This window comes from Haliotis asinina, chromosome 3 (assembly GCF_037392515.1).
Source record: "Haliotis asinina isolate JCU_RB_2024 chromosome 3, JCU_Hal_asi_v2, whole genome shotgun sequence".
Taxonomy (NCBI): Eukaryota; Metazoa; Mollusca; class Gastropoda; order Lepetellida; family Haliotidae; genus Haliotis; species Haliotis asinina.
Genome location: NC_090282.1, coordinates 82,268,495 through 82,410,484, shown reverse-complemented (window position 1 = coordinate 82,410,484; position 141,990 = coordinate 82,268,495). Strand labels below are relative to the sequence as shown.

The 141,990-nt window shown below is 40.0% G+C and overlaps 7 protein-coding genes across 9 annotated transcripts; 2 read left to right on the top strand and 5 right to left on the bottom strand.

Annotated features, from left to right (window-relative positions):
* Positions 1 to 6,027: 6,027 nt before the first annotated feature.
* LOC137277146 (peptide-N(4)-(N-acetyl-beta-glucosaminyl)asparagine amidase-like) lies at positions 6,028 to 15,446 on the bottom strand. The gene is made up of 5 exons (XM_067808817.1): positions 15,203 to 15,446; positions 13,970 to 14,287; positions 11,508 to 12,711; positions 10,911 to 11,021; positions 6,028 to 7,998 (listed from the first exon to the last, which is right to left on the bottom strand). Exons 1-5 carry the CDS (start codon positions 15,422 to 15,424, stop codon positions 7,826 to 7,828), a joined length of 2,028 nt encoding a protein of 675 aa, XP_067664918.1. The 5' UTR covers positions 15,425 to 15,446; the 3' UTR covers positions 6,028 to 7,825.
* Positions 15,447 to 25,700: 10,254 nt separating this feature from the next.
* On the bottom strand, positions 25,701 to 37,091 carry LOC137278593 (Krueppel-like factor 13). Its single transcript, XM_067811055.1, has 3 exons — positions 36,262 to 37,091; positions 30,361 to 30,450; positions 25,701 to 29,799 (listed from the first exon to the last, which is right to left on the bottom strand). The coding sequence occupies exons 1-3, from the start codon at positions 36,785 to 36,787 to the stop codon at positions 29,618 to 29,620; spliced, it is 798 nt and encodes a 265-aa protein (XP_067667156.1). The 5' UTR covers positions 36,788 to 37,091; the 3' UTR covers positions 25,701 to 29,617.
* A 3,006-nt stretch (positions 37,092 to 40,097) lies between these two features.
* Positions 40,098 to 53,282, bottom strand: LOC137277145 (protein FAM184A-like). Its single transcript, XM_067808816.1, has 5 exons — positions 52,683 to 53,282; positions 45,049 to 45,280; positions 43,979 to 44,623; positions 42,945 to 43,295; positions 40,098 to 41,204 (listed from the first exon to the last, which is right to left on the bottom strand). The coding sequence occupies exons 2-5, from the start codon at positions 45,148 to 45,150 to the stop codon at positions 41,061 to 41,063; spliced, it is 1,242 nt and encodes a 413-aa protein (XP_067664917.1). The 5' UTR covers positions 45,151 to 45,280; positions 52,683 to 53,282; the 3' UTR covers positions 40,098 to 41,060.
* Positions 53,283 to 54,144: 862 nt separating this feature from the next.
* Positions 54,145 to 57,584, top strand: LOC137278591 (sperm-associated antigen 8-like). Its single transcript, XM_067811053.1, has 6 exons — positions 54,145 to 54,352; positions 55,118 to 55,292; positions 56,194 to 56,239; positions 56,377 to 56,491; positions 56,799 to 56,861; positions 57,112 to 57,584. Exons 1-6 carry the CDS (start codon positions 54,269 to 54,271, stop codon positions 57,232 to 57,234), a joined length of 606 nt encoding a protein of 201 aa, XP_067667154.1. The 5' UTR covers positions 54,145 to 54,268; the 3' UTR covers positions 57,235 to 57,584.
* Positions 57,585 to 58,356: 772 nt separating this feature from the next.
* LOC137278592 (RNA-binding protein 8A-like) lies at positions 58,357 to 63,642 on the bottom strand. Its single transcript, XM_067811054.1, has 6 exons — positions 63,447 to 63,642; positions 62,126 to 62,185; positions 61,824 to 61,901; positions 61,263 to 61,399; positions 59,757 to 59,887; positions 58,357 to 58,890 (listed from the first exon to the last, which is right to left on the bottom strand). The coding sequence occupies exons 1-6, from the start codon at positions 63,508 to 63,510 to the stop codon at positions 58,860 to 58,862; spliced, it is 501 nt and encodes a 166-aa protein (XP_067667155.1). The 5' UTR covers positions 63,511 to 63,642; the 3' UTR covers positions 58,357 to 58,859.
* Positions 63,643 to 64,706: 1,064 nt separating this feature from the next.
* On the top strand, positions 64,707 to 99,796 carry LOC137278590 (DIS3-like exonuclease 1). Its single transcript, XM_067811052.1, has 24 exons — positions 64,707 to 64,836; positions 65,580 to 65,921; positions 66,222 to 66,355; positions 67,117 to 67,268; positions 75,543 to 75,624; positions 77,366 to 77,510; positions 78,336 to 78,465; positions 79,501 to 79,658; positions 79,964 to 80,088; positions 80,180 to 80,292; positions 80,678 to 80,831; positions 82,151 to 82,299; positions 82,506 to 82,697; positions 82,893 to 82,995; positions 84,747 to 84,841; positions 89,180 to 89,336; positions 90,444 to 90,539; positions 90,652 to 90,804; positions 93,609 to 93,758; positions 94,013 to 94,117; positions 95,341 to 95,483; positions 96,151 to 96,322; positions 96,859 to 96,993; positions 97,609 to 99,796. The coding sequence occupies exons 2-24, from the start codon at positions 65,765 to 65,767 to the stop codon at positions 97,768 to 97,770; spliced, it is 3,162 nt and encodes a 1,053-aa protein (XP_067667153.1). The 5' UTR covers positions 64,707 to 64,836; positions 65,580 to 65,764; the 3' UTR covers positions 97,771 to 99,796.
* Positions 99,797 to 114,319: 14,523 nt separating this feature from the next.
* Positions 114,320 to 135,117, bottom strand: LOC137278589 (uncharacterized). 3 transcript variants are annotated; one of them, XM_067811050.1, is made up of 3 exons: positions 134,914 to 135,117; positions 120,930 to 121,462; positions 114,320 to 115,492 (listed from the first exon to the last, which is right to left on the bottom strand). In XM_067811050.1, the coding sequence occupies exons 1-3, from the start codon at positions 134,951 to 134,953 to the stop codon at positions 115,274 to 115,276; spliced, it is 792 nt and encodes a 263-aa protein (XP_067667151.1). In that variant the 5' UTR covers positions 134,954 to 135,117; the 3' UTR covers positions 114,320 to 115,273. The 3 variants fall into 3 exon arrangements, with proteins under 3 accessions (XP_067667151.1, XP_067667150.1, XP_067667152.1); XM_067811049.1 differs by lacking the exon at positions 120,930 to 121,462 and having other exon boundaries at positions 134,375 to 135,059; XM_067811051.1 differs by lacking the exon at positions 134,914 to 135,117 and having other exon boundaries at positions 120,930 to 121,661.
* Positions 135,118 to 141,990: the final 6,873 nt, after the last annotated feature.

The following is a 141,990-nucleotide window of genomic DNA, read 5'->3' as shown; positions in this document are numbered from 1 at the left end:
TTCTTCATGCTTTTAGGCATTGGGTGGCGCCCATGTGTGTCACTATAGCCTTCTAAAGATTGCACACATCCCCTCCTTGGGTAGCAAAGTAGCTTTCGTAGGTTAGACTGTTATTTCCAAGTTGGATATGTGACACCTCTTCATGGGCAACTACTTCATTATTTGTCCCATTATGGTTTCAGTGGTATCCAGGTTGTTGGTTAAAAAACACAACCCTACGGGGTTGGGAGAGAAGTAAAGAAGGGATCCTCTGTGCCTCTGTCACACATACTGTCCACCAAGGCGTGCCATGTCACACTCAATTCCACTGTAATAAATTTCTTTTCACTTCAGCTGACAACTTTCACCAGTAAGACTTAAGTTCTTTTACTCATCTCTGCACAAAGGGAACAGCCCTGTTTAAATATGTCATACCCCAAACTTACAACATCTGAATGCCCAACTTAGCTCGTTGGCTCACAGAATTCCTACCAATCCTTCAAGGTTTGGTAAAGCTGGAGTCTGTGATCAATAAGGATGTTGAGTTGGTGAGTGAAATGTGTTTCATGCCTGGATAGATGGAACAAGAATGCTGCTGAGAGTGGATGGACACACACCATATCTGTTTCCAGACATGATTGGGTGTAGGTAGCAGAAACGGAACAGACAACAGACACAATAACCTCCAACAGATATATAATAAAGTTTATATACAACTTGGTAATACAAGGAGTATCTATAGATCTGTACAGACAAACGGGTCTCATCTAGTCTTATGTCTGCTCAGTCTTGTTATCCTTGGTCACAAGGCACCAACAACAAAAGGTCAGTAAAATATCTACTCAAAAGTTACCATTAGAACAGAAGTAAAGAGACCCCGCCTTTCATAGGAGATAGAAAACTAACAAATATGGATCTTGTAATATTCTACTTCAGCAATTTTGAACACATGTACTAGGGGTGAGTCAGAAATTTTGTACATGTATATACATTATATGTATTTTTAAATTATGGGAAGGGGGGTGGCAAGGGGGGGAATTTCTTGTACATATGCCGGTTTCACTTACTTTGTACATAAATGTTATGGGGGAGGAGGTCATTCCTCCATAAAAATCATCATCTTCATCACCCCCATCCATAAATAATGAACGGTCCCTTGTCCATCGCTTGAAAAATAGTAGTTTGTTTAAAACAATAGTCAGTAATAGGGAGTAAATAACATTCTTATTAATAAACAGAGACAATGGCGATTGCATTTAATAAGCTTTTATGAATGCTTCTCAAACCAGTTACACGCCATGGATAACAACTTCTTTATTGCGTAAGTGCAACGTTTCTATACAGATTCTTGTACTGCTGTCACTCCTGCTTGACAACATTACAAGAATCTGTATGAAAACGTCCCACTCACACATTAAAGAAGTTGCTGTCCACAACATAGTGCTCTAAAGTGTATGTCGCAAGTTGTCACTGAAACCAGTTACAAGCCAACTCTTCATAAGTACCCTCAGACACTGACTAGGTGATGTACTTGCAAACTGATCAATATAAGTCTATCAATGTTGATAGAAACAATCCATATACAAGAGACTACATCGCCTAGTAATCATTCAAATGAAAGTGATACATACAAGTGACCAGTCTCACAAATATATACAAGAAAGTTCTACATACAACTGTACACAGGAATATACTACATGCAAATGACCAGTTCCACCACTATGCATGAAGCTGTGGTCGGTCGGAAACATGCCAAACGGGTGGCATTCTCTGACAAGAAGGCACACAGGATTAATTACCACAACATTCCACTGACAACAACCCGTTCCATACAGAGCATGTAAACAATGAACAAGGCAAAAATATAAAGTTAGTTCATGCAAGTCTTCAGCCATTCATAATATGTGACATTAAAAGCTTAACAACCCATCTGATTCACATGTGTGTGTGTGTGTGAGAGAGAGAGAGAGAGATATTAATTGACATGTACAAATATAAGAAGATACTATTGACATATTTACCCTTAAAATGAGCAACTTTTGTTCAACATTTTATCATGTACAAACATGACAAGAAAACCAACACTTCATGTGCCTAGAATTACATTTGTATCTATATCATATGGAGAGTTTAGAAAGATTCCATCACATCCATACTGTAGCAAATATATCTTGTACATGCTATTACTCACAGTTAGACTGTACAAGACTGGCAACAATTTCTCATCTTTCACACTTTGACCTCTTTACAGTGCTCTGACTAAACATGCTACACTTAGTGTTATAGCTAAAATGGATAGAATTATCTTTAAAATTCCTGCATGTTATCAGAAATGTGCAGGCCACTGTAACTTGATAATGTCCCTAAATTGCTTGATGACGGGCCGTTGTTTTGGAGATGAAATAAGGGGCTAAGCTCCTGACGATCAGTCACCTACAGTTGTTTCGGAGATGTCATAAGGGGCTAAGCTCCTGACGATCAATCACCTACAGTTGTTTCGGAGATGTCGTAAGGGGCTAAGCTCCTGACGATCAATCACCTACAGTTGTTTTGGAGATGTCGTAAGGGGCTAAGCTCCTGACGATCAATCACCTACGGTTGTTTCAGAGATGCCGTAAGGGGCTAAGCTCCTGATGATCAGTCACCTACAGTTGTTTCGGAGATGTCATAAGGGGCTAAGCTCCTGACGATCAATCACCTACAGTTGTTTCCGAGATGTCATAAGGGGCTAAGCTCCTGACGATCAATCACCTACAGTTGTTTCCGAGATGTCATAAGGGGCTAAGCTCCTGACGATCAATCACCTACAGTTGTTTCCGAGATGTCATAAGGGGCTAAGCTCCTGACGATCAATCACCTACAGTGGTTTCAGAGATGTCATAAGGGGCTAAGCTCCTGACGATCAATCACCTACAGCTCCTCTCAACTTGGGTTCAGTATGGACAATATTTCTGACTCACATTTGTCACATGTACCTGTGCCATTGTTCACTTTCTTGCCGGTGCAGACAGTAACAATTTACCATTAATCACAACATGCAGCAATGAAAACATCCACTGAAACTCTTAACGATGTTGAACACTAAAAATAAATTAAAGCTGGTAGTATGAGCAAAAGTCAAAGTCGAATGTTGTCACTCTCAATAGTGACATCATCTGTTTCATTCTATGACATTTCCAGATTCGTCAAAGGTGTGTCAGTGACTTCCGGCATTTCTTGCTAGCAGTAACTACTTCAAAACCAATACCGTTGTTTGTACTTATCCAATTAAACATTCTACCCACTTTAGCTATAGCAACAGTAACGCTATTTTTCAGGGCATTATCATTTGCAGAAGCCTGCTGTCTTTTAAACTGATCTCCTTCATCGGGCAGTTAATGAGAGACCTCAGGCTTCTGCAAATGCTAATAACCTGTTACCCACATGTCACAGACAAGTGTATACATCCAGCTGCGGAAGCAGTGTGGTGGAGCATCACAGTAAACTCATGGTTACCATTACAACTTCACTCATATACATAGTCACATGTACACAATTTTGCTTACATCAAGCATGGAGCATGTTGACGTTTTACACCTAACCTGACACCTGTAAGTAAATAACATAATGAAAAAAAATCATAAACATGCCACAAACAGTTTGAACTATATATGTGATCACAGAAGTGTAAGTGTTCAAGTTGTGAACAAATTGCACACGTTGCCTTAAAAACAGCTGATAGTAGAGAAATATTCCATTAGTGACGTTAATACTGTTGTTTATACATACATGTTTATACAGGTCTGCTTTTGTTTGAACAACCTAAGCTTATCCTACAGAGGACACAGCACACTGAATGATGGTATGTGACACTACACTGAGGCAAGCAAGCATTATACTTCAAATCAACTTGTTTGATAACTCATTCATAATGAGCACACCCAAACCTTGTCCAGCATCTGCTTCAGTGCAATTAAACAGAATAATTATTTACAAAACTCACTGTCTCGAAACCTCTTTCATGTATTCACACACTGAGGCTTTTTGACTAGTTTGACTAGTCTTTCTCAGATTTCCTGTTGGTATTCACATGGAAAGAAAACAACATACATTTTTTTTCCAGTGACACTATGGACAGCAGTTGAGCAAAGGACGGAAGTATGCGCTTCTTTACAGTCACACAGGGAAAATAGTCTGATTTTGCTGATACTTGTAATTCGTAATTCAACAGGTTTCACATGGAATAATTACTGTTCCATATTCCTGTTTCTAGATGTCAGTAAATTCATAAACCAATCTAGTGAAATAAAATGACATGTTCTCATGACCTATTCTACCATCACTTCAGTAAATACTGGATTGTACATTAATCAAAGTCATTCAGAGGCATATGATCACGTTATATACCTCTGATTTTCCAACACATTATGTATTTGTTTCAAATCTGAAAAACACGGTTATGGTAGAATTGAGATAACTGTACTGCTACGTGTTCGGTTTTAAATCAAATTTAGAACTATTGTAACTTCGTTATATACCTCTGATTTTCCAACACAGTATGTTTTTCTCCTAATTACAATATTCAATAGCTTAACCCTCTGCATGCAGAATTTTGTTTCAGGCGCACATTTTTGCAAGGTTTGAAAAGTGAATGCTGTGTGAGAATTGCGATCATGTGGTCCTGGATCTGCATATGGCTACAAAATTACACAGAAATGTAGAATATCTAATTTCCTATCCATTGGTATAAAAATAACTACGAGTACCTCAGGGGTTTGAGAAATAGACACTGCCAAATTTTTTCCAAAACTTTTGTGTGCGTTAAATAATAGAAAATTTCTCCATTTTTTATCGTGCACCAATAAAAACACTCTGCTATGATTGTTTTAATTTGTCATCTTTATGAAAAGGAAGAAAATGCAGCCTGATGTCTTAACGACCTAAGTGTACATGAAATGTTTCATGTGCTAAAGCACAATGTTATATGCTCAACATTAAAAATAGACTGCAAAAAATGTCAAAAATGGATTTTCTTCTATGATGGGAAACATCGACAGAGAGGTTATGCATATATAAAGATAAATGGGAATAACTCTGCCATGCTTTACATTAGATCCATGTAACTCAGGTCACATGGAGAGAATTTGCTGTGGATACGGACAGTATATTTTTGTTATGTTTATGTTCACAGTGAACCAAATGGATGGCCCTATCTGATAAATAATTTAGTTCTTAGATTCCCATGTTCTCCCGCTTGTGTAGATGTATTTTGATTAATGTTGCATCACTATTAATGGAATAACAGACACACCTTCATATGTAATGAAATAACAGAAAAAAATGTGACATTTTAGTTGGCGTTATGGCATGTTTTCTTCATTTTGTGATGTTGGAAAAGGACGACACTGGTTCGCTGATTAGTATATATCTCATCTAATTTCCACTGAATGTGTAAAAGGTCCCGGCTCCTATGTTAGAATTCAACATTCTTTAGACAAAACATAAAATGAGTGGTTTTACCATTGAAATGGTGTCCTGAGTACATCAACAATTAGACAGTTTTACTAAATATCTTATTGTGAGCAACATGCGCACCTGTCTGGCATCAATTTAGCATAAATGAAAATTTCAAACCACCTGAATATTCATTGAATATTCATTTAGGATATAAACTTTTTTCTAATGATTATGTAATTATTTCTCTTCATCAGTATGCAATGAAAGGTACAAAGAGACCATTTTTCTTTAGTATGGAACTATTAGAATATAGATGTAAGGTTTGTCCAAATTAAGACATGACCTGATTTATATATTCTTAAAACAATTTCCGTATATATTGTTTGAGTTAGATATCCTGCCATCAAAATATGTTTTAATCAAATTTGAATTGAATTTATTATTGAAAACAATGATAATGAATCATAAAACATTTTTGACAAACTCGCACCTGGTCAATCAATTTTTAAAATCATTTTGTCTATAAAAACTACACAAACAAATACAAAGAACAAGACTATTCCTCTAAATATGTGTGCCTATACATTTCAAAAAACGTACAAATCATTTTCATTGAATTAAATCGCTGTTTATTAACCTTTTCATATGAAACTGCAATAGTTGTCCCAACATATTGAATATTTTAAATCACAGGAACTAATGTACATGCTGCAGTTATGGCTATGTGTGATCTTCTAACACTTGGGTAGAGGCTTAAAATGTGGTATAGTACACTTACGGAGTCAATTTCACATGTAAATATTATTCAAACCATCAAAAGATTTCAAAGAATAAAAATGCACACACTATATCCACATGATATGATGTTGAACAAGGATATATGTAGACACTGAAATTAGTTTCATGAAAAAATATCGGAACAATATGCAAATTATACATCACAATACTGAAAATGCAATTGGAATGATATGGCTCTTGTTCAACAGACCTTCATCTCAAAGAAACTGCCTAATATGTGCTACAACCGATGACTGATTTCTTTCAAAATGGCAGCTTTGCTGACAAGGGTAAACAGGAGTTTCTTTCCTTGATTTAGGAATCTTTTGTACATAAATGTGAGATGTAAGTAATCAGAACTATTTTGACTGTCTGTGTATTGTTATATGTATTTATCTTTTACATTGTAAATAACATAAGAAGACAGAAATGCCGATAAGTACCGTTGTTGTTCTGAGTGATTTTGCATCAGTCATGATGTCACGCTGCACAGAAACTTTGACAGTTTTTTATGAACTATCAAATGATTGCATTGTATCTATTTATAATTTGCTCTTTCTTGCTACGATTCTCTAACCCGGAGTATTCTAAGCATATAGAGCCTTTGTAAGCAATGATTAGATGCCTGGATGTCAGAAAATTTGTAATTTGATTCTAAGATGTGAGGGGAATTCAATGATGCATTTGTCGTAGCTGACTATGAAGTATATGTGATGTACTAGCCGTCTCAATACCGGCCTTCTCGAAACGTGATTTTGTAGACACTATCCAATATGGCGGAAAGCACACTTTGGCATTCGTGTAAGTGTATTTTCAAAAACATCTCAACCGATTCAGGGTTCCTCGGCGACGTTTCAGAATTATCATTACTGGTTACATGAAAACTTGATATCAGTGATCATTAATATGCTATTTTTGAAATTCAGTGCTCACAGTATTTATCCAAATGTCACATTCCAAAACATACAGCAAACAACACTCTGAATCGCGATTTTGTATAGTGTGAAAAATGGCAACATTTATGATGAAGCCTACTTTGAAAAGTAATTTTAAGCACTTCAGCCTGGTCGGAGGTAATTGTGGATGGTATCAAGACACATGGAATCAAAAAATTGTCAAGTATATATGCGTGGTATATTTAGAATTTTATTGGACTTCAAAGTGAGGGTTGAAAAGAAAGGACACATATGTCCCTGCGGCATCCAGGGGGTTAAGCAACTTGCCCTCTTAAATATGACAAAACAAACACACAGCTCATCTGTTATTATTTTCTCATGAAAAACCTATGGATTATTGCATAAGTTGAAACTGTGCCCATTAACTGTTCTGCTTCACAAATGTATCTTTTAGCAACAGCCTGTGTCTAAATGGTTACTTTTCTGCAACCATGATATCCAGCATCTGAACAACATACAAAGACACATATGCCACAGGCAATGATAGTGACACCTAATGTACATAACATTCAAACAAATTTTCAAAGATAGGAATTTCACTATGTTTCCCTGTGACAGAATAAATATCAACTTTCCAATCCATCCTATGACATATTTTAACAGAAACTGAATATCAGCCATTCACATTATTGGGACAGGAATATCAACTATTCTGCAGTTTTACCACATACAGGAAATCACGCCAGACTTATCTTCACTTCAAAGGGAGAGTTATCAGCATTCATTTCCTGTCGGAAAAGCTGTGCGTGTTGCCAGGCATTGTCTCCATTACCACCCTTCAGGTCTGCAGTGATCGTCAATGTCACACATCCCTTCACATCAACCTCTGTCAAGGTCACCAGGTCAGGACCTGCAAGATGCATCACATATCTACTTCATTTAATGTGCTGTAGATGAACATACAATATGGAACTCCTCCATTACACAGTTGATCTAAATCTCCATTATGCTATGAAAGACAGCCTTGACATGCTGAACCCACAATACATGACAGGGGCGGAAACAACTTAATGACCGATGCCCTAGTCCTGTGTAAGTTTTTGTTGAGTAAGCAAATTTGTATATCATGCTGTGCCGGTTTCCAGCTGACTGCAATATTAATTATGTTGCTAATTTTAAAAATCAACAAAAACATTTGCCAGTATAGTGAAAAAAGTAACAGGGCAAGTGATGTTACACATGCCAGTGCACCAGAGTACACTAGCATGTTTAAAGTTAGTTCCACCACTGCATCATGTCTTATAACATGACATGGGGCTCAGTCCAAGAATGTGAATGTAGCTATCCTTGACAAACTCATAGTCGGAGGTAACATATCAAATGGTAGTTGATTTCAAAAAAGAATACTTGGAAAGAATGTCGGTAATACTTGAAACAAGATCAGCCATCTTCGGAGATTTCTGAGCTCAGTACCGTGATTTGTCGGTCGCGTTCTAAAACTCACACATCAAAACATGGCATCACTGGAAGGAGCACCCGTCTCGGTGAGTTTTGTTTTTAGTTTCTGCTGTTTTCATTTTCATAATTATCCATCTTTGACCACCCGTGTTGAATGCGTTTAGGTATGAGGTGTTGTTGGAGCAATAAATTATTTTTTTTAGGAAAAGATTGTCACTGCGAAAGAGCGTCATAAGTCATGCCACCTGAGGTTGTTTACATCTGAACATCGGAAGCATCCAGGGACATGACTTATGAATGTATAGTTTACATGAAAAAAAAATCAAGCTGAAGTAGCTTCAGTCTCCCATAATGTGTGACAAGAAACTTGAAACCCAGATCAAGTAAACAGTTAAAGCATAAACTCAATGAAACACCAAGTCTGCACCCAAACATCCTGTAAGTCATTCCTCCCAGATACAGTAAGATTGTGGAATTCTTTGTCTACTGACCATAGAGAATCTGCTACTTTGGGTAGTTTTAAGAAACAAATTAATGTGTCAAATAATAATAGTAAAAACTACATTAATTTATACTCTGGATCAAGATTCAGTCAGATTATCCATTTGCGCCTAGGGCTCCGTTGCAGCGATTTAAATGCACATAAATATCAACGACTTTTGTCTCCAAATCCATCTTGTTCTTGTGATAACTCTTATGAACATCTAATTCGTAATTTCTTTTCGTGCATTAATTACACTGGCATAAGACATAACGTGTACCTCTATATCAAAAGATATGATATCAAATCAATACCATACTGCCACTCTAATGGATCAGCTAAAGACAATCTTGAATTATTAGGATCTAGCCATTCTTTCATTGTACTCTCAGGCAGATTTGTGTTGTAATAGTAAAAATGAAATTCCACTTACGATCAAATATCTTCCAACAATAATGATTCTAATGTTGTAGGTGGCTGTGTTAACAACTTTTGATAGTTACGCTTTCAGAAAGCTATTGGTTATTGTTTGTTATTACGTTAATAGCATGCTTTCCTTCTCACAACTGTTATATCTAAGTTATTTGTATCCCAGAGCAGTATTCACATAAGCTATATACTGCTTGTTTACCAATCTGATTCCCATTTTGGACATAAATAAGTTTAAACCAACATCCTGTACAGATCCTGCATCATCCAACACTCACTGGGATCAGGAAAAATGGTCAGACCATACAGAGTGCCAATTATTCAATGTCTCCTTGCCTGAATACTGTTCAAACAGTACCATATACAATGAAGCCCTGTTAGCCTGCACCCTGATAACTGAAACCGATCAGTAAATAAACAGTAAATTGCGTCACAGTCCGGACGCTGTAAGCCGTGTTCACGAACTGTAATAACACCTCCTGGCGATGCTTACTTTACTGGCCTCAGTCAACGGGAACATGCAGTTGAAAAGATGCACTCTTGTTAACTTTTGAGAAAAAGCAGTTTGGGTTGTTGTTTTGATTAGATATTAAAAGCTCCAGACAGAAGTCTCTGTGAGATATTGCCACAAAACAAAGGCGTGGATGACAAGTGAGCTCTTTTGCTATTGGTATCTATGACTGACAGATGTGGTCACATGGACACATTAAAGTCTGGTGAAATATTTTGAGACAATTGGCAATGAGATGTCACTCAGTAAAATTATTGATGTGATGAATTCAATAAGGAAGATTTAACTCACACAAACAACCATGAAAGACTGCTTGATATGACTATAATTTATTGATGTGCTTGCTATTCACCGTTTCATAAGCGACTGGTTCAGTAGTCTGGATGATTCGCAATCTGGACGAATTTGCTGAGAAACACAATCGTTTGGATTGTATTCTGTGCTGCACATTTATCAACGCAAATTAATTACTAAACTATCGATAGTCACACATGCTATCTATATATTCAATAGATTTTTATTCCATCATTGATTAACTGCTATCAATGCATTGTTGCAGCACTAATAAGCATGATGTCCAGTCTGCATCTACACCTGAACGCTGGTATGAGCACCTGACTACAGATTACACAAATGTCATACTCTCACAGTCAGGACACATCAACACTAACTGCTTGAAGTAAAGTAAGTGTGGGCTAGATGTAATTCTTTTTCACAAGCATCTTGATAAGATGTCTTAATCTGTGAGGAATCATATTTCCTGTGAATTTAGATGTTAGCACAAATGTTTTGAACTTAAAATTTCAAGTTTTTAACTTAGATTTTAACAAACTACAAGGCCAGCCATTTTGAACATTTTTGAAACAAGTTAAATAAGATATCTGCAGAGGATGAAGGACCTGATACTGATGCTTTCAGTAGGTGGGTGAATAAAACATTGTACCTCTCATTCTGACACACTTGTCATCTCCACAGATTGTCCACATCACGTTACCACTCTCAAACACAGAACTGTCTGCCTTCAGTAGACACCGGTTGACTCTCAGACCACTTTCTACAATAACATGAAAACAATTTTCAGTTGCTCCCACAAAATGATTTACATAAGATACATATTTTAGTTGTGTGTATGTGTGTTCAACTGACAAAAAAACAACTAATACAAATGAACAATTGTGTTACTATGGTTACAGACATACAGACATTTACAACTATAGATAGTAAATTATCTTAATCCAGACATATAATCTTGCTATCGAGGTTATGGCTCTTATTCTATTTTGTATATAGCTCTACAACAGCCATAACACACTAACCACACAAAGAATCATGGGTAAAGATTCTGCTGCCATAAAATTACACCTTCAAAGCATTTGGTTATGCATGTCCAGAGTTAAGCTGGGATGCCATGGTCATGACAGAGATACTACAATGAAACTGTATGATAACAATTTCAGGTTTAGAGTCGCCATCTAATCAAATACTACAGCAAACATCTTTCCAAAAGATTCACAATTAGAACTCAGTGAACAACCTTAACCTTTAAAGTCAAATTTCCATGACACTGATCCCCGAGCAGCTCCTTCGGTCCGTGATAGGTACACCATCTTCCAGTCTCTCTCTTCCTTCCTGAACACAGATGATGTTTTGTGCACACAACTCAGCCAGCCTGCTGTCTCCAAGTTACTTGACGACAAGCGTACATACTTGTCTTCGGCACAGTTATACTTAACGTGACACACTTCCCGCTCTTTCTCTTCCTGCGTCAGGGTGAAAATAAATGAACCACTTGAATCAGTACTTTCAGCCCTCCCTATTTCTCCACGAGCCTGTCGCCAAGCTAGTGACCCAGTAGTACGCCCCGACAAGTGTTGACCGTCTGCTGTTTTAGGGGTAAGGAATTCAACCAGCTCTATAATCAGGCGATTTAAAAGTTCATTTTTCCTGGATGTGGATAAAGCATTGACTTTCTTGTTCCACTGTCGTGTGAGGACACTACACAGCCAGTTTTCACGACATTCTTTTCTTCTCGATAGCACTTCAGGATGTTTGGATGAATACCGCCATGTAACATCCAGCACTTCATCTTTGGAGAAAGCAATGATATATGTCAGCTTCTTCCCCCAACCAGCCTCATAAAGCAAGGGTTTATCACAAACATTTTCACAAGGGTCACAGTGCAGCCATCGCCTCTGTGAATTTGAGTACACTTCAGTCCACACATGGTCTGTCCAGTCCAAGACATACCTAGCTTCAAAACCCACAGCTCGACAACACAGCGTGAAACAGTTGGCCCACTCACCACATCGACCTCTCCGTGTCTCCAGGAGTTTCTGAGGATGGTTGTAACGTGGGAAACGTGTGTGCTGCTGGCAAGAATTGCACCTGTAGTTTTCAACGCGAGATGCTCCCCAAATCCTTTCCTGAGGTAAAGGATCAACTCCACCTATGAGGCGAGTCTCGGCCCCACATGCATTGCATGGAGGAGCATCCACCCACTGAAAAAAGGATTTCTTAAACCACCCAAGCAGCTCCAACAGAAGAGTGTCTTGTCTGTCGAGAGCCACCTCACCACGTCCGGCTGGGCACTCCTGGATCAGACTCCGCCAGTTGGCATCTGCTGCTTTCTGGAGTTGTTCCAGTGGAATTACCTCCCTTGCTTTCTGCTGCAGAGTACGATCCTCATACATCATAACGTGGGACATCGAGCTCTGAATCTTGCTGAAGAAGACTGACTCCATTTCCTATAATATACAAAGGTTAAATTCATAACCTCATGAATAAACTCTACAGCATCAGTTCACGCAGGGCTTAAATTATAACTAATCAATCTTTTCAGGTACAAAGTGTTACACTGAAGGTCTTTCCAAACTTTGAAATTCTTGCCATGAAAGCCTCACTCTTCACTGTACATAGGAGTACAAGTCAAGATAAACTTGCTAAAACATGGCAAGACAAACAAAATGTAATCAATTTCACTATTCATAGTGCAACCTTAAATACATACTGTTTTGACATTTCTTACGTATACAGTGGACTAATTGAATACCACTGATATTCAGTGTTGATTTCCCACTCCTGATGTGCGTGTGTGCATGCATGTGATGAGATAGAGCTAAGTAGACAGTGACATTGAAATACATGTACTTATAATAGCATGCCTTTTTGTACTGACCATGTCCTACTGTATACACATGACAGTGTAGTGATGTTTATAATGTGTCATGAACAAATGGATATATTTATCAACAGTATATTTGTGGTATTTGTGAAATTTCCAAAGAGTCAGTTTTCTCAAAGCGTGATTTCTAATTAAAAATTCAGCACTTGCAACTGTTACATTTACAAATAGGTTTCAGACAGATTAAGTTACTTGCATACTAACTGGTGGTTCTACAAAATGTAGTGTTAGGAATTAGTTGAAATCTCACAATTGATGGTTGGTCCTTTGCCAATGGAGCAATCATCGACAACACTTTTTAGCATCATTTTTCCCACTTTTCTGTCCACTTTGTGAAGTGAGTTTCTAAACACACTTTCAAGCCCTGATATCATCTACGACATGTTCCAATGTGAAGTGTTTCAAACACTAAAATTGTAGTACCAAAAGCATGTGTTTACAAGACAATGTAAATATTTCTTGGTGCTTTGGTCACTTGATCACCTGCTTGGTCATTTGGTAACTGCAACCAATCTTTGATTATTCCAATTAATCAGAAGATCCCTAACAAAAAGTCCTCAAGATATCTTTCAAGTATGAAAACCATGGCAACGTCATCATGTGGCTGTGATGAAAGAGGGATTCTGGGGTCCATGATTCTGTCTGCTAACTTGAAAAAGGACTTTGAGGACCATATCCTTAACATTCTGAAGTTTATAACTGTTAATATCACGCTTATCACAACAAGCTTTGACTTTCTTTAGTCAGAATCTTAAGATTTGATTAACTGTTGGTGCAAACGTGTTCAACCGTGTTACTCTTGCTGGTGAAGACAGACGTACATGAACATCCTGTGATGACATGGTCTGTTGAGCAGATGCTGTTGCTGCGCTGCGAGGGGCTTGCGGAGATAGAGATGGTGTAGACATCGCTGTTGATGCACTGCTGGGAGCTTGTGTTGAGATAGACATTGTAGATGTTGCAGTGGATGCCATTTGAGCTGAAGGCTGTGGCACCACAGTGGGATGATGGGAGGTGACAGATTCCACACTCTCCAGTACAGGTGCACCCAGTTTCTTACGTTGAGACTGCAGTTCAGCACAGATGAGACGGAGTGTGTTGAGTCCTGAGCCAAGTGGCATTGTCAAGTACTCTCCATCCTGAAGCAAGAAACAACTCACATCATGGCAGATTAGACAAGCAGCAAAATCTAAAAATGTGGTTAGGCATTAGAAATATCTCTGTTATCCTAAGTATGAGTGTATGACCCATGTATTTTTCTTACATAATCATACTTATTTCAAACTGAGTAGGTTCGTAGCCTTTTCATGATTAACTGATGAATACAATGTTCAGCATAAATAGGCACTAGATATTATATTAACTTATAATTCAACAGGTTTTTGTTTTGTTTCAAGGCTTTCCAGACGGGTCGTTGTAGCACAACATTTGTTGAAAGTCTGAATGATGTGAAGAATGGCATAAGTTTGTCTTTAAGATTACATTGCTTACTAATATACTGAGGTCCATGTACACGACTATGAGTGACACCATGGCACTGATTATATATATAATCATCTTCTGTATAATGGCTCTGAGTCGAAAATTCTTTAATTGTTGCATTCTTTTAATGCCACACTCCAGGCTGGGAAACAACAAGTAACATGTTTTAAGCTCTTTTGATATCGTGCATCCAGAGATGATAGTCCATTCTCTGGGCTGTCTGTCGTTAATGCACTTAACCACAGAAAGGTTTGTGAGTACAGTTTGTTACAGCGTTGATTAATGAAGGAATGATGACAAGTTTTTACTGAACTTAACATTACTTAGACATACGGCAGACGATTTGCCATCATACATATGAACACACATCAAATGACATGATCAAATATTTAAAACGCCTGGACTGGAGAGTTTGGAAAGGTTTCTACCGAGAATTTAACAGTGATCATACCAAGAAGTAAAATTAACAGTTTCTATATTGTATATCATATTGTGGCTAACTAAATACACAATAAATCATTTTCATGTTTAAGGCAATTGTGGATGATGTACAACGAAGAAAACGATCGTACCTCTAAGAATCCCATTTCAAACAAAACTTCCAAAGCACCACTAATTGGGAGCAACTTCGATTGTACGATCGGATTTCCCAAGCGGATCTTTCTATACTTGGCCTCATTCGGTTTCTTTAGTATATTGCTGGCAAATTTTATCAGTAACTCGGAAGTTTCGATAAAAATTTCCTTCGAATTCTCCGTTAAAAGTTGGGACACGGAATCCCACGTAGAGGCCATGGCTGTGATGAGTCACGTGATTGGATCACTTCCGGGTCCACTATCCAACACTCGCGGCAGCACTGTGCTCGTTGTGTCCGTGTGTTGTAAGGCGTCGGATAACAAAGTGTGGAACTCATCTTTTCAGTATGATGTACAAGTTGGTGTTGCTGTTGGTGGGTTTAGATCCCTCGCACTACTGTGTCACTCATTTACCTCATGCTGTATTAATGATATTGCTATTAACTGACATAAATAAATAAAAATGTTATAGTCCATGTCTGGTGTCCCTGTCGTAATGATGAGAAGATGCATGTTTTTTATTCATTCATTTTATTAAGTGTCACTCGCATTAGCTATATTACTTATGCGGTCGTGATTTGATGCTGTGTTTTAAGTATTAATTGTCAACTGCCTCGGAGTCTAGAAAGGGCCGAAGGAAATATTCGTACTGTCCGCAGAGACATATGATGCTATGTTCCGGGGACTAAATACTGAGTTCGAAAACTTTATATTTCAAGCATTCGGAAATAAGAAACACCCTTAAATTTGATCACGTGACGCATTACGTGTATGACTGTTCTTAAATAAGATGAAAATCCAGCAAAATATCTACATTCAGTTAAATGCTTGTGAAATTTGAACTCACAATATATCGTAAAATGAAATAAAGTTTCAGAGATTAAATCAAGTGACTTGGTCTGACTAAATATTTCAATAAATGTAAGTTTAAAATACTCGCTTATGGCAGATGTATTTGTTAAACATATTATAGGTTACATAACTTACAAGTAGTTTACACACAGGATTCAATACGAGCTACTAGCAAAATATGGTCTGCCAACAAAGTATATAACTTTAATATGCATGTTTAGATTCTCAAAATCCTTTTCTTGTGGTGTTTGCTTATTATCTTATTTTCTAAATTACATTTCTTCGGAATTGAAGTTCATAAACATTTACAGCCCTGGTTCGTGTACATGGCGAGGTGAAATTGTACTTGAAATACCCCGATTCAGTGAAACTGCTGTGAGGTTAATGATGGTCTTATCGCATGGTGTGATACCACACCCACCGATGTGTAGAAAATATCCCATGTATCGGCAATAAATTGACTTGGAAGCGACCAATATTTAATTGCCTTAATGTCGACAGCCTTTGCCGTCTGTTGGCATAGCACTGTCGGGTTTGGAGCCATAGACCTTCGGAGGTTTTGCTTCGGCTAATAAGTAGCACGGAGGCTGAACTACAACGCTCACATTAAGTGTACCGGTTTGCCGACATAATAAGTACACCTATAATGCGCAAATCCAGACACAAAAAGTGTATGCTCATAGCGCTAGATGAGAGATACAGACATACCAATACGCGTCACAGTGGTTTATGAAAGACAGCAAGCACAATTTTGTGAAAGAGGTTTTGAGGTTCAGATGACATCAAACTACCATGATTATAATGAGATTTCTTCCAGAACTGAACAGCCGAAACAGGTTGAGCACTTAATGTTTTCATCTTTCTTAAAAATCAAACTGAATTTCCCACGTTAGGTATGTGCGTAGCTGGTGGGAAATAACTGCATGTGTTCACATAAGTGCTGGGAAAGATCAATACGGTTATTTGCAGACAAAGTGTATGAAGGATTATTTGAAATTACTACTTTCTTGCATGTAACAGACAGTAACACTCTGAACTATATATTACGAAACAAAATCTTAAAATCTTCACCGAGAACAGAACAGAATATAATTAATAGCACAATTACAAAATTGGCAAGCAGCCAAACAAGCGGATTCTAAATACAATATCTCAAAGAATGAGGCCAGTTACATTTTCCAACAATTCATAAGCCAAAGCAAAAAAATCTGGTAACCTTACTTCAAAGTATGTAATAACTGTCGGGGTGGCACTTGCACAAAGATGTGAACGACGTGATCAAAGTCAGCCTCTGTGGATATTGGAGACGACGATTGCGCACAAAAGCGCTTGGTTACCATTGTGGACCTTAGCTATAGGAATTTCGAACGTCTCATGGCGCTGTAGACTGTAGCTCAGCAGCAGCAGCAGCAGCAGCAGCAGCAGAAGATACAGGCACTGTGACATGTGTTTGGACAGCAAGACGAACAGCTGGACAATGATCTACAGTTTCTAGTCAGTGAATAACGGCTTCGTATCTGCAGCGACGTCTTTCCATCTTGCTTTCTGTCTTTGAGCAGATTCTTTCTCAAGTTAATTTTGCTATAGTCCCACTAAGTGTTGAATTGCTGTGCTTCCCATTTCATCTGTATGGTTATGCAACGAGTGCCAATAGTGTTCTGCACCACGACCGCTGGGGGACACCAGTCTCGGTTTATTTGCTGGGACAAATGATCAATAGATTAACACAGTTTTATCTTGTGTGCATCCAGGGGTAGTATAACACATTGTTTGTCGTCCAACACACCTTGACACAGTTGGAAGTATAACATGTATGCAACAAAGCAAATCTGAGACAACCTTGATCAACTGTTCCTATAAAATGTCATAGTCACGGATTTGAGTCTACGATCACCAACCGATGGGGCTAGAAAGAGATCCATGGTTGCAGACTGACACTGCTTTGGACTGGGTGACGTGCTAAGAAACTACAAACGACCAATGCTGTAATCGAACTATTAGGGAACACCAAAGGGACCTAGTTCACGATCTTGTTCAACGAAAGTAAGACTTATGGATGATGTAGTAACTAAGGCAAATGATGCTTTGAAAGAGGAAAAGAATTTGCGCGACTTGCCCACCGCGTTTCGCACAGAGTAATCTTACATGTCGATGTCCCATTGTGTGTTTGACTTTTTCATAGGGCACCAGTTCTTTGGAGACATGCCAAAAGGCACTTTGCAGAATCTTAAAAGGCAAAGACTATATTGCATGATTGTTATACTACAACTGTACTAGTTTGATAGAACGGCTCTGAACTATTATAGAATATTTATATAGCGCACATATCCATGCAACTATTGCTTGCTCAAGGCACCGGTATTTGTTTCCCTAGATCACCTGATGTCCGTTTCAGCGTCACATCGTATTATCAATCTCAGCACCCTCTGGAGTATACAACTCTTTCTGCCATTAGGTGCACCGAGTTTATTGTGGCTCTCTCATCCTATCCAGGTACCCAATTCACAGCGGGGTGGACTGGGACACATAGTTACAGTGCTTTGTCCAATTTTACTGCACGTTGCTGTACCCGCAACTACGTGTATGCACGTATTCATGTGACCACCATCTGGTCCATTCTCTTCCCACAGTGGTTACTTGTCACATCTTCCTACGTCTCCTTTTGAGAGCGATGAATTTCTCACTAACACAAAATCTAATAATTGCAACAAAACCAATTTTTGCACACCCACATGAAATCGACAGACCAAGTCTGATGATGTGTCTCATAATTTGGGACACCCGAATAAAAAATTTGTTTAACAAACGATCGTCATTTTTTTGTCACCTTTCGCTATTCTATTTTGTACGGGGGGGGGGGCACTTGCTGGTAGAACAGCCAGATAATCAACAAGCATGTGTTGTGAAGATGGAGTCATCTCAAAAGCCGTTATCTGGTTACCACTGGAGATGTTCAATGGGAGTCAGTGTTGTCACTCTCACAAGACGCTGTTGTCGGAATCGGTGTCGCTGTCGTCAGAGTCTACCTTGATGGTGGCGTGGTCAAGTCCACTTTGTTCACCCTAATGTCTTTCTTTTTCATTCTCAACTTTCTCAACGCACTTGAGACACATCCTGCGAGATGGTGTCTATTGACTGTTGAACAATCGTCTGTACATCCCGAAGTTTGAATGTTACATTTTGCCTGCCAACATCCGATTTCATGATACCCCAAATGAGTTCTATTGGGTTTAAATCGCAATGGTAGGGTGGCAATCGCAAAACTGAATGACCATGTTCTGTAAGGTACCCATCAACCTTAAAGACAGGTGTGGTTTTATTTGACTTTATGATGTCATACAGAACAGGTTTGGTCGCTTTTTCTGGATACGATATTGCTTTGTTTTGCAACCATTCTATCATGTCCTCCTTCTTACTGTTAGATGTTGGGGCCTTTGTATTAGATACTTGAATGCCAGGATATGGAGCGTTATTCATGACAATCAGACTTTTAGGGGGCAGTGCTGGCACCAGTTGATTTTGTACCCATTCTAAGAAAACCATCCCGTTCGGCGTGATAGTCTCGGTTGTCTTTAGATTTTGCCTTGAAGACTAGGGAGCAGCGAGGTAGGAATCCCCGACTCTTGCAACCAGCATGGAGCACAATCAGTCGCTCTCCCTTGCAAAGTGGTAATCTTCTGGCACAGGACTCTAAAGAGGAGCTAGCGAACCATTGTGTCCCTGTGATATGGGAAGCATTTGCCCATATTTCTTCCAAATATACAGGCTCGTAACCCTCAGTGCGTTTCTTTCGAATTGTGCGTGAGTAATGGTTTCTTATTCGAACAATATCAGACCTCTCGCACAATGCACGTCTATTTTCTGGGCCTACTTTTTTTGTAACGGAAAACAAATTTGTGAAGCAACTTCCATAACTGGTATTTTGAAATGACCAAAGAATGATTTGTCTCCGTATGCTTTTTCAGAATACGCAGAGAGACAAAGGTATTTTGTTTACATAGAGACTTAATGGCGTTTCTAACCAGCTACAGTTAAAATGAATCGACTTTCTCACATCGTGTGGGTTTTGAGACGGTTGTGTCCGTGCAGGTTGAATCGGTACAGTTTTTCAAGATGATTTTAACTTCCCTTCCGTCATCCCACCAGCACGTGCAGTTCGTAAACGATACTTAGCCAAAGCATATTGAGGCCTAACCCTTTCACCTTCGTTTTAAAAAAAGTTAAATACTTTGCAAATAATTGACTTAGCGTCGTGTGATAATCTCTTTGTTTCAGGTACTGCAAACACGAATGTCTGGTTTGCCGAGCAAATCACACGTGTCAATATCACACGTGCACCTTGCCTACCTGGCTGTTCTGCCAGCAAGGGGCCTCCCTCGTACAAAATAGCGAAAGGTGACAAGAAAATGACGATCGTTTGTTAAACAACTTTTTTATTCGGGTGTCCCAAATTATGAGACACATCATCAGAGTTGGTCTGTCAATTTCATGTGGCTGTACAAAATTTGGTTTTGTTGCAATTATTAGATTTTGTGTTAGTGAGAAATTCATCGGTCTCAAATGGAATCAAACAGACTGTAGTTCCTTATAATTGCTTGTGTAGGCACCATTATGTTCTTCCGTCATAGGTTTCAGTTGCTGATTCCTACATTCTGGAACAAACCGCACTTTTTATCGTGTTAGAAAGATATATTTAGACAAATAGCCCCTTCCTAGCGTTATTCCGCCTACAATCCTCAAAGCCTAATCTCATGTTGCCAGACTCCGCCTGTCTGCCTGCAGCGTCTTGTGTGCCATGACGCACGTCCTGGATGCAGTCGCACGTGTAAGGTTATACACGTGTTACGTCATGTGGAATTGTTTGCGGAATGATGCCACGTGCGAAGTTCTTGTAATAGGTCTTTGAAGGGCATTTAGAAGTGAAATGCATAAGAATGAAGATTTTATGGATATCAACTTCTTTATATGAGAATGGTGTTCTCATATAAAGAAGTTGATATCCATAAAATCTTCATTCTTCTTGTAATAGTATTATGTGTCAGAAATTGTTATGCTGATTTCATGTTGACCTTATCTTTGGAAAGACAAGAAGATTGTTAAATAACATGTCATTCAACGGAGCTTTAAATTAAATGACATCAGTCAAGAATTTTGTTTACACGGGAATAAAATTGAAAGCAGGGTACACAAACCATCAGGACTACGTACGCTGGCAAAGGGAATATACAGGGTTAAAACAGACTTTACATAGCGAGGTGATGTAGTGTGTGTGGGTGTGTGTGGGTGTGGGTGGGTGCCTGACAGTTGTTTCCACTGAGGCATGGTGAGAGAGTAAGTTGAGTCCGGTCAGGCTAAGGGTGTGTTGCAGTGACAAGTTAGTAGCGGTTACCCAAAATAAGGCACACGTGAAATTTACGTCAGTTGATGAGTGACATATTTTCTGATACACATGTATTACGTACTGTTCTACTGGTTACTCCTTGTCAGTTTGAGTAAACATTTAATGAATTTAATAAGGTTTACTTTTCCAAAACAACAACAGTACTAGTTTTAATTCTAATTTCAATTTAATCTCTAAACAATAATAAATAACAGAGTTTGGGCCTGTTCGCTTGACTTGCCTCTTCAAGGGATAGAATTACTATACATCTATGGGCTCACCATTCATTATGGCCTTGGGCCAAGGCGATATTAAATTGTTTAAAGGCATTTGCTCCAAGAACATGCTTATAACATGACAAAAATATCAAAACTATATGCACAATACAACTGTATGTTATGTTCAACTTTGGTTTTCAGTAGGAATTATCCATGAAGTCTTTATGGATGATCAACTTCTTTACTGTACAATGGCCACATTTCCCTATAGACACTTATATCACTTTCAAACATGGCTTACAGTACAAGTAAAACATTTGTGGCCATTTTGAATATGACATTTTAATCAAACTTTGGAGTTCACAAAGTTTTTATGGGGTAACTAATTGGTAAACATTCCTCTAAGATATCATACATATACACTGACTTCAGGCTGTGCTTTAGCCTTATGATACCCAACAACAGGTTGATGTTAGTCCTTTGCATGCAAAGATGACCATGATTTCTGATCAGGTACAGTACCAGTAACAGCCTTGACCTTAACTACTGACCTTCACCTCTCCTGACAGATGCTCCATATACTGGACAAATGAGTCTGTCAAATAGCAGTGGATGACTTCAGTCAACTCAGTTTCTACAATAAGTTTCTTTCACCATGTGATAGGTACAACAAAGAATTTCTATATATAAGTGATTATAAAGTTGAAGATGTTGATTACTCTAGTCATTTCCCAATATCATCTTCATTGAACACTGGCTTTCACTCAGCATGTGACTGTGAACCTAACAGTGATAGTGATACACAAGCAGATACCACATACTACATACCAGCATCATCGTTCAGGAGCAAACTTCACATTACTGGATAAAGTTTATATTTAACCACGATTCATCAGAAATTTCATGAGTAACTTTAAAGGTTTAATCAAAAGTGAACATGGAACATGGTGATAGGATAAATACCAATATTCATACAGTGCCATTGGCTATCATAAACATTTTCAATCAGTCTGCAGACTGTGCAAGGAAACTGTATAAACCTAACACAGTGTTAATTTTAAGGTGTTCAAATATTTAAGATCATCCTTGAAATACCTGGTTAAAGTGAAAAAGAGACAATACTATGAACACAAGCAACACAAACTTGTGGAAGCCAGGAAGGACCCTAAAATATTTGGGGGCCTATTAAAGTGTACTAAGAAACCACCTGATACAAATGTTAATATTGACCCATCTGACTGGGTCAAACAGTTTTCCTCTCTCTTGACTTGTTAGCAAGAGAATTACCTTCATGTGACACTCCAGGGGCAGTGTGTGATGTGACTGACCTGTGGGATGATGACTTCAATGATAACCATGACAGAACAGGAGGTAAACAATCTGAAAAAACAATAAATCTCCTGGGCCTGATGGCACAGCAGCTGAATACATTAAATCATCAAAACTATTTTCTCTTCAGTATCTTACACTACTTTTTAACCAAATATTTAATACAGTCAATTTCCCAGCTGTGTGGGGTACATACGTGTTTTATATGCCCTCTGTTCAAGTCAGGATCAAGGCAAGACCCTAGTAATTACAAGGGTATTTCTTTTTTAGATTCACTTTGTAAAGTGTTTACTAGTATTCTAACATCTAGGATGCAGAAGTGGTGTGGGAGTAAAATACTTGGATTTATAGCTAATTATAGTACTGTTGACCACATTTTTTCATTGAATGCTGTTGCACAAAAGTATGCTCAGGAGGAAATGGGAAGATTTTATTGTGTTTTTATAGGTTTTGCAAAAACATTTGATACAATTAATCATAAGGCTTTATTTGACAGTCTAAAGGATGTTGGAGTGAGTGAGTGAGTTTGGTTTTACGCCGCTTTTAGCAATATTCCAGCGATATCACGGCAGGGGACACCAGAAAATGGGCCTCACACGTTGTACCCATGTGGGGAATCGAACCCGGGTCATCGTGACGAGCGAACGCTTTAACCACTAGGCTACCCCACCGCCCCAAAGGATGTTGGAATAACTGGTAAATTTTAATATATCTTAGTGTCCATGTATTCGAAACTGGTAACCCGTGTTAGGACTTCCAATGGCCTCACTGATACTTCCAGGTGTAATCAAGGCACCCGTCAAGGTTGAATTTTGAGCCCCCAATTATTCATTATCTTTACCAACAAGCTCTTTTCAGTTCTAGAAGGAATTGGCGGAAAAAGTGTTAATATCAATGTCAATGTTCATAATCTCAATGCAGTAATGTTTGCTGACGATGTGTCAGCAGTTGCACATACAGCACCTCAGCTGCAGGGGAGGCTAGATGCACTAGAGCTACTTAACTTAACTGGTTCTTCGAAGATAAACAATTGAACAAATTGTTTCGTTCTATAGGTACCTTAGCATAGTTTTTACTCCTGGGCTATCTAGCTTCACCATTGTCTGCTCTCTCAAGGTAATAAAGCACATATCTATCTATTCATTGCAAAGAAATTTTGGTAATCTGTCAGCTCGGGATCTCTAAGTTTTTTTGTTCTATCATTCTGCCTATTCTGTGTTATGGATCTGAGGTTTGGGGAACATCATATTGTAAGATTCCTCAGAGTTTGCAGAAATGTAAGTACATGTACTACTATGGTTCTAGGGGAATGTGGCAGGTGTCCATCACAATTTAATTATATGTCTAGACCGATTAAATATTGGTGTAGGTTAATTCATTTCAGGGTTATAATATGCTGAAATCTCTTAATGAGTCTGGTAGGACTACATGGGGAGTAAATACAAAAAATATCTTATTTGCTTTGTATTTATTTTTTTTTATTATTATAGGATATTTATATAGTGCACATTTAAATGCAACCACTGCTTGCTCAAGGCACTGGTATTTGTTTCCCTATATCATTGAATGTCCCTTTCAGCGTCACATCATATTGTTAATCTCAACTCCCTATGGAGTATACAACTCTTGCTGCCATTAGGCGCACCGAGTATATAGTGGCTCTCTCATCCTATTCAGGTACCCAATTTACAGGTGGGTGGACTGGGACACATAGTCACAGTACTTTCTCCAAGTTTACTGCACCCACAACTATGTGTATGCATGTATTCATGTGGCCACCATCTAGTGCACAGGGTTGTGTACTGCACACTAGGGGTTGTGACAACACGAAAAGAGTCTGCACATGAAGGTGACTCTAGGGTTTTACACCCGGTCACAGGTGGGCTCGATCCCTACATCTCTACCTTGCTGGATCACTAGCCTGGCGCTTTAGACAGCGCGCCCCGGTTTGGGGTTTGTCACAGGATGTTGGCAATAGCAGGACATTTAAGCAGCAGTTTAAACTTCGGCTTTCTGATAAACTCAATCATTGTCTGCCACTGTTCACAACCATTCAGATTCATTTCCCATAAACACTTTAAATTATTACTGCATGTAGAGAGTTACCTATCATTACTAACTGCTCCCTAGTTAAAATCTCATCTTGAAAAGTTCAGGTGTAGCAATGTTGGGTTGGGTATAGAAATACAAAGATATAATGACATACCAATGTCTGACAGTTTGTTATTACAGTAAATCAAATAAAATGAACTGCATTGAAGATAGAGTATGTCCTTTTTTATTGTAAATTATATGAAGCTAGAAATAGGTTTATTACTTTTCTGTATAACACCAGCAAGCAATATTTAATACACATAGTTTACAGTTAAAAATATTACCATGCTTGGCAATTTAAAAAATATATGAATACATAAAACTAGAGCTGTGAAAAACAAAACCTGTCACTTTAATGTCTGTTTATTTGAGCTAATTTGTTTTGTGTTATGGGCCTTTGGTCTTTATACTGAATAAAATATCTGTCTGTCTGTCTGCCACCATGTTGGAGGAAAGTCCTAGCTGACAATCACTCTGGTGAGAACAAACACAATTAAAATGCATAAAAACTTATGATCATGACTCTACAAGGCCTCAGTAGAGAAACAAAGGGATGCAGTCTGACAGTTGAAGCACTACCGGACAATCTAAACAATGTAAAAGACAAGAAAAAACAAGGTGGTGTAGATATACAATGTTTATTTTACCTTTAACAGACAGGTACTACACTCCTTCCATTCACTGGGATGAAACTGCCCAGGTATCTAGCACTGTGACACTTCAACTCTCCTCATTGTGCCCACTTACACACAAAATCAGGGGGACACACAAAGGTGTCTACTTGAAACAAATTGAAAATGACAATTATGTTTTGTAATAATCTTCAGAAATATTCGTGACTCCCTGGCACACACTGTTATCTTTCCTCCAAACTGAATCAGGTTGATTATTTCCACAATATTTAAACCATTAAACACCCTATCTGTCAGGACCAAGATATATTAATGACAAAGATCATATCTCTTCACCATTAACTGAAAGGTATGAATAAATATTCAGTTAAATATCCTGAGTAGTAATCACAATCCATCAAAGTGACAACTTACCAACATGAAGATTCCTGTATCAGTATAACTGAGGAAGCAAATATCAACAGCAGAATATGTATCTTGCATATCAGGCTGCTTGAAACAATATCAAATTACATTCACAAGGTAAATAATTGTAGAAATAACTGCCTGTACTTTACAACCATGCAATAAATAAATTAGTCCTGCTACTGAGTACAGATTCCTTCTTTGGCAAGTTTTCATATACAATAACTTATGAATAAAATGAGCAAGCTTTGTACCTACAATGTAATACACTCTGCAAAAAAAGTAGACAAAAATCAGAAATGTGGCTTTTGTAAGTTTTGCATTAGACCTCCCTCTAGAATATATTTCAGTGGGAGTTGAAAGGGTTATTCTAGGACTTCCTTATCAATCTTTGATGTTATATCTGCTAAACTGGACAATAAACCCAGTATCGTGGTTGCTCGAGACCTAACAGTCCAGTGAATACATAGCTTCCCATGTCAACTAAAACAGCAAACTTGTACAGTACAGTATACAGCTCCAACTGAAATACAGATGCAACAATAACTACGACATCACCACTATTCAGATTATACAAGCAAAGTGAAATGAGTTGAAACATCTGACTGGATTAAAACTAAAGGTGACAATGAACTGTAGGGAAACTGTGACGGCATAAAACATGCATATGAAATTTCAACTAAGTTGAAAATCAGGAATGAATTCTTATGGAGATTAAAATAAGCAATGCGGATGAATTTGCTTAAAATAAAGCAAACATTTACCTGTTCTGAAGATGTGTAATAAACAGTTTTCAACACTCAGCTGTGAAGAATCACAAATTCCAGTATTTGAGATTCATTGAGATTTCTGTTATCAACAAGTTATAATGTGTTCAACTATCTGTCCGGTCCAAATATAATAAACACTGTCAAAGCATTTGATGTGCAAATCACCTTGTTACAAGATGAGTCAGTTCTGTAACAAATGTCAGTAAGCATGTAGGCAAGGTCATATTTCACAGACAAGAAGCACGGGCGTTGAGATATTCATGCAAATATATTTGTTTTTAAAATTTGAGGGAGACTTTCCTAAAGAAAGAAATATGGACACAAATGGTATGTCCAAAGGGGAGTGAAGTAACAGATAGTAGAATACACAGAAAATAGTAGAGAACAAAACTGATGTCTAAAACATACTTGAAAATGACTATGAATAACTAAAATGAAAATATCACTTCACTTTTTGCTAAAATATACAGGATGAAAGTTGTGGCATCACATACATGTGCCTTATGATGAATGCATGTGAGGGAATCTGAATGAATGCATGTCTCTCTGCTGGAGTGAAGACGTGTGCATAAGATAAAACCAACAGACTGACAGTGGTGGCATATGGTCGCCATGGAGATCAGGAGGAATGTCATGACATGCAACAAGTCATGTATGTATGTGTGAGCTACAGCAGACACACAGCGCCATACCATTGGTAACAATATAACAGATAATTCAACCTGTACAGAAGAGCGTGTTATCAGAGCACATTTGCAAGTGCACAGTTGAAAATAATTTTAATAAGTCATAGGAAAATGAGCAACACCAATAATCATCTTCAGAGGGAAAATCTCAACCACTCATTATCATCCTGATAAACACAACACTCATTTTTAGCTCAAATAGTTTACTTTTCTTGGACCAGATGGCTGCACTCAAGATGTCAAAAATATAGGATACAGAATAAAGAAACAGATCTATTTTCAGCTACGGCCCTATGAGTGATACACATTGTATTCTACCCTGACTGACAAATTACAAACGTATGTACTGAAACACATGGTCACTCACAAGTTATAAAGAAACGACACATCATATTCTATGACTTCATCTTTAGATTTAGTTCACAGTGCGAGATATTTATTGTTGACATTTGACAAACACCACTTTACTGTAACATTTCAATATATACACTTCAAGACAGAAAGACTTAATCATGGAAGCAGTCTCAACTTTGTGATAAACTCTAAAAATATTCTTTAACATTTTAAACAATATATTTATCGCAAGCTATTTTTCATCAAATTGACATTCATGAACAGCACATGCTAACCTCATAGTTTGAGTCTTCGGTTATATTTTGCAGAAAATTATTCATATGTAAAGCAAATTAATTATGAGAAGGAAAACAAATGTGGGTGCACCCCAAATAACAAAGGAGTTATCTCCCTTTGACCAAGTAAGTTATTTTATGCATCGCCAGCATTTTCACTTGGATTTCGTTGGAATACTTTGAAAGACATGTAACAACAAATAAAGATGAAAAGTGAACCATCCTTTACACACGAATGAATAAATGATATCCTCCATGCAGGAGAAACCATCTTTAGTGAATGTTGTTTTTTCCCATGGAACATTCAGGAGAAATCATCTTTAATGAATGTTGCTTTTTTTCATGGAACAAACATTCCTGTTTCATTAAAACAAATTCAGATCCAATGAATTTCACAAGCACCATTTCCTAGGTTCACGAAAATAAACAACACATCAGCCATTCCTTTCTAGTAAATACTAGTAAGTATGAAATATTGTACCAGGCTTGCAGTTTGCCAACTTTGATATATGTACAACAAATAATATGCAACAAACACCACAAATCATCACAAACATGGATCATCACACAGGATATGAAAGCAAATATAGATATAGGTTCTTATGTACACTTTACACTATAACTTCACTATCAGTTCAACAGTATGTTTGCAGTCTGTCATCTCAAGGCAGTTACTACCACTTAGGATGTGAATGGAAGCTAATGCATAACTTCTATCAATCACACGTTATTTTACAAATGCTGTGACATCAATAACAGTTTATTAGAAGACTCAAAAATAACAACTAACATAAACAAAGGAATAATAATCATTTTTGATTGAAAATATGAAATTCCAAAGCATCTAAAACTGTTGGTTGATGTTTCTGTTACACTGAAATGACTAAATAAAAGTAATTCTCAGGATTTGAGATTTTGGATCTGTGTAAAAGACTCTTTTTTTTTTCAAGGTATCAAATCAATGAATTTGCACACCTTTGTTATTTGAAACTCCATCTAATTTGATTACTTCAGGTTGGGTACTGTGACTGTAAAATCATGTATAGTGATATCAACTGATCAAAATTTACCTGCAAAGTAATGTGATGGCAATACAGAATGTTTCAGTGATAACCTGCACCAGGATACAGTACTGATGTGTGAAGGCACACTTGTATGATGAACACAGCACACGAGCTAGCACTATAGAGAGGTGTGTCCACATAGGGACACCTTCAGCCAAGTCATGATAGTCAGACACACATTAAGTACACATAAAGACTGGCTGTGATCTTTCTGAGAAGGATGTTATATCTTCATGTTAACTGAAACTTCAACCCTTTCTGGCGGGTTAGCCATAGCAGTAAGATCTCAGTGTAGTGACATTGTCCATGCTGGCTGGTCTTAAGAGGATTCATGTCTTGGAGAGGGGAGACAATTATGGTGATGCCCCTGGACTTGACCGGTCAGATATTCCATCACTGTTGATATCTATTTTAGGCTGGGGCCGTTTCTTGAGCATACCAGGTTCAAACTCAGGGTGGCGTCGCGCATGTTTGTTCAAATGATCACTGCGCATAAAGCGTTTTTCACAGATTGGACAAGAGAACTTCTTTTCACCTAAAAAAAATTTTTTATAAGTACCATACAATCAGAGACAATTAAATCTCAGGTGCAGCAAAACTAAGTGAAGCATTACCATGATTTATGCAAAACACAGAAAATCATCAGTTTTTGATCAAGCAAAAAATAAAAACTGACATGTTGTAGACATCTAGTCTGTAGAGCAAAGAGAAAGGTAGGTGGCTTAGATCTGACTATTTATAGAACCTGGATTCATATCCATAGCCCCACCCAATCCAGCGATAGCAGCTGATTTATCCCCATCTGTTTCCACAGTTATACAATGGAGCTTCAAGTGTTACATTCTAACAGACACAACATAAATCCACTGGCAACAGCTGAACAGCTTAAACCCAGTCTTCACTTAGCATATATTTGCCAGAATATGTTTTTCCCTACATTTGACCTATCACAAGCTCTTTAATACTCTTCCAAATGGACTTGTGGCTTTCAAAACATCAACAAGACAATGCACACAACAAAGCTAAAGAATTTTGAGATAGGTAAGATTTGTTTCAAATGTAAATCCAGTAACCAGAAAACAGAAAGCTGACTTACCAGTGTGAGTGCGTATGTGTCGTGCTAGTTCATCAGATCGGGCAAAGCGTTTCTCACATCCATACCAAGTACATGGGAATGGTCGTTCACCTGTTGATAAACACACACATTTACCACCTTGATACAGTGGGTACTTACAACATTTTCCCTGTTAAATGATGCAATGGGTACATACAACCTTTTCCCTCTTAAATGATGCAATGGGTACATACAACCTTTTCCCTGTTAAATGATGCAGTGGGTACATACAACCTTTTCCCTGTTAAATGATGCAATGGGTACATACAGAATTTTCCTTGTTAAATGATGCAACGAGTACATACAGCCTTTCCCTGTTAAATTCTGCAAAATGATTAATAATTACAAGTTACGGTGGAAGCCCTCTACACCGGCAACCCTCCACTCTGGCTTGCCCTAACAAGAATTTGGTCCCGACAGAAGCTAGTTAATTCCAAGCCCCAATGCAAGGCTATTCCAGCTAAACTTATTACTATTTCTATTAGCAGACTTATTAACTATTGCCGAAAGCCATACACAATAAAAATCAATAATAATATTCCTCATTTGACCAGATGTTCCACTGTTGAAGTATTAAGAAATAATACAGTGGAAGCTGTCTAAACTGGCAGTTCTCCATTCCAGCTGGCCCTCTTACATGTCCTCTACTCCGGTGTTAGTCTACTCTGTATTCTAGCACAACAGAGACCGCCCAATTGACTGCTTGTACAGTAATCAACCCTCTCTAAACCGGCATCTCTGCTCTCCTGTTGATTGGGTGATTGGCTGAATGTGTTAACACCATAGATTATTACCTTATCACCGGAGTATGAATAAGGATTAGGTCTAAAGGTTGCTGAGGTGACATGTGTCACTTGTATTATGAATTAATTGTCATGAGATAATTTGTCAGCAGCTCACGATGGCTACAACAGTCAAGAAGTGGATGGGACAAGTTCACTAAACTGACACACTCTCAATACCAGCATTTTTGGCCGGTTCGAATGAATGAAGTTCAGAGGGCTTCCATTGTAGTGTTAAATGTAGTGGAAAAAGTAGAATGGATGCTGGTCTCTGTAGACACACAATCTTGGTAACAGATAAGACCTTCTTGGCCAATTGAATTTATGTACTTTCCCCTTCAGGTACTGAGTAAAGTGTCCACAGAGTATTGAATTGGGCCCACCTATTGTTTGGAATTCATTTGAAACTGTAACTAAGATACAATGTTGTTTCATCAGCATACATCCTTAAAGACAGTAATTACAGAAGCATACAAAACATTTCATATCTGAAGTATTAACACGTTTCATATCAATATGAAAACTATTTCAATGAAACAAAAGAAGTTAACAAGTTAACAGTTTGTAAATAAAACACATATCTTTCAGTACAAAACAGCATGCAGACCTCAAAATCAGTTGACAAATACCTAATATTTCCAGATGACTATTTGTAATAGATCTGTCACACAGACACTGAAACAAATATATCCTATATTGAAAATAAAGTTTTTATATATTCAATAACTTCAGATTACAATAATTCTGCAATATATGAACCAAGTCCTTTTCAATATATTTATGTGAGATAATTTAACTTTCTTTTTTCTTCTTTGCAAAATATGTCCATTTTACAGAGATTAGACATCAGTATAACTGATAAACTGTCAAGACATTATTACACATTAGCTAGTGGGTGTTCCTATACCTCTTTTGAGTGGTACATAAGTCCTGTGCAGCTAGGGAAAGTTAGTGACACACTGCTCGCAGCTCAGTAGCAGCAGTTGGTGACCCAGGGTCAAGCAAGCCATGCAAGGAGGTAGCACAGTAATTGCTTGTACACATTTCAGCTGGGCCACACAGATCAGCGTGACAGACAGCTATCATGTACAGTGGAGGCTCCTTAGCACAGCTGACACTGTGGAGGCGGGAGTATGGCGGTTGCCCTACAGGAAGGTGTGGGGATTCCAGATAACTTCGGATATTTGGTGGATGCTGTTGCTCAATTCCTCAGTCAAAATTACTTGTGATGACAGGGGAGTAATTATGTGAGCAATGTGAAGCTAATAATCAAAACAAATAACAGTCTCAAACTCTAAAAACTGGTTAATGTGTCTGAATGTGTTAAAACTATATCTTTAAGTTAGAAATCAGAACAGGAACTGTAATGTTTACACCCAGTGAATACAAGAGAAGACAGATATAAATACACTCATGAAAACAGCAAATCTCAGAAACCGAGATAAAATGCGGGATACATACATTATCTTACCTCACACATGAATGTCGCTTTCTGATTGGCTAAGCGCTATTCTATTTTTTTTCAATGTAACAGGCTTACAGGCGATGTAATATTTTCAATGTACACCGCTGGGAATTCCGAACTCATCTGGTGCTTCATGGTAGTGCTTATTTGTCTTGAATAACATTGAATAACGCATGAAGCATGGAAATTACCGATGTTGTGCAATTGAAAATCGATGGAAGGGAGATAACTCTAACTTTGTTTACTTTGTGTCATCTGCAAAATGGCGATTCACCTTGCATTCATTAGAAGTGCTTCAAACAGTTCAAAATTAAAATTCAGGTATTCGGTAAAATAAATACACTGTTCACTGGTCCCTCAGGGGGCCAAGGTCTCGTATACCCATGAGGTTTGTTTATGGGCTCGGGGAACATAAACACACCTCAAGGGTACATGAGCCCATGTCCCCCTTGCGACCAGTGAACAACTTATATAGTACATAAAGCTTCCTGGTCTCAACTCTTATGTTGCGAGAGAGGGATTGATTATTTTTCAATACTATATCAGCTAACTTGCACAAATAACAGTGACACCAGTACATACAGGCCTTCTTGGTTGAAACTGATGTTAAGACAATAAATGTGTAAAGAAAAACAAAACTTATTTTCATTGTCAATAGGCAGTGCAACCTTCAACAACAAATTTATATGAACAGATCCTTTCTAAATATATGTAATATACAGTAATTGATGTGACACTGTTTCTTGAACAACACTGATGTTTTCCATTACCAGAATTATATGAAGGACATATATTTTGTGAACATCCCTGTTTTCTTCACAGCAATAATGCACTCGCAATATTCTGATATGTAATTCTGAAAAGAGTGCATGAAGAGAGACCAACTATCTCTGCCTTAGCAGTGAAATCTTGGGGGTCTTGAAATACCTGTCGAGAAATAAGAATATATCTCAAAATCATTTTCTTTATCCTTATGTAAACAAATTTACTAACATTACTCAAATGAACTTCCTGACCACCCAAGCAAAGTATTATTGTCTGAAATTATTCTTGCTGTGTGTAATTTGCAAAGTGGTTCTCTCTTGAATAAAAGGCTGAAAGTGAAATCAAACTTTGTAAATCACTCATAGATGTTCAAATCATGGATAATTAGGTCCGATTGTCAGCAGCCATGAGACAGTAATTAACCTGGTAACCAACCCCACCTGAAATCCCAGGTTTCACTAGGGGATTTACATGCTTCAATGCATACAGGATTCAAGCACAAATAAAATCAGCTGGAGACTTGACAATTGAAGCTTAGTAAATCTTGCACAAATCTGTAATTAAGCATTCATTCTAAAAGGTGTCACACAAAGGTAAAGTATTAAGACTATTATGTTTACAAGCACCATCCTATTTCTTCTGGGCAATAATTACTAAACACAAACTGACAGAAAATGTGACATTTGAAAACCTGGACAGTAAGCTAATCACTACTACACTAGACATATTTCCTTCTTAAAATTCTTCAGGGTGTTGCATACACAACCAAATCATGCTGGGATCACAGCTTTAAAATGTCCTCCACAACACTAATTACTTTATCACCATTTCGCTAAGACTGTTCAGAAAGAAACAAAAGTAGGTCAGCATGAGTTGAACAAACCAAACCAGTGTTCAGCCTGCACCACCATTTACACATTTTTTAAAAGAATATTTTAAAATGTTTTCTAGTTCTGAGCAAGTCGCTGATAAAGCAAAGTTCAGGATGTTGAAGACAGGTGATGTGGTTGGTGGCAGCCGCAAGTCCTTCGACCTGCCCTAAAGGTAAACGACACAGTTACTCCTACCGAGACAATTCAAACAAAGTTTGGAGGAAGACAAATGAAAGTGATCAGTGACAGGACAGGGAGTAGGGGAGAGAAGTTGGCTTTGTTCGACAGGCCACGAGCCAAAACCAAGTGGAACGTAGAGGCACATCTCCACACAAAGGACTAAAGGAGGCTTACCTACACACCTCATTTGAATACAGGTGTAGAGGGGGACATCATGGCAAAGTTATTATATTGGTTGAGCGGGATGGCGGGCACGAGGCGGGACAGATGGCACGTGGCCTGCACACGACCCGACCTAAACAAAACCCCACAAAGACGTCACACCTAAAAACACCTGCCGTTATCAGCCCAGACAAAAACTCAAACATTCTCAGTTGCAATGCATCAGTGACCACAGGCAATGTTCAAACAGCTTGAAGAAAATGGTCCAGAGACAAATATATTGAGTTGTTCAAAAGCACATTTTAGCATTCGTTGTAGTAAGATAAAGCACAGTTTTTACACTCAGAACAGTATAATAAGGAAAAACAGACAGGAAATTTGAATCACAAGAAACTGATACAGCTCTAATTTAAAAGGGGTTGTAATGTTAGCAACTGACGACAATAATCCAATCCAAAGTGCCTCACCAATAGGCCAAAGGACAGACTTGTTTTAAGTTCGGAAAATATTCTCAAAACATGAGAGAATAGGAATGATAGGTGTCCATGGAGACTCACTGTCACATTAGGCACTGTGTGAACCATTCCTCACAATACTGGTGCGATTCAATACAGCCATATATAGGAGAGTAGCATGTAATTATAGTTGGGAGCATGGACAAATAGGAATATTTGGTATTAATCTACACATTAGATGTGGCAATATTTGTCACGATACATTTTGAAAGGACCAGCCTCTCTCATTTATTTGAAGTACATATCAATTAAAGCAATCAACAACTGACAAAGAGAAATTGGTTGATCTTCACAAAAAGCAACAAACTTTTATTATGGTATCAAGCTGGGAATTCGTAATTATCAATTGTTTTATTAATCTTCCGATGTTCATAAGAATACCATTTTCTTGTCACACTGTAGATCTATACACTTGTTTCTATCTTCTCTAGGGCCAGTTTGAATATTTTACTTCTTTCCATGTACCTACTGACAGTACCCATGATAAATTGAGCATGGTCAATTATGGAAAACAAACAAACTATATCGATAATGTTTTCAACTTTAATATCGCAAAATGAGTAACTCGCTGAACCTAGAAGTTAAATGGGTGTGACTGTTTAAAATGGTTCTTGTTGTGATTTCAAGCACTTTGCTAAACCTGTGAGTTCGCATGGGAGTGAGCACATGGCCTCTGACCTATTTAGCACAGAATTATTGGGACAAAGGAATGGGTGCGACTGTGTTCCCTTCTTGACATACAATGCAAAACGTTTCCAACACACTGAATACAAATATATGTCAACACGAATGATGAGTTGTCAGTATTTGAAATAAATAAGCTACCCGAATAGCCAATCGATCTGATTACATCTGTTCTATTTTAAGGTCCAACAAACTCAAGATGAACTGACGTAATTTTCACTGGGCGGGAACACTTATTTTTGATAAATAAAAGAAAATAACACATATTAAACCCGTAATTATTAAATAAAATAGTTATCACAAATGATAAATCTTTGTCAGACTAACTGTTTCATCTTATTCTTCCTAGGAAACTAGCGTTTTGAAAGAAGGCGTTGGCCTGTGTTTACCTCGCCATGCGGTCGACAACAAACAATGGCGCGCAACACACTGCGAGGATAACCGCTGTACATTCTTACCTGTATGTGTTCTAAGATGGGCCTTGAGATGGGAGCTTTTGCCATACACTTTCTCACATCCTAGATAGTGACATTTGTGTAGCTTCTTCACCGCTGCTGACATGTCTTTGCCAAGTTGGTCTCCTTTCTTCCCCTCCCAGTCACTTCCACTCAAAGTAGGCGTGGTCGAGTTAGCTCTTCGCCGTCGCACTCGTTTACGCTGCGCGGAAACATTCTGACAAATGTCAAATGTGTTGTGATGATTACTGGAGTTAATTCTACAAAGTTCGTCACTATCGTAATCATTGTCAATTGGGTCTTGCTTGAATTTACTCAAATCAGCTAGAATTCTGGCCAACATGAACAAAGACTCCGGCTGACTTCTCGAAGTGTCCGTTGTTGTGGCAACTCTCTCCTCACATTCAACTGACACAGCTGCTGTGTCGTCTGATCGAGGGTTAAAACATGAATTTGACATCGCGACAAGGCATTCTGCCGCAAGGTTTGTGTCATAATCGCGACAGTCTTTATGCTGTAAGAGAGTCATTTTGATGTCTTGAAAGGTCACATAAAATCAGCTGGTCTTCTAAGATCACACGCCCTCTTTGTTTGAGCACAGCTTGTTCCCGACAATTTCACCTTATGACGATCAGCTACGGTGAAGAGGGTAACCTTGCCTCGAATGTAACGTTCCTCTGATAAAATAACTCGTTCCGGAGATATGCTGACTTGTTTTGTCGTGGGTGACTTTCAGGTCTCCACACTCACGTCTAACAAACGCCACTGCAATGTTTCATTCCACACCGCGTGCAGTGGGCGTGCCGTTCCTAAAGTCGGAAGTGACGTCAAACAAGTTAACCCATGATTTCATTGGCTACTGAATCACAAACCCGCGAAAGATAAGAATATTCGACCTGGATAATCAGCTGATGGCCGACAACTATTCCGAACAAAAGCAGGTAAATCTAGCGCGTAGGATTTGTAGGTCACCCGCCGCCGAACCTGTCATGACTGCACAGCTGAAGAAAATGTTTAGTTTTGGAGATATTCGCTGAAGATGTGTAAAAGAATGAAAGTGTATCGTTTTCACCTACAAAATATACCACAATGTAATATATTTTAAAGAACAGCCGCTGGTGCACGCCAATTCTAATTGAATTTTTAAACAAGTATGTCAAAACCATTACAAACGGATAACAACAGCAGTGATACAGGATTTGTTCTAGAACAGTTGACGCATCTACCTAGCGTGGTGTGCACGTGCATATTGCCTTAGTACTCATATTGAACAGCCACCTTACACTGTTATAAAAGCAACAATTATACTGAACGTTTTTCTTCTCCATACGCAATCGGATTTAAAGGCCGCGCGGTTACAAAGACGGTTGTTTTGATTTTTTATAAATGCACAGTAGTCACAGTTCTCTTTCTATGTGTGATCCAACTACAAAACTGAAGGTTAACTGAAGTCGTCCGCAAATATGATCGTTGAGCGGTGATGTTCAATAAGAGAGGGTTAAGGTACCTCTAACACAACCGCCTGTATATTGCAGGCCATAATGTTTCATATATATATATATATACACACACACACACACACATATATACGTATGTATGTATGTATGTATATATGTGTGTGTGTGTGTATATATACATATTATTGCGTTTCATAATCAAATGGATTCATGAAAACAATAGGATACTCGTAAAATCTATCATATAGTATTACTACTTGTTGAGATTTTACTGTCATAATGATGATAATGTCAACATGGATTGTGGAACATCAGATGCAGAACTGCTCTCAATCTCAGTCACTACTGACTTCTGAATATCGTTTTGAATCATTTGTGATAAATATATGCTTAAAAGGTTTTGAAATATGCATAATCTATGAACTAATAGTCAGAAACATTTTAGACATCTCTTCAGCCAACGTCAAGCTGTCAAGAAGAGTCAGAAAAGAGAGAGGGAGTACGTTTAATTGAGTTGCTGTTTCAAGGATAAAGGCCTAGAGGCAAAGGGAATTGAATTTGAAGAAAGTATTGTTCGCTATGTGTGATAGTAGAGTGATGTGTACAAACATTTCAGGCTATGAGGAATAAAACAGACGTTGATCCAACGTTGGGCCAACGTGTCTTTGACGACGTCGGTAACACCGCTTGCCCAACGGTCACAGTTGTGATGATGCTGAGCCTGCGTTTTCACAACGTCAGAATTCAATCTGGGATTTTTACAATAGACAAATTATATTAATGTAAGGTGAGATTAGTTCACGTAGACAGCCTTGATGAAGTGATTTCAAGCAGTCAGGACTGTGACGACGTTGTATGTTGTAATTGTGCCTATATATATCGCGAAGTTCGTATGTTACAGTCATTTTTTAATGCATCGCATGGTGGCCTGGCGGTTCAGTCGTTAATCAGACGATCTTGGTTCGAGTCCGCACAGGGCTAGCTAGCGTGAAGGTCATTTCTGTGTTGCCGTGGTAAAATTAAGGGATTGTTACTGTCCATCACTAACCAATCACTTGAATCAGCGAAACTATAACTAATAACGATTAGGAAGATCGGGACAAATACAAAGAAATTGGCTAAAGCACTTATGTCTGACACAGACAGCTAACCTTTACTAGAAATCCATATCAACTTAATGACACTTATTGGTATAAAGATGGAGAGGCAATCCCTCGCCACCGAGTTATTCTGGCATTGGCCCTCTTCACTCAGAGTCGGTTTCAGCACTTGTGGGGTTGAAGCCAACGAAGTGTTCGTAAAATGCGCTTTCCTGAAGACGTTTGCTTTTCACAATTAAACTTAACTTTATTATTTGAAACCCATCTCTGGTGGACTTAAGCTCATTCGACCAAATTTACAGCTTCGCACATACGTCTATAAAACTGAAACGTAATTTGTTTCTGGTTGTTTGTTTCTTGTTAACGCCCTACCGAAACATAATGTAGTCATGTGATGGTGGAGTATGTTTGTGGTCGAGATGATATTTGTCATCAGGTAAAACCGAAGAAACACCTGGATGCTGGGACGTTGTTGGTGACAAGCCTATTGTGGTTAAGCAGCAGCTTCCATTACCATGCTTTATTGTATAAATGTCACTGATGTACAAATATAGTGGTTGGTTTATTTCGAAGACATAGCAAATACGAAAACCGTAGTTTTTTAGTGGATGGACTGAGTGCATTTGATGAGGATATGTTTCAGATTTTTCACAGTTGAATCGACTATATTCAACTACAATCATGTTAATACCCCCAACATCGCGTATTAACTGCTATTATTTTTTAAAAAATAAACCCAAACCAGCAGCAGCCACTTTTTTGTAAGACATGAACTGTTGCGATGTCATTGCTGTCCACGCCTACAAGATTAGCTACATGTGAAGTGACCTATCATGACATCAGTCACATGACATTCTGGGCGTTTTAATATTTGCTGCATGGGCGAGACACAAACTGCATGCTAAGCCTTGACATACAAACATAGTTCAGACCCCATATTGCCATGTTTCCCGATATTTTAATCGCCGATATATCATTCATTTGTAAACGCTTTAGCACATTCAATTCAAAGCTTGTAGGCCAGTGATTTACTTTATATGCATATCATTACATATGAATATGTAATATACTTGTATATCATACATATGAATGTGTAATATACTTGTATATCATACATATGAATGTGTAATATACTTGTATATCATACATATGTATGCGTAATATACTTGTATAGCATTACATATGAATGTGTAATTTACTTGTACAGCATCTCTATTTTCATTTTATTTTTTCCTGTAATATAGAATTCTTACAGAGACAAGAAGAATATTCACATCGTGCGGAGGTTACATTTTGGGAATTTTATTCTATTTCTTAAAATGATAATACTGCAAATGGATTAAAACTGTTATCGTCAGATACAAAGTGTTTCTTAAAACAAGTCACAGCGCGTTTTAATGCATTTACATCGTACTGGCCGATATGAGGAGTTATTGTCTTATAAACCTATGGCAGTTGCTGAAGTAATCCGCTATTGACTAAGATCGTTCACTGAACAATAAAGGTTCTACTCAGGTAGATGCATATTTTGTTGTAGAAAGTCGATTGTTAGTCTAGTGTCTGGATGTGGATATTTTTCGCCACAATCCTTCATTTGGATGGGTCGTGCCACGGATATTGTTAAAGGGGCACAACATTCCGGAGCCATGTGCGGTTCATACGACATTCCGTCCGACGTAAAAGCCGTTTCTCGAGCACACGTCATAAAGAAATTATCCAACCCAAAATAACGGCAAATTCATGATCTATTTTATCATGTGTGAATATCTGAATTGTAGGTTTTTGGCGTGTAGTATTTTGAATAACGTCAATGAGTGTCCGACAGTAATATCCTTTTGAATGACGTTCAAGTTTTTTCGGACGTGGTTTCGAACACATCCGGCCCCAAAGAGACTGTGGTGCTGTGACGTTAATTACCGTCGTCTAATGGTGTCACAGAGAGGGGAACCACACGAGTATGACCTTGGATCTGTGTCTAGCGTCATATAAATGTCTGGTATCATCACAGTAGTGTTCGGCACACACACATATCACGATACTGCTTTGTTGACATAACCTGAAATCATACACCATCGGACACACCAAACAACGTTTTTCAGTAAAAGACATATTCATCTTAAAGCCTTCGCTACACTGTCCAACTCCGTGACTTGAATGATTACTGCACATTACTGATGTCTTCAGATTGTACAGTATGTCACAGTAAATGTCACCCGTGCAGTGGTATTTGCCTTTCCCCACGGTGTCATTTTGAAATGAGCATCTCCTTAGGTAACGGTCTTGGCTTGGAAAATTTCTGTGACCTTGACCTCCCCTCGGCGGAAGACGTTGAGGAAGCGATGGATGGTAACTGACTGGAGGCTGAGTTTGGCCGCGGACTCCGATTCAGCTGGAAAAAAACCCATTAAACAAGGTCGCTTTGATAATAAAATTGATGTTAATAGGCATTAATACTAACCATGTAGCGACATACTGAATATCATGCTTGTTCATTGTGTTTTTTTTTTGTTTTGTTTTTTGTTTTTTTTATGTGTGTGTGTGTGTGTGTGTGTGTGTGTGTGTGTGTGTGTGTGTGTGTGTGTGTGTGTGTGTGTGTGTGTCGTCAACTTTGTTAGACCGTGTAATCCGAACCAGGATTCATGGAAGCGCAGGTAAGTATGAAAAGGGAATGTACTAATCTAACTGGCTACATGTCTATGTCTGCGAATAGTGTAGAGTCAGGTATGTCGTATTTTGAAGTTTGGATTCAGAAATACAATTGACACAGAGCTTGAAATTGATATTATCAACGAAAATGGCTTATGGATATTTACTGCGTTTTGGGTAACTTCTAGTTTGTACCTCTTCATGGTCTGTGTGCAATCTGTCCTATAAACTCAGAGCAGCGGAACGCATGTCTAAAACCAGTTTTGGGGATGAAAAGCTTATTTATTCATTATTCACCGCATTAGAGTTCATTCAGTTATATATGAAACCTGCATATATGAAGCCCGCATTGAACACACACACACACACACACACACACACACACACACACACACACACACACACACACACACACACACACACACACCTCGGTTCGAACAATAGGCATTGCATTATTGCATATTGGACTTTTTTATGCGTATTGAAATGCAAGGCAAGCGGCCAAAACTATTTTACGCATTTGGAATGCAATTTTATGTTATTACTGCTTGACACGCATTAGATGAGCCTGCGCAGTAAACGCGTTTGTGACAAGTAGGCTGGGCAAGGAGTATAGACGAATACACTCGACTGCTACAGGTACATGAGGTAGGTCGGGAACTAAGCCCGTGCAATACACGCTGACGGTGGCGTGAAATCAATACCGCTACTGTTTATCACGTGTCTCGTAAAGAGATTTCGTTAAGCAAGACACGATTCGCACGAGGAAATTGAACATTTTAATATTTAGACGACAACCTGTTTCCCTCTTGTTTCAAATGGTAAGTTCTGGAGGGCGTTCCCATATATGAAAATTGGGGTCATTTGTCAGGTCGTGGCTCATCTAATACTTGTCAAGCAGTAGATGTAAACATAATATCAGATGAGGTTCTTGAAAACTCACACAAGTTGGTATTCAAGTAAAAGAGTGAGTGAGTTTAGTTTTACGCCGCACTCAGCAATATTCCAGCTATATGGCGGCGGTCTGTAAATAATTGAGTCTGGACCAGACAATCCAGTGATCAACAACATGAGCATCGATCTGCGCAATTGGGAACCGATGACATGTGTCAACCAAGCCAGCGAGCCTGACCACCCGATCCCGTTAGTCGCCTCATACGACAAGCATTGTCGTCTTTTATGGCAAGCATGTGTTGCTTAAGGCCTATTCTACCCCGGGACCTTCATGGGTCTCAAGTAAAAGACAACATATTATGGATATCGTCTTCTTTACTGTATACACAACATTTCGGGGCTTACCATTCGTCAGGTGAATGGCGAAGAGTAATTCACTTGACGGATGCGAAAGGAAAGCCCAGAAACGTGTATAAAATAAAGAAATTGAGATGAGCAATATTTTACTTATACTATAATATAACGGTAATAATACTTCAGCAGCATGCATCTTCAGACTGACGTGGACTACCAGGCACCTAGGGCTTACCTCCTCGTAGTACGTTTGTATTGTACTGGAGAAGTGGGGCTTGCTTGAGGGGACTGCGGTTCCTCTGTAGCTTCGACTGCCAGGCTTTATGTACCCGTTTACCAACACCGGCTGACCAATACCATTTTGTATCACAGTCCCTGACTGACCATGGCCGAGGCTGCCTTGGCTTCGATTGAGAGATTTGTTAGGTTGGGGTGACTGCACTGCCCCCGATTTAGCGCTTCGAGGATCTACGATGACTGGCTGTTGCGTGGTGAACACACGATTGAAGTTGGAGTCTCTATTGCTGAGCTCCAGGCGATAACGCTGTATTTCCCGGCGAAGTCGTTCCAGCTCTTCGTTGTGGTTCTATAAAAAATCACAATGTATGGTAGTCAGTTGAGAAGTCATGGACCAATCAGAAAGGGATGACGTGCCCCTTCAACATAGCAGGTTTAGCGCACAAAACTACACAGTAGTGCCACAGACATGACTACAACACGGTGGGGGGTCTGACAAGGTACCGCCTGTCCTTAAAGACCTAAGTACTATTCTCCGAGCCTCCTAAACAGATTTATGATGTTCTTATTTGTTTAAGACCTGACGGGTTATTTTTGTTGTTGTTGCAGTGAGTGAGTTTAGTTTTAAGTCGTTTTTTAAGTTTTAGAAACATTGCGGCAATACCACGGCCTGGGACACCAGAAATGAGCTTCACACATTGTACCCAAGTTGGGAATCGAACCCGAGTCTTCGGCGTGACATGCCACGGGGCTACTCCACCGCCACTATTTTAAATGCAGTTGAGTACGACGTAATAACACGCGTAACAAATCTTCAGATTTCTCACGAGTCTGCCTTGAAAATCGACCCAGTGAGATCATAACAGTAGCAAATCTCGGATTCGAAACCAACTATTTGTTGAATGTGGTTCGACGCACATAGGCTCCATACATCACCATTGGTTATGACATGTAATTTTGAGAAAAGAACTATACTGAAACACTTAAAGCCGGCTACAATCAGCGTTACACCTGTCATGAGGTCTTACTCACTGTGTATGAGGGCGCACTTCGGGGCATCTTGTTTACTTGACTAGCCACAGTTTCTGTGACGCGTCTATTGAAATCTCGCTTCAGATTTTTCAGCTCAGTTTCCAAAACCTTGACCTTGGTCAGCAATTGATCCTTGATCTTGTGACTCTCTTCCAACAGTTCATGCACGCGAGTCAACTCAGACTCCAACTTCTCATTGCTTTTCTCGAAATCTCTCACAGCCGAGTTTGTCTCTTTCTCCGAATCCTTCATTCCCTTTTCAAGACTTGTCACTTGTTTGCGCAACTTTTCGATCTCTTTGTCTCGCTTTGCTATCTCGTCAGATTTGAGGTTAAGCTGTTCCGCGACTCCTTGGCGTAACTGTTCAATGTCCCTCTGGGCGGTGATGAGAAGGTCCCTAATATTCTGGCACTCATTCCTCTCGTCGGCCAGGAGCTGCTCGGTGTCCGACAGCCTCTTAGCTAGCTCCGCTTCCCGCTGCATGTGTTCCTGTTGCATCTTCTGTCGCATCTTCTCGCCCTCGTCCCCTGCCCGGTACTTCACGTCCTCTAAATCTCCCTGTAGAATCGACAACCTCTTCCTGGCGTCCTGAATTATATTCTGTATCTCAAGCTCGTATGCTCCCTTCAACGCGTCGATTTCAACCTATTTCAACATATGTTGCATTTGACCACTTTCTAAATGGCATCGTGTAACTAAATTATGAAAACATAGCAATTACACTAAAAGGTGAAATATTCATTTTGTAAAATGTCTGGTAATAAGCGCCGTTGTTTTAACAAGTGTAACAGATACTCCGTTTAAAGGCCAGATGGGGGACATGATTATTTAGTATAGTGTCACCTTATTCATAGTTCAAGATTCCAACAAAATCTCGGCACACGCAAACTTCACACATTGAATGGACAGGAAATAGAGCAAACGCTTACTATGTGTAACTGCCCCTTGATGAACTTTTCAAGAACGTCTTGACGTTAAGAATGAAAGATATTATCCAACTTATCCAACAAACTATGGACTAACAATGTGAGTAACTCTACTTATATACGTATCTATCTTGACAGAGTTACCTCCTTTTCGTGATTTCGCGTGAAGAGCATGTGAACAACCTGCGTCAGTTCCGCCACCTTCTTGGACATCCGGAACTCAAAACTTCTCCTCTGCTTCTCCATCTTCTCCTCTTTGTCTGTCACAACACCTTCACACTGTCGTCAAATACCAACAAGCCAATCTCTGCTGCAGTTTGGCAGTCGTCACTAAACTTCTTCTTTTGTCTTCAGCCGAACTCCATTGTTGAGGTAGCTGCAAATGAATGAGTGCGTTAGATAGATTAGCGAGCAGCCTTACCACCAGACTCGTCTGAATCTTGTCCTGGCTGGTCGTAATGGAAAATAGAGGTGTATGTAACTCTCCTGGCTGGTCGTAATGGAATACAGGAGTGTACGTAACTGTCATGACTGGTCGTAATGGAATATAACAGTGTACGTAACTGTCATGACTGGTCGTAATGGAATACAACAGTGTACGTAACTGTCATGACTGGTCGTAATGGAATATAACAGTGTACGTAACTGTCATGACTGGTCGTAATGGAATACAGCACTGTATGTAACTGTCCTGACTGGTCGTAATGGAATACAGCAGTGTACGTAACTGTCCTGACTGGTCGTAATGCAATATAGCAGTGTACGTAACTGTCCTGACTGGTCGTAATGGAATGCAGCAGTGTACGTAACTGTCATGACTGGTCGTAATGGAATATAGCAGTGTACGTAACTGTCCCGACTGGTCGCAGTGGCGAACTGATCAGGTACAAATCCACTGTCTTCTTGAACCACAGAAGCGACTAAAACTAAAAAGTTAACGAAAACGTTAGACGATTAGTCTGACGTTTCGAATGTACATCCTAATCTTTTATTTTCTTGATCCAGTACTTTGTGCAGCGTATTTCATTACATGGCTCAACTAGTTTCACCGGGGCATAGTTTAATCCCTCTAGCTTGTAAAGGGGATTAGCTAATCCTATTGACTCGGTCAGTTGTTCTCTGAATGTTAATCCACAGCGAAATCCCATAATGATCTTATATCAGGAGGCTGAAGCAAGCCGAGGGCCAGGAAAGGATGTGCAAGATCAAAAACAAAACCTGCATGACAATGTTGCAAAACGTTTTAGAATACATGTTCATTATAGTTTCCCATAATCTGTACAACCACCGCTGAAATCTCCATTTTACTGAAACAATTATATTTACACCAACACCATCAAAGGGATTTAAGGATCACTTTTTTTAGAGTTAATCTGCCATGCCGTATATAATGAAATAAATGGGTGCTACTTCTACTATGGTAACTTCTATTTGAGCAGGATATACGTGCCCAGTGATAACACGTCCTGTCGGGTCACTGGACTCTGTGTCGGTGAGTGGGCTAGTTTAACGACTGGTTATACAATATGGAGAAAGTGCAAGCGAGGGTTAGAGCTAACTGACCAAATATCATAGGATAAATTTGAAGTTCGAACCCACCTACCCTATTCAAGAAACGTGTATTATTTCATGTTTCTTTCTCCGGGTTTCTCTGATCTAGCTATCTGTCATTACACAACTGCTGCGATTATCGGATGTTAGCAACTGTACTAGTTCAAGAAATGTCCTTACAACAGCAAACCGAACTCAAAATACACGTGTTGCTAAAGAATGTCTCAACAGACGCCTCCAGGCACAGCCCTGTCCACAACGTGTTGTATGATGGGACCACTGACACGGAACATAAGGGGCACCTGTTTAACAGACTGATTGTAATGCATACCTGTACATGCGTGGGGATGACGTCGTCAGTAACTGTAATGGTATATATTACCTACAGAGATCATAGATCAAGAAACGTTTTCACGTTCGACTAGTCACGATATATTGGCAACAGGGATCACAACAAAAACACCATGATTTAGGTTGTCGTACATTCGCCAATAGTTGAAGTTTAGTAAGTCTATTTGTGATCAATCATGCAACGTTCTGTTTATGAAACCTATATAACATGCCATAAACACCACTCTAAGAATATCGACAAGTGCTATAAATACTAGTAATAATAATAGTACTAAGCACATCCGTTGGTAGTCTCGCCAACATGCATGCCACACGATCAAGCATAAAAACATTAATGAAGTATGAAGTGGCGGTTTGAATTCACTACAGTGTGTTGTACAGATATTACCTTGAAGTTTGCATCTGACATTTGGAATGAGCTCTCCTAACAAACATCGTCAGCACCTACATCCAAACCCTGCCGTTGTCAAACACTTTCGAGAGTGAACTACCGTTTACAGCCTGTAAGAAATTAGTCCATAGCGTAGGGATAAGCGTATTACTGAAGTTCTGTTCGCGAATTAATCTACTTAGGACTGACATTATTTTGTTCAGTCGTGTATCCCCGATCGCCCTGCTCTACACCGGGGTAGGGGGCTGGGAGATTATAGTTTTGTCGTCAACCTACAGCTGGGTGTGGGCAGGGGTTATCTCCCACAGAATACTTGATCAATATTGGTTTTCAAACGAGTAATGTGTTTAACAACGTGTCCGTCACCCCACTTGCTGCTGTCACAAAGGCAAGCCGCGTGGAGAGGGCGCGTCAATGTACGTATAACTAGTGCGGCTCCAATGTGACATTACAGGCATGCGCAGAAGAATGTCATAAAACCCATAGTTGTCGGCATGCCTTAACATTGACAGGGTTACATACAAACAACCGCGAGGCTTATAATAAATTTGATAACGGACTATTCATCTCGATTTCATTCCGTCTGTATCCCCTAACCCAAAGAATTTACACATAAAAATTATATCCCACTACCTGTCTCACCTGAAATTAAGCATTGTTCTGGGTTCAGGTTGAATAAACGTTTCTTCTTGCTGACACGTATTTGTAAACGAACTGATTTGATCTGGGGTGAGATGAGGGGGCAATTAACGCCGTACTTAAGATTATTTCGCTCATATGACGACTAATTTCTGGGATAAAATGTTATTTTAAGACGTCACAGCTGTATGACATTACATGATTTACCGGAGAGAATCTTATGATACATATTTCGTTTTCCTTCAGTGCGTATGAAGTCTCTACCATATATATGAGAAAGTGCAGGCATGACAACGCCGACATCTCAACTTGAAAAGACGAGGAATCAAACCCGTCCCAACCACAACCCGGATGCTTAGAAAAGTATGAAAAGTATACCTGATATAAACCAATATCTCAATCCTGAGATGATGTTTCGTTTTTATGTAGTATCAAAGTGACAGACACATACAATATTTATCCCTAAGCTTTTGAGCACGTATGGTTATGCATTCTGTTTGAAAACGCCAAGTACTTTTTCAGGACAAATTAAGCGGTTGTATACCCAATGGCTGCTGCAGAGTACCGAGTATGGGCTTGCACGGCACCTTCTTGCATCTTCAGGAATAACCTCTGACGGGCTTGACTGATTTCGGCAAGCAAAACCTAATTGACTTTCTTGGCCGGTAAATAAGTGCAAGCCCCTTTTCGGAGATTTGGATTCTCTTGTGCGAATACCTCCATATGTTAGTGCACATTAAACACATAACATCTTCAAAAACAGAAGAAAGAAAACAGACCACGCTCCATCGACTCTGGAGTGTCTCCGACATTGAAATGGCCATAACTCTCTTTCACACTGATAGGTGGGTGACAGATCCACTATATAACAAGTGTACCTTGTCGAGCCACACACCTGTCGCGGTAACGCGCTACCTGTTCCTCCAAGCACCTGTTGCCAGTGTAACCCGGGTCATTGCTTGACCTCTGGCCTCTCTGACTTTAGGCTTTGTCCCCACTTTGGCCTCTGTCTCATCAGGAGTGGGGACCGGGATGAATACAAGTGGACCCGTTTGAAAGGACCAGGTGGTGTTTAAGAAATGTGTGCTTCCTGTGAAGGTATCTAGTTAGTGCACGTGTATTTACCGTGACCGCAGTTGAGGAGTCCACAACGGTGGAGCCGTATGGTTTTATTTGCAATTACATGCCTGCATGTATACATGGCAGCGCGATTTGTCGCTTAACGAGCACCGGCAAGATAAGATATAGGTTTCATTTCCGTTATTCACAAAGGCCCCACCATGAATGTGATATTCAAAAGCTAACACAAAGACCCTACCGAAATAGGATCATGCTCCGGTCTGCAGTCGGAGAAGACCGAGTATATAATTATATACATTACCCTAAATAGCTCATAGGTGGTAAATAACACAGCGAGCACTGGGTGAGGAAGTTATGCGTTAACATTATCAACAGGCATAGTTCCTGGAGTACTGTGAAGGATTACCAGTGAGATTAACTGAAGTGTATCCTGCATAGACACAATACTTTTCTACAGTCTAAGGAAAACATTTCAACAGTTGTGCAAAGACACATACTAGACTACACCAGACAAGCTTTAAGGTGATAAAACATTATCAGAAGAAACGAAATGTGATAAAGATACGCTCGTCTCTCATCTTGATGTTTTACGTCAGTAATTATTGGCCGATTAACAGACAGCCCTGACTTAAACTCCGAATGACGACCAAGGAATTGTTGAACGTTCATTTCAGATCGAGCTGCATTTACTGACGATGTTACAAGAGTCACGTTGTAGGCTGTTTCTTAGAATCTTCCACATTGAAATTTCTGACTGACCTTGGCAGAACGTTATGTTTGAAACGGGGTGTGTGTGTGTGTGTGTGTGTGTGTGTGTGTGTGTGTGTGTGTGTGAGAGAGAGAGAGAGAGAGAGAGAGAGAGAGAGAGAGAGAGAGAATCTAAGCTACACATATATCAATTGGTTTCAGATGTAGTTTTCTGATGTAACAAGATAAACGCTGGAAAATCGAATCATGTCTTCGGGGTGACGCGCGAGATATACACGTGTACTACTTGCTGGTCTGCACTCATCGGCCTGGCCATTTATGCTGTAGGTGTCCAGTATGACTGTGTATGTTGGCATACAAATTGTATTGCAATATATATTGCGATATAGGTACCCATATTGCGATGCGTATTGCTATATATTGGGACCTACGAGTTTGACAATGAGTGTCTCTAATTGTGCATTTCAGTTCCATTGTCTATATTTAAGTCCTTAAAGGTCACATACCACCAAAAAATCAAACATAATTAAAACATAGTTATCACTTATTCATGACATAAAATGTATAATATATTGTTGATTGTGAAAAGGCAAATAGACAAAATTATAAGTGTACAATCGAGAATATTTTGTACTTGAGTTCCCTTGTCTCCAAATGAAGCACCAGGGAAGCTGTGTATTTCATATTGTCATTAGCAGATAGGCAGGCAGACAGGCACACATGTGTCAATAAAACAAACTTTGAGTTTTGTCAGTGACAGAGACAGCTTGTCACAATCAACATATTTTATGTTTCCATAGACATTTATTAAGATATTTCAGTTTTCAAGCTGAGCAATTTTTAGAAATGAAATTAGTACTTCTAATGCTACACTTTCTTGAAAACTTGCTTTGCAAATCTGCATGTATGGGACCCAAGATGCAGATCCAAGATGCTTGTAATCATCTCTTGTTTCCGAACTTCGACCGTAGCGATAATCTTTGCTCGCATCACTTGCTGTGTTTATTCGACTCGCCTTCCCGGTTATAGCCGTGCGAACCTAATCACTGCGCACAGCGCATGCACAGAACAGTTGGTGAAACCACTTTTTTACTCAGCGTTGGGGGAAATTAGTGAAGCGTTTGAACTGCGATTTCGCGGGCTTTCTTCATCGCATTAACTTCATAAGATCAATTTGCATTTTTGATAATTTGTTCCTGAAAGTCAATGCCGAAATGTATCAGAATTTGCACAGTTGTACTTTGTGTTGCATGCGACCCCTCAGCATTAATATGTTATGCGACCCCTCAGCATTAATATGTTATGGTTCTGATAACATCTGATAACAGTAATTATGTTGCATAGTAATGGGTACTATTTTCCTTTTATACAATTCATATTATTACAATATGCAGTTTTCCCATTGCATAATGACGGAAAACATCTGTTGTGAATAGAAACCACAAATAATATTAAAAAACCTGCATATATGTTCTTTACCCAGTGTACTGGTTCTCAGAAAAAAATATTGCAATACGTATCGTTTGAAAAGTGTATTGAGATATGCCTGAATACAGGTACTACCGTGCTGCCCTAGTGTCGAGACCATTGGTTAAGTTCAGCTCCATGCGGTCTAGTTACCTTGCACCTATCTTCATACAGTTTGTCAGAGTATGTGAAGAAACGATCGACGACTGTCTTTAAGTGACATTCAACATCGCTGATTGTCAAATAATGCCTCCAACATGAGATCACTGCTACACGGTTAATGACCTTGGTTGCAATATACAATCTGTAGCCAACGGGTGATAACATCAGTTCCCTACAGTCTACAGGCAGTACAGCGACAAAAGAGTGGGTTCTAGAGACGTGAATTACACTTCCTTCACTTACGAAGTGGTCCGTTTACAGAGTATCTCATCGTCAACCCGTCCTCTGAAGCCAATAGTAAACCACTACCTGAGAAGGTGTGCATCACTCCTTTTACGAAGCGGGGAAGTCACTTGACTAGTAGACTTAACATGTAATATTTATCACTATACACACTGGTTATTTATCAGTCGATACTTGTCGTAAAATATATATAAGGTTAGTATAGTAGCTCCATGGTTAGAACATTCGCTCGTCACCCCGAAGCCCCGTTCTCCACGCGTGTAAGTCCGTTTCTAGCGAATCCTGGGGTTCTGTTGCTTAAAATGATGCTAAACGTGCGTAAACCGACACTACTCACTCACTCACTACGTCTACGTAAGGGAGATAATGATGTATGAGCTACAGATGCGACGTGAAACCACACCCTCATTATAACATCGTATCCAATCTCCTGTGAGTATGTATCATTTTCCAGACAGTTTGAGAAACACTATTTGCTGCGCTATTGTGTTTTAAGCGTTTTCATTGGTGCACTTAAAGAGTTCAGATGTTGGCTGGAAAATCTTGTACAGAGTGTGATTGAGTTACTTAATCGCCATTTAGCAACGTCCAACGCTATATGACTGAGGCGACGTCAGAAATGGATTGAAATACTGAACCTGCGTGACGAGCTAACACTTTATCCACCTCACCTCACCTTACCTCACCACTTGCAAAAAGTACGGACTGCTGAAATCCGCATTCTTTATGCATGAATATGTTTTGTGCTGTCTTTGAAGACACCAGTATTTAAGCACTCTATAGCTTCACTCAAGATACCAATACGGGTTACATGCAAAGTCTATTCCCTGCCATCCAATACAACACAGATGGATTAATTATACTGTGATGAACAGAAAACACCTGGTGTTTTCTATTCATCAATACTGATTTTGATCATAACTTTATAAACCATGTAAAATGCTATTATAGCGTCGCGTTGTAACTTCCCGGAGCAGTGAACACTCAACATATCCTAACGGGGTAATAGCGCGACAGAATCTTTAGAAACAGAGTGTTCCATTCCTACCTCTGTGTATGGGTTATCTGATCTCCAAGTAATCTTCAGACATATCACGTTATTATCGAAACTAAATACACTGTTCGTGTCTAGCATTTTCAGGATTTATCATGTCACGACGGACAGACCCAGTCAGGACAATCTTACCGGGTGTACGGAAATCTGCGTGTCACAGCTCGGCGAAATGGAACTTGTGTCGTCTACTCTCCCCTGTCCCCCGGCACAAGGCGATCTCAGTGTCGTCTGCCCAGGTGGCAGACGATCTGTGTAGTCTGATCCCTTGGGCACGAAGGGACGGTCCCAGGCTGTGTACGTTCTGTAGTCCAACACCTTCACTCTGTCTAGGAGTGATCTGACAAACAAAGTAATCAATACATCTGGATCTGCTTTTGTCGCTTGCCCTGTCCGTGTTCACTCTTTCTCAGCAACGGAAAGTGACGTGATTCAACTAGCCACAAAGTGAAAGGCAGCTGTGCTATATCAGGAGAAGCCGTTAAAAGTATCTCATAGCTTGCGCCGCGGGTAAACATAACCTACTGAAAGAGTACAGCACTCCGAGAGTAGCCGGTAAACACAACTAAATACCCTTGCTAAACGACATGTACAAATCCCATTCCTGCGTCCACATAAAGCCCCGGCCTCCTGGCGTCTTGACGGTAGCTTAGCATGCTAGTGACTGGTAGCAAACATTACTATAACGTGTGCACCGACCGAGTATTTCACATCTAGCATGCCGTTATTGTTTATAGGGAGTATGCTAGGTCCGCTCTCATGTTCTGTCACTATATTTAACTATATCAAACTTCGTCGCAATCGCTCAACCCAATAGAGTGTTTTAATATTGATCAAAACAAAACAGTTCCGTCATAGTGTTGTTGGGGCCTTCAATAAAGCTTTCTTTAAAGCAATAATGTTACAAACAGCAGCAAGGGTAGGAGACAGATATTGTTTCGCTGACAAGCAAAGTGAATGGAAAACTGGCAATCGATAACACGATCGCTATCGAGACACTTCCATGGAGTAAAGTGATTACGTTGAGTACTTGGAAAGGTATTATCACACCGAAGACGATTTGCAGATTAACTACATGCACCGGGAGGGGTTGTCAAACATCATGATGATATAGGATAGTGTCAGTACAGAGTGATAAATATAAAGACAAAGCTGTAAAACGTTGTCTTCACGATTCCGATAGTACATGATGTTGCCTCTAGACAGAATATAAGGAGTTGTTTGGTTTAAAAATCTATTATTGAAATCAGTGTTAGTATAGAATTGAGATGATACTGTTCACTTAAAGAAAGAAAAGTTCAAGCTGTTCTTGAAAAAAGCAGTGACCAAAAACATGCTTCATTCACTATACTGAATGCCCAATTTCGATTCAAACTTTCACACGACAATACGATATAGTGATGGTGCCATTTGAATTTTATTTGTAAGAGGATCACTAATGAAGTGTCAGCATCGTCAACAAAAACACAAACTACCAGCTGATGGGCCCAGTCATTTCTGAGGATAATGGGTCCATCGTCTGTGTAATGATGTTTTACGTACGCTTCGAATAGTGTGACAGGTGGACGTATGCGCATCTTTACTGCGCATTTACCATAGCAACGTCGGCCATACTGCTTCCGTGTAAACAATCCTGATCGACTGCTTTTTGTTTCGTCTTCACTTTAGTGAGAGAGCACGTGAATTTGACATACGTTCTCAATTATTGCACACCTCTTAGTATGAGTTTGCTTAATCAAGGTCGAAATGAGATAAGGTTCAACAACTCTGGAGGAAAATGTTTGCTAGAGAACTGGGTCGAAGAGGTAAGGTTGTTTGATCATTACCTGTGTAACAAAATGAAACACCATGCAAGACTCTTTGTCGGATATGAGGCTAACAACCTTCTATCTAATATTTATAAACATCCATCAAGTATATCAATAATGTCGAAAAAAAACAGGACAAAAAATCTTCAAAAAAATATTTATCTACCTATTTGGAAATCCGAGTAAAAGCTAAAGAATGATATTCCGAACTAGATCATGTAAAATATTTGTTTATTGCGTAAAATAGGGTTATCAAGAAATAATGAAGAACTCGAAAAAGTAAACGAAGAAGAAATTAAATAAATTCAAAATTGTAACAAAATATATCGGTAGGAAAGAGGCAAGACGAATGTGTTTTCCATTTAGCGAACAGAAAATACAAATTAACGATTTACCTCATTCTTGCTTCTAACAATAATTATTCACTTAACCACATATTACTTGATATAATGCCATGAATATCCAAAGATTAAAACATTGCTTTCTATTGTACAAAACGAGCAATATCCACAATTCATAATAGTTATGGTTTCCAAAAGACCCCCACAAGTAGGGTACGTTTGACATGAAGATTTTATAACAATCACAATATCACCACAAGCAAACTGAGTAAAATGATTTTGCATATGCTGTATATGGACTGATAATGATAAAGATCTCCAGCTTGAAACTTTTAAGACTAAACAAATTGTTCAACTGTACAAAGAAACCTGAATTTTTCTGTAATACTTGCATCAATTTGGACAATCGTTTGTATTTCAGAGAGCTGTGAAGGAGATAGTACCAGACAATGCGAACAGTAATGTTGCCAGTGCTCAGGGGTTTAAAGATGGACATCAAGGAATCCTATCAACGGCATTCAATGCTAAACCTGAGAAGCTCACAACGTTTACGGATTCATATAGGAAACCTGTTAAGCCTGATGTCAGACAGATAGGTAATGATGCATGCATCATTCAGTAACATCATGTGTGTGTGTGAAATGTCTGCTCCTGTGAACATCTGGGGCAGTTAGGGTAGCCTAGACGTTAAAGCATTTGCACATCATGCCAAATACTCAGGTTTGATTGCCCTCAAGGGTACTGTGTGTGAAGACCATGTCTGGTGTTCCCTGCTACAATATTGCTAAAAGCATACCGATTCCTGTGAATATCTATTTGTGCAGTTTGGTTTTGGGAACAGGGTGAACACTGTAACATATTACACCAACCTGAAGTGGTCACAATACAAAAGATAGTGGGACACACATATAGATGTAACATCATGTGAAACTTCTCATTTGTGCACGTTCCAAGGAAAAGCTAGCTGAAGACAAATGTTCAATGAATCTGTTGTTCATTTTAAAACAAATAGGTTTTGCTGCAAACAATTCATTTCCATTATTTGACTTTATGGGTTTGGGAACATCACTAAAATAATGAATGCAGTCTTGTCTTGAACCAGTGACTAACAGATTATGTATCATTTATGAATTAGTGAGTGCGTTTAGTTTTATGCCACACTCACCATTATTCCAGCTATATGGGCATGGTCTGTAAATAATCAAGTCAAGTCCAAACAGTCCAGTGATCAACAGCACGAGCATCGATGATCTGCTCAATTTGGAACCAATGACATGTCAACCAAGCGAGTCTGACCACTCAATCCCAATAATCTCCTCTTACGACAAGTGCTGTCACCTTTTGTGGCAAGCATGGATTGCTGAAGACCTATTCTAACCCGGACCTTCATGTGCCCACATGGTTTATGAAAATTTAACTGATGTATTTATCGTTTCAGTTCTAAATTAAAATGTATAAACATGAAGATGTTAATAATCAAACAACTTGTCTTTTCAGGGAGAAAAACAGAATTAATGCAGCAGATGTTCTTTGAGAAAGTCAGGTAAGATCACAAGCAGTTTCATTTTCAATATATATTAAGATGTTTTACATACATCATTATAATAAGAAAAAAATATGTCTGAACGATAATATGAATTTGTGCTAGCAGCTTATGTTTGTGTTGAAATTGTTTGACAGTCAAGAAGTGCACGATGAGTTCAATCCACCACCACCAGAGGCCGACTTCAGATCTGTCACAATGGCTGACTTTAACAAGCCGGACTTCGTGTCCATCAAACCTAAACCCACAGCTGTAAGTAATCAGCAATAAATCAGATTATATCTTACAGATTTTCCTCAAGTTATCATACAGAAAGTCTTTGTACTAACATAAACTGGATATAAAAATTAGAGAGATGCTGTCCATTAACAGTGGGCTAGCGACATTAACTCATGCTAGAATACACTTAATATTTACGGCAAAAGAACTTAAACATGTTGAACCCCAAAAAGTTCATGTTGATCAAAGTAGAACTATCCATTCTCAGATCTAAACGCAGTTTAAAAGTGTTTAAATCAACACAGCTGTGTTTCAGTGTTGTTTTGTTTATTTTTTTCAGAATCATGATTACCGGACAGATCAGCCAGTCAGCTTCTGGTCAGAGCACAGAGACAGAGCAACAGTGAGTTATTTGTGTTTAGTTTTATCAGTCAGAAAATCAATTCGGGGTAAACATAATTACATAAGCTCTATATCAATTACTGTATCTGCTGTCTTCTTTTTAGTGTGTTAAATATGATTCATGATATCATGATGACATGATAGCTAAACAAGATCTTTCATCTTCATTTTATTTTGGCACTGAATCATGTTCATCTTATACACATACAAGTTTCTTTTGATGACGACAGTATTGCTTCTTACATCAACAGGGTGTGACGCAGGTGAAAACCCGGGACACAGTGTTTCGCAAGAATGATGGCTTCAGTAAACCCATCAGTGAATACTGGGATGAACCACAGCCATATGAGCTGGAAAACTATCCCAAAATGTGAACATTTTAACTTTGTGACTGACACATGTTTTGGATGGAACAGAATGTGAAAAGATACACTTCATAGCAGGAATATGGAGGACTACATATGCTTCTGAATGTTAACTTTATTGTAATAATGCATTCTTGGCAATAACAAACTCATCTGTTTCATGTTTCCTTCCTTCAAATCTGAATATATTTAGATCAAAGCTCCTATCTAAAATTCGTTTTGTCACTGTATGTGGTCATCTGGATCTACTATAATGTTAGCCATTTTGTTAAGATGTGGTTTGGAGGCCTCTCACTAGGCAAATCTTTTCCATATATTGTACAGTCATTTATTAATAAAAGATATTGTAAATACACAAAGTTGTCTCTAAGCTGCATAATAGCTACCCTGGTGAAGTCTTCACAGTGCATCTGTATTCTGCTGAACAAGTGTAGCACTTTCTACAGCAGTATAGCCACAATGCAGTGGTCTGTAAAGTATACGGATGTCATGATACATAGGTTTCACGGATCGATTCATATAACAATGACCATGTCATGATTCGATATGTATCACGATACCTAGTTTCATGTGACTATCGCATAAATTTAGTTGCATTTTGAACAATAACATTTTATATTTCATAACTGTCCAAAGAAAGATCAACATTTTGTTATTTTCAGAGATTAGTCAAGTTCTAATTTCCTGTCTTTGTGAATGAAAAATAATCATTAACATTAATAATAAAACAACATGATACAACTGCAAAATGAAATGATACATAAACATATTTAAGCCAAAACTTTAAAAACCAAATATCAATGCAGTTTTGATTGTATCGAAAAGGTATTGATGCATCAATGTATCTTGGCATCCCTAGTAAATACGTGAGTCTTGAACAGACAATTCTTGAGTCTTGAACCGTGAACAATGGCCTGCATCAGCCAAGAGGGAAGATCATTGCTCATGATATCAGTCACTGGTCCTGTCATCATTATTTCCCACATTTCAAACTAAAAACGTGCACGATTTCATATTGATCTGTGGAAATCACATTCTAGTAAATCAGAGATAAGTGATATTAATGAGTTTTGACTTTTCACCTCACTTTTCATCATCTTACATTCATATGAAAAGAAACAGACAAATACATGGTTATCACTATTTATTATAATGGTAAAATAAAGATAAAATCATGACAGTACTTGACATAACTAAATGAAATGATTACATACAATGAGTATGGCCCAAGGTGCCTGTAGCTCATCATGAAGAATGTATGTATACGAGGACGTGTTCCTGGACCTTCAGCAAACCATCATAGTATCTTACAATAAATATAAAGACTGATGCATCCTCTGTGTTATACAGTCTTGAATGAACACAGAAGAGAAACTTGATTATGAACATAATGGCATGTCACAGAAGAGTTAAAAAATCTTGCCAGTAGACAAATGTTTGGTATGACACTACTTAGCCACCACAATGAGTGTATCTGCATTAAACTTGTGTCAAAATACAGTCCTGTTTGTAACAGCAATATTAGTATCAGAAGACAAAATATGTGTTTGATGACAGTTCATTCGACTTTGGGCGTTACAAACAATATAGACAGTTTTCTGTACACGGTACAATTCTGATAAATGTAGCACATATCAGCGTCGTCTCCGGTCATCTTTTCTGCCTCTGAAAAGAACATGGTTTGCATTAGAAATATAACAGACTTAAACAGGTTCCTAAGATGCCCCGGTGAAAGATCAAAGGCGCCAACAGTACTTAGCAGAAGATAATGTGCACTTTATGCATTACACCACAATGTGTTGGCGTCACTGCATCTCTCAAGTCTGCTCCCTTGTAATCGAACAGTTTTGCATTACATCACAATGTAAACGATGCCCCAATGCATGTCAGTTGTCATCGCCTTGTACAGCCTACTACTGTTAACTATTCTCTGTTGTATCCCGTTTCTTGGTTTGCAGTTGCGTCAACCAGCTAACATCAGTGGTGGAAACATTACGTTTACGTTTTCCGATGTATAAAACATCTCAGAGTCCCCCCACCCCACTTTGACCCCTATCACACTATCATCACAGAGAAATTCAGCAAATTGTAATTAAGTTCAAATGTTTCTAAACATAGAAAAAAAAACCCAATCAAATACAAAAACAAAATATGAGATGCACACCATTAGAGTCCAAAGAAAGCTAATGTGTAAGTTGATTGAATTCCACAGAGTGTTTTTGTGGATAAGTGGATCAAGTACATTTCCTGTTTCATGTGGCCGGATATACAGACACAGAGGGTAACCCGTGCCATATATGGCGGGGGCATAAAAATATTCACATCCCAGAATTGGGAGTGGACTTTTACAAATATTTCAATGTAGCTGAACCAGGATGAAAAACATTTCTTACAATATGTTGTAATGACAAACAGCTTCTAACTGCAACTCTGTAGGAAATGTATTCCCTTCAACATGTTCAACCAGCATTTAGTTCTCTCTATGTTAGGTGGCAACTGACTGAATACTGTCTGTTTCGACTGTTACTCACTTGTTCTTTCTTGGCCCCCTGACAAAACACCAGTCAACACTGATGGACTGTCCCAGGATCTCAGTACCATTGAGTGCTTCCATTGCTTTCTCTGCTTCCTTAAACGTCTCATACTCAACCAATGCATAGCCCTGGAAAAAAGATGTTTGATTACTATTATGTACATCTCCAGTACAAAGTCTTATTAACCACAAGGTCAAGATATGGGTAGTTGCATCCTAAGGTTTGTATCATGTATCAACGTAATCTGAGATTCTAAAGATTTGAATGGATAACTGACAACTTCGCAATAAGGTCATGTTGTTTAGAAACTACCTTTTCATTCACAACTGACAAGTGAATCCATTCATTCTATGTCGTATATGCACTATAGCAATGTAAACATTGTGAACATTGTTGTGTCCTGTATAATTGTGAGTCAAGGCAAGGTGAGACATATCCATCGAAAAACATTGACCCACTGTTGATGTTAGACGAGTGACGCTACTGTAAATGAAGAAACGGGGTGGTACAGTTTACTGTGGGAGGCTGTATGAAGTAATGACAACTGACATGCATCACGAGAGTGGCATAGTGATGACAAATACAGTGTAGTGTCATGCAAAGGTGCATTACAGTAAAAAATTCTTTCACAACCTCGTAATGAAACCTGTTTCAGTTTGAAACCATATATAAATATAACCAAAATACACTATTTTGTCAATTTAATGCACGTAAGACCTGAGAAATAAAATACCACACTCAGTCTCATTATACATAAATTCCATGAAACTTGTGAGCTTCCTGGTATTTGACCGAGTTTCCGCTTGGTCAGATAAAATAGGAATTCACATATAATGAGACCTTGTGTAGTATTCTCTCACACCTGACATAACCTTCAAATGTAATTGACACTTAACATACTTTCAAAATTCACATTTTCCAAATCCAAACTTCTGCGTCTGTTTATAGTGAGTGAGTGAGTTTAGTTCTATGATACACTCAGCAATATTCCAGTTATATGGCGGCAGTCTGTAAATAATCGAGTCTGGACCATGAGCATCGATCTGTGAAATTGGGAACCGATGACATGTGTCAACCAAGCTAGCGAGTCTGACCACCCGCTCCCATTAGTCGCCTCTTACCACAAGCATAGTCACCTTTTATGGCATGCATGGGTTGCTGAAGACCTATTCTACCCTGGGACCTTCATGGGTTGCGTCCGTTTATAACATATTAGAGAATATTAGATGCCTTTAAAATTATACATTGATACATTTAGAGTGATAGTGGTCTGTTACTTCCCACGTTTAAAACAGTGAAGCAGTCATGAATTCAAAAGAAAAAGCTGAAGTGAATGTTTAATTAGGATCAATAATGTAATTTTAATTTAGTCAATATCGTAAAATTTGACAAAAGAAATAAAAACTGTCCAAACACATAGTTTACTCTCCTCCTACAAGTCGTGATCAAAAACACCTGTCAAGGACATATTTGTTTACAGCACAGATTTTCATCAAAACCTACTTTAAGAAACCCTGTTCTTCGATCTAGGTTGAGGTGAAGATTCTTTATTTCTCCATATTCAGCAAACTTGTCATAGATGTCATCTTCCTGGGCCTCTTCATGAACCCCGGTCACAAACAGAATCCACCCCTCCACCGCTGTCACCAGAAAAATCAACAGACTTAAAGCAGTTCTGTGATATTCCCAAGTATTCATAACAGGACTGAGACTACCAAGTTCAAAATGATTATAATGTCTTACAGTTAAAGTGGTTACACAATAGGAAAGAAATTCAAAATGTGGACTAAACTTTAATACAACTAGACAGTTATCCCAAACATAATATTCAAAAGAAAAGTGGAATGTTATCAACATTTCACTTGTACATCAATATTTTCTACAAGTGAGTCATTACTTCTTGCGGATTCAATTTCATAAAATAACTGTGTGGATATCCAATTAAACAAGTAAACACCACACATGTCTGATCTCAATCAATTGCTTGCTCACACGAAATATACCCAACAAATTCTTATGTTCATGATCATGCTATCACCGGTGATAATTATATTCATTTCTTACATCTCTGCGGTCCTGGCCCATCTGTCTCATCCACTTCCATCGCCTCAAACGACTCGACACCACTCCGGGTTGGGCCATCTGCATAATGTATAATACTTGACTTCTGCTATATGAGCATTCATTGGGAACTGACAAAAAATCAACTCCTATAAACCAAAAATATAATAATTTAGCCAAGGGCATATTACCAAAGATTTAGGATTTATAACCACTTTGATGACTGATAAAATGCCCAATGGAGTAAACAGGAGTTTCCCATGATAATAATTATGATAAATATTGTTTTAATTAATTTCACTGACCTGAACCAAATCCCCGTCCTTTTCTTTTCTTTGCTTTTTCTTTCAGCTTCAGCAAACCCTCTGTTGTGGAAAACATTATAATTGGAACGAAATTCATTATAACACTCATAAAAGCAAAATATGTCACACAGTTCTGCTTCAAATAAAGGAAACCATTGTAGTACTATACAAGCATAATACATGGAAGACACAAAATGATGATATGAGCTAATGATGCTATGGTATCCCTGGACCCTCTACTGTTGTGGCGTCTGAAAACATGAAGAAAGTACAAACATCATGCCCATCATGAGCTGTCCACACATACAAAATAGGTCATATTCAGTGCTCCAGGAAAAGTGATTTTCTTCCGAAACTGTCAAGGTCTAATAATGGCAAGTGTAATAAATTATAAATACTTCCAAAAAGTTCTGGAACATTTTGAGACTGGTTTGACCCCTACCGCCATTGCATTTTGCACAAATCTAAATCAACTTTGTCATGGGTAATCCTATAAACATGATAAGGCCATCTGCATGTAAACTTTACTAAAACGATAGTCTCATATGCTTGTATGGCATGCCACTGGCCAAAACTAGCATTTGCAATACTGTGAAGATGGAGGGTTGCTTTATTTCGTGAGCAGGCAGGATTGAGACACTTGTTTTGAACAGTTAGAGTCCATTATACTCCTAGGTCACATTATTAACAACACAAATGAAGATAACAGTTCAGTCAACTGGAAACATATTTTAAGTGCAATAATCCCCAAAGCAATATTATTAATAACAACAAAATCCGCAATAACAGAGGGTCCCATGAAAACTGCTTTTCACAGCCAAGAACTTGTCAGGCTAAAAGCATGCTTACATTTCATGTGCGTGTCCATTTGTCTCAGTGGGTCACATAAGACATGTTATCCATGAGAGTTTTTTCGAGTTTACAGCCATATGTCTAACCCTGCGTCGAACATTTGCAACCCCTAAAACTTAGTAAAAGTGGAATCCTGAAAAATTTAACCCTGTGTTTATTGAAAATATTTGCATTACAAAGGGAAAAAACAATGCAAACTTTTGTAGTCGTCATGATCATATCATCCTGATCATAACCACAAATATGCCATCGTTGATTGTTTGCTAGCTAAATGATTAATGATCTACACTAAATGTTTTTTTTTTAAAATATATTATTAGAGCTATGAAATCACGATTCCAAACTTTACTTTCACTACAAACACGCAAGGCATTCTGTATAAATCCTGATTTAAAACACATCGCTGTAAACTATGCTAAACTCTAAATACTGTACTTTCATAATTTGTTTTTAGTCTCTTTTAACTTACGATCTCCCTCCTCATCCACCTCGAATTCATCACCATCTTCTTTCACAAGCAAAACGTCCGCCATTTTCACATGTGTTTGAAACAGTGGGCAAAGTTCGGGATTTTCCGGCAAGCCTTGGTACTTCGTCTACAAAACCATGACCAATGCACTGAAAGAAAGGTTCCGATTGCTATCGACGGTGGCGCTACGTTTTGTGGGGAGGTAATGCTGCTTCGAAGTTGCGTACCACTAGAGATTGCTGTACCACATGAACTCCACACAGGGTTAAGAGCATGATCGTGCATTTTATCAAAATAATTGTTTCTTCCTTCCTTTATTGTTGCGGCACAATTCATTTCAAATATGACAAAGTCCTGTAAACATTATTAAGTCGGAGCTAGACAGACATGTGATTTACACCGAATCAACTACCACGTCAGATGTTGGTATAAATGTCTGTATGACATAATGTTCTTTTATACCTGTGGCCCTTTTGACCTAAGTCTGTGGCCCTCTTGACTTTCTGTTGGCCCTTTTGACGTTTTAAATTTTATCCCTTCCTTCTCATGCACTCGGTATCACATCATATTTAACAAAAGATCTACTTTTAGTAAGACTGACAACTTTCCTAAATACCTAAATATAACTAATGTAATTATTTACCATATCGGTAGAGAATCCAGTCTATGGAAAACTAGGCACGATCAGTATTGTACGTTAGTAAAAGCGGTGAGTGTAACGAATAATACCGAGCCTAACAGTACTTACACTGGAAAAGAATGAGAATTTTAGGGAAACAGTACTACGTCTACAGTATTTATGAACTGTTAGAGTCTCTCTGGTTAAACCAATTGCCCACTGAAACACGGTTTTGAGAATTTTTATCCTTGCTGATCACACTTTGTGTCATTTCATTCTTTGCACAGGTAGTATGTAGCCATTTTACCAAATACATCAGCATATCCATATATAACACGATATTACACCATAAAGAAGAGGGTCCATGTTCTTTATGACACAGTGAGGAGCTAAAAAAACTATTAAGCTAGGCCCCGTCTCGCATATCACAATAAGGCTTTGACGTACGTTAGAGCGCGAAGAGGGGGCCGGGAACTAATAACTGTTACTGGACTCTCCAAGCCAGAGTTCGCTGGAGTGTGCTGTTACTGCTAAACTAAGCTGGTTTCCGGCTTTCATTGCGACTACCTTACGCCACATTAAAACATTGCGAGACGGGGCCCAGCACACCTAATGCGTCGGCGCAGCGTTTCCAGGGATCCAGGCTGAACTTAATAATCTCCCATGGAATATTCAGATGGCGCAAAATTCAACATGTCAGCCTCCATAGTGTGTTTTGTGGTGAAAAGTGACAACATAAATAAAATTACTTCACAACATGAATTATAAATTGTGAGTAATGTCATGTACATATTTATTCCTGATAACGTCGATGTAACTACACCGAGACGATGCCTTGTCAGGGCATAGAAGTTCTCTTGATGCTAAGATAGTAGACTAAGTCGTATGTGCCAGTTTTAAATCGAAACAATTTTCTTTCTTTCCTTTCTCCATAGACATTAAAATGAGGTTTCCCCTTTTTATTTATGTTATTGTATTTATCCTTTTGGTTATTGGCATCTTGTGATTCCATAGTAATATAACTCTGTATGTACAGCAAAGCAGCCTTATTATTTGATTTGCATTAATTTCCATTTGTGCATGTATTATTCATACTTCATTTATGCATGATGTAAGCATATATTTTGTAAGTTGCAACATTGTTATATATCGTTTATCACCACACCCTTCAAGCTTAGAGTCTCTTTTTTCTTGTTTTCTTGTATATACTTCCCACTTCCTGGAGGAAGGGGTGTGGTCACTATTCATTTCTTCAGGCAATAAACTCTTAAACATTTCATTTGTATTGTCTCTTGCAATGAGGTTATAATTTAGAACAGGTCAGAGATAAAAATTAATCTCTGACAAGAAGCATGGGTTACATACAGACTATATCTTTCCAACATCTCCATCTTAATTCATGTCTGTCTTTTCTCCTACATTATAGAGACACTTAGAGGATTATCATATATGTTAATCTCAGCTCGTTTCAAAAGACCTTTAAATTAATTCAGACGTGATGATTTTCTTTACAGATGAACTGTTGTGGTGTGTAAAGGAAGCTGAGTAACATCTTGGTCATCACAACGAAATCACAGACACAGAATCACATGCAACGACCCATCCTAAATTTATGAGTACTGCCAGTAGAAAGTGATGACCAGATAAGGAATGTCATTTTGCCATTAACTTTAAGAAATTAAACTTTGGAAGCTGCAGAATGGTTTTGTTGTCTAGTTCAACTGTACGCACAGAACGCCAACTGCGAGTGAAAAGCCGGCAAGGAGGACGTATCCGTGTTGTACGAGAGTTGTATCTACGTGAAGACATCCCATGTCAGAGTTCTCTGTGTGTTGCTGGTTGTCTTAACAAAGATGGTAAGTGAGACTTTCACTTGTTGAGCCTAGGAATGTAGATTCCTTAAATGTCTTGACAGCATATTACATTTTAATAAAGATTTACAAATCCTTGAATCTTTTAGTATTTGTTGAAATTCATTTTTCAAACATGTCTAAATTGGTATATTGGTCTTTAGCAAATTTCTGAATTCTACATTTTCATTTTAAACAGATTAGTGACAAATGACAGTATTCAACTCTTGAGCGTTGATACGTTAGCTTCATAGTCTGTGTGAAGCATGAATTGTGATCCAGTACATACCATGGTGTATTACACAGAAAGCCTGTCCCTGCTCCCCGGTGATGTGACCCACTACTTGTTCCCTGACTGTCAGGTGGCTAGAGATTACCTAGAGATCTTGGAGGCACCAGAGATAAGAGGAATCATCTTCACCCAAACTGTAGCTAACAGTGTGAGTGGCTAGAAATGTTTCACAATGTTTTCATGCCTGTGCATTTGTTTGTCTGATTCCTTTCGTTCTTGGTGTCATTATTATAGCTGTAATATTATAATAGCAGTAATATTTGTTACCAACTGTGCCTTTAAACAACAAATGGAAAAAATCTCATTGGTTAATTATAAAATTATCTTGCTATTATACTGTACTGTGAACAGTTTTATGATGTGATGTTGTAGAGGGATAACAATAATTATTATTATAATTTTGTTTGAAAGAAAGAGTATCTTGACAATTGAAGGTATATACTCATGGAAACAAACAAGGAACACATGAAAGTACAAGTGTTCCTCTATATATTTCCAGAATTTCCCCCATAGTGCAATACATACACTGGAAACCTGGAAAAGAATTAAGGAACACTTGACTTTTCATGTGTTCCCTTCTTTGTTTCCATGAATAGATATAACAAACATGCACATATTGGTAATGAAATGAAGCTTGATGCATCCACATTCAACTGAATCCACATCCTTTTGTGGTGTCATGTGAATATCCTCACTCAAATGAGAGTTTACAATGATTGTGCATAGTGATGCTCATAGTGCCTAGCAGTTAAAGCATTCACTCATCACACTGAAGACCCAGGTTTGATTGGGTACAATGTGTGAAGTCCATTTCTGGTGTTCCCTACCATGATATTATTGGAATAGTGCTAAAAGCGGTGTAAAATGAAATTCTGTCTCACACTGTGATGTTCATTCTACATGTTTCAGGTTCAACATGATGGAAGTAAGCGTCTGTACACCCGGCTGAAAAATATTGTGAAGGATCCAAGGCGTGGGTCTATCACTTTTCACAATGAATTCCAGAAATATGCCTGTTGTGAGAGACAAGGAGGGGAGCCCCTCAATGACTGGCACATCAGGTAAGGAAACCAACCTCGATATCTCCAGGATATACATTCCAAAAAATTTCCTCTATACCTTGAATGCATCTGCATGGATAATTATATTACCCCGCTTTTGCAGGCTCCTCATTCTCATAGCAGCCAATCAGCTAAGCCGCCATTACTACTGAGCCAGTGTCAACAAAGATAGTTTATTCACAGTATGACTCAGATTTTGGGGAAATCATTATGATAAACTGACAGGTCCAAAACACTAACAAAAATATGTGCAACTCCTTCAGTTTACCTCTGCATCGTTTGTGTTGCCAAGCTTAATTGGTTAGATAATTTGAAAAGTGAAAGTGAGTTGTGATTGGAACGCCCAACTTTCCAGTGTAGACTGTGAACAGTACTGTACTGTGAACAGTTTTATGATGTGATGGTGTAGAGGGATAACAATAATTATTATTATAATTTTGTTTGAAAGAAAGAGTATCTTGACAGTTGAAGGTATATACTCATGGAAACAAACAAGGAACACATGAAAGTACAAGTGTTCCTCTATATATTTCCAGAATTTCCCCCATAGTGCAATACATACACTGGAAACCTGGAAAAGAATTAAGGAACACTTGACTTTTCATGTGTTCCCTTCTTTGTTTCCATGAATATATATATAACAAACATGCACATATTGGTAATGAAATGAAGCTTGATGCATCCACATTCAACTGAATCCACATCCTTTTGTGGTGTCATGTGAATATCCTCACTCAAATGAGAGTTTACAATGATTGTGCATAGTGATGCTCATAGTGCCTAGTAGTTAAAGCATTCACTCATCACACTGAACTGATTGGATAAAAAACCAGCCAAGGGAGGTAATAAATTCACCCATAGATGCATCTAATGTATAGTGGAGATCGAAACATATACCGTGGAGATATCGAAGATGGGAAGGAAACTGGACCCAGACCATCTAACTCAGTCATCAACTTGCCTCCCATGGTTAACATATACCGTGGAGATATCGAAGATGGGAAGGAAACTGGACCCAGACCATCTAACTCAGTCATCAACTTGCCTCCCATGGTTAACATATACCGTGGAGATATCGAAGATGGGAAGGAAACTGGACCCAGACCATCTAACTCAGTCATCAACTTGCCTCCCATGGTTAACATATACCGTGGAGATATCGAAGATGGGAAGGAAACTGGACCCAGACCATCTAACTCAGTCATCAACTTGCCTCCCATGGTTAACATATACCGTGGAGATATCGAAGAGGAAGGAAACTGGACCCAGACCATCTAACTCAGTCATCAACTTGCCTCCCATGGTTAACATATACCGTGGAGATATCGAAGATGGGAAGGAAACTGGACCCAGACCATCTAACTCAGTCATCAACTTGCCTCCCATGGTTATCATTACATGTATCTTGCTGTTCTTTTCTCATGTCTGTCACCAGTTGACAGCTGGTATCAACAGAACAGTGTTACACCTTGACAGTTGGTGTCACTAGCATTAGGGACCATTCATAATTTATCACTGGCGGAGGGGGGCGATGAGGATTTTCAGGGGGGGGAGTCATTCATTTTGTCCACTGAATATAGGGAGGGGTCAGCTGTTTTGCACAGATATTTTAGGGGGGTCATGTGTTTTGTACTTAGAATGCGTGGGGGGGATATTTGTTTTGTCCCAAGTATTGAAGAGGGGGCTACCAGATTTGTACAGAAAAAAAATATAAAATTCCTTGTCGCTCCTCTAGTGATAAATTATGAATGGTCCCTTACAACCTAACAAATTTAATGACCTGCATTACCCCTTGACAACCAGTGACACCAGTGTTACAACTTGACAACCATTGTCTTATACATGACAACCATTGTCATCAGTGTTACACTTTGACAACCATTGTCACCAGTGTTACACCTCGACAACCATTGTCACCAGTGTAACACCTTGACAACCACTGACACCAGTGTTACACCTCGACAACCATTGTCACCAGTGTTACACCTTGACAACCATTGTCACCAGTGTTACACCTTGACAACCATTGTCATCAGTGTTACACCTTGCCAACAAGTGTCACCAGTGTTACACCTTGCCAACCATTGTCACCATTGTAACACCTTGACAACAATTGTCACCAGTGTTACACCTTAACATCCACTGGCACCAGTGTTTGCTGTGACAACTGTTGTCACCAGTGTTACACCTTACCAACTAGTGTCACCGATAAACACCTTGACAACTGTTGTCACTAGTGTTACACCTTGACAATCAGTGTCAACAGTGTTACACCTTGACAACCAGTGTCACCAGTGTTACTTGTTGACAACTAGGGTCACCAGTGTTACACTCTGGCAACCACAGTTTAACTTTAATCAACTTTCGTTATAAACTGAAATCGGCAATGAATGAACATATCGCTTTACCAGTTGTACCTTTTCGTTGTATACCTGCTGACCTATAAGATATCTGTCTTTCCTTATCCTGACTCATGCTTTTTATTCTTATCGCCTTGAAGACTTGAAAATCCCTTGAAGTTCCTTTCTAACTGAAGCAGATGTAAAATATACTCATCCAACGGAAGCCTCCCCAGCCCATCAGTATGGTCACATGACCAGCCATGCTTGTCACACTCTCCTTCATCACCTGACATTGATGGTTGGAGGCACTTTGGCTCCAGATATGGTGATAAGTTTTGCTTATATTCGGTCCTGTACACTAAATTGTGTCATATTCAGTTTTTGGATAGTAATTATTATCGTCATATTGTAAAATTATTATTGAAATGTTTTAAAATTTCATGTGTTTCGGACATTTTTTCTTCAGCTGAGACTTGGCCTTAGTTGATGAAATCCTGCTCCCACTGTAAGTTATGGTCGGCGGTTGATCTGCATATATTATGTCCTTCATGCAAACCTATTTGTCCTCCACTGTTCACTGTAAATTAATCTGATTCAGAATTTGCATTATATTTATATGCTGTTCAATGTTGTGCTGACGACAAACAATGTAGGCTCTCTCAAGTCATGTCTAATAAATCGGTTGATCCTGTGTCTAGTAACTGTATGTTGATCACAGCTGACACTCATAATTTTAGTGATAAGCCAAGATGTACCCTAGGGGCATGTTTGAGATGCCAGCGAGACTTTGTATAGATCACAGAAGAGGACGTCGTCAGAATCCAGATCATCTCAACCTCATCATCCTCTAAGACTAAGTCTTCAACTACTAGATCAGAGCTGAAGCCACATTCTATGGCTTCTATGACGTCCTTCAGCGGCGAGATGGTCACATCTTCGACGTACCTCCACTACTTCTTCCTCATTTACACACCATCAGCACTCCTGATCAATGTTCAGTATCTGCTAGACCTTCATCAACTATGTCGACAACAACACTGCAACCTCCACTACTTCCTGAGGTACAGATCATCAGCACGCAGGAGCGAGCAGTGTCTACTAGACCTTCAGTAACTATGTCATCTTCTACGCTGCAAGCTTCAAAGAGTCTACGACCTGTGAAGGTCCCGGGATAGAATAGGCCTTCAGAAACCCATGCTTGCCATAAAAGGCGACTATGCTTGTCGTAAGAGGCAACTAACGGGATCGGGTGGTCAGACTAGCTGACTTGGTTGACACATGTCATCGGTTCCCAATTGCGCAGCGCGATGCTCATGTTGTTGATCACTGGATTGTCTGGTCCAGACTCGATTATTCACAGACCGTCGCCATAAAGCTGGAATATTGCTAAGTGCGACGTAAAACTAAACTCACTCACTCACTCCCTCAAAGAGTCAACTATCTACACAGACATCTACAATGTCTACACTCAACACGTCAGATGCTTCTGTGAATCAACCGCTGCAACAGTTCACCACTCATGTGATCAATCTGATGGATTTTGGAGAGGAACGGGAATGCCATTCAGCAGCCTACAACTACAGTCGCATTAAGAGACAGTTCATTGGTTGCAGTATGTCTGTTGGATGAAGAAGACGCATCGTATGCATGCTCCCGTTCACGGAAATCATTGCCGTCAACTGTATCTTCTTGTGGCAGTCTGGATGAAGTTCCTTTCATCGAGAAAGAAAGGATGATCCTCTCTGCACTTATCACCCACAAAAAGCATCAACAATTCATTTTGGAGCATCTATTCTTGACGTCTGCAGGGTTGAATTTACTACACCGGCAAGGTCTACCATCAGCATTTTCTTGGGATGACAGCTTTACTAAACAGATGTATAGAGCTCCCTGGTCAGCATCAAAGTCAGAATTGAGCATGTCGCCAAATCCAGGGAAGTAATGATGATGAAGTTGATCGGCACTTTGACTACTGACCTCAAGCAGACATCTCAGCATTACTCCAACAAGTTAATTGTTCCTGTACAATTTTCATGAGAGGTGGACATCTACAATGCTACTGGAAGAATTGGGGACTTCTCAATGACAATTACGTCATGAGCATCATATGAGATGGGTGCAAGATCTGCTACAGGCAGCACCACCACTCACAAGAGACCCAGCATTCTTCGTGTACACCAGGGATCAATGAGACAAACTAGCTGATGCCATGTCTGGAGAAAGGTGCAATCAAAAAACTACATCTGGATCGACTAACTCCAGGATTCTACTTCCCCCTAATTTTTCTTTTACCCATGAAAAACTCCAAGGAGTTCAACAAGGATTATCTACTGAAACCAGTATGGTTCAGAATGATCCATCTGTCATAGATGCGGGATCTCATCCGTCCAGTGAATGTTCTAGCCAGCATCGATCTACAAGATGCCTACCTGCACATTCCGATGCATCCTGACTTTAGGAAATATCTGCGCTTTCTATTCAACGGTCAGCACTACCAGTGGACAGTTCTACCATTTGGAATATCCTTGACCCCATGGCTATTTACTCGGGTCACCAAGCCCATCATCACCAACCTGCATCGGCAAGGACTTTGCAACGCCTTTTACCTGAACAATGTCATTCAAGCTTATCACAAGACAAGTCAACTCAGACTATAGGTGTTCCTTGGATTTGAATATCTTGCTGCGACTACTAGAACCTCCACATAAAAACATGTCACATCCCAGGTGCATGCAACATTATGGCCGACACGCTGTCGGGAATGGATGCTACATTGAGAGGCGTTTCGACTCATCAGTCAGACATTCAGATCTCTGCAAATATACCTATTTGCCACAATGTTCAACTAGCAGACACGAACATTAGTATCTCCAGTGCTGGATCTGTTAACATAGGTAACAGACACTCACAGTATCTTGTTGGAAGGGCTGAACGCTTACGAGTTTCCCCCCTCCAGTACTACTACCAAGCATCATTGGAAAGACAAAACAGATGACGCTGATACAACTGATTATGGTCAGGCCTGATTATATCGAGAGATTGGTTCCCAGTTCAACTCAAGGAACCAGCACTACAACAGCCAGAGTGGAAGAACCTACTTGTCCATCTGCACACCAAACAACTACACGGCAATCTGACATTGTTCCATCTTCAGGTCTCAATTGTATCAAGGCCTTCTTAAAACATCAAGGATATTCTACTAAAGTGATGAAGTCAGTCACCTCAGCTCTACGTACATCTACCCCGACCCTATATGACAATAAATAGATGCGGTTTGAAAGATACACCAGGAAGAAAGGCTTTACTTCAACAAAAGCCACACATCCTCAAATAGCTGACTACTTATGTTATCTACAACATACTAGAGGACTGAAAGGTCTACACTCTCGACATACTTGGTGCTCCAGCTTGGGATTTGAATGTTATACTACAACACCTCACGAGTGGTGTCTATGAGCCTCAGATTCTGTGAACATAATAAACATGAGTCTGGCTAAGGAAAAATTTGTAATTTTCTGAACAAAATTGATATTTTATACTTATCCTGACTCATGGCATTAAGTGACCTGTGAAGGTCTGGGGTAGAATAGGCCTTCAGCAACCCATGCTTGCAACAAAAAGTCGACTCTGCTTATCATAAGATTCGACAGACGGGATCGGATGGTCAGGCTTGCTGACTTCGTTGACATATGTCATCAGTTCCCTATTGCGCAGATCGATGCTCATGCTGTTGATCACTGGATTGTCTGGTCTAGACTCGAATTATTTACAGACAGCTGTGATAAAGCTGGAATGTTGCTGAGTGTGGCGTAAAACTAGACTCACCCAGTAACTCACTCGTGGCATCAAGCCCTCCCAACCGCCCCTCTCAGGCATGCTGAATTCCAATAATTCTTGGGTCAGGCTTATGAGATTTCAGAGAGTGGCAAGCATGGCTGGTCATGTGACCATATTGGCGGGAAGGGGGGGGCGTCGAATGAGCGAGTGTATTGTACGTCTGTTTCAATTAGAAGGGAACTTAAAGGAATTGCATTTCCTATAAAATCCTGGCTTTGGATCTGGGAATATCGGCATGTGCATGATCAGAGTCATTCTCTTCCCACAGAGGTTACTTATCATATCTTCCTACGAACCTCTAATCTAATACGACCATATTTGCTGGTTCTCATAAAATCCCCTAGCAGCAAATAATCGCAACTGGAAATATCTCCCTTATTTCTTTCCAATGAGAACATGTGACACATCGATTTACATCCACCTTGTCTAACCTAAGCAAGTTGGCGACTTGTGTTGATGCGACACACAAGTTTAATGTCTAGCTTGTCTGTTGTCAGCAAGGACGCCCGAGACGCCATTGAATCGCCATTTCTCTGTCTTGAAGAAACATTTGCACCTCATGTTGAGGAATAGGTTTTAGTTTTCCTGATGCATATGGAAATTACCGGGCCTTACGAATGATTACTTTTGAAAGAACGTCGCTGATTGCACAACTAAATCAGATGGCAACCAATCACGAATCTTGAACACTCGCATCACGAAAGAGCCGTATTAGAACAGAGGGTTGTAGGAAGATATGACAAGTAACCTCTGTGGGAAGAGAATGGATTGGAGTGTACAAACAGTTTTGTCGGTAGTGTGGATACCCAGTTGTTCTCGTGAGAAGTGTTATTGACAATTGAAATCCGGAAGATAGGTTATATAAAAAGCAAACAAACTACAATATTGTTTACACGAGATCGTTAATACCGCTTCAGATGCAAAATCACTTGCCAGTATAACAAAAATTATTGCAAGTGAAATTCAGCGAGATCGGTTGCCTGCTTGTGACAGGCAGTATATTGAGAGGAAGCCACATGATCAAAACACTCTCTTGCTGTGCAGAGGGAGAAGTATGTCTCATCATCGAAAAACACAAACAAAATACCTGGATGTGGTGCGTTTCTCCGATATGTTTTGTAGGGAACATTTGATATTTTTGTGTAAAATGTATGTAGATGAAGGTTAGTGAAAAATTATACTGAAGAGAAAAATTATGTTTTTGCCTTGTTGTGTCGAAAACCCTTAACACCGGGATATGCCTCTGAATTTTCAAACATACCAACCTTGGTACAAGTATATAAACCTAAAGTGTGCTTCTCACGATATATTAGGTCATCTCTTGTTTTCTCAGAATAATCGCATTTGAGGTTTTTGTTTTGGAGGGACAGGTTTTACTTTTCGCTAGAAAGACCTCTTCCCAGGTTTTGCTTTTCGTTAGTAAGACTGCTTCCAAGGTTTTACTTTTCCTAACTTTATATGAACGTCAACAAGCAAATGATACGTGAGTGTTTAAAATCAATTGAAAAGTATAGCTTTAGATTAAACTCACAACACAAATGTTATCCCCAGCTGGATTGGAACTGCAATTCTCACATCTGTAGGCAGACACTCTACCGCAGGGCCACTGAGCTGACAAAGGGGGTGGGGTTATATTATCTACTTATAGTTATGGTCATTAAATTGATTTTACACACACTTCAGTTATTGTTATGTAGCTTCATTAAATGATCATCTTCATTGTAATTATGCATCATTGACGGTATATGTTAGAGCAGTTTTGGTAGACAATGTAAAACCATCAGGGTCGGGAAATCCCTCCCCCTCCGGTTTTGAGATTGTTTGGATTCCTGGAAATTTCAGTGCATGCAATACAGTAACATTTTGTTGATGGATTAAATTATGAAGGTGTTATAATTATGGCTTGTTTATTGCACTAAGTAGGTTCATATGACTGCTTATTATGGAATGTATGTTATCCCCTCTTCAGACTTTGCCTGTCATGTTAGTTTAGTTATTGAAAATTTTAGAATTATGAATCTGTGTGTAAATACTTCTACTTGCTTGATACATGTATATTGTAAGTGTGATATGTATGATGGTTCTACTGCCACAGAAGTACTTTCCAAGCAGCAGAGTGGTTCTACAACCACCTTGCAGGACAGATGCCTGTAGTCATCATAACACAGAACCAGGAGGTAAGGAATGCTTTTGTTATCAGTAGTACTGTTCTGGTGGCACATGCTGTGTTCGAAATAATCGCAGTCCTGGGCCTAGATTTTCTAAGCTGTCTTAGTGCTAAGACAGTTGTAAGTTAATGGTATTGTGTGGCATTTATGACATTCTTAGCGCTAAGAGATCTTCGAAAATCATGGCCCTAGAAGCCAAGCGCCGGTTGCTATTGTATCAATCCAGCCATTTCAAATATCTGAAGGACCTTTGGCCATCAGTAAATTATCTGATCATGTATTTTTTTTTTTCAACTGGAATCTTTCCCATAATTGTTTTTCTGTATTAATGTTCGGGAAACATCCAGGATCCTTAATGTTATGATAACTTACAGTTCACTTCCTGGTATTTCAGCACTTTGTGCATGTGAATGCCAATATGCCTTTTGGTAGTTTTGGATTTCTGAATAAAATATTTTTTGCATTTCCATGGCAACAAGTTGCACTTTGCACTGAAATTGGTGGTAGTACTCTTTTCTGGAGCAGAACTCTAAAACTGTTCAATGTGTCTTCAGCAAACTTCGCACACAGATAGATCAAGTGGTGTACTGGTGCCTCTTGGTAGTTTTGGATATCTGAATAAAATATTTTGGAATTTCCATCGCAACAAGTCAGATGTAGACTGATATTTGTGGTAGTACTCTTTTCCGGATCAGAATTCTACAACTGTTCAATGTTTCTATAGCAAACTTGTCCCTTAGATAGATTTGGTGGTCAACTGATGCCATTTGGTAGTTTTGGATTTTTGAATAAAATATTGTTTGTGTTTCCATGGCAACAATTTTGGTGGTAGTGCTCTTTCCCAGAGCATAAGTTTAAACCCGTGTGATATTTCTTCACCAAACTCCGTACATTGATAGATCTAAAAAAGATATTTTTTGTGTTACCATGGCAACAAGTTGGACAGACTAAAATTGGTGGTAGTGCTCTTTTCTGGAGCAGAACTTAAAAACTGTTCACCGTTTCGTCACCAAATTTCATTCATTGGTAGGTCTAGTGGTGACCTGATGCCTTTTGGTAGTTTTGGATTTCTGGATAAAATGGGATTTTTTTTGTGTTTCCACTGCGACAATTTTGGCTTCAACTGAATTTGGTGGTAGTGCTGCTTTCTGGAGCAAAACTTTGAAACCTTTCAGTACTCACTTTCCACTTTGCTATATACACACCAAAACATTTGACATAATCATAATTCATAAACATATTCAAGAAAAATACTTTGCCATTTTGGGGGATATTGATGACTTCGTCTTCTTGTTTTTATAGGTTTGATTTGAACAAAATGGGCCTGCTAATTTCACTCACTGTACATGAAGCAGCTTTCCTGGTTATTAATATCATCAGTGTTACCTTGGTTACTGAATATAGAAGGAAGATGTTTTGTTATTATCTGATAAACATTCCTACACTTACATAACTACTGCATATCTAAGAAGTTATGAATTGCTCAAATTAGATTTTTGCTTTGTAGACCAAATGCTGAGTTTTGTTGTTGTGTGTTTCGAAAAGCTCTTTAACATTTAACTAATTCTGCTGGCTGTTAATGACATTAGGTTGACTGACTTTGCCTTGGCTGGTGTTTTTTACAATGGTTGACTATTACAGCAGGCAGTTACTGACAATGTAGACTGACTTTACATTGGCTGAAGTTTGTTGCAATGATTGACTATTACTGTAGGCTGTTATCGACACTGTTGATTGACTTTTACTGCAGGCAGCTGCCCTTTATGGCCACAAGACGCTCAATGTGTTTGTAATGAACCTGAAGGACTACCTACTAGGGTTCCTCTCATCTCTCACTGGTGCCATGGATCTCTACGAGTCTCTCACTGCTGCTCTTGAACTGAAGACTACAAAAGGTTAATGTTGTTACATATTGGTTCCAATGTTGAAACGTAAAAGCCAATCAGGAATCAGTCCACAAAAAAATTGGTGTGAAACCAACAAACGGCAAAGGAATGCGATATGAAAAACACTTTTATTGTGAAATTAGCCAAGTTTACAAATTGATACAAATCTCTTAAAACATATTAAAATCTTGGTAAGACAATCTAAAAATGATATCCACATAATTGCCGGTAATCTTGTTAGTTGAGATTTAATGCAAGATAAGAGGCAAGAGTTAGCTCCCCTTATATATGCATAGGTTTTATAGTATCTTGCAGTACCTTCCAGAGCTTTGTCTAAATGTTGCACATACAGAATTCCCACAGCTACAATGTTATACACATAGAGTGAGTGAGTGAGTGATTTGGATTTTATGCCACATTTAGCAATCTTCCATCAATGTCATGATGGTGGACAAGAGAAATGGGCTTGAAATTAGGACCTTTGTCATAACAAGTGAATACTTAAACCAAACCTGTACTCCACATCCCCATTACACATAGAACTCTGTTAGATAATAAATGACACTGCAATATAGGAACCATTAGAATCATGTTAAACCCATACCATCTGTTTCACTGCTGGAATACCAGAACTCACAGCAGTGGAAGACATGATCAGGTTCTCAGACTTGAATCATCTTCATGGTATGGATTTATGTAGTGGGCAGCAGTCTGTATTCTTTTTTAGCAGTGGTAACAGAATGGTCATAAGTAGTACATGTTTCAATCTGCTGGTTGTTTTGACAACAGAAAAGGGAGGTAAGTTTTAAATACTGAACTGCTTCTCTTTGTCAGATCGTGAGTACTTGGGTTATCTCCCCTCCGATGTCTTGGAGGCAGGTATCAAGTCAGGCCGCTACATCTCCGGTTGCATGAATGTCAACAAACACAATGCCATGACAGAGGCCTTTGTCAAGAGAACAGGGTAATAAAACATTGTAAACAATAATTTACTATCATAATAATTGAATCCAGTGGATTATGAGCAAAGGTGAACCATCTTATGATAATTGTTCAAAGGAACCAGGCTGTGTTGACCAGTGGTGTTACACAAACACAGCGTAATTTTAATCCATCTCTTACAAACTGATAGACTTTATGGATGCTCATTGTTGCCAATCATTTGACTTAAAGCAATTTTAAATGATATGGCATAAAAGATCAATATGCATAGAGAATACTGTAAGACATTCTTGACTGCGATAAGAATTAAAGAGAAGTGTCCATAAGTACTTGAAAAGGTCATTTAGACAATTTGCACAAAGTATGGTGGATAGAACATCTCCTAGGAGAGCAAGGAGGAAAATGGCTCAATCCAAACATAACAACAGACATTAATTGATGGAAGTTGTCACCCTGCCTGGTGCTCATTATTACCGGGCTTAAACACACCCTTGCAGGTAAGTAGAAGCATAATGTAGGTATGATAATCTTTAAAGTGGCATATACTTACTTTCACTGCTGAATTCTGTTCATGCTATTTACTTAGAGATACTGTACAGTTATCACAATGTCCAATCCGAGGATGGACAGAGGAGGGAGCGAGTGAGTGAGTGAATTTAGTTTTATGCAGCATTCGCCAATATTGCGGCGGTCTGTAAATAATTGAATCTGCACCAGACAAACCAGTGATCAACTGGCAACCGATCACATGTGTCAACCAAGTCAGTGAGTCTGACCACTCGATCCCGTTAGTCGCCTCTTATGACAAGCATAGTTGCCTTTTATGGCAAGCATGGGTTGCTGAAGACTGATTCTAGCCTGGTCCTTCATGGATCTGGACTGAGGACATGGAGTGGACATGTCTTTCCATGGAGTGGAGAACTCAGTGATGTAATCCAGACATCCTGGTGCACATGTTCTGTTTCTGCCTCAGTGGTAGTAGGACATGGCCCCCTTGATTGTCTGGAAACTTTCAGTTCTTTGATGTTGTTTTGGTGACTGCAATCATTCTCTTCAGACGTGACTTGAAAGACGAGAGTGACTCGGACATTCTGATCCATGGAATTGCATCCAGGAACAGAGCTATTCATGGTGACAGTGTGGTAGTTGAACTTCTGCCACGATCTCATTGGAAAGGGAGATCACTCTCTATCAAAGAATTAGGAGACAAGACAGGTCAGTGTGCAACTTTCCTTAATGGTGTTGCTGCACTCGTATGTCTGTACCTCAGCTGCATAATCAAATGTATAAGGTATGCAGTCACCATGGTGCTAGTATACATTTTCCTGGATCATTTAATGTGAACATGTACATCCTCTATGCTTTATAACTGCTGCACATGTAAGGTAAATAACAGCTGATGTACAGTCATATATATATGTATATATATAGAGAGAGAGAGATTTGTGTCATTTTACATCATTACCGTTTGTTTTTGAAATGAGATGTTAAGTCCTACAGCTTGTACTGTATCCTATCAGGGGAGGCAGCTGGTGAAGGTGAGACGTCCAATGATGACATGAGCAGTGTCATGCCGACAGGCCGAGTCGTGGGTGTGTTGCAGCGGAACTGGAGAGATTATGTGGCTAGCTTCTCCGCAGATGAGGTTAGGAAGATTCCTTTTCTTCAACCATTACTATTCCAGTGTCTCTTAACATACTACAGGGGCTATATCTGCGTATATTTTTGGTGATCAGGAGGCCCAGAAGAACGCCAACAAAGCTGGGAAGGTGCTGCTCATCCCCTGGGACTACCGCATCCCCAAGATCCGCATCAGTACCCGACAAGTGGACACACTCCGTGAGGACAGGTATGACAGTCCACACAGGCCTGTTATATGTTCTTCCATCACAGGGACCAGATTTTCTATGCTATCTTAGTGCTCTTAGTTAATGTTAAGGTATTGCGCTTCCGACTATCTTTGCACTGAAAGAGCTTAAAAATCTAACCCCAGGTCTGTAGATCTTGCCTTGTAGAAACTGTTGTCTTAGACTACAAAGTATCTGCAGAGACGACCCCCGACCCAAGTCACACTGACCCCTGACCCAAGTCACACAGACCCCAATCTAAGTCACACTGACCCCAATCCAAGTCACACAGACCCCTGACCCAAGTCACACTGACCCCTGACTCAAGTCACAGAAGTAAGTGTAACATTGATGACTGTGGTATATGAAACATTCATGCTTTTCCAGGATAATTGTTAGGATTGACTCGTGGGATGTGGATTCACAGTACCCAAACGGTCACTTTGTTAGGAGTTTGGGGAAGATCGGGGAGCTGGAGACAGAGATAGCAGCACTGCTAGTGGAGAACAACATCTCAGTACCTCCATTCTCCGACTTGCAGGTCAGTCACCTTGAATAAAGAACAAACCACATTGTTTTCAATGAATAGTCTGTATAGTACTGATTCCCTGCAACATAGACTGAACAGTTCTAATTCTGTGCAAATACATACACACTCAACAATAAAGCTTCTTTAAAAACTCTCTACAATTGAGACCTTCTGTATTACCTACACTCCTCTGTACAGACACCACAAAACTAATTCTGTACAAAACAGCTTTTCTTAAAAAAAAAAGCATTTACAGTACTCATTCTGTACCAATACAGACTCCCCACAAATGCGCATCCGCAATAAACTGTCTCTGCAATACAGACTCACAACACTTACTCTCTATATCACAGCCTTTTAAAAAATCATATAACAACACTGTACATATTACTGTACAGAAAGTCTGCCTACAATCCAGACTCTCAACAATATAGATTCTCTGCAATATAGACTGTCTACAATACAGATTCTTTGCACTATAGACTGTCTACAATACAGACTCCCAACAATATAGATTCTTTGTAATATAAACTGTCTGTGATACAGACTCCCAACAATACAGAGTCGCTACAAAATATATTGCCTACAATACAGACTCCCAACAGTACTGATTCTCTGCAATATGGACAAAGTACAATACAGACTCTCTTCAATATAGACTGTTTAGAATACAGACTCTGAACAATACAGATTCTCTGCAATATAGACTGTCTACAGTACAGATTCTCAACAATGCAGATTCTTTGCAATATAGACTGTCTACAATACAGACTCTCAACAATACATATTTTCTGCAGTCTAGACTGTCTACAATACAGACCCTCTACAATATAGATTCTTTGCAGTCTAGACTGTCTACAATACAAACCTTCTACAATACAGGTTCTCTACAATATAGACTGTCTACAATAAAGGTTCTTTACAATATCCACTCTACAGTGTTTTTCTTCTGTAATGGCCCCAAAGATATGACAACATAACCATGAATGAAATGTGATGCTCTGTATTTGTCGACCCGTGAAGGTCCCGGGGTAGAATAGGCCTTCAGCAACCCATGCTTGCCATAAAAGGTGACTATGCTTGTCGTAAGAGGCAACTAACGGGATCGGGTGGTCAGACTAGCTGACTTGGTTGACACATGTCATCGGTTCCCCATTGCTTAGATCGATGCTCATGTTGTTGATCACTGGATTGTCTGGTCCAGACTCGATTATTTACAGACTGTCGCCATATAGCTGGAATATTGCTAAGTGCGACGTAAAACTAAACTCACTCACTCACTCACTGTATTTGTCAGGAAGGGCATGTGTATGTATTCCTATGTCTTCTAGTTGAAGGAGTTGCCAACAGACACACCGGAGCAGCCATGGAAAATGGATGCAGAGGAGATCTCAGTTAGACGAGATCTGCGTCAGTCTCATCTCATCTTCAGCATTGACCCTAAAGGTTGTGAAGATGTGGACGACACTTTGTCCATCAGGTATGTTGTGGTATATTCCTAGGAAAAGTTTAACATGCTGCCTGTCTCAAAACTCTTGTTTAGTGGTTAAAGTATCAGAGTTAAAACATGCACTAAATAGTCACAACTATGATTTATTTGATATTTTGGGTTTTGCTTTGGCAGAGTATGGAGCTGATAACACAAGCCTTAACTTGTCCATGTGTTGATGGTACCATGCATTTCAGACAACTTCCTGATGGCAACTATGAACTTGGTGTGCACATAGCAGATGTGACCTACTTTGTGAAGCCAGGATCTCTGTCTGATGTGGAAGCAAGGTCAAGGTCAACATCTGTGTACCTGGCAGACCGGAGATATGATATGTTGCCATCAATCCTCAGTGCCAACCTGTGCTCCCTCATCAGTGGAGTGGATCGGTCTGTAGACAGGGCACCTGCCTGGAATAATCTTGATTATTTAGATGTAGTGACCAGCAATGAATATTGACTATTTAACTCTTTACCCATGAAGTTTCACTTTAGCAGACAAACTTTGTTTTGGTATAAACTTAAGTTATTATACTGCCATGATACACATAGATGTTTGGCACTCATTCTCTATTGCATCAACAGATATGCCATGAGTGTTATTTGGGATCTAACCGCTGATTTTGAAGTGAAGAACGTTTGGTATGGCAGGACTGTCATCAGGTCACAGTACAAACTATTCTATGAGGTCAGTGCTTATTCAAGATTGTACATTGCATGTAAAACATTTTCAAACTGACTTAAAAAAAGGCAAGTTAATAATGTAAAGATTGTGATGATATAGTATTCCCAGAAATTATTGAGAATCATGTTGTGTCATGTAACTCATTACATTTATTAACTTCTGGCGTTTTACTTACATAAACATGTTAAAACATCATCCTTTTACAGTCTCAGTCTTGTTTTAGTACTTTGTTAGACCTCCTCGCTCAGCAATGCATGCCTGAATACGCCTAGGCACACTACCCATCAAAGTTTGTAGGTAATCGTGTGACAGGGTATCCCAATATTGGACCACCTCGGCCTTCATATCTTCAATATTTCTCAGTCCCTTTTGGTTTATTCTGTCCTTCATGACTCCCCACACATTCTTAATTGGGTTTAGGTCTGGGCTGTAACTGGGCCAGTCTAAAACTTGAACATTTTCGCCCGACAACCACTGTTTTGTGTAGCGTGCAGTGTGTTTTGGGTCATTATCATGCTGGAAAATCCAATCATCTTCATACAATGTTTGTGCTGTCGGAAGAAGGTGACCATTTAGAATGTCAACGTATCTTTCTTTTGTCAAGTTTCCCGTGAAAACACAATGGCGTCACTCCGCGAGCCGATATGCCACCCCACATGTGAAACTTCGGGCTATGTTTTGGTCGCTGGTAGATAGGTTTGACAGTATCTTTGGTCCAAATTTTCACACAATTAGGGAAAAGCCAAACAGAACTTTCATCCGAAAAGAAAACATTATCCCAATTTTGATTTTCATGAGCCCGACACCAGTTTAAACGTTTTTCCTTTTGTGCATCTTTCATCAACGGCGAGGGAATTCCACGTTTTTTCACCCAATTAAGTCTCTGTAATTCCTGCCTAACTGTTTCATTGCATACCTGAGGACTTCCTCTGCTAATCATTTCATTTCTGATGTTCTCAACACTTTTCAATTTGCCCCTACTCACAATCTGCCCAAGTCTTAGGCGATCCACAACACTGAATTTCCTAGGCGGACCTGCCCCTGCTTTGTGCTCTATCCCGGTTCCTGTTTGAATATTCTTCAAAGTTCTGTATACTGTAGACAGAGGAATACCATGTCTACAAGCTAACACTTTAGCATCAGCCTCACCCCTTTCAAAATCATCTAGAATGCGCTTTCTTTTCTCTCTTGCTGTAAATTCTGCCATGTCAACACAGGAAGCCGTCTGCTCAGACAAGGGAGATAACTCTTGACGTAATGAGCTGCCTTCTAAGCCTTCAAGAGTTGTCTCCCTTATTTAGTATGCTTAGTGCATAGTGAAAGCCCTTTTTCCAATCTTAGCATCATTAGAAAACAAACAAAGATTTTCTCAATAATATCTGGGAACACTGTATAAGACCTGAAATATTTTCCCATTCCTGCAGATATTAAATGGGAAACACTGTTTTTCCCACATATGCCAAGCACATGGGCAGGTAGCAGTTCCAGTTATTTAAACACTTAATGCTCAGTGTGTAACATAAATATTTATGTTCTTCATAAGACTAAAGACCCACCCACCCGCTATACACAAGACACACACTCATGTGCACACAGCACATACTCACATAACAGACACTCACTCGCTTGCTCACTCAGACACTCACTCACTCAGTCAATCTCTTACTCAGACACTCGCTTGCTCACTCACTCACTCACTGACTCACAGAACCAGGTCTGTCCTGATTGCCATTACCATGTGGGTTCTTCTGCAGCTGGCCCAGTCTATATATGACGGTGCATCAGATGAGGACATCGTCAGTAACATCCCCGAGCTACACAACATAACCCAGCCAGAAGTGAAGGAGAGGTTAGTGGTTGTTCTTGTATATACTTCAAACCAACTTTATTTCTGCACTGAACTGCAAAACAAATGTCACTCCCTTTTAGAAATTGATAATCAGTTTAATTAAATACATGTAAATAAGATAATAATTGTTGGAAAGATATCAAAATTAACAAGTTTGATCATCAATACTTACAGACAAATTTCAGACAATTACAAGTTACAGTGACAACAGGTGGCGTCACGGTGTGATCTGAAAGTCAATAACGTGTATGACCTCCTTGAGTGTTAACAGCAGCATTGCATTGACTGTGCATGAAGTGGATGAGACTGTTGAGGAAGGCCATAGGAACTTGAACCAATACTTGGTAATATGCCTGAGAGAGTCCAGCTGCAGTTGTCGGCCTCATTGAGCCTCTCTTGAATCTCATCCCTCGAGTGTTCTATCAGGTTTAAGTCTGGTCAGGGGGCAGGCCATTGAAGAGTTTGTGTGCCATGTTGACGGAGAAAGTCACTCGTGTCCTACTCTGGCAGTATGGGCACATGCATTGTCCCGCTGGAAGATGTGGTTTCCAAGATGACCAAAATGTGGCAAAATGAAGAGTCTTAGGACTTGATCAATATAGTGGGCATATGTTACACCATTTCCTCTACAAGGACCAATGTTCTTGAACACTGTAGGGCCCAGTTTGTGACTGAGAGCAATAGTGCTCAGATCGTCACAAGAGTCTCTTTCCAGGACACAATCATCTGCAAAACGCTTCCCTTGTCGTCACCACACTCTCACTCTGCCATCAGCTGTCAAGACACAATACTGGCTTTTGTCGGTGAAGACTACAGTTTCCCACTCCCAGTGACAAAAATTACAGTGATATGTGGCCTACTGTAGACAAGTATGGCAATGTGAAGATCAAACCCCGGTAAGGCCTGCGACATCTGACATTTCTCTGCCTCAAATGCCCCGCACAGTGTCAGCGCAGACTAGTCTCCGGAGATTGCCAATGGTTGTCCGTGCAGTTACCCGTAGCCCTGGCAAAATGATTTTGCAGGTGATGACAGACTATCTGCCAATTTTGCTTCAACATTCTCACAGGCGGTCTTCAACTGTGAGAACAATCGGCTGTGCTTCCAGTGGCTTGGACTCGTTGCTGCAGGCGGTATGTTGTTTGAACATGAACAGAAAAATTATTTGCAACATGTCTTTCAGTCTGGCCAACATTCAGTCTTCCTACGGCTTGGTCCCCCTGTTCCCTGATAATCGTGGCATGTCGCTTCTGTTGAACGGTGAATGATTCGGGGCATGTTCAGTGACTCTTCTTATAGGGATGACACCTTGGGAGTCAAGTGCTTTGTCATTTCATGACTTTAGTAACTGCATTTTGACGACATGTTTTTTGTATCAAATTCAGAATCTGACACCAAATAGTTTTCCTTATCCAGACTCATACTTATAATGCTAATCTCCCTCCTCCCTCTATGTGAAGATAGTGGAACACTTGAAATCCCAGGAACATTTAATTTGAAACCTCCAGCTGACGCCGTCAGTTCCAAATGTATTCCTGTGCTTCAAATACTCAGTAACACCCGGAAATTGGCCAACACATGCTGTTTATCTCCTAATTATCTACTGAAGCCAGAACAGTTCAGAATGTTCAATCTACCGCAACTGTGGTATCTCATCCATCCAGCGGATTTTCTCACCAGCATTGATCTACAAGATGCCTACCTGCACATTCCGATACATCCAGACTCCTGGAAATACCTGTGCTTCCAATTCAACTATCAGAACTACCAATGGATGTTTCTATCGTTTCGAATTTTGTTACCTGAGGGTGTCGGAGTGTTACAAGGCAATCTGGTTTTCTTCCACTCCCAGTCTGTTGATGATGTAGCTAGATAAAATACTCAAGTCCAGTGTGGTGTTCAAGTCCATTTATTTTAGAATGATTTCTCATAATCAAAGGTCCACAGGTATTTCCTAGTGTTCCTGGTCTATACTCAACATTAGTTCACAACTTCCTGGAAGAACTTGTTGATACTTCAGTTCATCTGAGCTAGTCTCCCATCATACAGAGAGAATGTCTCACATCAACGGATGGGCCGAGAATCCCGCACTACTCGACGGACAACTAACAAAATAGAATCCTTGACAATTTTGGCTCCTCCCACCGAAATAATGTCCTATGTCATACAAAATGATTCATATCCAGTCTTAGTAATCTGATACTTTCAATAACCCCTTTCTGAAAAAGGTACCATCAAATTCTTTTTGTATAAAGAATAGCTTTAAACCATCCATCAATCAAACGTTGACATACCAAACTAGTAGTCCAGACTGGTAGGTGCCAGAAAATACTTAATCAAACATTTCAGATGTTATGCTTGTCCCTCTGTTGACAAACTGACCATTTATATGATGAATGTGCATCCGTATAATTGCAGTCACCTGATAATTATGTGGAATCTCAAGGATTGAACAAATATGACAGTTCTCGGAAATTGCTTTTCCCCAAGGGAAATGATTCAAATACTTGGGCATTGCACTCTCTAAGTTCATTCACCTTTCCCAACTTGGCTTCAAGATTTCCATAAATATTTGTCAAATGTATGTTCAGTTTTTCAACTCTAAATATCCCAGTTATAATATCTTCAGCCCCGTGACTATTTACTTGAGTCACCAAGTCTGTAGTCACCTGTCTACACAGAAGGGACTTTGCAGCGCCTTTTTACCTGGACGACATCATTCAAGCGCATCATGAATCAAGTTAACTCAGACTACAGCTAGACATCTCCATCAAGCTGTTAACTTGACTCGGACGGCTTGTGAATCTTCTGAGATTGGAATTAGAACCGCAGCAAGATCTTCAGTTCCTCGGGATTCAATTCATCACTCCGTTGAGATGCATCGTTGTCCCAGAGGATTGGAGGGTCAAAATCCAAGCTGTCATGGAACAAGCTCTACTCTCTCTGTTACCACTGTGATAGTGTCTATGACTTCTCAGTCTGCTCACATCAGCACAGGATTTAACCAGATGAGGATGCAATTACACCCATTACAACAGTTCCTGATTCAGCATCTTAGCCCATTAGATTGGATGGCTCTGCCAGACAACTTGAGACCATATCAACTATGGTGGACTGCGCAGGGACCTATTTGCTAGAGCTGGTCTACAACAACCATCTCTACGTAGATGTGTTGCTACAAGGTATGGGTGCTCACCGAAATGAGGTGAACCTTCACATGAAAGCTTGTCACATTCCAGGTGCATGCAACGTCATGACAGACACGCTTTCACACCCTCTACATCCATCTCCAACAGAATGGATGCTACATGGAGAGGCGTTTTGACTCATCAGTCAGACATTCGGATCCCTGCAAATAGACCTATTTGCCACTAGGCTTAACAAGCAGTTGCCAATATTCATACTGGATCCGTTAGCATGGGCGATACTCTTAGATTCTCACGGGAAGGACTGAACACTTATGTGTTCCCCCCTACATTACTACTGCCAAAAATCATCGGGAAGATAAAACAGAAGATGATGATGCAACTGATTTTGATCATGCCTTACTGGCCAACACTACAACCACCAGAGTGGAAGAACCTACTTCTCCATCCGGACAACAAACGAGCACATGGTAATACTACATCGTTCCAACTTCAAGTATGAATCGTATCAAAGCCTGCTTAAAGCAAGGATATTCTACTAGAGCAACGAGGGCAGTCACCCTAGGTATCTTTGTGTAGATCAACCGGCACATTGTACGACAATAAATGGATGCAGTATGAAACATACGCCAGGATGAAAGGCTTTACTGCAATGAACGCCACACATTCTCATTTTTCAGGTGTTAGACTATCTCCACATACAGTGTGTAGATGAGCCTAATAAGACTGAGTCAGGATAAGTATAAAATTTTTATTCAGAAAATTTCATTTTGTTTAACATTGGCCATGAACTAGGTCTAGCTGACATGTTAAAAGTGAAAAAATCATTAAAATTTAGATGAAACATGTCTGGCGAAATGTTTGGTAGGGTGACGTTTCTTTTGCGGTTCTGTATGCATAGTCTGGTGGAACAGTGGAACTCAAAATTTCATATTTTGCACTTTATAACCTCTAATAATTTCCATTGTTCTGCCAGGTGGCAAGATCAGAAGGCCACTGCAAAAGTTTGTTATTACTGACTGATAAATGAACCTGTCAAATTTTAGAGAGTTCAAGACAAACACAGGGAGGGAAGGTAGCCTAGCTGTATGAATCTGAATATGATGTGACACTATAATGTTATTTGTTCCAAGTGTACAAGTGGATTTGTGGTATGATGCCTACCTGTATGAAATACTTTATGACAATACAGATTGGCGGAGTTGAAGTTGGCAGTGTGCAAACTGATGGAGCTAGCCAGGGTGCTGAAGTCTCGCCGTGTGTCTGGTGGTGCCTTGGAGCTTGACAGTGTGGAAGTACGAGTCGAAATGGATGACAACAAGAAGATAGATGACCTCACTCCAAAAGATGTAAGTACTGTAATATAAACATGATGACTTTGGCATCCTCGGCATGAGCTCAGTAGTCGAAAGTTCCCTGGCAGACTATTAGGAGCGATGAACTTTAAGTGTCAGTATCTGAGGTTTAACAATGATAAGAAAAAGTGTAATAGATAGAAACTGCTACATGTGGTCTGGCAGATATTTTTCATCCATAAAGTTCTTTCAAATGGTAAGAACAAAAGTGGGTTATGTCTCTCTAGAGACAATATCTTGGAAGGTCAATGGTATCTTGACAGATGTGAATCTCTTTCATACACACACTAAAAGCATACCATTTTAGCATCAATCAGTCACGTTTTGTCTCATGATTACAATAGCTCATCAGTACACAGCACTGTAAACCAAAAGTCACAGTGTTCTTTAGTCTGATTGGTTGAAAAACATGATTGAATGGGATTTTGATTCCCAGAAACTGCAAGACTTTCAGCTGTGACACATGCAAGTATCACACACACCTTTGTATTTTTGTGCCGTCAGCAGTGGTAAGATTATTCAAAACACATAGTCACAGTCAGAATGTTGTCACAAATAAACAGTTCCAGATGCTAACATGGTAACTAGCTGATGACCCTTCACTTCCCAGTTCTTGATGTCAGTGATTGCAGACAGTAAAACTCATGTGGGCCCTTTGGTTTACTTTTGTTTTGTAATGTTGATAAACATCATGTGTTGGCCAATTTCAGGGTGTTACCACCATTTGTTGCAAACGAATCCCCATGCTTGAAATACTCTATAGCACCAAGAAATTAACCAGCACATGATGTTTATCTCTTAAATAGTCTATTTACTTCTTGCTCCCGATTCCAATTGTGATCCAACAAAACATGCTGCCTGATCTGTGGATTATCAAGGCTATGATTGTTGGAAAATCCAGATCAGATCAAAGAACATACAAGTTAACAGTGACTTACTTGAAAGTAGTATGTCATCATCTGACCTTAAGTCATCACCATGGAGCCAATCAAAGGCCTGGAATTTTATGTCACATATGTTTGAAATCAGTTATCTCACTCCCATGTTAGATAACTGCACTTCATGATTGGTCTCCACCATTATGAATTATTTCTCCTTCAGCACCTGGAAATTCACGATACTATCGCGGAGTGTATGATCTTTGCCAACCACTGGGTGGCCAGGAAGATAGCAGAAGTCTTCCCTAACCAGTCTCTGGTAAGTTGTGATGTGGACAGCACTGGTCTAAGCAACTTCCACTGAAAATTGTGATAAACATGGTTGTATGTGTTTTAGACTCTAGTAATTTGCTTTATATTTTATTTTCAAGCTTCGTCATCACCCACTGCCAAGGCAAGACCACTTTGCCAACCTCATAAACTGTGCAGAATCCAAGGGTTTTACAATAGATGTGTCCTCTAATAAAGCGCTTGCTGCATCCTTGGATTCCTGTGTTGACCCTGATGATCCGACAGTTAACAAGGTGGGTAGTGTGTGTCTTGACAGTTAACAAGGTGGGTAGTGTGTGTCTTGACAGTTAACAAGGTGGGTAGTGTGTGTCTTGACAGTTAACAAGGTGGGTAGTGTGTGTCTTGACAGTTAACAAGGTGGGTAGTGTGTGTCTTGACAGTTAACAAGGTGGGTAGTGTGTGTCTTGACAGTTAACAAGGTGGGTAGTGTGTGTCTTGACAGTTAACAAGGTGGGTAGTGTGTGTCTTGACAGTTAACAAGGTGGGTAGTGTATGTCCTGACAGTTAACAAGGTGGATATTGTATGTCCTGACAGTTAACAATGTGGGTAGTGTAGGTCTTGATAATCCAACAGTTTAAGAAGGTTGGTGGGGTATACCCTGCTGCTCCAACAGATGGGTAGTGTTTGCCATGCTGCTCTGACAGTTAACAAGGTGGGTAGTGTTTGCCATGCTCCTCCAACAGTTAAAGGGGCACTAATGCGGAGCAATTTCCGTGGACTGGTGTAAACTTTTGTTATTGTTTTTCTCTAGTGAGTAGCCGGATGATATCCCAGAATTCGTGACTGGTTCGTGACTTCTGCTGCGCAGTCCGTATGTGCAACTGATAGTTTACTTATAGACAGATCAACTGAGGTGAAGTCATTTTTACTTCATTACAAATGTATTATGAAAACAAATGAAACACTTTGAAAATTAATCATCTGCCAGTGGTAGAAATGGTAAAAAACTATTAGGATGGAAAAATACCGAAGCCAATGTACGTCTCTATATTTTGACTCATAACCCTAATTTGTTTATTGTCATATTTGTATGATTTTGAAAAATAATAAAAGAACACACAGTCTGCTTATACTCATAGTAAATTTCTAACATAACAGCAACATTTATACATTGTATAGATTGTCAATGTGGATCCTATTTCACACACATATGCGATCAAGTGATACGCGATTCTGCTGAATGCTACAACAAATAAATTAAAACAAAATGCAAATAATGAATGTAAAACAGACTAATTTTATAGGAACAATGTCAGGCTACTACCTTGTTCGGGAATGTATCCATCAATATCCACGTAAAAGAAATCGTATTCCATTCATGTGCAGCTGGTAAATAATCCTGCTCTGTGTCACGTGTCTTACACAACTGTCTAATTTGCGAAAAAGTAACACATCGTTTCACGTCTTTCGTTGGTGAAAACCTGATAAACCTCTCACTGGTCACCCAAGATAGCAAACCTGGCAACTAACTGTATTCTAAGTAATGTAGTTAACCAATAATGAGCAATCAATCAATCAACGCAAAGGTGGTTAATTCTTTGAAGGGAGGATGTTGGTTTTACAATCGCACTTTACGACAGGGTGTAGTCATCTACACACACTACCTTTTGACAAAAGTAATTAATCAATCAGTGTGTTATCGGTTAATCCTTTGATCGATGTTTGTTTTTGTAACTCTGCTGATAAACCCTCTTGGATCACTTACATGCACATATTACATAACATGCAATGCATTTGCCATTACAGACCTTAATTTATAATGTTGAGTATTTACTCCAGACAGGAGAAATGCCAAATGGGAACCTTTGTTGAGTAACCTGAGTGGTGTTACTACTAATTATACCTGTTACAAATTCATTAATTGACCATCCAGAGAATGATGACAAATAACACGTGTAGGTTTACACCATCAAACGCGAGTTACAGCAAGGAAGATGTAATCTCTGTGTCGCATGCAGCCTGAAAACACTTATGGGCTGGAACTGTTTTGAGGATGCCAACGGAATTTCGTTACACAAGTAATACATACAGGCATTTGCTGTGTACTTTGGTAAATAGGTGAAATAAGGGGTTTTTTTAACGTAAGAAAATTCTCAGATTTCTCTACCAAAGGCAAAGTCATTGTTTATTGTTTACGAATTCAAATAAATCAACTGTGTGTTTTTGTTATCATAAATGATAAACCATTGTAGCTACCATAGCTACCAAAATTTACGTATGATATTTGCTATCACAGCTGAACCAACACTCAAAATTACCTAAATATAAAGCTTTGCAATCTTCCGGAGTGAAACAAATGGCTTGCTACGTGCCTGTAGACATCATTTGTTCATGTAACATGATTAAATATCGAGGTTAAAAACAGAGAAATAGGATCAAATTGAGTAACTATACCATCCAAGCATCATATTTTCACGTAACATGATTAAATATCGAGGTTAAAAACAGAGAAATAGGATCAAATTGAGTAACTATACCATCCAAGCATCATATTTTCACATAACATGATTAAATATCGAGGTTAAAAACAGAGAAATAGGATCAAATTGAGTAACTATACCATCCAAGCATCCGAAAAAAACTACACTGCTGTGATATTTTGTTACGATCAGACAAGGAATACCATGGATATTTTTAAATAATGGCATATGATGGGCATCCGGCCTCCTGACTCTTTCGGGTGAAGAAATTCTGCTAATATGGACAGGAGCCCAGTTCCTTTGTCCGTCACGGTCGAAGGAGCGGGGGCAGACCAATCTGCAGTTTGGTTCCGTAATTAGACCGTTGGCGAGAAACATTATTCGCTCCGCATCAGTGCCCCTTTAACAAGGTAGGTAGTGTTTGCCTTGCTGCTCCGACAGTTAACAAGGTAGGTAGTGTTTGCCTTGCAGCTCCGATAGTTGACAAGGTGGGTAGTGTTTGCCTTGCAGCTCTGACAGTTGACAAGATGGGTAGTGTTTGCCTTGCTTGTGTGTAATATGACAGTGTAACAGTGTAGTGTATATTTTGAGGACAAGAAATCTCTGTGTGTTGCAGCTTCTTCGCACACTGGCAACACAGGCCATGTCTAACGCCCAGTACTTCTCCACAGGCAGCTTGGCCAGGGACCAATTCTTCCACTACGGCTTAGCTCTGGATCTCTACACACACTTCACCTCCCCCATCAGGAGATATGCAGATATCCTGGTCAGTCAGTCAGTCACTGAGTGATAGTAGAACATAATGCAATACTGCAAATAACTCACTGATGTACAAATTACTCTGGGACATTTACTTTTAGATGGGTTTTGCTCTGGGTTTATAACAAACATTGATAACTTCTTTGAGTGTCATTTTAGAATAGGGAAGTACAATACAGACAAAGTTTATGGATAACAACTTCTTTATTTCAGGAGTGTGAAGTGTAATAAACATTGATACCTTTGTCAACTCTTTGCCAGGTGCATCGCCAGCTACTTGCAGCCATTGGAGCAGATAGACATGCTAGGTTGCTTAGCAACAAAGAACTGGATGAACTATGCAACCACATCAATCAGAAGCACAGGGTAAATTCTGAAATGTGCAGGTGTAGCGGATGTGTTTTGTACATTGGAAGTGTTAGTACCGGTGTAGAAGAAGTGTTTAGTACACTGGAAGTGTTAGTGTTGGTGTAGAGGTTGTGTTTATTACACTGAAAGTGTTAGTACAGGTGTAGCAGATGTGTTTAGTACATTGGAAGTGTTACTGCATGTGTGAAGTGTTACGGTTAAAAATTTGCCGTGACAAAAGGTGTAAGAAATCCCCTCCGAACCCGCAAAATATATAACACTGATAAGACCATGATTTTCAATATTTTTGTATTCAGCAAAAACAAAGGCAGATGCAAAGCCAAATACAGAGATTCACAATAGAGGTTTCATGTACAATACAAATGAGTCAAATTTAAAGTAATGGGTCACAACATAATGTCAACTCACTGAAGTCTTGATGTGAGAATGAGAAACAGTTATGCAGAATGTAACACAGCAAGCGGTCAGGAAGCAGTTATGTAGATCAAGTGTTGACGGAGACAGGAAGGTATATGCTCCAGTTAATCTGTATCCGTGTCCAGCAACACGGCAACTAGCCTTTATATATATAGTCAACATTTCCTGAAAGTTCGAGCATTTATGATCATCACCATCAACATGGAATTCTCTAGGCCAGACTTGTGTTTATCTCACAACACAATCAAAGGGAGGTAACTCTACAGAACTACCTTAAACACCAGCTGATAAAATACTGAACCACTGAACCTGAATGATGCGAAATGTGACCCATAATAATTATCACTTAAAACACTAAACGTTGTGACTCAATAACAACTATTACTTAATTAATGATACAATTTACAGAAAACAAACTCTCGTAACAGAAGTGAGGGTTGATATTCATGTGATCTGTTGGTCAGTCATGAGATTATTCATAAATGACGTGATGTAGAAAGTAAATACAAGGCAAGTTTGTTCATAGTAAATTTGCAATGCATGTACTGTAATATAAGTGAGACAGCTTTTGTCAAGGAAAATTAGGGTAGCCTAGTAGTTCAGTGTTCTCTTCATGCAGAACACTTACAATGTGTGAAGCCCATTTCTGGTGTCCACTGTCGTCATATTGCTGGAATATTGCTAAAAGCAGCATAAAACTAAACTCACTCACTGTTAAGGAAAATTGTAGCATGTACATATTTGGTGTACTTACTCCTCACAGTCACTACTGGCTCACATCAACATTGTGTTTGTATTTCTAGGCATCCCAGAATTCACAGAGAGACTCTCAGGAAATTTTCCAGGCTCTGTTCTTCAGAGACAAATCTCCAACTGATGCAAGCTGCATTGTGGACGCCATCATATTCCAAATCCGAGCCAATGGTGTACTAGCGTTCCTTCCAAGGTATTGTGTGAAGAATCATGTATTGGTAATGATATTATACATGTTCATATATATTGATATAAGAAAACAAAAGGATGTGATTTTATTTGCCGTTCAGAAACTTTCTTCCTTTGTAAACAACTGGGGTACTAACCACTGCTGCATGTACAGGTTAACTGATTTAGCGGGCGAAAGAATAGTGATGCCATTGTATTGTAACCAATGATGTCACAATGGTCTGGAAGTCATTGTGATTCAGTTTCATTGTCTGGCTATTGATATGTCCGTAATATCTCCTGAAGAAAAGAATCTAAGAAATGAAAATTTGAAAATTACTCTGTCATAGAATCATCTTGTGAAAAGCTTGATGTTCTTGTTCAAACTGATCATGTGGATATGTTGTTTGAGGTCTCTTTTCTGCCAAGAGACCTTTAGGACACTTTATAAGTTTCTCTCATGAGCTCTGGGTCACACAGATGTAAATCTCTGGAATTCAGGACATGAAGCTTTGTGCATATATAAACATAGGGGCAAGTATCGTGCCCAAGGTATTTTATTGTCATTTTTACTATTTTCTGTGGAAACAAATTTACACAGCAAAAAGAAGTATTTGTTATCTTGACATTAGGTTGTGAGGTTTTCTTGGCAGGATCCACTAAGCCATGTGTTACACGTTTGCATTGCCCAGGTATGGCATCAAGGGTCCTGTGTACCTGAGAAGCAAGGAAAACTTGGTGGCCATTGCCACTGCTGAAGGGAAGTGTGAATGGACTGGGGGCTCCCTCTCACACACAGATACATCTATAACAATTACCTCCCCTTTTGGCAGTCATACATATAAGCTGTTTGACCACATCACAGTAAGTTCATGACATCCAGGAAATATCTGTATGATTTCCCTTGATCTTTGAGTGAGTGAGTGAGTGAGTTTGGTTTTACTCTGCTTTTAGCAACATTCCAGCAATATCACGGCAGGGGACACCAGAAATGGGCTTCACACATTTTACTTCATATGGGGCATCGAAACCAGATTTTCAGCGTGACAAGTGAACGCTTTAACGCTACCCCACTGCCTCTCTTTATAAGTGTTAAATTTTGGACAATAATGTTATGGGTTAGGACTGATTTTCCTGTTTTCAGAAAGTACACATTATTTTGAATTAATCAGTATTGTATTTCACAGCATCATGCTTGTCCTATGGTCACTGATGGATTGTTTTGGTCAGAATTTGGATTTTGTTGTAGGTCATCGTATTCCAGCTGCTTATCATGGTGCTGTTAGTATGAGGATTTCATGGCTACTGTAACAAGAGGTCATATTTGCCCTTTGATATGGTCATAGCAGTGCTGTTTTTTGGGTACATCGAGTGAATTAATTGGTGTTGTTCCTCCTCAGGTGCGGATAATATTGATCCAATCCCGAGCCCATTCCTCAGCCCTGAAGCTGGAACTCATCTCCAACTCTCCTCACTTGGAGGACAGCCCCCAGCATCAAGCAGCAGCCAGTTCCAACAAGACCGACATTATAAAGGTAAGTCTCCAGTCTCCATATGTGGAGGACAAGCCAGGTGACGGAGTGGGTTAGACTGATGTGCTGGAGATTTTGTGCCTCACTCTGAAGGTGTGGGTTTGACTTCTGAACCATACTCACCTTCATCAAAATGTACTAGAATGTGTACTTTGCAAAGGAAATGTGATTCCAGATCTGACACTTGTAACTTTTGATCATGAAAATGAGTTTGATCTAACCTGTCCTTCTTTGGAGAATATCCCTCAGTACTCAGAGGACAACCTGCCCTTACATCATTAAAGTCTGGTCTTGAATTTCCTTACCTAAAAGAACAATCAGTAGCAACAAGAGGCAAGCAATTCATGTCACTAGTGAACATTAAATGTAAAGTTTTGATGTAGCTACACCCATAATTTCAAGCACATAGCATTACCATGTTAGAAAAGTGTCTGCACACTGTGAATAGTTCATGGATTGTGCTGCCCTGATTTATACATTTTTTTTAAGGACAGGAAGCAACCACATGTTGGCGGGACTCTCATTCGCCTAATTCTATTTAGTATCTTGACTGTAAAATAAGATTCCTATCATCAACTCTACTTCCTCAACTTCTTTACACCTGTTTCCATATTGTAGGAAGTCCGTAGCGCTGCTGAGGAGAAGAAATCAGAATTGCCTTCCCCTGATTTGGGCTCCAACTTCCTTCAGCTGAAGGTGGAGTATGGGCAGTCTGCTGAGAATCACAGCTTGTACTGCTTGATGCAGTCCTTCAGGGAGATGGGCCTCACTGTAGACTAACCTGAAAGCACTTGGAATCTGTGCCGAATGTGGAATAACCTGGGCAAACTTGTACATGTATATGGGACTTACTATTGAACAGACAAGTTATTTATTGTGTGTCCCTCTTCTTGAGGGTCATGGAACCAACTATGGATTTGGCTGGGTGTACCATGTGGTCTTGGTCTTGTGCGATATGAGGTGGAATGCTCTGTGGAGTAGACTGGATGTACTTTGTGTTGCAGTTTTGGGGGCACATGGGACACTCTGTGGGCTAAGCTGGGTATACTCTATGGTCAAGTTCATCAGGGGACTGACCGTGGGCATTGCAGGAGGTAATTTCTTAGGGAGATGGGACTGACCGTGGAGTAGGCAGGATGAACAACCTTTTACGGGGATGGGACTGGCTGACTGTGGAGTAGGCAGGATGTACAACCTTTTAGGGAGATGTGACTGACTGACTGTGGAGTAGGCAGGATGTACAACCTTTTAGGGAGATGTGACTGACCATGGAGTAGGCAGGAAGTACAACTATTTAGGGAGATGTGACTGACTGACTGTGGAGTAGGCAGGATGTACAACCTTTTAGGGGGATGGGACTGACCGTGGAGTAGGCAGGAAGTACAACTATTTAGGGAGATGGGACTGACTGACTGTGGAGTAGGCAGGATGTACAACTATTTAGGGAGGTGGGACTGGCTGACTGTGGAGTAGGCAGGATGTACAACCTTTTAGGGGGATGTGACTGACCATGGAGTAGGCAGGAAGTACAACTATTTAGGGAGATGGGACTGACTGACTGTGGAGTAGGCAGGATGTACAACCTTTTAGGGAGATGTGACTGACAATGGAGTAGGCAGGAAGTACAACTATTTAGGGAGATGGGACTGACTGACTGTGGAGTAGGCAGGATGTACAACTATTTAGGGAGATGGGACTGACTGACTGTGGAGTAGGCAGGAAGTACAACTATTTAGGGAGATGGGACTGACTGACTGTGGAGTAGGCAGGATGTACAACCTTTTGGGGAGATGAGACTGACCGTGGAGTAGGCAGAATGTACAACCTTTCAGGGGGATGGGACTGACCGTGGAGTAGGCAGGATGTACAACCTTTTACGGGGATGGTACTGGCTGACCGTGGAGTAGGCAGGATGTACAACCTTTTAGGGGGATGGTACTGGCTGACTGTGGAAAAGGCAGGATGTACAACCTTTTAGGGGGATGTGACTGACCGTGGAGAAGGCAGGATGTACAACCTTTAAGGGGGATGGGACTGACCGTGGAGTAGGCAGGATGTACAACCTTTTACGGGGATGGTACTGGCTGACTGTGAAGTAGGCAGGATGTACAACCTTTTAGGGGGATGGGACTGACCGTGGAGTAGGCAGGATGTACAACCTTTTAGGGGGATGGTACTGACCGTGGAGTAGGCAGGATGTACAACCTTTTACGGGGATGGGACTGACCGTGGAGTAGGCAGGATGTACAATCTTTTACGGGGATGGTACTGGCTGACTGTGGAATAGGCAGGATGTACAACCTTTTAGGGGGATGGTACTGGCTGACTGTGGAAAAGGCAGGATGTACAACCTTTTAGGGGGATGGGACTGACTGTAGAGTAGGCAGGATGTACAACCTTTAAGGGGGATGGGACTGACTGTGGAGTAGGCAGGATGTACAACCTTTAAGGGGGATGGGACTGACTGTGGAGTAGGCAGGATGTACAACCTTTTAGGGAGATGGGACTGACTGTAGAGTAGGCAGGATGTACAACCTTTTAGGGGGATTGGACTGACTGTAGAGTAGGCAGGATGTACAACCTTTTAGGGGGATTGGACTGACCGTGGAGAAGGCAGGATGTACAACGTTTTAGGGAGATGTGACTGACCGTGGAGTAGGCAGGATGTAGGGTTCTTCAGTCAGGTGTGGCTCACTGTGTACAAGGAAGGCCAGAATGGTATGCAACTCAATACTGCAGATCCACAACAACAGAAAAAAATAGATGATGTATATAAATCATGAAATAAAAATCATTTTCTTCCACATTTGTGTACATGCTGTGGCCGCCATGTTGATGTAGAACACGCACAAAGGTGAACTCCCACCAATATTAGGCTGGCTCAGGCGTCAAAACAGTAAATGTAATGGGTTCTAATTTGTGTCTGCTTAGTGATATCACAGAAAATTGGAATATTTGAAAATATCAACAACATAAAAAATGACGGCATATATATTAGGTCGCAGGGAGCAATAGCAATGAGTGGATAGGAAAAATAGTTCATATATAGCAATCCGTAGAACATAGTACAGGGGCAAAATACTAAGAAAGACCGAATGGGTGTGAAGTTCGACCAGTGTGTCAGTCGTCCACATGCACTTCTCCAGATCGTATCCCAGTCATGTACTAAGAGGGAAAGGTCAAGACTCTTTGCAGGTTATTTAATTCTAATGGTGTTTTGCTGCAGGAGGTAGTCTGTTGCGATATCTGAACTTTAGACGAGGGCGTTCTGGTTATAACGTACATTTTTTAGTCTGATGGTTGGTGTGATGTTCTAATTGGAATAGTAATCCCCCTGTGGTAGCCAGTGCCACACAATGAAGTTCGTTAGGGCGCTTCCACACACATCCACACTTATTACAAGTCTATCTGCAGAAACTTTGCCAAAATGTACAAGTGACGGACTTATGTGAATATATTCACAAGCTCTCGGTTATACCAGCGTCCTTGGAAGTGTCCGCCCTTTCCTATCGGATCATAAAAACTGTAGCTTCTACAAAAAACCCGCAGGGCAAGAATACAGGTGTCAGAATCAAAGTTGGCCCTCTACCTCCTTGTAGGAAGGAATCACACGGTCCACATGCGATCTTTCCGATCGAGTTGGGGAGTTACTCTTTGGAAAAGGCAATTTTAAAAAATGACCATGTTTCTCATCTGTGGCGAGGATGTAGCGATCAAAAAGCCTGCGTTCGCTATATTTCAGAAACCGCCTAATTTCTGTATGAAGGTGCTCGAGCTTCACACGTCATTTGTCCTCATGAGACCTGTGAAGACCCGGGTGCGACATTAAACAACACCCAGTCAGTCAAGCCGTGATGGATGATGAACATTTAGAAATGTCACAAATCATTCCCCCCGACGCCATTCCTCTTCCAGGGCAGCTGCCAAAGCTTTCCTCGTCAGTGGTTGATTTTGGCGTTTCCGAATATGACGTCCCCAGTTGGTCCCAAAGGTGCTCAATTGGAGACAAATCTTGAAGTGCTGGAACCTGCTTTCATCACTGAGGACCACTCTTCGCCAGTTTCGCTGCTGCCAGTGTTGAACAGTCCTGGTCCATCTCAACCTGACACGTCGATTTTGGCACGTGAACGTCACGCCCTTGAAAGTTCGATACGTACGGAGACAGTAATGGCGGAGTCGTCTGGCCACAGTCTGCCTGCGGGCTTCAATTCCATGGCTGCTTGATGACGTCCAGGTCCATCAGGTTAAACACCCGTAAATACCGGTCTTCTTGCTGGGTCGTGACCTTCCTTGGTAGTCGTCCACTCTTTAGCCTGTCTGTAGTACTGTCAGTCTGTCGCAGAGGTGTGACAAGTCTGGATATGGTGATTTGCAGCTTCCCATGGTTCTGGCCACATGTTCTTATGCTGCACCCATCTGTAGTATACCGATTGCTCTCTCCCTTGGTTCTGCTGCTAAACGAGACATGTTCCTGGTTGTCAGTCGATTAAACTGATATATAAGAGGATAAACCTGGTCATCTTTTATATCCTAATTTGACAGGATAAGTTTGTGCACAATTTCCATTTTACGCTTGTAAATTCGTTTTTTTCGAAATGCAAGTGCAATGGTTCACTGAGAATAGACGTGTGTTCAAGAGACGCTTTTTCTGCTATTAAAAAACAGATTGACAATTATTTCGACAATTTACAGTCATTTATATTTTGATGGCTATTCTTTCGGATGCTAGTTTATTTATTCACTAAGATATATCATATGAAATGCGCTAATATCAATGAACGCCAAAGTAGAGAAGGCGGTAGTTACGAGGTGGGGAAAAACAGTTTAGCACGTGTAAATATATTACGTCATCAGAGGAATTCCCACGCGTTTTCCAAAGCGATGCGTCAAAAACAGGCGCAGGACCTATTTTCATCGCATCGCATCGCATCGCATCGCAACGCATCACATTCTCAAGTAAGAATTATGTATGCTAAAATAACTTAATGCTGGTTTTATGGACGCAAAGCATGACGCAACGCAAAAAAAATCGGATGTAGTGTGAAGTCGCCTTCCTTGGGATGCCAGTATGCGCTTTACGTCCTAAGGCTGGGTTTACACCACGACCGTATTTTTTCATGTGTCGCGTTGTATTGCGTTGCTTTGAGTTATGAACGGCGAATGTTCATTCACACTACATGCGAAATCGCTTTGCCCAACGCCTACGATTTGTACCAAAGTATATGCCAACTGGCTGCTTTCTATTTAATCACTGCATTTGTACTTGCAGTTTCAGTTGACTTTGTTGATTGATTCAGAAAGCAATGCAACACAACATGGTTGACAAGTTCAAGGCAAGTCTTTTGTTTATCATCGAGGAAGAAGAAGAGGAGGAGGGGGAAACTGAACTTTTACTTTATCATGCTCTTGAAAAAGAGCACGCTGAAGTCAAGAGAAGGTGGTGGGTGCACCCAGTGACTGACAATCACTCACCTCATTTTTTCATCCACGTGGGTCTTCGGGAAAGTCCCTGTTGCTCGTGCAAAATATCACGTCATCGATAGGAATTCCCATGCGATTTCCCTTGCGTTGCGTCAAATATAGGTGCAGCACCTATTTCCAACGCGACGCGACGCGACGCAACGCAACGCATTGAAAAGTCTGTCGTAGTGTATTGCAATAAATGAAATTACATGATGTGCGTTTTTTGTACGCAACGCCATGACGCATCGCATCCAAAAACGGTTGTGTAAATCCAGCCTAAATCAACAACCCCAAATTCGCTCATGGGCTATCTTTTACTGCGCACGCATTCTACGATATCGCGAAAGATGTGCCACTTAAAATGACTACAATTTAATGTGATCAGCACATATTTTCCCCCATTGTGGTAGTGGAAGCCCTCGTAAAATATCACGCGTGTGTTACAAGAGGAACATTGAAATGAACAGGACTGAGCTGAGGCAACATTCAGTCAGTTCTGTGATAACAGGTCATTAGTGGATGACAAACGATTAAAGTCTTCCAAACAAAAATGTTGAGAGCATAGACCCCTCAGACAGAAATGGCCTGACTATGCTTGTCGTAAGAGGCGACTAACGGGATCGGGTGGTCAAACTCGCTGACTTGGTTGACACATATCATCGGTTGCCAATTGTGCAGATCAATGCGCATGCTGTTGATCACTGGTTTGTCTGGTCCAGACTCTGTTATTTACAGATCACCACCATGTAGCTGGAAATTTACTGTGTGCGGCGTAAAACTAAAGTTACTCACTCACTCGCTCAATCGCTCACACGGTTTGAGATTTCCACGATTTCCGTTTGCCAGAGCTTCTGTGCGACAGAGCACGCTGTACGACGTGTTTGCAAGGATTAGAAGGAGCGTAGTTTTGTAATATACACGTGCCTAGATATATCAAATCATACTGATTAATATTTATGTATCCAGTTAAATGAATTACAGGCTAGTTCCCTGGGTTTGATGCGTCTGCGCTAACGCTCCGACACTTGACAGGCTACCACTACCGAATGGCGGCCTCCAGTGCAGGGAGACCCCATACATTTACTATAGAAAACCCGAGAAAGGGTGTGTAGAATTTTTTCACAGCATTTTCATCGATACCATGGCAAAGTGTACGTCACCAGAACAAAGGCCATCGTTACTTTCAGTGTTGAAACACGTTTTTAAGCAGTTTCGAAACACGAAAATCCTCGTTACATGTTTCATCACCGACTTGTGCTTTAATATTTCGTGTCAGCTCGCTGTTACCACGAAATTGTACACATAAAACATGGATCTGAACGATCACACTGATTGAATTTAGTTAGCATCTTCATTTGAGCAAATTTGATGACGAAAATATCGCCCATTATGTCCCGTGTCATCCACTGTTTCAGGGTAGGTTTAGCGGATATACTTTTCGATCCCTCGTGAAATTACAAGGTAAAGCGTTTAGGTTGATATGATTGATGTTAATGACACCTAGGGTGTGTCATTCTTATATTTAGCATCTACAAAACAACATGAAATAGTTAACATATACACCAATATCATTCAGAAATGGTTATGATTATAATATACACAGTGAATCAAATGATCAATATACAAACACACACACACGTACAGCTAAAAACAATGAATTTGGTACTTTATATTCCTAAACTGAATATACATGGTATGATCAGTATGTTAATATATTAGCATACATATACTGGAAGACTATTTGAGACAGAAGAACATTCCAATATTTGTTAACTGTTGAATTAAGGGTGAGTTTTACCTATGACACCTGTCATGAGAATTGAAGTTTTTATGGCTTGAAGCCAGCTTCACTGCATACATTTGCTGTACTTTGATTATTTTTGCATGACAACCCTGGTGTTATACATCTGATCCAAATCATCAAACATCAGCAGTTATTCAATCAGATATTAATTTACCAGTTTGGTTATGGACTTTTTGCTTTACTTTATTATACTTTACAGCAAGCATACATAATATAAATCACAACTTGTGATTTTGCTTTTGAATTTGGAGCAATTTGCTCAGTACCTCTAGCGCAATTTGCTATTGTGATTTTATTTTTAAAAGATCCAAATCTTATGGTGTGTATCTAGAAACTGTATTTTATATAGATATTGGGTAGTCATCCTCGATATCTCCTGGGTATACGTTCCGATAAGTCTCCACTATACCCTGGACGCATCTACGGTTCTGCCCGATAAATTTATTATCCCCCTTTGCTGGCTCCGCCTTCTCACAGTAGCCAATCAGCTAAGCCGCCGTTATAACTGAGCTTGCCAGTGTCAACAAAGGTAGCGGTCGCAACTGCGAAGGTTTGCCGACAGTGCGTCCCAGATTTTAGTGAAATCATACAAACAAATTGACAGGTCCGAAACTTTAATACAACATATGCAAGAACGCCTTCTAACTCTTCCAGAGAACCTCCGCATGGTTTCTGTTGCCAAGTATAATCGGTTAGATAATTCAAAAAACAAAAGTGAGTTGTGATTGGTTCGCTCAACTTCCCAGCGTAGACACCTGACTGGATCAAAAGACAGTCAAGGGAGGTAATAAATTTATCGGGCAGAGCCGTAGATGCGTCCAGGGTATAGCGGAGACTTATCGGAACGTATACCCTGGAGATATCGAGGATGTTGGGTAGTATGTTGACACCTAAACTTGTTTGGACTAAAGCTCTAATTACTGTTGATGCAGACAGTAAAAATTGTGTTACGGCATTGTATAGATGTCAAAAGAAAGTTGAAAATAAACCATGTCAAGATTAATTATGATATTTAATGCTATGATTGTTTCTATAGTGTGTAAGTGTGCATAAGCATAGGGACCTCATACTGTAAAATTATCGAAGATGTACAGCTAACATTTGTAAACGGTTTCTCAAAACCGCAAACATTGCCATGATTTGGGGAGAATGTTGCAGAACCCCTATATAAATAGAAGTTAAAAGAGCGCACCATTTTCTCTTGTTTCTATAGTTCCTGTGTCATGCCATAATTAGTATTTCCCTGAATTGATTTCATCATATATGACGCCCAAAAGATTCTTGTTTCCGAATCGATAGGTGCCAAACGTAAAATCAATGTAATACGGTGTTGAGAGACAGATTGTAGATTTGCATGACCCTTTACCCGTAGTTCCAGCTGATGAAATATTTTGTGTGACATTAAATCAGTCATGAAATTAATAACATGTAGCAGGCAGTGGAGTAAGACGTTTGCAACCGGTAAGACTGTGTTTAACAAGACGAAACAAGATGATTGAATTGAATCACGTTTGAATCAACCAGAGCCTCCTTCCACAACGCACTAAGGTGCACAGCTTCGTGAAAGGAGTCCCGGATCAAACATGTGATCGAATGCAAGACCATGTACCTGCGTCGTTGAGGCACCGTGACCTGACGCAAAGCCTTGTCGTTCGTTGCTCTTTAGTCAGCTGTGGCAAAACGTATATTGTGCAGTAAATCGATTCTGCCCAGGGTGATGAATCAGTCGATAAATGACTAGTCTCGAGATTGTCGTCCGGCAGAGACGTGTATTCAAGATATTAAAAGTCAACAATAAGACTTCAAGTATTGATGGGGCAGGATGTACTGGCGTGGTTTTTGGAATCATCTTGTTTTGTACGCCATGGCAACTGCATCATGATAATATGGAACGTGTCACCTGATTATGTCCCTATTGCAATGGCCCATGCTGTAATATGCATATCGACCAAATGCAAGTGTGTTTGTCAGCCGATCAACACTGTCCTGGAAGAGCTATGTCTGGTTGGCGCGGGCCGACTAGGTGCGAGGTCAACATCGTCATCCACGTGCGCTGTGGTGTGACATCTGCCATATATTGATAGAGTAAACAAAACACTGGAACGTTCTGTGGAGCAGGGTTTTGCCGAGTCATCAAAGAAGGCTCAGGTTTAGGAAAATGGCGTCGTCAATGGGATTAAATCATGTTTCTGACTGGAAATGTCTTGCTCGCCTTTTACTTGTTTTAAAAGGGGAGCTTCAGTAAAAGAATGATTTGTTCCTTATTTGAGTATAATCATGAAGGACAGGGTGTTGATAGAAAACAACTATGTGTAGATACCTCGTTCATTGTAGTTAGATGCTTGTCGATGGAAATACCTTGTCACATGTAGACAGCTGTGTGTAGCTACCTTGTCACGTGTAGAGAGTTGTGTGTAGATACCCTGTTATGTGTAGACAGGTGTGTTGATACCTCTTCACGTGCAGACAGTAGTGTTGATACCTTGTCTCGTGGAGAATGCTGTTTTATAGCTACCTTGTCACGTGTAGACAGTTGTGTTGATATCTTGTCTCGTGCAGAATGTTGTTTTGTAGATACCTTTTCTCGTGTAGGCTGTAGGCGAAACTTTACATGTAGATGGTGAGTGGTCGAAACTTTGCATGTAGGTGGCGAGTAGTCGAAACTTTAGATGTAGATGGTGAGTAGTCGAAACTTTCCTGGTAGGTGGCGAGTAGTCGAAACTTTAGATGTAGATGCTGAGTGGTCGGAACTTTGCATGTAGGTGGCGAGTAGTCGAAACTTTGCATATAGGTGGCGAGTAGTGGAAACTTTGGATGTAGATGGTGAGTGGACGAAACTTTGCATGTAGGTGGCGAGTAGTCGAAACTTTACATGTAGATGGTGAGTGGTCGAAACTTTGCATGTAGGGGCGAGTAGTCGAAACTTTACATGTAGATTTTGAGTGGTTGAAACTTTGCTTGTAGGTGGTGAGTAGCCCAAACGCTCCTGGTAGGTGGTGAGGGGTCGAAATATTACTTGTAGGTGGTGAGTGGTAGAAAGTTTACTCAGTAGATGGTGAGTGGTCGAAACTTTACTCTATAGGTGGTGAGTGGCCAAAACTTTCCATGTAGGTGTTGAGTGGTCGAAGCTTTAATCCGTAGGTGGTGAGTGGCCAAAACTTTACTTTACATAATTTAATTACATATCAGTCCCTTAGTCATTTTGGAATAGCCTTGAACTTTGACGTTATTAGTAACAACGTGTGGTGAATGTGTAAACACATAGCCTATAATGATTGGCTGAATATGTTATTAAATCATTCAATGATTTTCAATATTAAGCATGTTATATTAATGTTAATATACGAATGATAGTGCACATATCACACGAATAGTAAACTGTTATTCCCTGACACCCATAGTTAGAGAATATGTATCAATCATTACACCAGACGTTGTCTATTGTACAGGCCCACCTGTTTCACACAGTGGCAGACACAAATCGATGATGCTTTTGCACTTTCACCAGTGGTTCATGAACGGGATCCAGGGCCCTGTTCCACAAACTGATCGTAGCGCTAAGGTGATCGTAACTCCCATCCTTTTACATAGACTTACGACAATCGTAGCGCTACGATCGCCTTGTGAAACGAGCCCCTGGGTCTAGATGTTTCGAAGATCACTTAACGCTAAGATAGTCTGTACATAAAGTGTATTAACGTAGGCATATTTATTGAGCAGAACTGAACTCTGTTGTTTTGTGTCCAGGAATAGCTAGGGTCTTTGGCCTGATACTTGTCAGAGAGTCAGCCTCTACTATGGCGAACGGGACGTACACAAACACTTGCAGGTATGAACTGTAAACGGATAACAGAGTCTGTAATGTTAAGGGACCAAGCTTATACTTCGTCATGACCATAAGTTCAACACAGTGTTCGAGTTTTAATACGTGGCACGTTTCATAAAAATCAACGTCTTTTGATTCTTTACACGACGTTTCAGAGCTAATTCTTGTTCATTCACCAGGTGTTCAAGTTTGGATAACAGATAACAGGCATCGTCCATTAATGATCAGTGTGCGCTTTACTCTCCAGCTTCAGGCGCCTTTGAATAAAGCGACTATATTTTTTTCCCGTCCAATCTAGATGACTATTCTGCATTTTCCACGGACTCAATTTCCATCGTAGCTGTAGATGCTGTATCACGTGTCATGAGGCCGGTGAGGTCATGTTCGTCAACCAGAATGTACAGGTGGGTTTCTCCCAAAGGATGCAGCGCGATCATACCTGGGACTGCCTTAATGTTACCGTGCTGGATCATTTGTGAAGGCGGCGTTAAACACTCACTCACTCACTCACTCGATTAAAGAGGTTGGTGTGGTACAACTCAGTGACATGTGTCATTGTGTATTACTGGCACGACCGACTTGATGACTTGATTCATTGGGTGTTACTGCCATCAGTGATGAATTGTGTCATTGTGTGTTACTGGCATGACCGACTTGATGACTTGGTTCATTGAGTGTTACTGCCATCAGTGATGACTTGTGTCATTGTGTGTTACTGGCATGACCGACTTGATGACTTGATTCATTGGGTGTTACTGCCATCAGTGATGACATGTGTCATTGTGTGTTACTGGCATGACCGACTTCATGACTTGGTTCATTGGGTGTTACTACCATCAGTGATGACATGTGTCATTGTGTGTTACTGGCACGACCGACTTGATGACTTGATTCATTGGGTGTTACTGCCATCAGTGATGACTTGTGTCATTGTGTGTTACTGGCACGACCGACTTGATGACTTGGTTCATTGGGTGTTACTACCATTAGTGATGACTTGGTTCATTGTGTGTTACTACCATCAGTGATGACTTGGTTCATTGTGTGTTACTGGCACGACCGACTTGATGACTTGATTCATTGGGTGTTACTGCCATCAGTGATGACATGTGTCATTGTGTGTTACTGGCATGACCGACTTGATGACTTGGTTCATTGCGTGTTACTACCATCAGTGATGACATGTGTCATTGTGTGTTACTGGCACGACCGACTTGATGACTTGGTTCATTGTGTGTTACTACCATTAGTGATGACTTGTGTCATTGTGTGTTACTGGCACGACCGACTTGATGACTTGATTCATTGTGTGTTACTACCATTAGTGATAACATGTGTCATTGTGTGTTACTACCATCAGTGATGACTTGTGTCATTGTGTGTTACTGGCATGACCGACTTGATGACTTGATTCATTGGGTGTTACTGCCATCAGTGATGAATTGTGTCATTGTGTGTTACTGGCATGACCGACTTGATGACTTGGTTCATTGGGTGTTACTGCCATCAGTGATGAATTGTGTCATTGTGTGTTACTGGCATGACCGACTTGATGACTTGGTTCATTGTGTGTTACTACCATCAGTGATGACTTGTGTCATTGTGTGTTACTGGCACGACCGACTTGATGACTTGGTTCATTGGGTGTTACTACCATCAGTGATGACATGTGTCATTGTGTGTTACTACCATTAGTGATGACATGTGTCATTGTGTGTTACTGGCATGACCGACTTGATGACTTGGTTCATTGGGTGTTACTACCATCAGTGATGAGATGTGTCATTGTGTGTTACTGGCACGACCGACTTGATGACTTGGTTCATTGTGTGTTACTACCATCAGTGATGACATGTGTCATTGTGTGTTACTACCATCAGTGATGACTTGTGTCATTGTGTGTTACTGGCATGACCGACTTGATGACTTGATTCATTGGGTGTTACTGCCATCAGTGATGAATTGTGTCATTGTGTGTTACTGGCATGACCGACTTGATGACTTGGTTCATTGGGTGTTACTGCCATCAGTGATGAATTGTGTCATTGTGTGTTACTGGCATGACCGACTTGATGACTTGGTTCATTGTGTGTTACTACCATCAGTGATGACTTGTGTCATTGTGTGTTACTGGCACGACCGACTTGATGACTTGGTTCATTGGGTGTTACTACCATCAGTGATGACATGTGTCATTGTGTGTTACTACCATTAGTGATGACATGTGTCATTGTGTGTTACTGGCATGACCGACTTGATGACTTGGTTCATTGGGTGTTACTACCATCAGTGATGACTTGTGTCATTGTGTGTTACTGGCACGACCGACTTGATGACTTGGTTCATTGTGTGTTACTACCATCAGTGATGACATGTGTCATTGTGTGTTACTACCATTAGTGATGACATGTGTCATTGTGTGTTACTGGCACGACCGACTTGATGACTTGGTTCATTGTGTGTTACTACCATCAGTGATGACTTGTGTCATTGTGTGTTACTGGCACGACCGACTTGATGACTTGGTTCATTGTGTGTTACTACCATCAGTGATGACATGTGTCATTGTGTGTTACTGGCACGACCGACTTGATGGCTTGGTTCATTGTGTGTTACTGGCATCAGTGATGGCTTGGTTCATTGTGTGTTACTGCCATCAGTGATGACTTGGTTCATTGTGTGTTACTGCCATCAGTGATGACTTGGTTCATTGTGTGTTACTACCATCAGTGATGACTTGGTTTTTGTGTGTTACTGACAGTAGTGATGGCTTGGTTCATTGTGTGTTACTACCATCAGTGATGACATGTGTCATTGTGTGTTACTGGCATGACCGACTTGATGACTTGGTTCATTGTGTGTTACTACCATCAGTGATGGCTTGGTTCATTGTGTGTTACTGCCATCAGTGATGACTTGGTTCATTGTGTGTTACTGCCATCAGTGATGACTTGGTTCATTGTGTGTTACTACCATCAGTGATGACTTGGTTCATTGTGTGTTACTGCCATCAGTGATGACTTGGTTCATTGTGTGTTACTACCATCAGTGATGACTTGGTTTTTGTGTGTTACTGACAGTAGTGATGACTTGGTTCATTGTGTGTTACTGGCACGACCGACTTGATGACTTGGTTCATTGTGTGTTACTACCATCAGTGATGAGATGTGTCATTGTGTGTTACTGGCACGACCGACTTGATGACTTGGTTCATTGTGTGTTACTACCATCAGTGATGACATGTGTCATTGTGTGTTACTACCATTAGTGATGACATGTGTCATTGTGTGTTACTGGCACGACCGACTTGATGACTTGGTTCATTGTGTGTTACTACCATCAGTGATGACTTGTGTCATTGTGTGTTACTGGCACGACCGACTTGATGACTTGGTTCATTGTGTGTTACTGGCATCAGTGATGGCTTGGTTCATTGTGTGTTACTACCATCAGTGATGACTTGGTTCATTGTGTGTTACTGGCACGACCGACTTGATGACTTGGTTCATTGGGTGTTACTACCATCAGTGATGACATGTGTCATTGTGTGTTACTGGCACGACCGACTTGATGACTTGGTTCATTGTGTGTTACTGGCATCAGTGATGGCTTGGTTCATTGTGTGTTACTACCATCAGTGATGACTTGGTTCATTGTGTGTTACTGCCATCAGTGATGACTTGGTTTTTGTGTGTTACTACCATCAGTGATGACTTGGTTCATTGTGTGTTACTACCATCAGTGATGACTTGGTTTTTGTGTGTTGCTACCATCAGTGATGGCTTGGTTCATTGTGTGTTACTACCATCAGTGATGACTTGGTTCATTGTGTGTTACTACCATCAGTGATGACTTGGTTCATTGTGTGTTACTACCATCAGTGATGACTTGGTTCATTGTGTGTTACTACCATCAGTGATGACTTGGTTCATTGTGTGTTACTACCATCAGTGATGACTTGGTTTTTGTGTGTTACTACCATCATTGATGACTTGGTTCATTGTGTGTTACTGCCATCAGTGATGACTTGGTTTTTGTGTGTTACTACCATCAGTGATGGCTTGGTTCATTGTGTGTTACTGCCATCAGTGATGACTTGGTTTTTGTGTGTTACTGGCATCAGTGATGACTTGGTTCATTGTGTGTTACTACCATCAGTGATGACTTGGTTCATTGTGTGTTACTGCCATCAGTGATGACTTGGTTTTTGTGTGTTACTACCATCAGTGATGACTTGGTTCATTGTGTGTTACTACCATCAGTGATGACTTGGTTCATTGCGTGTTACTACCATCAGTGATGGCTTGGTTCATTGTGTGTTACTGCCATCAGTGATGACTTGGTTCATTGTGTGTTACTACCATCAGTGATGACTTGGTTCATTGTGTGTTACTACCATCAGTGATGACTTGGTTCATTGTGTGTTCCTACCATCAGTGATGACTTGGTTCATTGTGTGTTGCTACCATCAGTGATGACTTGGTTTTTGTGTGTTACTGACAGTAGTGATGACTTGGTTCACTGTGTGTTACTGTCATCAGTGTTGACGTGACTCACTCTGTGTTACTAGTATGAGTGATAACTTGGCTTGGTTCACTGTGTGTTACTGTCATCAGTGTTGACGTGACTCACTCTGTGTTACTAGTATGAGTGATAACTTGGCTTGGTTCACTGTGTGTTACTGTCATCAGTGTTGACGTGACTCACTCTGTGTTACTAGTATGAGTGATAACTTGGTTCACTGTGTGTTACTGAAATCAGTGATGACATGGTTCATTGTGTCTTACTAGCATCAGCATGACCTGACTCACTGTGTCAGTGGTGACTTGTCTCATTGCACACACTTTGTCAATCACTGTCTTGCGTGGTTGAGACTTAAGTGTTTACAGATAGCCATGATACAGTTGGCGATTCACTCACTCCACACGTTTGAGTTAACGAACAGTGTGGCTGGTGTCAGAACGACATGTAAGTCAAGACAATCCCCAATAAAATTAATTTTTCCAGGGTCAGAGTTCACACTACGGCTTCCTGCACAACGATGAGACAGAACTGCTGTTTGTAGCGATATAACTCCGCCCCCTTGCTGAGGCACTAACGCATGTGCTATCGTTTCTTTAAAACTGCGCTTTGTCAGCTAGTCAACAAAGCCCATATCATATTTCAGTAAAGCGATGCCAACTATATGTTTGCTGTTTTAACGCTGGGAATGGGGTTTGATATTCTTAAAACAACTATTGATTTACAAAGCGATCGGTATACGTTTTTAATAGCAGTCCTTTTATGCAAGACGATGACTGAAACCATTGAGCCACGCGTGGGTTTGAGTTAATATCTTATATTTAGGTTTGGTTAATGCCCCGCAGCAACATCTCGCGCTATATAAAGGCAGCCTGCATCGGGCCACACAATACAATGACTGAAAATCTCCCAAACTGGGATGATCATGTGCATCTGGCCATCGGTCAAGCAATGATTGCAGACTGATATTTCAATTCATTAACCCCGGGCTGAATAATCATGACAATCAGTTAGTGAACAATACAAACCACTCTGGAAATTAAAAACCAGTTATTTCACACTGAAGTAGCGTAGATAGGATTTGATGGGGGAAAAGTCAACAAATGTATTCTTGATAATTCGTAAAATAGGTAACTGGTGCTAAACATATAGCCGATAAAGACCTGCAGTTGTCCCCTGCTGTGATGTTGCTGTAATGTTGCTGGAATATTGCTAACAGCGGCGTAAACCCATACTGACTCATCCCAATGAGCAGCGACATTACGACCAATAACTCTAACTGTATCAGCGCTATCATGACGGCCGTCACTTCAGTTCAGTATGTAATACGTGGACTGTTTGCATGCATGGGCTAATCATTGCTCTCAGCATTGACTGCTTTCGACTGAAACTTGACCATTTCCTTTGCGAGGCATACACATGCACATAGAGTTATGTAATCAATAACTTAACATTTGGTAGATTAGTATGTCCGATGGAATTATATCTAACACAGGCATAAACAAAATGTCTATAGCGGTCTTATCGATCGTCCTGGTTGTTGTGAGTGGAAACAGCTGTCGCCAATTGGACGCAGGATCTGCATCTCTCCACTCAATATGCTTGTTCCTGGGCGTATCTTTAGAATAGCGAGTACACTTGTTACGGAAAAAACACGAGTGATCTTTTATGGAGTATGGCACTGTAGGCTACAGTTACGGACAACAAACAATGCCTTGCGTGTATGTACAATGTTTATTGGTGTAGAAAGGTCAAAAGAAAAACGTGTATAATCCAACAAAAACATGGTGAACGTTTGAAATAAGTAATGAATTCTTATCATGTAAATTATATTAATCAACAAATATATATAGACACGCCATTGTAGCTTTATAACACAACATAACGTATTTTAAGCTTCGAAGACACTACACTAGAAAGTTTTATCTGTAAGATTTATCATCTACATTGTTATGTTCAGGTTGATTTTGCCAGCAGTGTTTACTGGAACGTCATCGATAAACCAGGAAGTCAGTCAGTGAGAACTCACAGTAAACCACAAGTCTTTGTCTTCACTGAAACCACTGACAGGTCTATTGTTTACAGTGGAACCTTTGTATCCAGAGAGTTACGTTTAGTTCACAATTGTCCGAACAGGTTTCCCATATTTACATGGTGTCGTGAATGAGTGGCGAGGTTAAACAATATGTTACACTGAAAACATTATCTTCCCGCTCATAAGATAGGTATATTTGCGTTCCCTAAAGAGCTACATTTACAGGTTCCCTACCAGGCTGCTATTGTCATAGTGTCTGACTCCTCGAGTCATCGGCTGTCATAGGAGCAGATATACTCAAACACACAGCTGAAGATGCACAAACTGATACAAGTCCAAGCAGTGCCGAAAATGTGAAATATATTCATGATCTCCAAATACCTTCCATTACAGACAGGTGCTGGTCACTACTTGTATACTATTAAATATAACCTGGCCTTTTAGAGTGTGTCAAAACCACGGTGCTACCATTGCATATAAACGTATTCGAGAATACCCAGGGCATTTGGAGTGGACGTAAACCTTGTCCAACATGCTGCATATAAAGCTTATATTTCAGCGGGTTTTAGTAACGCCCAATCCAAATAAGGCACGGGACTGATGGGCGGAGAGTCTGACAATGACTTTATAACATTTAAAACAGGACTTTACATGCGATGGCCACTAACCACGTGACCAGGAGCGGGGCGACTGTAGAAGCAGCATTGGAGTCACCACTACCGTTATCGTTCTCGGCTGTAGCCGGCTGGAGGAAGAAGCTGTACTGGATGGAGGAACCTTTAGGGAGAATGACGTAGAACGCGTTACCAGACATCATCGGGGTCACAGACTCATAGGGGGTGCCCTTCATCACCTGGAAGAATATAGAAGTAGAATCTAGAAAAACGATGCCAAGTACTTCCTTACTATGACGCGGTGAGAAAAATAAATGTTAATTGACACTACACTAAATAACCGTTTCTAGGCGTCCAGACATCGAGTTAATTTTCTAGGTGATAAAATATCCAAAAGGCATAACAAATCTGTCTTTTTTTTAAATTAAAAACATTTATTAAATTTACACAAATATATATTTAACAGAGGTTGACATAGGAAGAGAAACAAAGGCATGACCCTTTAGCTTAACTGATTATCAGCTGGACGCTAAACATGTAAGATTTTGAAAAAAATGCAGTTTCAGTATTTCAGGGTTCGTCATGCGTCAAGATAGCAGCATCTAACGAGTACAACACTAGAGGGCCCATTGTTATACGTCAAGATACGAGCATCTGACAAGAGTACAACACTAGAGAGGCCGTCGTTATACATCAAGATCCCAACATCTAACAAAAGTACAGCACTAGAGGGTCCGTCGTTATACGTCAAGATACCAACATCTGACAAGAGTACAACACTAGAGGGTCTGTCGTTATATATCCAAATCCCAACATCTGACAAAAGTACAACACTAGAGAGGTCGTCGTTATACGTCAAGATACCTGTATCTGACAAGAGTACAACACTAGACAGGCTGTCGTTATACGTCAAGATACCAGCATCTGACGAGTACAACACTAAAGGTCTGTCGTTATACATCCCGATCCCAACATCTGACAAGAGTACAACACTAGAGAGGCCGTCGTTATACATCAAGATACGAGCATCTGACAAGGGTACAATACAAGAGAGGCTGTCGTTATACATCAAGATACCAACATCAGACAAGAGAACAACACTAGAACAGGCTGTCGTTATACGTCAAGATACCAACATCTGACAAGAGTACAACACTAGAGGGTCTGTCGTTATACATCAAGATTCCAACATCTAACAAAAGTACAGCACTAGAGAGGTCGTCGTTATACGTCAAGATACCTGTATCTGACAAGAGAACAACACTAGAACAGGCTGTCGTTATACGTCAAGATACCAGCATCTGACGAGTACAACACTAAAGGTCTGTCGTTATACATCCAGATCCCAACATCTGACAAGAGTACAACACTAGAGAGGCCGTCGTTATACGTCAAGATACGAGCATCTGACAAGGGTACAATACAAGAGAGGCTGTCGTTATACATCAAGATACCAACATCAGACAAGAGTACAACACTAGAGGGTCTGTCGTTATACATCAAGATACCAACATCTGACAAGAGTACAACACTGGAGAGGCTGTCGTTATACATCAAGATACCAACATCAGACAAGAGTACAACACTAGAGACGCCGTCGATATACATCAAGATACCAGCATCTGACGAGTACAACACTAGAGGGTCTGTCGTTATACATCAAGATACCAACATCTGACAAGAGTACAACACTGGAGAGGCTGTCGTTGTACATCAAGATCCCAACATCTGACAAGAGTACTACACTAGAGAGGCCGTCGTTATACATCAAGACACCAACATCTGAGGAGAGTACAATACTAGAGAGGCCTGTCGTTATACGTCAAGATACTAGCATCTGACAAGTGTACAACACTAGAGGGTCTGTCGTTATACATCAAGATACCAGCATCTGACAAGAGTACAACACTAGAACAGGCTGTCGTTATACGTCAAGATACCAGCATCCGACGAGTACAACACTAAAGGTCTGTCGTTATACATCCCGATCCCAACATCTGACAAGAGTACAACACTAGAGAGGCTGTCGTTATACATCAAGATACCAACATCTGACAAGAGTGCAACACTAGAGAGGCCGTCGTTATACATCAAGATACGAGCATCTGGCAAGGGTACAATACAAGAGAGGCTGTCGTTATACATCAAGATACCAACATCAGACAAGAGTACAATACTAGAGGGTCTGTCGTTATACATCAAGATATCAACATCTGACAAGAGTACAACACTAGAGAGGCCGTCGTTATACATCAACATACCAACATCTGAGGAGAGTACAATACTAGAGAGGCCTGTCGTTATACGTCAAAATACCAACATCTGACAAGTGTACAACACTAGAGGGTCTGTCGTTATACATCAAGGTACCAGCACCTGACAAGAGTACAACACTAGAAAGGCTGTCGTTATACATCAAGATACTAGCATCTGACAAGTGTACAACACTAGAGGGTCTGTCGTTATACGTCAAAATACCAACATCTGACAAGTGTACAACACTAGAGGGTCTGTCGTTATACATCAAGATATCAACATCTGACAAGTGTACAACACTAGAGGGTCTGTCGTTATGCATCAAGGTACCAGCACCAGACAAGAGTACAACACTAGAAAGGCTGTCGTTATACATCAAGATACTAGCATCTGACAAGTGTACAACACTAGAGAGGCCGTCGTTATACATCAAGACACCAACATCTGAGGAGAGTACAATACTAGAGAGGCCTGTCGTTATACGTCAAGATACCAGCATCTGACAAGAGTACAACACTGAAGAGGCTGTCGTTATACGTCAAAATACCAACATCTGACAAGTGTACAACACTAGAGGGCCTGTCGTTATACATGAAGATACCAATATCTGACAAGAGTACAACACTAGAGGGCCCGTCATTGCAATAAACGTCATATAGTTCTTTGACTTATGTTAGTGTTGTGGCCACTGTGTAGATATCGAGGAATAAATCCTTACAACGACATTGGTAGTTATTGGTTGCACGAAATCACAGTAGGCATGAGTCAAAGACAAGAGGTACTCCACGTATACGAAAGCTGCTTTAACGACGCTTGATTAAGTGCATTTTTAAGTTTCGTTCTGGCGTAGCGTAAAGCCAAAGAGAAGGTCTGAGAGCGATGAACAAGAAAATCAATACCAGAATGAAACGGCTCATCCTAACACACGATGGCTAACTTGTCCACTCGCGAACTACACTGTAAAATGTGTTTTGAATGCAAAACATGCAAAAGTATGTTTTAATTCTAAACGGAATACACATTTATTCTAGCTGGTTTAGGGACTGAAAAAAACATTAGCTATCGTTTCAATACAGCGGAGATATATAGCTGACCAGTACTTGACGATGGTGTTCATCCTGCCACCGGGTCAAAAACAGACAGTACACAACTGCCCATAACTGTTCGACAATGACTGAATGACTCATATATCATATAGATATTGACATACAGCCACACCGAGGCAGCTATTGACACGTCGCTATAGAGCTACAGATATTGACACGTCAGTGCAGAGAACTACAGATGTTGACACGTCGCTACAGATAGCTACATACTTTGACATGCCGCCACAGAGAGCTACGGATATTGGACACGTCGCTACAGAGAGCTACAGATATTGACATGTCGTTACACCGTGACAACTGTTGAAATGTCACTACGCTGAGTTACAATTATTGATATCTGACTTGTTTGGCCATGTAAGTGGGTATCACAATTTTGATGATATAAGTACATAACTGCACAAAACAGGTGAACCACCGCGTGTTTTTCTGAATGTCGATAGCATTTGTTTTGACCAGCGATATGGGAGAGCACTGTATCATTATCAAAGTTTAGGAATACAAATGTTTTTCGTTAATATTTTACAGTTCGCCATGCAGGTAGTTCACACTCCGTCATTTCATTGATGGAAGTCTCGAACTCCTTCCAAAGGAACTTACTTTGTCCCGTTGTCACCACGATAGCTGCTGTCACCATAGCAACAGTGATTCTCACCACTCTTAAAACAATCCAGGAGACGACTCTATTATGCTCGCACGTCTGAGCCAACGTCTTAAAAATGCGAGATTACATTTCTCAATTTATCACTTCCTTATCCAATCTGAGCTTACGTTATTTTTATTTGATAGTCGGTGCCTTAGGGTAAAATCTATAGGACATAGAATAAATATCTGGACTGCAAGAATCATAAAGAGAACAAATATTTTATGTAGATTTCTCGCACGGGCCTGCATTATTTACCATGGCAACCGGTAATCAAGAAGCACGAAGCGGCGTTGTGTCATTGTGATAGGACTCTCAGAATATCGATATAACTTAATATTCATGTTTAATAAAATCCGGTTTGAAATAACCCAACAACAATATTTTCACATAATCGACAGTCACTCCAGATTAAACGAGAGGAAATTGCTATCAGTTACACATTGCATACGTGGTGATCAATAGCTGCACATATGACGGGGGTAAAGAAATGCATTTTTCATTTATTCATCACAGAACGACGAATATCCCTCTATTGCATCCATATTTAGTCATTTCGGTTGGTACTGCTCTACTTCATGCAGCAGTTTCCTAGTCACATGATCACACTGTGGAGGAAGCAGATTCACATGCTGTTCCCATTATGGAATCAAACCAGGACTTTGGCATAACTCCACCATGTACAATTCAGGGATCAACAGCATGAGCATCAATCTACGCAATGAGGAAACCATGACATGTGTCAGCCCAGTCAGGGAGCTTGACTACCCGATTCCGTTTGAAAAAAACAAAGGTAGTTCGTGAAAGATACGCTGCCGACTAGATCCATCACTTAGTAGGACTCTCCGAGGTGAGCAAGTTCTCATCATTTTTTCATTAGCATTGTTTGCTCTAATAGTAATCACACAAAAAACTATAACACTGTGAAATGTAGAAAGAAATACTTTAAAACACATAACTGAGCGATGAAGTAACTGCAGAAGAGTTGTTTTCTGATCGCCTCAGGTGTGAACGAGTTATGCATCATAACACAGCCATTTCATGTCACCCATGAGACAGACAGGCGCGTGGAGTAAGGCATGCAAGAGGTCATAATGACACATTTCCGTTACCATGGTAATACACAAAAATCGATGTGTTGACAATAATAGCAACAGACAACTGATGAAGATTGGGTTAAAAATACTTTCAATTTGGCAAATGTATATTTCGACTTTTCTATATGTAGAGGGGAATATGTCAATCTTCTCGTCTGTATCCCTGTCTGCCTGTCATGCAAACACATGCAAACACTTCTCTGAAAACCTTAATATATTGTTGTAGTCTTAAAAAAGTCTCAACAATCGAATGCTACAAACAACCAACACTCAAAAAACACCATCAACCAACGATAAATGCACAGACAATTCAGCCAACAGCCAACCAAAACACTCAACAAACAACACCAACACCGCCGGCAGCGTATCTTTCACGAACCAACAATAAATGGAGAGACAATACGATCAACGAAGAATACAGTCCTACTCGTGTGCGTGGTATGAGGTGACTAAAGAGGTTTGAGTTGTTTAACTTGTGACTCACTCACTTACTCGCTTACAAATCAACGTCACAGCCACGGTTTCAAGAATCTTTGACATTTAGTTAAAAAAAAGTAATGACTTCAGCGTCACTTACTTTCTTGGAGAGTTTGACAATGCCACCGTCTCCGAGGGTGTAAGCGACCCCGTCTGTCCCCGCTGTTGTCGTCATTGCCGGGGTTTCAGATCCCTTTATGTTCAGCATCAGCTTCAGTTTCTCAGCAGTAATATTCGTTATCTCTACCATCACCCGTACGTCTCCGCTCATCACTGTCGTGGTTTCGCCGTCCATAGTGACGTTGGCGTTGGCGTTGGAGGTAAACACGTCGATGTACACCTTGAACTTTCCTTCAAAGACATCGGCAGTGCCTACCAGTCTCCTAGAAGACGGGGCTGTGGTTACGTCAGTCGCATTTTCAAACATGAACATTGCTCCAGCAAAACTGTTGTTTAGACCGGTAATTGTAGTGTTATCTGCTTTGATCTGTTGAAGATCCTCGAACACCACAGTCAGTTTGTTCTTGTCCTTGGAAATGTCCGCCTGTTTGGACGCCATTAGCGATTTTGTCATAAATTCAACGTAAGTCATGTTGGTGTTTACTTTATAGGTTGTGTCTGCAGTACAGGCGCCTACAAACAATACCAACCCGACAACACTCAACTTCATCATCGTGCTTAAATATTACAAGTCTGATTTTGGAACACGATACAGGGTGCCTCTCTCAAGTAGATGTGACGGTGGTGGTGTAATCACACCGGTAGACGCTCCCAGCAATGAGGATGTACAAGTGCCTTTATTACCTGCACAAACCACGCGTGACGTGCCCCACAGGTGGAAATACAACATAGCTCTCTCATTGGCTGCCCTGCCTCGCTACGACTGGTTACGCATTTCCCGAGCTATCATATCGACGCATTTTCTCATTCCTGGAAACATTGGTGGTTGAGATAATCGAGAACACAAACTAGAAATTGTTTGCATTCACATGTCTAAGAAAGCCTATTTACAAGAAACACCTATTTTGTGAAAAATGAAGCATACAGCTTTATGGATTAGAACGTATTGTTCATTACGTTTATTTTGTCGATGTAGATTCTTACATCGTTTTTAAACTAAATCCATAAAGCTGTATCTTTCATTTTTGACTCACCAACTTCTAGAATGCCCATTAAAGAACCTATTTTGTGTCAGTGTCGGAGTACCTTATCTGTTGTGTAGCAATGCAATGATGTACTCATATCGAGATTTGTATGTGGAGGTAAATATATACATATGCACTCTAAATTAATGGGTTGTTTCTTTGAGATAAGATAACTGTAGCTGAAGACCGACTGAAAGTTACACAATCACTGAATGAAAAGAGATGTCGGGATTTTGTCACTATATACCAAAGGGAGTTAGGTATTATTAAGTTGTAACCCCAGCAGTTGGTATAAATGCATATATCGTAATCATTTTAGCAGAGTTGAATGATGTGTTATGTTGGTGACTGACTGTACAGGAGTTTAGCAGAGGAACGTGGCCGACCAGATGGGAGACGCCGGGGTCGGGGAAGTCAGGGTATCTCCATGGTGGTCATCGTTACCTGACATTTCAGAACATGCGAGTGACAATGACGCGTTGTAGACTCTAAATTCTTGAAATACCGACTAGCTGCGTCGATGTTCACACACACAGACACACAGGGGCCGCACAGATGTTACCATCTGATCAATACACGGTGTACATTATGTGGCATTCTGCCATTAGTCATCAGATTCAGGGACATATATTAGTTTCTTAACACTGAGGTTTGTCGGTATAGTGATAAAGGGATGCGATGTTGTTGTTGATGAGTATTTCACAGGATCCCTCGTCTATCAGACCAGCAATGAGTATATCGGAGTTAGCTTTTCATGGCGAAAGTCCGCCCTTTTGGTTAACACTGAGGTCTGTCGACATACTAATAAAGGAATATGATGTTGGCGACGCTCCGAACCGAATATCATTGGTCAGGGTATTTTGCAGTATCCCTCACTCGACCCGAATATAACCGAGTTATTCGGGAAAGTCAGTCAGTTTGGTTAATCTATATTTGTAGCCATGACGCACAGTGGATTTGATATTTCGAAGTGTTTGTCATCAGATTGTACCCGGTGAACTAATGTGACCATCTCAGCATGCCCACCTGTCATAACAGGGCCCAGCAGTATCTGATCTGAGTTTACATGATGGGTGCACGCTATAACCAAGTCTCTGTGTGACCTGGCCGAGCAGTCAGCTTGATGCCAGATGTCTGTAATGTATAGGCCCAGGATCCAGCTCCACTTCAATGGTGTGTATGTGCTACATGGTATAAGTGTAACATATCAGGGTGAGTAGTACACGTGTTATACTATATATAAGGATCAATGGTATAAGTGTTATATATAAAAGGGTTAGTGGTATAAGTGCTATATCTGTTAATTATGTTGGTTGATAGTCTGTAGGATACATCCCACGGCCCATGATATATTTGTTAGATACTTGGGTCTGTGATATATGTGTTAGAACCTGGGCCAGTGATGTATGTGTTGTATACTTGGGTCTACGATGCATGTTATACAGTATGGTTCAAAATTATTGAGAATAGCTAAAGCATTTCATATTATTAAACGAGAACAAATCAGATAAAATTGAATGTATTGTGAAAGTGAACTGACCTTTTCATGTTGTGTAGGTAACAATTTAATATTTTATCAAGTCTCCTTGAGCTTCACGGCACAGTCTAAGACGGGTAGGCATACTTCCTATCAGAGAGGTTAGTGTCTCGTGAGTTATGCTGACCCAGTATCGGACCACTTCTCTCTTCATGTCTTCAATTTTTGTCAACCCCTTTTGATTCACACATTCCTTCATCATCCCCCAAATGTTCTCAATGGGATTTAAGTCAGGACTATATGCAGGAAATGGTAATGCAGTCACATTTTTCTCCTGAAACCACTGCTTGGCATGTTTTGCGGTGTGTTTAGGATCATTATCTTGCTGCAAAATCCAGTCATTTCCATAAAACACATGTGCACTTGGAAGCAGAAAATTATCTAATATGTTAGTGTAGCGTTGACTTGTCAGATTTCCCTCAAACACACACAGCGGGGTCGTTCCTAATAAGGATATCCCTCCCCATACATGAAACTTTGGGCTGTATTTAGGTCGTCGATACAACGGTGCTGACGCAGACTTTGTCCATATTTTCACATTATTGGGATATACCCATATTGAGCTTTCATCAGTAAAAATCACATTTTCCCAGTCAAAGTTTTCATGTGCCAAACACCACTCAACACGCCTGTTTTTATGTTCTTGTTTCATGAGAGGAGAAAGAATTCCAGTCTTTTTCTCCCATCCAAGATCAATGAAATTTCTTCTAACTGTAGATTTTGATACAACTGTTGATCCCCTTTCTATCATTTCATACCTGATGTTGGAGATGCTTGCCCTTTGCTTTTTAGAGGCTAAAATTCCCAGCCGGACGCGATCTGAGAAGTCCAATTTTCTGGGTCTCCCTGCTCCTTTCTGATGCCCAAAATCTTTTCCCTCTTTAAAATTCCTCCTAATCCTATACACAGTAGAAAGAGGAGTTCCTGTTCTCTCTGCCAGTGTATTTACATCATCAGTTCCTTGATTACACAACTCAAAAATCAACCTTCTTTTATCTTCAGCAGACATTGTTGACAGTGCTGAGGAAAATGACGTCTGCTACAAATGCAGGGGAGGTAACTCTAATTGTACTATACTCAGTAGGCCAAGATGAGTTACCTCCCTTATACCATTACTTAGTTTTAAGTATCAGTGAATCAGTTGAGGTGTTAGGATAGCTCAAAGTAAGAAGAAAAATTCTCAATAATTATGAACCAGACTATATATCTAGACTCTCTACTATGGTGTACGTATTACATGCTTGTGATGTATGCGGTATATACGAGGGTCTGGTTTATACGTGTTAGGTATTTGGATCTATGATATGTGTGTTATAAAGGCATATCTACGGTGTGTGTGTTAGAAACTTGAGTCTTTGATGACTGTGTTATAAAGCGAGGTCTATGATGTATGTGTTATACAGGCAGGTCTATGATGTATGTGTTATACAGACAGGTCTATGATGTATGTGTTATACAGGCAGGTCTATGATGTATGTGTTATACAGGCAGGTCTTTGATGTATGTGTTATACAGTCAGGTGTATGATGTATGTGTTATACAGGCAGGTCTATGATGTATGTGTTATACAGGCAGGTCTATGATGTATGTGTTATACAGGCAGGTGTATGTTGTATGTGTTATACAGGCAGGTCTATGATGTATGTGTTATACAGGCAGGTCTATGATGTATGTGTTATACAGTCAGGTCTATGATTTATGTGTTATACAGGCAGGTCTATGATGTATGTGTTATGCAGGCAGGTCTGTGATGTATGTGTTATACAGGCAGGTCTATGATGTATGTGTTATACAGGCAGGTGTATGATGTATGTGTTATACAGGCAGGTCTATGGTGTATGTGTTATACAGGCAGGTCTATGATGTATGTGTTATACAGGCAGGTGTATGATGTATGTGTCATACAGGCAGGTGTATGATGTATGTGTTATACAGGCAGGTCTATGATGTAAGTTTTGTAAAGGCAGGTCTATGATGTATGTGTTATACAGGCAGGTGTATGATGTATGTGTTATACAGGCAGGTGTATGATGTATGTGTTATACAGGCAAGTGTATGATGTATGTGTTATACAGGCAGGTGTATGATGTATGTGTTATACAGGTAGGTCTATGATGTATGTGTTATACAGGCAGGTGTATGATGTATGTGTTATACAGGCAGGTCTATGATGTATGTGTTATACAGGCAGGTGTATGATGTATGTGTTATACAGGTAGGTGTATGATGTATGTGTTATACAGGCAGGTCTATGATGTATGTGTTATACAGGCAGGTCTTTGATGTATGTGTTATACAGGCAGGTCTATGATGTATGTTTTATACAGGCAGGTCTATGATGTATGTGTTATACAGGCAGGTCTATGATGTATGTGTTATACAGGCAGGTGTATGATGTATGTGTTATACAGGTAGGTGTATGATGTATGTGTTATACAGGCAGGTCTATGATGTATGTGTTATACAGGCAGGTGTATGATGTATGTGTTATACAGGCAGGTCTGTGATGTAAGTTTTGTAAAGGCAGGTCTATGCTGTATGTGTTATACAGGCAGGTGTATGATGTATGTGTTATACAGGCAGGTCTATGATGTATGTGTTATACAGGCAGGTCTATGATGTATGTGTTATACAGGCAGGTGTATGATGTATGTGTTATACAGGCAGGTGTATGATGTATGTGTTGTACAGGCAGGTGTATGATGTATGTGTTATACAGGTAGGTCTATGATGTATGCGTTATACAGGCAGGTCTATGATGTATGTGTTATACAGGCAGGTCTATGATGTATGTGTTATACAGACAGGTCTATGATGTATGTGTTATACAGGCAGGTCTATGATGTATGTGTTATACAGGCAGGTCTATGATGTATGTGTTATACAGGCAGGTCTATGATGTATGTGTTATACAGGCAGGTGTATGATGTATGTGTTATACAGGCAGGTGTATGATGTATGTGTTGTACAGGCAGGTCTATGATGTATGTGTTATACAGGCAGGTCTTTGATGTATGTGTTATACAGGCAGGTCTATGATGTATGTGTTATACAGGCAGGTCTATGATGTATGTGTTATACAGGCAGGTCTATGATGTATGTGTTATACAGGCAGGTCTATGATGTATGTGTTATACAGGCAGGTCTATGATGTATGTGTTATACAGGCAGGTGTATGATGTATGTGTTATACAGGTAGGTGTATGATGTAAGTTCTGTAAAGGCAGGTCTATGATGTATGTGTTATACAGGCAGGTCTATGATGTACGTGTTATACAGGCAGGTCTATGATGTATGTGTTATACAGGCAGGTCTATGATGTATGTGTTGTACAGGCAGGTCTATGATGTATGTGTTATACAGGCAGGTGTATGATGTATGTGTTATACAGGTAGGTGTATGATGTATGTGTTATACAGGTAGGTCTATGATGTATGCGTTATACAGGCAGGTGTATGATGTATGTGTTATACAGGCAGGTCTATGATGTATGTGTTATACAGGCAGGTCTATGATGTATGTGTTATACAGGCAGGTCTATGATGTATGTGCTATACAGGCAGGTGTATGATGTAAGTTCTGTAAAGGCAGGTGTATGATGTATGTGTTATACAGGCAGGTGTATGATGTAAGTTCTGTAAAGGCAGGTCTATGATGTATGTGTTATACAGGCAGGTGTATGATGTACGTGTTATACAGGCAGGTGTATGATGTAAGTCTTGTAAAGGCAGGTCTATGATGTATGTGTTATACAGGCAGGTGTATGATGTAGGTGTTATACAGGCAGGTCTATGATGTATGTATTATACAGTCAGGTCTATGATGTATGTGTTATACAGGTAGGTGTATGATGTATGTGTTATACAGGCAGGTGTATGATGTACGTGTTATACAGTCAGGTCTATGATGTATGTGTTATACAGGCAGGTCTATGATGTATGTATTATACAGTCAGGTCTATGATGTACGTGTTATACAGGCAGGTCTATGATGTATGTATTATACAGTCAGGTCTATGATGTATGTGTTATACAGGCAGGTGTATGATGTACGTGTTATACAGTCAGGTCTATGATGTATGTATTATACAGTCAGGTCTATGATGTATGTGTTATACAGGCAGGTGTATGATGAACGTGTTATACAGTCAGGTCTATGATGTATGTGTTATACAGGCAGGTCTATGATGTATGTATTATACAGTCAGGTCTATGATGTATGTGTTATACAGGCAGGTGTATGATGTATGTGTTATACAGGCAGGTGTATGATGTACGTGTTATACAGGCAGGTCTATGATGTACGTGTTATACAGGCAGGTCTATGATGTATGTATTATACAGTCAGGTCTATGATGTATGTGTTATACAGGCAGGTCTATGATGTATGTGTTATACAGGCAGGTGTATGATGTACGTGTTATACAGGCAGGTGTATGATGTAAGTCTTGTAAAGGCAGGTCTATGATGTATGTGTTATACAGGCAGGTGTATGATGTAGGTGTTATACAGGCAGGTCTATGATGTATGTATTATACAGTCAGGTCTATGATGTATGTGTTATACAGGCAGGTGTATGATGTAAGTCTTGTAAAGGCAGGTCTATGATGTATGTGTTATACAGGCAGGTCTATGATGTACGTGTTATACAGGCTGGTCTATGATGTATGTGTTATACAGGCAGGTCTATGATGTAAGTTTTGTAAAGGCAGATCTATGATGTGCGTGTTACGTTCAAGACGCAATGATACGCGTGTATTATTCTCAGTTGCCAAGACAGGTACCAGTAGAAGACTCAGGCAAGTCTCTAGAGACCCGTGGCACACTATCAGTCATGTTTCCGGGGACCGGTAACACACTATCAGCCATATTTCCAGGGACCGGTGACGCACTATCAGCCATGTTACCAGGCACGAGTAACACACTATCAGTTATATTTCCAGGGACCTGTGATACACTATCAGCCATGTTACCGGGGACCATTGACACACTATCAGCCATGTTACCAGCGACAAGAGGCATACTATCAGCCTTATTACAAGGGACCAGTGACTCATTATCAGCAATGTTACCAGCGACAAGTGACATGCTATCACCTATGTTACCAGGGACCTGTGACACGTTACCAGCCATGTTACCAGGGACTAGTGACACTATCAGACATGTTACAAGGCACAAGTGACACACTATCAGACATGTTACCAGGGACCGGTGACACACTATCGACATGTTACCAGGGGCCGGTGACACACTAATCGACATGTTACCAGGGACCGGTGACACACTATCAGACATGTTACCAGGGACGAGTGCCACACTAGCAGACATGTTAATGCTTCAGCACCATTGTTTTGCGCCGTTTTTTACAGTGTTTCATCAACAAATATTGAATCAGTTGCTTCATTGCACGTTCTAAAATGTCGTTTAAAGCGCCCATTAATCACACGAAAGGTTGCATTTACCTTTGAGTACAAATGACCTTACCATGTTTTATTTTATGAATGACTCAAATTTTATGGTGTTCCCATACTTTTTTGTTTGTAGTATATTGTCCTGAAGAGACATGTCATGACGACTTCCATGGGTGGTTTGCCGCGCTTTTTCCACGCTGCAATCTGTCTTTCGCCAGGACTGTTTACAATTTGGAAATGGACATGTTACACTATGTGTCACAATAACACGTTCCCAGAGAGGTCCACTTTCTACGCGCTAATGTCATCAAGGTGTAATAGTGGTAAGCCGGCTGTGTCCTCTTTATGCATAGATGCATTTGCGCTAAAGCGAGGTCTCTAATCCACAGCGAATTTATATCGAATTTGATACCATCACCGTCATAGACACATTGCAGAAGTAGACAAGCCATTGGTTCCACTGAACAGCGTCGTCAATTTTGTTATGCACTCAATGAGAGTGTGTTTGATTCCGACTGTCTTATGGACAGACTGAAATATGTGACAGAGGGGTCTGTCTGATCTTCGTGACGGCCTGTGGAGGGTACAGCAGTAGAAGGGAACTCACTATTTCATTGTCACTGAACGGCATAAGATCATTGATATTTGTGTGTTTTGATTTGGCAAGTCACAGCAGAAATTCTGCGCAATTAAGAAAACAAATAAACAGGAAGTGGAATTAATTAGCGCCGAACCTGACACCTTCTGTTTACCTAAATGAGCTACACTCATATTGTAGAGGGATAGTATCAACGAGAAAGTACAACATTTCATATATTCTTTCCTCAGTAAACATCAGATAGCAGTTCACTGTCCTGTTTGAAGCTATGTCCCGAATCCTTGAGTGAGTGTGTGAGTGTTGTTATGCTGCTCTTAGAGATATTTCAACAATATCACCGCGGGGGACATCAGAAATGGGCTCCCCGCATCGTAACCATATGGGGAATCGAACGCTTTAACCACTGGACTACCTCACCGCTACCATGAACCCCTGAAACTAAGAATGTAACTGTCTGTAGTCAACACGTCTCCGATGGTCACCTTACGTTCACGACAATTATACCAGGGACAGAGTTCGGAAGACAGGTGGCTGGGTATTCCAGTTCTATTTTTGTTCAGTTTTGGCATCCCGCTAAATAACAACGTCACACACAGACGTTACCCACTCCGTAAGATGGGCAACAGATTCCTCCTCTCTTTTGGCCCATGATGCTTCAATAGAGTCACGTGTGACTTTCAGAGATCTGAACCCCACTGGAAGGAAGGGCTGCTGCTTAAAAGAAGGCTTCAGCAAAACTGACGATGAATGGTTACTTCCGGTTCAGTTTACTCCGTCACAGCTGCGATTGAAGTCATTCCATTCAATACCAGTTTGGTCCATCTTGAACAACTCGAGATAACAGACGAACGGTGAGGAACGGAAACAACTCGTGAGCAACTCGTGTTTTCTGTAACAAACGTACTCGCTGACCTAAAGATACGACCTGGAACAAGCCCACTGAGCAGAGAGTTGCAGTATCGTGCGTCAAACTGGCGTCAGCTGTTTCCTCTCACAACAAGCAGGACGATCGACAAGACCGCTGTAGAAATCTTGTTTATGCCTGTATAAAGTATTAATCTACTGTTTGTTACATTTCCTGTGTTAAAGTACTCCGTGTACATGTAATCATCACTTGTTACAATATGAAATAGAAGTCAGCACTATGCCTCGTGAAAACCGTAAAGGTATTTAATACCCATTGTGTGCTAGTTCTGTTGGTCCTAACGCCACTTTTAGCAATATTCCAGCAATAACACGGCCGTCGACACCGGAAATGGGCCAGTGTTCATCGGGATCTCATCTAAGGCCGGACCGATACTGGTCTACCTGTATATTTACTGCAAATGTCGCCTCTGAATACAAGACAAATAATAAAGAAACAAACAATAGCCACACACAAACAAACAAGAAAGATTTATAAATCATAGGAAAATCTCACACACATGGGAAAGTCATTGATTGACCTGTGAATCATATGACTGAAAGGCTGTCTGCAGCACTCACCCAGCAGACATTACATATGAAAGACAGGTGTGAGACCAAAGAGAAGGGCTGAGAACAATAAACTCAAAAATCAGCACCAAAATGAAACGACTTAACCTCACAGAGCAATGGACCATGACTGTGTAGCATGGGCAAACGTGCCACCTTGAGAAATTCATGACATGACTCCAGTGCAAACAATCATGATCCCACTGTAAAAATATGTTTCTAATGCAAAAAATGAAAGAATGCGTGTTAATCCTAAACGAAATACACATTTGGTGTTTTCTATTATTTCATGTGGTTTGGGTATAAACACTAGAAATTAGCTGGCGTCTCAACACTGGGAAGGTTGACCAATAGTTGACTGTGGTTTAAGTAATGACCCTACTACCGCGTCAAAAACAGACAATTCACAAGTGCCTACTGTGTTCGACAATCACAGTATAATCATGCAGATATTGACATGTCTTTACACAGTTACAGCTGCTGACAGATCGTTACACAGAGATATAGATACTGACATGTCGCGTCAAAGAGCTGCGGATATTGACATGACACAAATGTATGGATATTGACATGTCGTTCCACAGAGCTATGGATGCTGACATGTCACTACACAGAGCTGTGGATGCTGACATGTCTCTACACAGAGCTATGGATGCTGACATGTCACTACACAGAGCTGTGGATGCTGACATGTCACTACACAGAGCTATGGATGCTGACATGTCACTACACAGAGATATGGATGCTGACATGTCACTACACAGAGCTATGGATGCTGACATGTCACTACACAGAGCTATGGATGCTGACATGTCGTTCCACATTGCTATGGATGCTGACATGTCACTACACAGAGCTGTGGATATTGACATGTTGCTATACAGTGACAACTATTGACAACTATGACCATTTAAGTCTGTATCAGTTAGGTCAACCCGTTGCTGTGGTATGACTATTTAACTGGGTATGAGAGTCAGTCTATAGCGGTGGTTTAAAGGGGTATCAAAGTCAATCCGTTGCGGGGCTTTGACCATTTACGTTGATAACTGCACATAACACGGTAACTTACTGTTAGAACTGTATATTAATAACATTTGTTTGGACCAGTAATATGGTAAAATGGTGTATCATTATCAGAGGTTTGAAGCACGACCGTTTCTGTTAATATTTTACAGTTTTGAATACAGGTCGACGCACTACTAGTCCACACTAGGCCACTTCATTGATGGAGGTCTCGAACTCCTTCCAAAGGAAATTACTTTGTCCCGTTGTCACCACGATAGCTGCTGTCGCCATAGCAACAGTGATTCTCACCACTCTTATATCCCCATTAGTAGGCCTTCTTATAAATATCTTCTTAAAACAATCCAGGAGACGACTCAATAATGCTCGCACGTCTAAGCCAACATCTTAAAATGCGAGATTACATTTATCAATTTATCAGTTCTTTTTCCAATGTGAGCTTACGTTATTTTTGTTCGATAGTCGGTACCGCAGGGTAAAATCTATAGGAAATAGAATGAATATCTGGACTGCAAGAATCATAAAAAAGAACAAATATTTTATATAGATTTCTCGCGCAGGCCTGCATTATTTACCATGGCAACCGGTAATCAAGAAGCACGAAGCGGCCACTTTCTAACTCGCGTTGAGTCATTGTGATAGGAGTCTCAGAATATCGATATAACTTAATATTCATGTTTAATAAAATCCGGTTTGAAATAACCCAACAACAATATTTTCACATAATCGACAGTCACTCCAGATTAATCGAGAGGAAATTGCTATCAGTTACACATTGTATACGTGGTGATCAATAGCTGCACATATGACGGGAGTAAAGAAATGTATTTTTCATTTATTCATCACAGAACGACGAATATCCCTCTATTGCATCCATATTTAGTCATTTCGGTTGGTATCGCTCTACTTCATGCAGCAATTTCCTAGTCACATGATCACAACTGTGGAGGAAGCAGATTCACATGCTCTTCCCATTATGGAATCAAACCAGGACTTTGGCATAACTCCACCATGTAGCCTGCACATCAGTCGCAGTACATAATGCGCGGGTTATGGATGACAGAAGCGAGAGCGAGTAAAGGACTGACCATATGACTAAAGTATCTATTTACACTTTCGACCCCTAAAATTAATTTTGATGAAAAGGAGTGAGTGAGTTTAGTTTTACGCCCCACTCAGCAGTATTCCAGATATTTGGTGGCAGTCTGTAAATAATCGAAGGAACAATTCAGGGATCAACAACATGAGCATCAATCTACGCAATGAGGAAACCCTGACATGTGTCAGCCCAGTCAGCGAGCTTGATCACCCGATTCCGTTTGAAAAAAAACAAAGGTAGTTCGTGAAAGATACGCTGCCGGCTAGATCCATCACTTAGTAGGACTCTCCGAGGTGAGCAAGTTCTCATCATTTTTTCATTAGCATTGTTTGCTCTGATATTAGTTACACAAGAACTGTAAGACTGTGAAATATAGGCAGAAATATCGCAAACACGATTGTGGGACAATAATTCTATTTCCTCAGCAAATCGCCACGTGACATACGTTAAACCACATCACTGTGACATGAGGTAATTCTAGGAGAGTTGTTTTCGGATCGCCTCAGGTGTGAGAGAGTTATGCATGATAACATCGCCATTTTATGTCACCTGCACGACAGGCAGCCGTGTGGTGTAAAGCAAGCAGGAGGTTTTAATGACACATTTCCGTTACCATGGTAATACAGAAAATCGATGAGTTTACAATAATAGCAACAGGTAACTGACGAGGATTTGGTTAAAAATACCGACAATAATGAAAATGCATATTCTATATGTAGCTGGTAACTGTTCTTGTTATTTTATAAAGCACCTCTTTGTCTTCAGAAACTTATGTTAAGGTCACCTCAAGTTTTGTACGATTTTCATAAGATGAAATGGGAACATGTAAATCACTTGACAGACTGCCTGTCTGTCTGTTCACAGATGCATATACTTCTCTTAGAGCCTTAATATATAGTTGTCATCTTGAACAAACAAACAAACAAAACAAACAAAAATGGAATACTCAAATAACACCACCAACCAACAACAAAAACACAGACAACACCACCAACAAGCAACCAAAGCACACACAACACAACCAAGCTACAATAAATGCAGAGGCAATACCATCAACCAACAATAAAAGCACAGGCAACAACACCAACGAACGATACAGCCCCTGTACTCGTGTGCGTGGTATGAGGCGACTAAAGAGGTCTGAGTTGTTTAACTCGGTGACTCAACTCACTCACTCGCTTACAAATCAACGTCACAGCCACAGTTTCAAGAATCTTTGACATTTAGTTTAAAAAAAGTAATGACTTCAGCGTCACTTACTTTCTTAGAGAGTTTGACAATGCCGCCGTCTCCGAGGGTGTAAGCGACCCCGTCTGTCCCCGCTGTTGTCGTCATTGCCGGGGTTTCAGATCCCTTTATGTTCAGCATCAACTTCAGTTTCTCAGCAGTGTCGTCGAATGTAATGCCCGTTATCTCTACCATCACCCGTACGTCTCCGCTCATCACTGTCGTGGTCTCGCCGTCCATAGTGACGTTGGCGTTGGAGGTAAACACGTCGATGTACACCTTGAACTTTCCTTCAAAGACATCGGCAGTGCCTACCAGTCTCCTAGAAGACGGGGCTGTGGTTACGTCAGTCGCATTTTCAAACATGAACATTGCTCCAGCAAAACTGTTGTTTAGACCGGTAATTGTAGTGTTCTCCGCTTTGATCTGTTGAAGATCCTCGAACATCACAGTCAGCTTGTTCTTGTCCTTGGAAATGTCCGCCTGTTTGGACGCCATTAGCGATTTTGTCATAAATTCAACGTAAGTCATGTTGGTGTTTACTTTATATGTTGTGTCTGCAGTACAGGCGCCTACAAACAATACCAACCCGACAACACTCAACTTCATCATCGTGCTTAAATATTACAAGTCTGATTTAGGAATAAGGTACAGGGTCCCTCTCTCCAGTAGATGTGATGGTGATGTTGTAATCACACCGGTAGACGCTCCCAGCAATGAGGATGTACAAGTGCCTTTATTACCTGCAGAAACCACGTGTCACGTGCCCCACAGGTGGAAATACACCACAGCTCTGTCATTGGCTGCCCTGCCTCGCTGCGACTGGTTCCATCAGCTAATCATGAGATGGAAACTGCGCATGCTCGAATCAATGCAAAACTGTGCTCTGGTATAGATCAGACGTAAAAATCTCAGCAGTGGAAGAGTTTTCCCACGAGATTATGCTAACTGTTGAGCTGCTTGTAGTTGTATAATTACAACCTAGTTTCCCACAGCAGCACTAAAATTAGTTTTAAAACAGACATTGCTATCGGTAACTGTGGAACTTGATTTTTTTTTAAAAAAAATCAAAACCACGTCTTGCTGTGTGCTAAGGCATGATAGTGGTGGAGGCTTGTTCAATAACATGTCCGTCAGTAGACAGTGATCACTCAAGTCAACAGAGGAAATCTAAGTCCAAAAATAAAACTGACTGTCATGGTAAAAAGTCCAGTCGCGGAAAGGTATCGTCAGTTAGCAATAATGCTATTCCAGGCCTCAGTGGCCATGCAGTCGAAAGTGAATCCTCTCGCCATCTGATGTCAGAGCTCGTGGCCAAAGTAAAAACATGCGGCAAACTATGGATTAGGTGACTTTCAGGTACAAAGGGACTTGTTTTATTATGACGGTGGGGAAGACCAAACATACAGTCACTTTGATGACGATGAAGAAAATGATTGCATTGAACCGAGTCAGAACACAATCCGTGAACGTTCATTGAGTGTTGGAACCGAAACCAGCTGTGCTGGCATTGCAAACCAGTTCCTTAACACCCACCCTCCACATGGAGTGTCTATGCCTTTCGGTGAGGAACATGTTGACGTTGTAGCATTTATGCTTAATGCTAGAACCTATTGACGCAACATTGGCTGAACTGGCAACTGAATTCTTTGAGACCGGAAGAATCGTCCTTATCGACAAAAATAAAATCAATGAAAAGGCCTGGAAACTGGAATGGGTTGAAAACTCCCGTGGTTAACAGACTTTTGTGATATTCCATCAATCCAGGAGCTTTTGTCTATGGTCTGTAGAATGCTATAGGTTCAAAACGGCCTGATAGAAGCTGGCACATGTGTTGTTGCTACACTAGAAGTGCTGATGAAGAACAAGAAGGATATTCCTTTTCCCGTCTACTCTAGAATGGGTAACAAGTTGTGCAACCAGATGCATTGCCTATGACCTCATATTCCAACAAGGGAATCGTCCAAACTCATACGACCACGTCTGAACTTCCAGTATCGACTTTTATGCTCTCCAAGTGCACACACTTCATGTGACTACCTGTTTGGTGATGATGTTGCTAAAAGCCTGAAAGACGTGAATATGGCCAGTCATCTTGGGAAATCACTAAGCAGAGTTCGTGGGTGGCACCGGACTGCCCGCTATGTGCCTTCTAACAATCAGTTTGGCTGCAGAGTCAGAGGTGGTGGGTAGAGCCAGACTGCCCAGTATGTGCTTCCTAACAATCAGTTTGGCCGCGAAGTCAGAGGTCGTGGGTAACACCAGACTGCCTGGTATGTGCCTTATAACAATTTGTTTGGCCGCAGAGTCAGTGGTCGTCGTCGGGGCCGTGGTCGTGGATTTTCACGTAGATATTGTTTTATTTGGGTACCCCAATTGTTTCAGGACTGAATATGAATATGATAAAAACTCCAATGCAGTTTATAGAACCCAAATAAATGTATTTCAGTAATCAAGAAAAGGAAATTGTTCACGGATAAATTGTAGTTTTAAAAACACTTGGTGTCATTGAGCTGGCAAAAGAAACAGATAAACTATTCATTTCAAATATTTTTCATTAAAAAGAAGAAAAAACAAACAAATATAGACTGATTTTTAATTTGAAACAGCCCTTACAAGCAGCATTGCATTCGTGGAAAAGGAATACATACATGGCAAAAAGTTGACCTGACACATGCGTACTAGGCTACAGTGTTGGAGGAAGATGGTCTGAGGAAAAGAGAGGTTATGACATTAATGTGTTGAAACTTAATCTATCTTGATGTCACTCCAAGCTCTGTCACTAACAAACATTTCCAATGGAAAACATGTCCATGTGCTCTCTGACTCCCAGCTGTTACTTATATTCAAGCATTGATACAAACATCTATTGATTTTGCGAAGCATACCTGGTTTTGGTGTATGGAAAGAAATATTTGGCTCACTATCTCTCACATGGCCGGTTCCAAACTACATAAAGGCGTATAAACCATCCAGAATATTTAATGATAGAACAGAATGGTCTCTGAATACACCAGTATTCAAGAAAATCATTCAGCATTTGAATGTAAACCCTACAGTAGATGTGTTTCCATCACGGCTAAACAGGAAACTGTCAAGATTTGTTAGTTGCAGACCTGAATCAGAACTAGTCGCTGTTGATGCGTTTCCTCTGACATGGGCAGAGGAATATCGTTTATTATCACAATGTTTACAGACGATTGAAGCTGATAGAACTAGAGTAGTGATTATTGTCCCATGGTGGTCTACACAAGATTAGTTGTTGCAATACTGTGTTGTAGACCTTTGATGTAGCTGAAGGACCTAGTAAGAGTGTGGAAGGTCTGCCACACCCAATAGCCGGAGGCTGATACTGAAAGCCTGCCTACTGTCTGGTATTGCTTCACATTGAGAGGAATTTCTGATGATGCAGCCAAGGTCCTTGTCAAATCTTGGAGAGAAGGAACACGCAAGCAATATGGCAGTTACCTCACGAGATGGAGAGAGTTTTGTTGCCAAAGGCAAGCTGACATCTTCAGCAGATGTGTTAGATTTCCTATTTTCGCTAGTCCATGCTAGACTGAGTTATAGTTCTGTGCACACTGCATGATGTGCCTTATCGACCACTGTACTGCTTGACGGTCAACCATGTGGTAGTCACCCAATCTAGGTTCCTTAAAGCTGATTTCCAAGAGACCCACTACTTCTAAATATCTGGAGGTGTCGAGTGTAAAAGATGTTCTTACATTCCTGTAAAGGTTGCAAACTATCTTTCTTTCTTTGAAAGAGTTTACTATCAAATTAGCATTGTTTACTTTTTAATTTTCTGATTTAGTTAAGCAGTCTAAGCTTGGAAGACTGACAAAACCTCTTACGGGATATTCTGTGGCCAAACGTTTGTGTGTACATGTATTTTATTTGACAGCTTCACAACTGTGGTACTAGAAAACCATTCAATTAAGTTATCAGGCAATACTATTGCTGTCATGTATGTTTCATGGAAATATACGTCCTCAAATGTTGTACCATGTTGTTGGTGATTTTTATATCTGAGTTGAACTGAAAATCTGTTTATGAGTGAGCATTCATCAACGAGACTTGCCTTCACGTAGATTAGCTCATCGAACCACAGTCAAACTTACAAGCAAGTATCGTTTAACTTTTAGATTATACAATCACATCGACCATGAAAAGAGGCCGCATTTTTTCATTCCTGGAAACATTGGTGGTTGAGATAATCGAGAACACAAACTAGAAATGGTTTGTATTCACATGTTTAATAAAGCCTATTTACAAGAAACACCTATTTTGTGTCAGTGTCGGGGTACCTTATCTGTTGTGTAGCAATGCAATGATGTACTCATATCGAGATTTGTATGTGGAGGTAAATATATACATATGCACTCTAAATTAATAGGTTGTTTCTTTGATATAAAATAACTGTAGCTGAAGACCGACTGAAAGTTACACAACCTCTGAATGAAAAGAGATATCAGGATTTTGTCACTATATATCAAAGGGAGTTAGGTATTATTAAGTTGTAACCCCAGCAGTTGGTATAAATGCATATATCGTAATCATTGTAGCAGAGTTGAATGGAGTGGGATGCTTGGCATCCCTTGAATGATGTGTTATGTTGGTGACTGACTGCACAGGCGTTTAGCAGAGGAACGTGGCCGACCAGATGGGAGACGCCGGGGTCGGGGAAGTCAGGGTATCTCCATGGTGGTCATCGTTACCTGACATTTCAGAACATGCGAGTGACAATGACGCGTTGTAGACTCTAAATTCTTGAAATACCGACTAGCTACGTCGATGTTCACACACACACAGACACACAAGGGCCGCACAGATGTTACCATCTGATCAATACACGGTGTACATTATGTGGCATTCTGCCATTAGTCATCAGATTCAGGGACATATATTAGTTTCTTAACACTGAGGTTTGTCGGTATAGTGATAAAGGGACGTGATGTTGTTGTTGATGAGTATTTCACAGGATCCCTCGTCTATCAGACCAGCGATGAGTATATCGGAGTTAGCTTTTCGTGGGGAAAATCCGTCCTCTTGGTTAATATGTTTGTAGTCATGACACATAATGGATATAAGGGTCGATGGTGTAAGTGCTATAGTGTATATAACGGTCAGTAGTATAAGTGCTAAACTGTATATAAGAGTTAATGGTATGAGTGCTCTACTGTATTAAAGAGGTCGATGGTATAAGGGTTATAATGTATATAAGGGTGGATGGTATAAGTGTTATGCTGTTTCTTAAGGGTGGATGGTATAAGTGTTATAAGGTTTATAAAGGTCGATGTTATACGTGTTATGCTGTATATAAGAGTGGATGGTATATGTGCTACACTTTATATAAAGGGCGATGGTGTAAGTGCTATACTGTATATAAGGGTGGATGGTATAAGTGCTACACTTTATATAAAGGTCGATGGTATAAGTGCTATACTGTATATAAAGGTCGATGGTATAAGTGCTATACTGTATATAAAGGTCGATGGTATAAGTGCTATACTGTATATAAAGGTCGATGGTGTAAGTATTATAAGGTATATAAAGGTCGATGGTATAAGTATTATAAGGTATATAAAGGTCGATGGTATAAGTGTTATACTGTATATAAAGGTCGATGGTATAAGTATTATAAGGTATATAAAGGTCGATGGTATAAGTGTTATAAGGTATATAAAGGTCGATGGTATAAGTGCTACACTTTATATAAAGGTCGATGGTATAAGTGCTACACTGTATATAAAGGTCGATGGTATAAGTATTATAAGGTATATAAAGGTCGATGGTATAAGTGTTATACTGTATATAAAGGTCGATGGTGTAAGTGCTATACTGTATATAAAGGTCGATGGTATAAGTATTATAAGGTATATAAAGGTCGATGGTATAAGTGCTATACTGTATATAAAGGTCGATGGTATAAGTATTATAAGGTATATAAAGGTCGATGGTATAAGTGTTATAAGGTATATAAAGGTCGATGGTATAAGTGCTACACTTTATATAAAGGTCGATGGTATAAGTGCTACACTGTATATAAAGGTCGATGGTATAAGTATTATAAGGTATATAAAGGTCGATGGTATAAGTGCTACACTTTATATAAAGGTCGATGGTATAAGTGCTACACTGTATATAAAGGTCGATGGTATAAGTATTATAAGGTATATAAAGGGCGATGGTGTAAGTGCTACACTTTATATAAAGGTCGATGGTGTAAGTGCTATACTGTATATAAAGGTCGATGGTATAAGTGTTATAAGGTATATAAAGGTCGATGGTATAAGTGCTACACTTTATATAAAGGTCGATGGTATAAGTGCTACACTGTATATAAAGGTCGATGGTATAAGTATTATAATGTATATAAAGGTCGATGGTATAAGTGCTACACTTTATATAAAGGTCGATGGTGTAAGTGTTATAAGGTATATAAAGGTCGATGGTATAAGTGCTACACTTTATATAAAGGTCGATGGTATAAGTGCTACACTGTATATAAAGGTCGATGGTATAAGTATTATAAGGTATATAAAGGGCGATGGTGTAAGTGCTACACTTTATATAAAGGTCGATGGTGTAAGTGCTACACTGTATATAAAGGTCGATGGATTAAGTGTTATAAGGTATATAAAGGTCGATGGTATAAGTGCTATACTGTATATAAAGGGCGATAACATAAGTGTTATACTGCATATAAGGGTGGATGGTATTAGAGTTATGCTGTATATAAAGGTCGATGGTATAAGTGTTATAAGGTATATAAAGATCGATGGTATAAGTGTTATGATGTACATAAGGTTCGATGGTATAAGTGCTATACTGTATATAGGGGGCGATAACATAAGTGATATACTGTACATAAAGGTAAAGTCAGATCTATTGTACATATGTTTTAAAGGCAGGTCTATGATGTGTTATGAAGGCAGGTTTATGATGTATGTGTTATAAGGCTGGTGAGTTATAAAGGCAAGGCTATGGTGTATGTGTTACGTTCAGGACGAAATGATGCGTGTGTATTATACTTAGCCGCCCAGTCACAAGTAGAAGGCTCTCAGGGAAGTCACCAGGGACCGGTAAAAGCCTCTCAGGGAAGTCACCAGCGACCAGTAGAAGACACTCAAGCAAGCCACCAGGGACCAGTACAAGACATTCAAGGAAGTCACCAGGGATCAGTAGAAGACATTCAAGGAAGTCACCAGGGACCGGTAGAAGACTCTCAGGCAAGTCACCAGGGACGGGTAGAAGATTCTCAGGCACGTATCCAGGGATCGGTAAAAGCCTCCCAGGCACGTCACCAGGGACCAGTAGAAGACATTCAAGCAGGTCACTAGGGACCGGTAGAAGATTCTCAAGCAAGTCACCAGGGACCGGTGGAAGATTCTCAGGCAAGTCACCAGGGACTGGTAGAAGACTCTCAGGCAGGTCAGCAGGGACCGGTAGAAGATTCTCAGGCAAGTCACCAGGGACCGGTAAAAGCCTCCCAGGCAAGTCACCAGGGACCAGTAGAAGACATTCAATCAGGTCACTAGGGACCGGTAGAAGATTCTCAGGCAAGTCACCAGGGACCAGTGGAAGACTCTCAGGCAGGTCAGCAGGGACCGGTAGAAGATTCTCAGGCAGGTCACCAGGGACCGGTA

Bases quoted from the DNA above. Each gene is read 5' to 3' on its own strand.
- LOC137277146 (XM_067808817.1), bottom strand. From the start codon at position 15,424: ATGGCCTCTACGTGGGATTCCGTGTCCCAACTTTTAACGGAGAATTCG. The intron at 11,022-11,507 runs GTTAAGGTTGTT...ATGTTATTGTAG, and splicing joins ATGGAAATTTGACTTTAAAG to AAAGTGGTCTGAGAGTCAAC. The intron at 7,999-10,910 runs GTACAATGTTTT...TGCATCTTGCAG, and splicing joins CAAGTGTGTCAGAATGAGAG to GTCCTGACCTGGTGACCTTG.
- LOC137278593 (XM_067811055.1), bottom strand. From the start codon at position 36,787: ATGACTCTCTTACAGCATAAAGACTGTCGCGATTATGACACAAACCTT. The intron at 30,451-36,261 runs GTAAGAATGTAC...GTTTATCAACAG, and splicing joins CCATCTTAGAACACATACAG to GTGAACGACCATTCCCATGT. The intron at 29,800-30,360 runs GTAAGTCAGCTT...AATTTTTTTTAG, and splicing joins ACACATACGCACTCACACTG to GTGAAAAGAAGTTCTCTTGT.
- LOC137277145 (XM_067808816.1), bottom strand. From the start codon at position 45,150: ATGGAGAAGCAGAGGAGAAGTTTTGAGTTCCGGATGTCCAAGAAGGTG. The intron at 44,624-45,048 runs GTAACTCTGTCA...ATGTTGAAATAG, and splicing joins CGCGAAATCACGAAAAGGAG to GTTGAAATCGACGCGTTGAA. The intron at 41,205-42,944 runs GTAAGCCCTAGG...GTTTTTTTCCAG, and splicing joins TACAAACGTACTACGAGGAG to CTGAATCGGAGTCCGCGGCC.
- LOC137278591 (XM_067811053.1), top strand. From the start codon at position 54,269: ATGAGTTTGCTTAATCAAGGTCGAAATGAGATAAGGTTCAACAACTCT. The intron at 55,293-56,193 runs GTAATGATGCAT...TTGTCTTTTCAG, and splicing joins GCCTGATGTCAGACAGATAG to GGAGAAAAACAGAATTAATG. The intron at 56,862-57,111 runs GTGAGTTATTTG...TTACATCAACAG, and splicing joins AGCACAGAGACAGAGCAACA to GGTGTGACGCAGGTGAAAAC.
- LOC137278592 (XM_067811054.1), bottom strand. From the start codon at position 63,510: ATGGCGGACGTTTTGCTTGTGAAAGAAGATGGTGATGAATTCGAGGTG. The intron at 62,186-63,446 runs GTAAGTTAAAAG...TTTCCACAACAG, and splicing joins GGTGGATGAGGAGGGAGATC to AGGGTTTGCTGAAGCTGAAA. The intron at 61,400-61,823 runs GTAAGAAATGAA...TTCTGGTGACAG, and splicing joins TGGGCCAGGACCGCAGAGAT to CGGTGGAGGGGTGGATTCTG.
- LOC137278590 (XM_067811052.1), top strand. From the start codon at position 65,765: ATGGTTTTGTTGTCTAGTTCAACTGTACGCACAGAACGCCAACTGCGA. The intron at 77,511-78,335 runs GTTAATGTTGTT...TCTCTTTGTCAG, and splicing joins TGAACTGAAGACTACAAAAG to ATCGTGAGTACTTGGGTTAT. The intron at 93,759-94,012 runs GTCAGTCAGTCA...ACTCTTTGCCAG, and splicing joins GGAGATATGCAGATATCCTG to GTGCATCGCCAGCTACTTGC.
- LOC137278589 (XM_067811049.1), bottom strand. From the start codon at position 134,953: ATGATGAAGTTGAGTGTTGTCGGGTTGGTATTGTTTGTAGGCGCCTGT. The intron at 115,493-134,374 runs GTAAGTGACGCT...ATATTCTTCCAG, and splicing joins TTGTCAAACTCTCTAAGAAA to GTGATGAAGGGCACCCCCTA.